General features: G+C 44.8%; 4 protein-coding genes and 1 pseudogene across 9 annotated transcripts; 3 read left to right on the plus strand and 2 right to left on the minus strand.

The window, feature by feature from the left end:
* Positions 1-680: 680 nt before the first annotated feature.
* Positions 681-1,977, minus strand: NHP2 (NHP2 ribonucleoprotein). Its single transcript, XM_050194110.3, has one exon. The coding sequence runs from the start codon at positions 1,730-1,732 to the stop codon at positions 1,166-1,168; it is 567 nt and encodes a 188-aa protein (XP_050050067.1). The 5' UTR covers positions 1,733-1,977; the 3' UTR covers positions 681-1,165.
* A 156-nt stretch (positions 1,978-2,133) lies between these two features.
* Positions 2,134-86,034, plus strand: LOC126546040 (terminal nucleotidyltransferase 4B-like). Of its 5 annotated transcripts, none has more exons than XM_055061654.2 (10): positions 2,134-2,837; positions 5,131-5,181; positions 60,707-60,830; positions 61,652-61,698; positions 64,416-64,536; positions 65,058-65,153; positions 67,335-67,686; positions 69,884-70,007; positions 74,287-74,463; positions 83,913-86,034. In XM_055061654.2, exons 1-10 carry the CDS (start codon positions 2,479-2,481, stop codon positions 84,343-84,345), a joined length of 1,884 nt encoding a protein of 627 aa, XP_054917629.1. In that variant the 5' UTR covers positions 2,134-2,478; the 3' UTR covers positions 84,346-86,034. The 5 variants fall into 5 exon arrangements, with proteins under 5 accessions (XP_054917629.1, XP_054917630.1, XP_050050061.1 ...); XM_055061655.2 differs by having other exon boundaries at positions 2,143-2,837; positions 74,302-74,463; XM_050194104.3 differs by lacking the exon at positions 5,131-5,181 and having other exon boundaries at positions 2,144-2,837.
* On the plus strand, positions 57,733-57,911 carry LOC126546353 (U2 spliceosomal RNA; annotated as a pseudogene).
* An 8,779-nt stretch (positions 86,035-94,813) lies between the features above and the next one.
* LOC126546045 (malonate--CoA ligase ACSF3, mitochondrial-like) lies at positions 94,814-104,063 on the minus strand. 2 transcript variants are annotated; one of them, XM_055061657.2, is made up of 7 exons: positions 103,742-104,063; positions 102,614-103,175; positions 100,468-100,722; positions 99,723-99,889; positions 99,505-99,650; positions 98,164-98,397; positions 94,814-95,244 (listed from the first exon to the last, which is right to left on the minus strand). In XM_055061657.2, the coding sequence occupies exons 2-7, from the start codon at positions 103,157-103,159 to the stop codon at positions 94,868-94,870; spliced, it is 1,725 nt and encodes a 574-aa protein (XP_054917632.2). In that variant the 5' UTR covers positions 103,160-103,175; positions 103,742-104,063; the 3' UTR covers positions 94,814-94,867. The 2 variants fall into 2 exon arrangements, with proteins under 2 accessions (XP_054917632.2, XP_050050070.2); XM_050194113.3 differs by lacking the exon at positions 103,742-104,063 and adding an exon at positions 103,473-103,576.
* Tango10 (transport and golgi organization 10) lies at positions 103,685-136,427 on the plus strand. Its single transcript, XM_055061658.2, has 5 exons — positions 103,685-103,760; positions 116,131-116,363; positions 119,940-120,188; positions 122,135-122,322; positions 133,230-136,427. Exons 2-5 carry the CDS (start codon positions 116,181-116,183, stop codon positions 134,014-134,016), a joined length of 1,407 nt encoding a protein of 468 aa, XP_054917633.1. The 5' UTR covers positions 103,685-103,760; positions 116,131-116,180; the 3' UTR covers positions 134,017-136,427.
* Positions 136,428-144,179: the final 7,752 nt, after the last annotated feature.

Below are 144,179 nucleotides of genomic sequence, written 5' to 3' on the forward strand. Positions count from 1 at the left end.
TGTTCACCCAGTACTAGGGATCATGGAGGCTGTTAACACCTGAATGACTGGAAAATGACAAATTGAAGTATGTATTCACAAATTACCAATCTGAATATTGGGCCACTTGGTTGCACCAATTTCTCCTGTGTATAGCTTAAATTATGTAATATGCCTTGTCTTTATGTTAATTTTGTAATGTGAAGAATAACTATATACTGAGGATAGTTTTGTGGAAGTATGCATGCATAGGAATGTTCCAATTATTTTATGTTGAAGCTTTGAGTAACATGTAGTGGCTATAGAAAGCTTTTGTGTAAAGTTTAGAAAATACTGAAACCGAGTTTAAATGCATATGGTTACCTGACACAAAGTTTCTTATTGTCGCAGTGAACTACCAGTTTGGAGTAATCTATCTAAATTAATATTGGGCTGGACACCTTAGGATGTGAGACATGCAAGTATTTTTGTATCGTCATCCACCTAAATGTTGCACGAAGCAACAAAGGAAACCCATATGGGTTTCCGCAGAATTGATGTGCAAGAACTTATTTGCTGTATTGCAAGATTCTCTGTTAGGGTCAATTTGCAGTCTATTTCTGTCATTACCTTTACCTTTACAGATTGAATAATTGCAGAAACAATGTCTACCCATATTAAAAACATTCATCCTGGCAGTAAGAACACATGTGCACTTAGTGTGCCAAGGTTTCCAAGGATTAGTTTATTCTGGATGCATTATGTACAGGTAACACACAACACCAATTGGTAAACTGCATACTGCTGACCAATGCATTACATAAAAGCACTGTAACTGGTTTAATGTGGAGCATGACTGCGTATGTCTGCGAATTTCAGGAAATTGTAGGCACTAGTTACGGTCGGCACCACTGCCTTAACGATGCTGGCTGGCAGGCAAGCAGGTGCTACATTAATAAGACGTGGCGGCTACACCGCAACATAACCGTAACCAGATGCTTCACGCATGACAACAAAGTGAATACATCGAAATGTAACATGGAAACGCAAGCATCATAGCATCATAACATCATGGTATACAGCAAGGACAATACAAAGCCAGTAGCGGCAGCCAGCGCAATCAGATTCTTGGGATAAACGCACAAAATGTTGAGATGCAGTGAACGAAAAGTTTTTGTGTGTGTCCCTAAGGTCTCGTAACGCAGTTCTACACCATAGTGTACTCCTTCTCAATCACCTGAGCACATTCCGCCATCAGCTCCTTGTAGTCGTCGTGTTCTTTGATGAGACATATGAGCACCATTCTCCTCTTTCCCATCGCAGCAGCCAGGTCACGTCGAGACGGCGTCCAGATGTACGGCAAGCCTTTCTCTTCACAGACGGCGGGAATGTGGCTGCATATGTCGATTGGCTGTACATCTCCCGCCAACACCAACATACCAATATCGCCCCTGCGAATCTTGGCTTGCACTTCTTTTATCCCACTATACAGATAACCTTTGTGCTTCGAAGCCTTTTTAATTAACTTCAACAACTTCTTTGTGAACTTTTTCGAGGCCATGGGCTTTGCGATAGGGTTGACGAAAGCCAACTTTTCTTCGTAAGTCAAAGAATCCATCCCATCATTTTCGTGGGCAAATGTGGAATCGTCCATGCCGTCTTCCACAGCAGCACCATCTTCGACTTTTATCTTCTTGGCTTTCTTCGAAACATGCATAGTGGAGTGATCGTCGTCGTAGGTGCTGTCCGTTCGCTCCCTCTTGATTTTCGGCATTTTCAAGGATGGCGGAGATCGGCTTAACGCACGTGAAACACAGGCCTTGGTCTACTCAACTTGCTCAACCACGTTGCCGGGAGAAAACAAACAGCGGTGGCCGTCGCTTCCACCACTAATCCACCACATGGGCACTCACGTCGTCACCCGACAGCAAAATAAATGAAGATACATAGTATAATATTAGCTCAGATATTTTGTAATCAATGTGCAAAATAACCGGAAAACTTCATTTTCGACATTACCCACGGGTTTGTACAATAACGTGACTTTTATTGAGGCACTACGTTTTTATGGAGACGTGCAAGAAACCGGATAGAGGTAGGATATATTTCTAGAGTTCATTGTTGACATCATTTGAACGAAGAATTCGGCCAACTAAAACTCCAATAAATTAGAATTGACATTTTTTTATTACTTAAGCAGAAATTTAATGTATTTTAATTTGCGAAACATTGTTTTATAACGCGCATACGTTCGGTTGTGAATAGTTGGCGCGTGTACCTTGAATGCACGTTCGCACGCATGCGCCGTTCCAGGGGGCTTGCCTGCTTGCCTTTCTTGCCTTTCTAAACGGCGTGTGTATCGGTCGTGTCGGCTATCTGGTGCACTTCGGTGGACCCCCGCTGCAGAGTTCCCCCCCCTTTTTTTTTAAAACGCTCCCTCCCTCGCTCTTCTCGTAGCAATCAGTGTTCGAGAAGCACGGGGTGGGCATCTCTGTACGCACTGTGTGTTTGGTCCAGTGGATGGATCCTAGTATTGGCTGGTATCAGCCTGAACATCACGGGCCGGCTCTGCGACTGTGGAACTCCATCTGGGAAACGCAGCAAGGCTTAGAAACGATGGATCTCAACAACTCGAATCTCCGTGCACCTGACTATATTCCCATTAACAGTACAGCCGGAAGCGTTACAGAGGTGAAGAAAAGCGTCAACGGACAAAACGAACTGACAGGTGGTGCAGACAAGTTCTACAATCCCACGAAGCGGAAAAGGGAGAACCGTGCAAGCACTTACGCTCTCAATAGGAACCAACACTTGATAAGTCAATATGGCGGCACGCCGTGGAGAACTGAGGTGAAGCACTTTCGTCCAGGAATCCTCGGGTAAGTAGCGACTTTTGAAGTAAATATAGTATGCTTACCTGTCAAGCCTGCAATGGTTGCACGTGAAGATTTGACTGTCCTTAATTGCTCGCAGTGCTGGTGCGCGCTGTGAATCACGTGATAGCTGTATGGTGAGGCTTGTCGAAAAGCGGGTGTACGCACAGTTTAGGATTGCTGAGGGTGGGATATTGCCGTCATTACTTTAGCAGCCGTCTCATTACACATGCTAAGCAGTGAGATCGCACTCTACGCCTTTGTTGGAGCATGCTGTGCGTCAGTACTTGGTGCTACGCGATTGGGGTGAAAACACGTGCGACTCGGCGAGCGCTCTCAAATATTGCCATCAGCTAGCCCTGTCAGCGTCCAAACTCACGTCTGAAAACAAGCATCACCGTTTGCTTTTCACCGTTTGTGCCCGTGTGATGCGTAGAGGTGAGGGTCATTAACAACAGCTCACTTAGTTAAGGTTCTATTTTTTACGAGCCACACCTTGGGTGACCTCCCAGGTTTTTACTTCGCCCAATCGAAGCTTCTGCCTGCTGGCCACGCGGCTGTGTTCCGACGTGTTCATTAAGGCCTAATTCTGAGAGCGCCAGATTAGTTGGAAAGAAATAATGTAGTACTTTCACTTGTGGTGTGCAGACTGTGTCCGATGAATGCTAACTGTCTACACAAGGTACTGAATAACCAGTAGCACTTTTTTTTTCTCCCTCCGTGATCAAATTTGAACGCTTCACTTGCATGTCAGTGTTAATATTCAAGTTGCTGTTAGCCTATTACCAAACTTCAACCATGACATAGCTCGCCGTAACGGGAAAGCGTCACCAATTTAATTGCTGCAGTAATGTACTGATGATGGAAACAAATGTCGGCCAAATGTATTGTTAATGATATTAGCGATCGGCATGGATTGAGTGATATGTTTAATTATGTATTGAAAACGAAACAACACAGACATTGAACACACTCGTGCTTGTGTTCAATGTCTGTAGCAAATTACTGATAAGCTCTGCTTAGCACAGACGTGAGTGAACATGTACTAGTACCTCAATGTGTTGTATGCTTTCGGTATAACAACTTCACCCAGGGTTTAGTGCAGCTTCTGATATTTACTAAAACTTTAGATATCTAAAAACTTTAAAATGCTTGACATTTTGACGTTAGCTTCCATGGTCAATTCTGTTTGGGCTTGTAGGGCAAGGCTTGTCGTTTGCTGCTGGCTTTTTATATATTTCAGGGCTGTACTTTTGGGCTCGTGCATCTTGTGATTGTTGGTTGACTTGGCCTGGTCTGTATGACCTGTGTTTTGAATGACGGTTTGGTTTTATTTTCCTTCGTTTATGAAATATGTGACAATTTTGCAGAAGCTTACATTAACATCCGTTTTGCTGACGGCATATATTATCACACTGTGTATATGTATATGTGTGTACATCTTGCCTTGAAAGAGACAAGTCCGCGTTTGAAACGTTGGCTCCTGCTTTTACCTTGTTCTCGTTTTGCTTATTGTTTTAAATTCCAATCTCCCGCCTTCTCCGTGTTTTCATACTGTGTATAGTGTGAAAAAAAAAAGATATACAGAACATTGTTGGTATACTTCAAAGCTTCCGTTACCTTGGAATAATTTCCTTCATTTGATTGTACAGGTTTGCTGGAGTTGTAGGGGCGCTTGCATGTCATGGTCTTATTCACTTGTGAATCTGTGGCAGATTTCTTAACACTTGTACATATTTTCGTAAGTGAATACTTCCAAATTCTTACTTTTTTGCAGAGTAACAAAAACCTCCTTAACTCGCTGCTTTTGTGTTTTTACGTTTTATTTCAAGAAATAGTGGTCTCATCGTATAGTATGATACATAAAATTATAGCCTGATCACTGGTGTTCTGAATGAAATTATAGCAGTAATAATTTCTCCGACAATTTTTAAGAATTTCTATGTGAAACTTCAAAGAAGCACCTCAAGGAACAAATGAAAGTGAGAATTTGCCATATTTAGCATAAGTAATGAGAGTAAATAAACATAAGAAACTGAGATATACGAAATGTGCATTTGGTTCCTAGTTCCCAACTTTTGCAAGTCAGATCACGCGACAAAGCTCTGAAGAGTTGTTGGCAGCAGTACTAGCCATAGTATTGACACCCAATACTATGGCCAATACAATGCCCATGCTATGCAAGAAAGCAGTGGCTTTGCAAATGTGAAAACAGGTTAAGTGCCTTTTGTAAAGGAAGCATTTGTTTTTACTTATTGCAGCAGGCACCTGTCTTTTCTTTTTTACGGCATTTTTTTAGGACCGTGAAGCAATGGCTGTCAGTTCAGGAAGCATGCAGAAGCCTCTTCATGTGTGTATATTGTCTTTGATCAGCTTTTCTGTGCAAGCGATTTGCTCTAGTATGTGTTCAACTGTCACGGGAGCCTCCACATGCTTAAAGTTCCTGTACAATGCTTCACAGTAATGAATAAGAGCACTCTCACAGGTGGCTCTAATATGTAAGACATTAGACAGCTAGTTAAGGTTCAGCTGAAGGTCAGTCTGAAATCGACTGCCTGGTCTTATCCTCCGAGGTTGCTTAGTGGCTGTGGTGTTGAGCTGCTAAGCATGAAGTCGCGGGATCGAGTCCCAGCTATGGCAGCAGCATTTCGATGGGGGAAAAAATGCGAAAAAACCCATGTACTTAGATTTAGGTGCACGTTAAAGAACCCCAGGTGGCCCGAATTCCCGGAGTCCCCCACTACGGCATGCCTCATAATGAGATCGTGGTGTTGGCACATAAAAGCCCATAATTTAATTTTAACTAAGTGGTCTTGTCTGAATGAAAACACCGCACGACAGGAAGGATTGCTCATAAAACTTTGTACAAATATTGTCGAAGCGCTGATGAATAAAAGCACCCCATGGTGGAAAAAATAAATGCACTTGATGTTAGCTGAACACAATTATCAAAATAATATGCACTATGCACTCATGAGTGCTTACCATTGTTTGAGGTGTCATTAAAACAGCCTATGCGTCTAATCAGAAAATTGACAACACAAGAGGGGCTTCTTTTTCTTCACTGCTACTGTCATTTAAATATTACCTATATTGCCTAGTCAACCAAAGTGCAAATTTTGCGTCTTGTAATTGAAGTGCTAAAAGCACTGGAGGCTAGTTTTCATAATACCGCCATTCAAAGTGTTCTTTTTCCATACTCCCTAATCTGTCAAAAATTGTCACATCTGACAAATAGTTAAAGTTCAGTCGTCATCTCTGACGGAGCATGATGTTGCTAACGCAAGAATTCCAATGGAAATGTTTAGCAACGCTTGGAAAAATTGTCAATCAAATCGATCTATTTCTATTGGCCTGGTAATGGAACAGTTAAGTGGTGTGTCTCATTTCCATATTTTTTTAATACACTTTCTCTAGTTATTTGCAACTATTCACACACACACAGGGTATGTGCACATACCGTAAGGCTGTATGTAATCTCTGAGCATGTATATGCTAAGAAATACTATATTCAAAAGCCACTTATACTGAGAATGTATGACATATTTCAGCATATTCTGCTGCTGCTCCAATTGCCTTTAGTGTAAGTTAACATTGCATGCACACTGCAGAACAGAAAGCACACAAGTACCTATACACAACTTATTTAGAGCACTAATTGAAGCAGTTCACTAACCGGGGACAAAATTGACTCTGTGAGGGTGCATTATTTTAAGCCTACTTGTTCATTATCTCATTTGGATCGTAAGAGGTATATTTTCTCCGTATATTTTCACGTAATGCGAGTATGAAGAGCATACTACTGTGCAGTTATTTATGTTCGTTTGTTGCATTGAGATCATTATTCATTGATTTCACATGCATTGCTTGAATTCTCCTTCTGAATGAGATGCATTTAGATGATGATAGGCAGATCAAGTTGCACCATTTTTCCATTAGTGGCTCGGCATGCAGTCACTGTAAGCTTATAGTGTATTTCGTTTTATTGCGATAGCAATTATATAGACACTCCAGGCACATTTTTGCCATCGCCGTCGCTGTGAGGTTTCGTATAAAGTCCAAGAGCGATAACGCCGTCGCCGCGGGTCGTATGCTGTATGTGCGAGTGAAAGCACACGATGATGATGATGATGAAAAACGTTTATTCTATAAATTGAGTTTGCAGGCCAAAAATGGCCCTTTACATAGGCGGCGGAGTCCTTAGTCTGGGATCCCACTGGACGAAGCTGCTACCCGCGCTCGTTGGACTAAAGCCCTTTGAGACTCCAGCGCCGAGCAATTGAATAGGGCTGCCTCCCATGCCTCTCTAGTGGGAGAAGGGTTGGGGGAAGGGACGGATTCATCTGACATGCCCACACCATGTGAAAGTTATCGGAGACTTCCTTACAGTGAGGGCATCGCCCATCAACTTTCGCGTCAAAATGTTTCGCTATTGCAGGACACAACAGGGTGTTTGTCTGCAGGCGCCGCAGGGTTCGTTCATCGGCCTTACTCAGGCCCTTAGCAGGGACCGGGAAAAGCCGATGACGTGACGTTCGCAATAGTCTGCCAGAATTTCCCTGAACCGCAGAAGCGGTTGTCTAATCTCTGAGCCGGAAGAGTCTGGTTGAGGTGCCCGGTGTAAGCGCTCGGGCGTCCACGTCCGCAGCCTCGTTACGTCTGAGGCCCTGGTGGCCCGGAGTCCAAATAATGCGTTTGGGTGAGGGGTCCGATTCCCTCACGGTTCGCTTTAAAATGTGGTAGGCTAAAGGTGATACCTCGCTTGTCAGGTAGTGCTCACAGGCTCTGCGTGAATCTGTGATGATTACCTTCGAATTCGGGTCCGAGGCGGCAAGTGCTATAGCAACCTCCTCGGCCTGCGCGGAGTTGAAAGCGCGGTAGAAAAGTCCGTTAACTCGTTGGTCCTGGTGAACTACGGCAGCCGTGTAGAATCCAGTGGGCGACGGCCCTGTCACATCAACGTAGTATACACCCTGCTTTAATCCATATTGGTGTTCGAGGGCCCGAGCGCGCGCCTTTCGTCTGCCTTCATGTGTCTGCGTGTCCATGTTGCGCGGGAGTGGAGGAACCCAGAGCTTGTGACGCCAGAGCTCCGGGAGCCTGCATGTCCCCTCTGGAATGCACTCGCGTTGTATGTGCAAGCGGTCTAGCAGGTGGCGCCCGGACACCGTCTGCGAGAGTCGCGTGTATTGGTTCACAATGTGGGCCTCCTTCTACTCCTGGTAGGAGTTAAGCACACCTAGAGCCAACAATTTAGCGTTGCAGGTAGACAGCGGGAGGTCCAAAGCTCGCTTTGTAACCTTCCTTATGATGGCGTCGATGCGTTCATCGTGTTTCGTTGTAGTGCGAAGGTAGGGTACGGAGTATTGGGGGCGAGGAGTTACGGAGTCGTCATCTGTCGGAAGCGCCTCTCTTGCGTAGTATGAGGAATCACGCGGCGCGCCCCTCATGGGTTTCGCTTACTGCGCTCGATAAAAACCATGCTGCAGCCCTCCTGGACATTTATGTAGGTACTCTCAATACGAGGGAAGTTTTTGACTGTCCATATAATAATCTTGGGCAAACTTAAAGTACATAATCGTTTACAGACGCTATCTCTTCGTGCGGTCGCCGCGATGGAGTCTCCCGAACCGGCTTTTGCGTGAAAGGTAGGCAAACGCTGAAAGTAAACTATGTGAAATATGTTTTTATAGTGCGCTGTCTGTATAACCAACTGGGGCATAACAGAATGAAGCCTCAATGCAGCGATCTCACGGGTTCGCAGCGACCGACTGCGCGTCTTCATGCATGTCCGCACACAATGTTTTGCTTCCGCTGTGAGCGCGTTTTCGCACCGTGCCGTGAGCTTTAGGCCGCAGCATATGAGCATTTTACAGTACACTACCATTGTTGCGTGGACGATATCAGAACTGTTCAAAAGTAATTTCGTTATAGAGACTTCGACGCCTACGGCGACTGTGATGTGCCGTCGCGAAGATTCAATCTTTTTTTGTCTTCTAAATTCTTGGACATTTCAATATTATTTCTCAAGTTGCGTCGCACTTTATGTTTATCGGTCATCTCAGCGTGCGATTTCCCTCTGCTTCTTTTTTGTAATCCAGTGCATTAATTCTTAACACAAACATGACCATATGCCATGCCTTTCTTTAATGTGCGTCTTACCGCCCCCTTTTCGTTCCGTGAACTTGCCAGTAGCTAGCACCAACAAGTTCATAGACCAAACCGTCCTAACATTAGCCGGGCAGCGGGCGCGGACGAGCGTCTCAGTCCGCGTTTTCTGGTACTCACCGAACATCGCGCAGTCCCGGCGCCGTAGCAGAAATCTTCCTTGCGTGTGTGCTTGGTTCATACCCAAGTTGTAGCCGATGGCTGTCTGCCGGTTCTAAGTTTTGCCAACCAAGCGTCACGCAGCTCCTTGCCCTGCGGCTACGCGTGAATAAGGCTGACACCGGGCTCCGTTGCGTACGTCCGGCACTGCGGCACCGAGCAGATGCCTACCATGCTGCACACCTCCAAAAGAAGCCACTACCTATTATAGTACTTTCGAATGTTGTCAAGCAGACACTCAAGGCGGTAAAGCCCCACCAATTAATCCGAACCGCGGCGCAGGTGGGACTTTAAACTTTCGTTTTCAGCTCGCTTCGGCGCTTCCGAAGCAGCCGACGCGGTCGCTGTGTCCACGTGATCCCTCATGCCATGTCACGCCGACGGTGGCGCCAGCTTTTCCAGTGGTGGAGCTCGCCGCCAATAGGATCCTGCTGGTTACGAAGGCATGGGCGAGCCGAAGCGCGTCCCTGCTCCGCAACCCGCCGCGTTTGCTGGAAACGCGGTGGATCATACGTCCGACCGGTTCGCCTACGCGTTTGAGTTTGTCGATAGTGGATTCCGGGCTGAGTCTGTGATGGATGAACATACCCAGGATCCGCATCTCCTCGACCTCTCTTATAGGACCTCCCATCAGAAAGAGACGCAAACTCGTGTTGTCTTTGGGATTGGTTCTGATGTGAAGAAGTTCCGTTTTCGCAGGAGCGCATTGGAGACCACAGTGGATAGCATAGCTATCGACGATGGAGGCGGTCCTCCATTTCCCCAACGCTCCCTTCGGTAGTCCAACTTATGTCATCCGCTTAAAGGGCGTGATGGATGCCTTCCACCCGGGCCAATTGTTGGAGAAGCTGCATCATGGCAATGTTGAAAAGGAGTGGCGACAAGACCGCTCCTTGGGGAGTGCCCCGTGTGCCCATGGTGTATGGGCCATATTCCTCATCCTCGATCTTAAGGAGGGTTTGACGCTTCGAGGGGAAATCTCTGACGTAGGCGAATGCCTTGTGTCCGCAATCCGTGGTGCTCAGGTTTGCCAGAATGCTGCCGTGACGAACGTTGTCAAAGGCCCCCCTAAGATCGAGGGCAAGGATGGCCTTGTCGTTGTGTCGCATGGCCGTGGGTCGTATTATGTCGCGATGTAGTTGGAGGAGGACGTCCTGTGCAGACATATGCGGGCGGAACCCAAACATAGTGTCTGCAAAGAGGCCCTTAGCCTCCATGTACGGAGAGAGGCGATCCCGAACCATCTTCTCCATAAGTTTGCCCGCACACGAAGTCAGTGAGATGGGTCTTAGGTTGTCGGTATTTACGGCCTTGCCTGGCTTAGGAATGAAGGTGACCAAGGAGGTCTTCCAATCGGGAGGGAGTGGACGCCCGTCCCAGATCTGATTAATGTACTCTAGCAAGTGAAGGCAGGCCGAGTTCGGAAGATTCGCCAATAGTTTCACTGTTATGCGATCGCAGCCCGGAGCCGTACCTCTGCACATCTTAGCTAAAGCCGCCCTAAGGTCGTTGAATGTAAAAGGGGCATCAAGGTCTGGATTAGGCCTGCCCGCGAACTCGTACTAGGGCCCAATCGGGTCATCTATGCGACAGAGATACCTGTCACACAGCGTGTCCGCGAGTTGAGCTGTTGTACCTTGGTACCCGTGGAACTGCGCCTTTCGCTACCGGGCGCAAGGGGAACTGACGATCGCGGCTCAATCTCGCGCGTCATATATGGAGGAACGCGAGGTGGGGGAGGGCGGCTTCGACTCCGCCAACGGGTGTGTCGTTTGCACGGCCGCGCGCGCCGTATCTTGAAAGGGATCTGCAGACGGTTCATACCCTTTGTACCCTGTGTTCTCGCCGCTCATGCGTTGAAGTTATAGACCGTACGAAGGTCACTTAGCTCGCTGCTTCGGCCGCGCTTGCTAACACCAGCGTCCAGCATTTTGCAGCGAGTGTCCGCGCTCATCTATTGTGATGTGTTCATGTTTGCTTGTGCGCGCTGACGCCATACTTGTTAATTCAGTTATTAAGCGAATATTTTCAAGTTTGTACGGCCGATAAAACTACTACCCTTAATTCGTATAGCTGTGTACTAATTTGCTATCGCAATCGAAGCTTCGGGCGAAAAATGCGACTTTTTTTTCAATAAATCAATCTTTATTATGAAAACAGGGATTAAGATTTTGAGGACCATTATCAAAAAGCCACTAAATGGGCTTGACAAGGTCCACGTTACAGCATGCAAGGCAGGAGCAAAATACAGCAGTTGAGGAAACTGTGTTAAATATGTGCAAAATCAGTGCATAAATAATGAAAATGCAGAGGGACAAGTTAAGAAAAGTACAATGCACAAACGTAAGGCTTGAATGTGATACATTAAGTTGCACATATGTGCATCAAATAATAGATACAGCACGAACGTTGGATGCACAATTGAAAAAAAAAAAAGCAATACAACAGGACAGAGAGGCACAATATTCAGCATTGTTGATTTAAATGCTGAGGTGTAAAGTGTGTAATATGCCATAATTTATTGAGGCAAGTGTATCTAAAATGTATTTTTCTTTTCGAGGCCTAGTTTCCCTTCTCTAAGTTTGTATAGGTGTTTTGTGGGCGTACCACCCGCTAGTTGAATTTTGCCCCGCATGCGGCGCTCTCAACGCCGGCGCAGCAGCGCCGCTCTCGGTGCCGTTCTTGTCTATAGCGTTCGCCGCCAGCATTTCCTGATAAACATTACAGTTACATAAGCTGCAGTTGCCGTGAAGCGTGAGAAGCAGTCGGGGGATCTTTGAATGCTATCGCGTTCCACTCTTAAAGGCAACGCTTAAACGATCCCCGACTTTTATTGCGAAAGCAACTCTACGCCAGTTCTAACCGCTCGTCGCGTATGCCGCATGGGGGTGTAATATTGCATTGCGTTTTTCGACACAGTAATTTCCACACTTCTGACTGCATTGCCGTTTCACATAGACGAATTTCGGTTTAAGTCGGAATTATTGTTGATACAGAATTTCTTAGGCTGCTTCATGTGAAAACAAAGTAAAGTATAGTTGAAACTACTTTCGTGAAATGCTTCTCATGTTTGAACTCCCTATTCAATGAAAAAAAAAAAAAAAAACATAAGTAGGCAAGCCAGGGTGACATGTCTGCCCATCTGCATTGTTATTGGTTCTTTGTCCACGCCACACGCCCATTTTTGGAGGGAAGTTCAGCTCCTCCAAACATAAAAAAAATCAGGTACATGGTGGGGCCAACAGCATATTTGCCACATCTGCGATGTTGCAAATCCAAAATCACAAGGAAAAATGGACAATGTGAAACAGGCTTAAGTTCAGGAAGGAGCAGAGTAGTATGACTGTTAAAAGGGACACTTGAAATAGCATGAACTGTCTTGTTCTTTATTATGTGTAACTTGTGAATTGTGAAGCAGCAATAGAGTACATGAGGTAAAAACGTATCTGTCTTGAGTAACGAAAATTGCGGTTAGCATGGCAGAAACCATAGCTAGAAGCTAAATTTTGTAATGCTTGCTTCATAGGTTCCTCAGATATTACTTCTGCACATTTAAGGAGAGGCACCATCCGAATGTGAAAATTATGCAGTTTTATTGCAACCTAGGAACTACATTTGGCACTATGTGACTGGTTCATTTAAATACACTTTGCTGAATATCACAGAACTTCTGGCGAGTTTGTGTCCGGTTGAGGTTGTGTGTAGTGTGGTGTGAAAGTTCCTTGCTTCAAAGGAATATAGTCTATTCCATAATGCGATTGACAGTGATTCAAGCAGAATGGTTATACAATGGATTACAGGAACACATACAAGTATACTAACATATAAAATTGATACATTAAAAATAGTGGTGGACACATAATACAACTTAAATGCAGAGATGGTAGTGCTGCGCAGTCTTGCGCCAAACCATTGAGCTGCGCCAACCTGCGCCAAAACACTCATTTCGAATGAAGCTGCCAAATGTGGAACGATGTGCGTCGTCAGTGGCGACCACACCGCCATAGATATGTGTTGCGCTTAGCCCTGCGATCCAAGCGTAGGCAATCCGTTTCAGCGTCGGCGTCTTTGGAGTGTGGGTGTGTTTGGTGGCATAATTGTAACTAGGCCGCAAGAAAATTAAAACCGTTTTGGTGCTATACAATGCATTGCGAATGTTTTATAGAAGTGTTAGGCGTTTGCGCATTTGTAGACCAGCTAGAGACGATTATAACTGGCGCTCATTTCATGGGGCAGTCGGGAAGGAAAGCCGCGCTGAATGAATTAAGTCGTACAGCCTGCTCAGAGTGTAGCTTGTTAGTTTCGTTATACAATTTAGTACACGATTTTGCTCCGTATTTGTACATCTGTGTCGATTAATAGGCGAACGCCGTGCGTGTGACGTAATAAATCTATTGAGCACCTGCACTACGCCCGGTTACCGGGATGATAGTGCGGCACACCGACAAACGACCTGCTTGTTTTCATGAAACTTATTAGTCACAAATATCGAATGGCAACTGTAATTGTCACTCAGGCTGCACTACTTTCTGCCTGGCCTCACCACACAAAATCAGGCGCTTGGCGCCGCAGAACGCAAGCCAAGGATGCAAAGTTTCGTATTTAGTCAGTCTTAGCGGCCAAGTTGTGGTCGTAAAAAAACGTTCGGCTTAACCGCAAACTTCCGAAATTGTGTTCGCGGCAACGATGTTCACGACGCGACTTGCGCAGATCGAGTCCAAAATTTTTAATAAACCACCGTTCAGCGCGCGAAATATCGGTTGCAGTTTTACATTGGCCCTATGAATAAGTTTCATATAATCATCTTTATGCGCAAGGATACACACGACAGACACATGCTGCTTGTAGAACAAGCAAAATAATTGTCCTCCAAGGCAACTACAATAACATAGCAAAATGAAAGCCAACGCTAGCTGCGGTCACAATGGACGCGCAATCACCGCGCAGCGTAAAGCCACAGAAAGGAATTTATTCTTAAGACATAAATACACGCCATGTGTAATTATGAACATAATTTGAGTGGTCTGATTGCAAGCAACAGTGCGCGAAACAACACGAACGGCCCCGACGAGCAGAATCACCAGCAGTTACCGACCTTGATGCGGCACAATCCACTTCGATCGCACCACCGCCACAGTATTTCTCGTCGTCGGGCACTGCAAAGCATGCGCTGCTCCGGCCGCTCGTCCCGCTCAACTGTACTATAGTACACTCAGTAATAGGGTCTTTTAGTGGTGCTACGGAAAGTACGGTATACGGTACGGTAAGTGCGTAATACCGTACCGGTCGAGGACTGCGCATGCGCAAACTTTACCGTACGGAATGACTTTCCGTAGGGCATACTAGACGGTAAGGAGTCGCTAAGGCTCGGCTGGCACCGTGTGTCGCGAGCTGAGCTGCGCCAAGCCAAAACAGTGAGAAGCTGATGTCGGCCACAGAGTCCACGCCGTGCATGTTCAAGTCTCGTGTGCGTTTTTCACGATTATATGACCGAGGCACGAGTTAACATTAATTTACCTGCTGCGACACGACGAAGTAGCAGCAAGACATCCCTTCTAACCGGAAGGAAACTTCGGCTGAACTGAACTTGTGGCCGTACCTTTCTGACAAGCGTTTAGTATACTCTGGCTGAACGAGAAGAAAAAGAATATAAAAAAAAACCGAAAATAATCTAAAAGAAAAAAACTGAAAATAAAAAGTGGCATAAAAAAGCACTTCAGGTTGGTGGCGCCAACTAGTGACGCAGAGCTTACTTAGAGGGGACGCCGAATTTTTATAGCAGTAACTAACTATATTCTACTTGTCTACTGGTGTAAAGTGCCGGCAGCGGTGCAACTGACAACAAACACCCCTATTTTTATATGTTGCTTAGGTAAAAACACCTATGTAACAAAAATATGTTTCACGTGTTGCAGGACAAAGTGTGACGAGAGGTCGCTACCGGCCTTGTGGCTGGCGTTTACGCTTGCCATAACCCGGAACTTCCGTAAAGAATAATGTCTGTGTGGACAAGCTAAACCTTTGTGGTAGTTGCCAAAATGAATATTTCGTGCTCAGCACATAGTTATTGTATTCTGCATGGCCTTAAAGTTAGCAACTATCATCATTATCACATTACCGTACGCATCGAGCGGCACACGCAGCTAAAACGTTTTCGCTCATTGCGGCAGGTTGGTACGGAACGGTAATACCGTACCGTATACCGCACTTACCATACCGTAAAGGTACGGACACACTGGCGGCAAGACGCGCGCGGCACGCCGCCGGTGGCAAGAACGCCGCGCGGCAGAGAGGCCACATCGGTTGTGCGCGTGGCGGCCGCCGCGGAGTCACGTGACAGCACTGATCTCGCCTTGTCTCGAACTGCGCGAGCATAGGAGCGATATCGCGGCTGTCGCGCGCTTTTTCCTTGCTCGGTTAGTAGATAGCGCGCTGATCGCGTTGATTCCTGCAATGGCAGATGCAGACGACGATGTTCTGACGACGATGAGCGTTTTGGTCATTGTGTGTTCTCTGCTGTTGCGACGGCGGCGCGCGCAAAAGGCACGCAGACGAAGCACTAGCGCTGTTTGTCGTGACTGGCTCGGAGCGCTCGGTCGTCGATCGTGGTTCCGCCGCCGCCGCTGGAAGTTAACTTCGGCAGTAGCCAAGAGGTGGCGCTTAGGAGAAAGCCCGGACGTCTCTCATTGGTTCGCGGCACGCGGCAAGCCGCCGAAAATGGCTCCTCGACCCATCCTCTGCGCGGCAGACCAAACCGGTTCCGCGGCAGGTTTCGCGGCACGCGGCGCGCCGCCGGCTGCGTGCCGCGCGCGTTTTGACGCCAGTGTGTCCGTACCTTAATACGGCACTGCTAAAACTCTCTATTGTGGGCAAGGACTTACGGGGTCGCCATCTGTCGGAAGCGCCCCCCCCTCCCCCTTGCGTAGTATGAGGGATGATTCAATCAATCAATAAACGCGGCGCGCTCCTCGTAGGTTTGGTTACGGTGCTCAATAAAAACACCACGCGGCATCACTAGTGGAGATTTTATTGCGAAAGCAATACTGCTCGCACTTTCGGCCCATCGGTGGTCGTGGTACCTCCTTACACAGCTGCGCGTCACGTGACCGTGTGACGTCACGCCAGACCGAGAGACGGGGCCCCAGCTCGCGGCATCGATGGTGGAGGCGAAGCATTGCGCGCCGCTGCTGCGGCGCTACCGAGAGAGGGCGCTCGCTGGTGTGACGTCACGTTTGGAGGATAAATGGGGCTACAGCTCGGCTCCTGGCAGTGGTCGGCGCGCTGCCTTGCGCTATGTCGGATGATGTATAGCCATAAGTTTAACAAAGGGCAACCATGTCCACACCATCAGCCGAACGAAGGCGCAGCCAAGGGTATTGCTTTCGCAATCTTCCAGGCTTAACTAAGCTAAGCCTTCAGCCAATTTTTTTGTAAGTACTCTCATAACGAGGGAAATATTTTACTGTGAAAATAATAATCTTGGGCAAACTGAAAGCAGATAATCGTTTAAAGACGTTATCTCTTTACCGAATATTGTTATGATTGGGGGTTCAATCCCATCGCTCGTGATCCGTTGTCAAGATTGGAGTCGGGCATGAATTAGAAGGTAGCTGGCCCATGCCGTCGTCCAACTTATCCACACTGAGGACGTTGATGAAGGGAAGGACTGCTTCTCATCGAGAACGAGGAATAAGGGTTTATTTACAGTATTTATATCAGCCTAACATGACTGTTTGAGAAAGTACATCAGTCTAACATGACTGCTTGAGAGAGAGTGACTTGAGCAGCCGCACAACAGCGGTTTTTAAACACTCGGTCCTCTCCCGATACAAGGTGACGCGAACGTTCGTTCAGTCATTTTAAACAGGCCGCCTCTCTCCTGGACGGGTTACACACGCACACTCACACACGCATACACACAGGTGCGATGGTCCGGAGCCGACGTCAGAGGGGCTTCGTAGAACTCGGAGCCGTCCCAGGTAGCGCGTTGTCTTGCGTCTTGGTCGGTGCGTGGGAAGGAGCCTGCGTCGGCGTTCCCGCGTCAACTCCCCCACCCGTAGCAGATCAGGTCGGCGTTGTGCTGTTGCGCACAAAGCCTGCTTCGTCGAACTGCTTCAGTCACAACGGCGACGAGGCTAGAGCGCAACGGTGACGGTTTCAGCACAAAGCCTGCTTCGTCGAACGCATCCTAGCTGAAGCGACGGAGAGTGGAGGATGCGCGTATTGTTCATGACACAAAGTCGACTTAGTCACGCTGTGGCTAGAGGTTGGCGGCGGAATTCCAAGATGAGGTTACCACCACTGGCGTAAATGGCTGGCAAACTTGCACTGCAGCTGGCCGTTCTTAGCAGTATGTACAGTGAACGCGACTGTGCGCGGTCTCCCGAACCTCTCCCGAACCGGCTTCTTGCGTGAAAGGTAGGCAAAAGCTGAGAGCAACCTATGTGAAATATGTTCATACAGTGGGCTGTCTGTGTAACCGAATGGAGTATAACAGAATGAAACCTCAATGCAGCGATCGCACGGGTTCGCAGCGACCGACTGCGCGCCTGCATGGATGTTCGCGCACTGTGCCGTGAGCTTTAGGCCGCAGAATATGGGCATTTGACAGTACACAAGCAACCATTGTTGCGTGGACGCTATCAGAGCTGTTCAAAAATAATTTCGTTATAGAGAAGTTGCGTAGCACTGTATGTTTATCGGTTTTCTCAGCGTGCGAATTTCCGCTGCTTCTTTTTCGTAATCCAGTACATTAATTAATAACACAAACATGACCATGTGCCATGCCTTTTTTTAATGGCACATGACCATGTGCCATGCCTCCCTTTTCATTCCAGTGAACTTGCCAGAATCTAGCATCAACAAGTTCATAGACCAAATAAAGCGTCATGACATTAGCCGGGCAGTGGGCGCGGGCGAGCGTCTCCGTGCGCGTTTGCGGCTACTCACCCAACGTCGTAGTCCCGACGCCGTAGCAGAAATCTTCCTCGCGTCTGCGTTTGCTGCATACCCGTGTTGTAGCCGTTGGCTGTTTGCCGGTTCTAAGTTTTGCGAGCTAACCTTTACGCAGCTTCTTTGTCCTGCGGCTATGTGTGAACAAGGCTGACACCAGGCTCCGTTGCGTACGTCCGGCTATGTGGCACCAAGCAGTAGCCTACCGTTCTGCACGCCTCCAAAAGCAGCCACTACCTATTATAGTGCTTTCAAATGATGTCACGCAGATACCCAAGGCGGGAAAACTTCACCACTTAACCAGAACCGCAGCGCAGGTGGAACTTTAAACTTTCGTTTTTAGTTCGCTCGGCGCTTCCGAAGCAGCCAACGCGGCCGCTGTGTCCACGTGATCCCTCATTTCACGTCACGCTGACGGTGGTGTCAGCTTTTCCAGTGATGGAGCTCGCCCCCAATAGTGAGAAACTCTCTGGGCCCGTCAGTATCGTTCGGTTCGTCATTCGCACATTTTTCTCTGACGGACGTATAATTTAGAGCCGCTGTACCGTTTTGCTTGCGCGTTTATTCGGCGTTCATCGAACCATCGTGGTACCGCAGAGTTTGCCAGAGTAGGATGTCACATTCTAGTATCAGAGGTAAGCTATTTTTATGTTTATAGGTTGTAACTGGGCTTTGCAAAAGAGCCGCTGCGATCACAGTCGCACGTGCTGCACAGTTCAGAATGGTATTAGCGAATGAGGTCGAATGTGGTACACGGGCCACGGCGAGAACCGCCACTTCGTTGGGTGCCACCATGTTCATTGACGCAAAACTTTTGCGTCGAGTTTGGGTCGCGGCGCTATTTCGGTGAAATAGCGTCGCCGACGCAAACGCAAAACCCTATTTGAGTCTTGCGCATGTGCAGTGGCGCTGACGCTATATATATATATATATATATATATATATATATATATATATATATATATATATAGTGGGGCTCCTGTTCGAGCATGGCATGTTCAATGCAGGCGCGCTTAGTCAGTCGGTCTTGCTCGGTGAGCCTTTACCCACTAGCCGTGATTGTCACACTGCGTTGCGTCCTGGGTTAATAAACCCGCGTTTGTTGACGACCTTTCTGTGGTGCCTTCTCTGCGCCGTATATGTCGACGAACCGGGCTGTAGCGCCGTTAGTGCGTCGCGATGTGGAGGAGCGTCGCGTACTTTCCTGACTGCACTTGCAGGGTAAGCATCACGCAAACCTTATACTCCACAAGGTATTGGCTATGCCAGTTAAAGTTTGCATGGTATATGGTAAGCACACGTGCATTGGGCACCTCGCCAAAAGTACTTGCTGCTGCGCCAAATCGACTTTTTGCCTGCGCCAGGACCTGCGCCCAAATGGTTGTGCCACCACTATTTCAGGGAAACGAGGGAACCTTTCGCCGTGCAAACGCGTGCGGTCAACCATGCCACCCTTCCGACGGCGATACGTCGCTTTTGGGGACGTCTTCTGGGAAACAGTGACGCCTTTCGCCCCCGCGAACATGTGCAGGCGATTTAAGCGAACGTCCAGTCTGCAGCGACTGCTTTCCCGTGGGACAAAAATATCGTCCCTTCTTGTACCCAAGAATGCACTGCCGAGCCGGGGAGCCTGAAAATATTTAAGGTCGTGCCGGCCCCATTGTATAACTTTCACCGTTTTCGCGTGAAAGTTGCACCGAGCGCGACGGGTGCATGCGCGGGCCGCCCCGGCTGACGTGGTTTTGGACTTTGCTCTCCGGGAGCGCTCGCCGTCGCCGACGTCTGCGCGGTGCTTCGACGGTCCCAGTCGACGCTGTCGTCGGCCTCTCAGTAGACCGGCGAGAATTCAACAGGCGCGCCTCAACAACGTAACGACGTCGCACCACAGAACTTTACAAACTAGTACACGTAAATCGGAAGGAAAAAAAGAAACAAACTCGGCGCCCTTCACTTTGTGAAGAAGGATGACCAGCGACGCTATGTGGGCCCCTTAAAGGGACCCTGAAACGGTTCGGACAAATTTTGTAGGCGCGTAGGGTACAGCTTAACTAGAACATTCGCACCACAATTTAAGTGAAGCGTTACGTATTAATGGAGCTACAAGCGATTAGAAGTTACCCTCCTCCCTAGCCATGCTTTTTCTCCTCAACTCGCTCGCCGAGCGAGCGGCGCTAAGCTCCGCCTTCACTGGTACTGCGTCACGATGCGACGTCACATTGTCCACTTCCGGTTGTTTTGGAGCACGCCGCCTCCCGCGCGAGACCTCTCCGCTAGCCGCTTGGCCGTCGACCAAGAGCTATCGAAGCAGCATGCGTTGCGAGCATTCTGTCGTAGCGCCGAACGTGTCCGGTATTCCGGTACCACAGGCAAGCTGGTCATTTCTGCAAATGACTGGAGGCATAAACTCAAGCGGATGAAGGAACTTTAGCGTAGACGTACGTGAGCAGCCTGATCGGTCAGCACGGTCCAGACACTTGTTGGCGCAGCGCTTAACAAGTCAAACAAAGCGCTAATATTGCTCTAACCAAGTGCAAAACATTCTAAACATTTATAAAAACAACGTGTTGATGATTACACTCCTGCGAAAAATACACACCAGCAGCAAAGAAGAATACACTTTGTTGCTGCTACTGTGTATGGTTGAGCTCTGTGCCACCAGGTGGCTGCACCGTGCAGACCATTCACATTTGCCCTTCTGCTCATCTCATGGCTCATCCCGGCACAGTCAGGCGGCCAGACCCTGTCCCCTTGCGCTTGCGTTTGCCCTAATACCGGACTCGCCAAACGCTATTGCGTTAGTAATCTTCCGGTGTAAAGTGACGGCCACAAACGCGCAAATCCTGGCGTCGATCGGATAGCGGCATTCTGATGCGCTGCAGCCAGTCCGCTCGTACGCTGCCTTGTAGAGGGACACGATGTCGCAGCTTGACATATTGCCAGCCGCTAGGTTTGCAGTCCACAAGGCATTGAAGTCGAATCATAATGCTCGCGAAAAGACTGAGACCGACTCTGACCGCGGAGCTCTCGTCAAAATGGAGTACGTTGTAACCACGGAGGAAGGAAACTAAGGAGAGGCCCTACCCCCTCCGCGCGCTAGGAGAAAAGTGTGGCGGAAATGACGTAGTAGGTTCTCATTTTTTTTGCTGCTTTTTATTTTTTTTTGTTGTATGGCCACGCCTTTTGGGCCACAATGGCGGCGTTGTTATGGTTTTGAGCGCTCACACGTGTTGCTCTGGTAGGTTTCGGGCCGTGGCAAAGGCGCTGAGTGGGCGGGTTTGCGTTAGTCACCGTGTCTTGTTGCGCTGTGTTACCTGCACCCTGCTCTGCCAGATGTTGCGCGAGCGCGCGACACCACGCGCAGCGCGGCGTGGTTTCGCGAAAGACGTAAACAAGAGAGGAGGGTGGCCCAAAAGGCGGAGCATCGCCATGAGCAACGCCAAATTCCGGCTTCACTTTTGCTTCACAAAGAGTGACGTCAGGGCCTCTCCTTAGTTTCCTTCCTCCGTGGTTGTAACACAAACAGACGACGCTTGCTGTGTGCCGGAAGTGCTTAAGTGTACTGAAAAATTGTTCTTGTGCCTTCCCTTTATGTTACTTTCTTTTTATAAAAACAAATTAACTAACATTCCAACTATTACGAAGATCATTTGTTTACCGTAAAGTTGGAAAAATTATCGATGACGCGCCCTGGTCAGCCAATCGGATAGCTCGCCCCACTGACGTCATATGGGTGATTTCCGTCATATGGGTAGGGACGGCTTAAAATTCCGCCGAGCAGCGTGCTGCGATTGGCAGCGATGTGCATTTTTAAAACCTTATAATAAATTACACGCTTTACGCGGAGCACTTAGATGTGTCAATTAAAGGGACCCTGAAACGCTTTTGACGATTTTCTACAAACGTACTGAGTCGTTAGAGTAGGTCCTTCTGATCATTAATTGACATATCTAAGTGCTCCGCGTAAAGCGTGTATGTAATTTATTATAAGGTTTTAAAAATGCACATCGCTGCCGATCGCAGCGCACTGCTCGGCGGAATTTTAAGCCGCCCCTACCCATATGACCGAAATCACCCACATGACGTCAGTGGGGCGAGCAATCCGATTAGCTGATCAGGGCGCGTGATCGATAATTTTTCCAACTTTAGGGTAAACAAATGATCTTCGTAATAGTTCGAATTTGTTTTTATAAAAAGAAAGTAACGTAAAGAGAATGCACAAGAACAATTTTTCAGTACACCCAAGCACTTCCGGCAAACAGCAATGGTCGTCTGCTTGTATACAACGTACCCCATTTTGACGAGAGCTCCGCGGTCAGAGTCGGTCTCAGTCCTTTCGCGAGCACTATGATTCGACTTTGTTGCCTTGTGGACTGCAAAAGTAGCGACTGGCAATATGTCAAGCTGTGACATCGTGTCCCTCTGCAAGGCAGCGTACGAGCGAACTGGCTGCTGCGCATTCGGACTGCCGCTATCCGATCGGCGCCAGGGTTTGCGCGTTTGTGGCCGTCACTTTACACCGGAAGATTACTAACGCAATAGCGTTTCGCGAGTCCGGTATTAGGGCAAACGCAAGCGCAAGGGGACAGGGTCTGGCCGCTTGACTGTGCCGTAACGGGACGAGCCATGAGATGAGCAGAAGGGCAAATGTGAATGGTCTGCACGGTGCAGCCACCTGGTGCCAGAGAGCTCAACCATACACCGTAGCAGCAACGAAGTGTATTCTTCTTTGCTGCTGGTGTGTATTTTTCGCAGGAGTGTAATCATCAACACGTTGTTTTTATAAATGTTTAAAATGTGTTGCACTTGGTTAGAGCAATATTAACGCTTTGTTTGGCTGGTTAAGCGCTGCGCCAACAAGTGTCTGGACCGTGCAGACCGATCAGGCCGCTCACGTACGTCTACGCTACAGTTCCTTCATCAGCTTGAGTTTATGCCTGCAGTCATTTGCCGAAATGATCAGCTTGCCTGTGGTTACCGGAATACCAGACACGTTCGGCGCTACGACAGATTGCTTGCAACGCACGCTGCTTCGATAGCTCCGCTTGGGGTCGACGGCCAAGCGGCAAGCGGAGAGGTCTCGCGCGGGCGGGCTCCAAAACAACCGGAAGTGGACGATGTGACGTCGCATCGTGACGCCGAAGCAGTGAAGGCGGAGCTTAGTCCCGCTCGCTCGGCGAACGATTCGAGGAGGAAAAGCATGGCTAGGGAGGAGGGTAACTTCTAATCGCTTGTAGCTCCATTAATACGTAACGCTTCACTTAAATTGTGGTGCGAATCTCCTACTTAAGCTGTACCCTACGCGTCTACAAAATTTGTCCGAACCGTTTCAGGGGCCCTTTAATGATCAGAAGGACCTACTCTAACGACTCAGTATGTTTGTAGAAAATCGTCAAAATCGTTTCAGGGTCCCTTTAATGTTGAACTGCACCTCCTCTGCGGGTCGGCCCGGCATTGCACTATCTTCGGCATAGGCCCACGTATGAGGAGTGTTTAACGCCTGCTTCACTTCCGCCGCGGGTCGGCCCGGTATTGTATATCTTCGGAATCGGCCTACGTATGGGGGCTTAACTCCTGCGTCATGGCTTAATGAAAAGTGAAAAATGGGCGACTTGTTATGGAAGCAACGGAAGCACCTCCGCCGCAGGTCGGCCCGGCATTGCACTATCTTCGGTATTCTTTTTTTCTACACGCGGATACGATAGTGGGGAGAGTAGCCCTTAACAGCTTCGCTGTAAAAGGCGACGACTTCGGCGTTTAGAGTGCAGGCTGACGCTATTTATTTCTCTCAAAATGAAAGACGCACAGGATAGCCTTTTACTAAGTGAAGACACGTCAAAACTCTGTCCCACAAAACATATCGTCTCTTTCTAGGCACCTAGCAAGGCAGCGGGACAAAAATTATCAAGAAATACGTACCACAATTTAAGGTGCTGAGCAGCTGATATGACGAAACTGAAAAGTTCGTGGGGAAAATGCGCCTGGAGGGTCCATATCATTGCTTTCGCAATAAAAAAAAATGAAGCAGCTCGCTGGGCAGGCCGGCCGTTGGCACGCACAGCGCAACGATTTGCGAGGTTACATCGCTGAAATCCTTGATACCGATTAAAATAAGGTAATCGGCAGCAGGGACCCTTTCGGCTTCGGCGAAACACCTCGTTCCGACGCCACCAACGAGAAACGCGTGAGCCCAGCGCCAAGCGAAAGAGCCGCCGTGAACCCGGATGCTGTAGCCATCTTTGTTAATTTGGACAGTGTTGGGAGCGCAAGTAACGGATCCTGGAGTTGCCAGTGTATATTTCTGTGCCTGCCGGCATAGAATGATTACTAGAGGGAACTCGGGCGCTAGTCTCTACGGGAGCTGCAATGGTGGCGGTTGAACCAGCTTGGGAATTATGGGAAGTACATGGATTTGCCTGAACTTCGTCCTTCTGGCTTTGAACAGCCTTGTGGCCTTGCAAACTCGTGATTTGCAACAATGTACTGCGTAATAAATAATTATATAAACATTATATAAAATTGTTCGATGGCAGGATTCGAACACAGAAACCTGACATTGAAACCATTAAGAGAAAGCTTTAGCTCGGGTGCTCCTGTCTAAATACATGTAAAAGGAGAATTCGTTTTTCTCAGCAACCACTGCACCAAATTTGATTAGGTTTGTTGCATTTCAAAGAAAAAAAAAATAAATTCTAATGATTGTTGGTTTCGAATTTTTTATTTAGGTCAATTTTTTATTAAGAATTGGCAAAGATCGCAAATCTTCAGAAAACAATTAAAACTATCAAGTTTACAACTCTGTAACTCAGCAATGAAAAATGTCACCGTTCTGTCAATTGCATTTAATAGTACATCGAAAGCGGACAAAATTGATACGTTATGTATAAATCTCAAAAAATTTAGTTGGAAGTACAGCTTTTGCAGAACCCTTGTACACAACGTAACGAATTCACGTAAGATGTGAATTGACATATCAAATTTGTCCACTTTGATTAATTTAATGGATGCCGTTTATAAAAACCGCGATATCTGCTCTTGATGCAGAGCTATCAGTTTGTGAACTTTGTGCTTGTATTTTTTTCCAAACTTTCGAAATTTAAAAAATATTTCACCAAAATTCAGGTCTTAAATCGATATGTCGCTTCCAACATTCAATATAATTTAACTTTCGCTCCCGGATGCACCAAATTTCATTAGAATCGGTCCAGGGGTTATCTCAGAAATGCGCTTTTGCGTTTTGCATGTATTTGAATAGGCCGCTTCGGAGTTGGGCCCGAGCTAAAGCTTCCTCTTAAAGGGACACTAAAGGCAATTATTAAGTCAAGCTAAAGTGATAGATTTAGTGCTCGAGAATCTCTAAGGCGTCAATATTATCGTGAACAGAGCCTTAATAATCGAGAAATTGAGGTAAATGCAGGACATGATTAGAGGCTCCCCTGGGACATTCAAGTACTTTTGGCTGATGACGAAAGCACTCCTCAGTTAAATTCTGTCACTAGTACTCAGCACTCATTGCACAAATCATCCTTGTATTGTATTATAAGACGAAATAAAATGCTGCTTGTCCAGTTCTATTTCACTTTTAGAGAAAAGAACTCATTGAAATATCCCTGACAACGACGCCGGCGGTCCAAAGGTTTCGTTTTCGCTTGACTCCGCGCTTAGTAGTTATCCCGTAGGGCCGCGCTGGTTTTGTTGGCTCGGGAAACTCGCACAAACTGCAAGTAGCGGAGAATTCAACTTCCATGTGTTGTCGCGGGATGCCTGAATGGTCTACGCCACTTGACGAAAAAGCAGCTGCAGCGGCGAATTCGCCGCTCTGTCTTGACTCGGTACCGCTGTCTGCCGGGCGCCGGTTTACTCACCGATGGCAGCAAAGGGTGGTGATGGCGTATGCAGCGTCACCACGCTCCCGGTTGGGTGGCGGGAGATTTGAATTTCGATAAAGGTATTCGGGCCCTTCAGATGCAATTTTCTCGTAAATTAAGTCTTGGCATGAAACAAGCGGTGCGAGGTTTCTGGAATGGTATTTAAACAGTCCACGTCGATTTGGTATTTGCCTTTAGTGTCCCTTTAAGCCACGGACGCATGCATCGACGAGTGATGTGAGACGCCCTTATGAATTTATCGCGGGCATGCCAGTGCCTTGAGACGCTTGGCGCGTTTCGATTTGGCCACCTCGACAAGCTCAATCGTTGCAGTTAGTAGCGATTGTGCGTGTTCGCAGCGTCTTCTGCACTTCGAAGAGTATAGATTGCTCTGAAATTTACAACGAAGACATATAAAGCGTAATAAACAAAGCCACAAGAGCGTCTCAGTCCACAAGCCCGAAGATCAGACAGATATGTGTGCTTTCCATCATTCCCATGGTGGGTCAACGACTGCAGCGCCAGAGTTCCTTCCAGTATGTTGTAGGAAATTCTATACCTGCTGGATGACGGCAAAACTACGCAAAACTGCCGTCATCTATAGAGCCGCCACAAGCACACTGTAGCCGCCACTTAGGGTTAGAGTACGCATATTGAGGGTAGCGACAACCCTCACCAGGTGCTAGGCGACCATGCTACGGCATGTCTTAGAGTATTTTAGAACACTATAGCGTTGCCGCAGAGTAGCGACAGCAGACGGCAGAAGTTATTTGCACTCTTCACATAATAGTTCTTAGCGGCGGTGGCGGGCAGTTCAAACAGCGCGTCAGACCCCATTGTAAGTGGCGCCCCCAGCAGAAGTTCCGACAGCGGCCGCTTTTTAATGCTTTGCTAATAATTCGGCAAGCAGAATTCTTCTGTGCTTTTTTATTGATGTACATGTTTTTTTTTTTTTGTCAATAGCGAACACCAAAAATGTGTGCTCGAGACAACGCTACGTTAGTTTCGCCATGCTACACTCTTACACTCTTAAAATGGTTGCACCCTTTGGAGTGTTTATTTGTCCCGCAACAACAATCGTCATCTGCCATGCTTGCGTTTCCTTTCTTGAAAACGCCGCGCCCGCTACTTTCCTGTGGGGAATACTATGTCATGCTGATAACGCGCATGCCGTTCGTTGCTGGGAAGTACCGGGGTCGCCGCGTTAGAGAAAGGAAATGCGGACAAGACAGATGATTATCGTTGTGTTGCAAAAGGGTGTAATTTTGCTTAAGAGTGTACACTCTAAAACAAAATTACACCCTTTGGGTTGTATCTTGCCACACAACAATAAACGTCATCTGTCTTGTCCGCATTTCCGTTCTTTTAACGCTGCGAGCCCGGACCGGCACTTCCCACTAACGAACGGCATGCGCGTTATCAGCATGACATAGCATTCCCCACAGGAAATTAGCGGGCGCGGCGTTGCAGCGCGGCAAGAACGCTGCAATCCAGGCGTGGAGTGACGTTTTATTTCTTCCAGATAGGACCTTCTAAATATATGGGAACAGAGAAATCGTTTTTTTTTTCTCGACAAGCACTGCACTAAATTTTGTGAGGTTGGTCGCATTTAAAAGGAAATTATAATCTAGTGACTGTAGAAAACGGATTTTCGATTTAGGGCGGCAATATTTTTTAAATAAAAATTGATGAAAATAGCACTTTTCAGGAAACGAGACTGTCAAGTTTACAACTCCGTAACTCGTCAATGAAATGTATCAATTTACTGAACTGCATATAATAGCACATCTAAAGCGGGCAAAATTGATACATGGCTCTCAAGTACACCACTTAAATGTGAGTAGGACTTTTGCAAAACCCTCGTAAAAATTGTAACAAATTCACGTAAGGTATAAATTGATGTGGCGAATTGGGCGTGTTGGTACATATTTGAAAAGGCGTCAGCGCAAAAAAAAAAAAAAAAAAAAAGGACGGACAGAGACAAGGGGCGCTATAACGTAAAGCTGTTCCAATTTTGCAATCAGCCCTCCACTATTGGTCAATGTTTCGGGCCACACCCACTTCGCCTGTCTCTCACTAAACGTTACGAACACCGCGATAGCTCCCCATCTGATGTGACGTGTGCACACAGATTATGCATGGCTTTAGACCGAACGAAAGACTAAATTATTTCAGATTCGACGCCTTTTGGCCATTAGCCCTCTGCTATTGATAAAAAAAATTTCGGGTTGTGCCCACTTCGCTTCTCTGTCACGCGTCGTCACGAAACCGCGAAAACTCACCGCGTCAAAGTGACGTGTATGCGTTGAAGATGCATTAATATCCCGAGCAAAACTGAATTTTTTTTATGAATAGACGAGTACTGCCCCGTTCTGAAAGCAATAGAAAATGGCTGCCCGCCGATCGCTCAGGCACTGGCTACTCGCACCTGCCGGAGAGCATCGATTTATTTGCGTGTAACACAACTTTTTGCGCGGCAGTATAACGTTATCGAGCCCTTTCGGCAAGTTTACAAGATCGCTCAACCAACTTCTTGAGGATCCGTTTTAGCGGCATTTTTTACCTTCCGTTACACGCCCCCGCGATTTTCGACCAGCCACCGCAAGCTAAGAAGGGAAAGCGGACAATCGCAGACGCCGGCAGTACCAACGTTACTAGATTATTACAAGTATCTAGTAGCGATGGGCAGTACCCTCTTCATCCAGTTATCTATTTTCAGTCATTTTTACTGCGCTGGCTCGGGTCCTTCGAGAAACCCCCACCACTTGAGCGTGATCCTCGCCTATTGTCATAATTAAGTAACGAAAAACGCTCAGTGTAGGCAGTGTTATTCGTTTCGAAAGCAAAGTGACCTATAATCGAGGAGTGCGTTTGATTCGGCTGTTCAGACAACGCTGTGGGTCACTGGCCGATGCTTGCATCAGCGGTTATCTAAATTTGACGTCGGGAGATTGGAATAAAAACAGGCTGCAATAGTTTAACGTAATAGGGCCCAATATCTCGCCCTTGTCGTCTTGTCTCCGTCCGTGTCTCTTTTACGCTGCCGCGTTTTCATATAAATGGATATATCATGTTATCTTTCCGATTTATATGCTCTAACGGATGCAATTTCAGAACTACGATATCGGTTTTTGGTGCAGAGTTAGAGATTTGTAAACATGCTGCATTTTTTTTTTACTTGCCGATTTCTGGCAATTTTTGTAAACGAAATCAATGACCTTAATCAAAATTTTGCTTCCTACGGTCACTAGAATTCATCTTTCTTAAATGCAACACATTTTACTGAAATCGTGCCAGGGGATGTCTCATAGAAGCATTTCTGCGTGTTACAAGTATTTGAATAGGCGGCATCGGAGTTGGCCCCCAGGTAAAGCTTCCTCTTAAACAACGAACATAAGAATTTCACACTGTATGAACGCGTCGAAAACTCGGCAGTACTCGAGCCTCTCACTTGCCATTCTGTGGCCGTGCATTAGTTGCTCTCCAAATTACGGTGGCGAACCTGCATGTGCAGTACAATCTCACCTATAGATACCTTTGGCGTAAGTCGCATTAATTTTCTTCAACTAGTGAGCAAGTGATAATGGCGGATATCTTCAAACACTAATATTTCCGCGAAACTCCGATTCGCGACCTCCAGGACTGTGTAAGTGTTAAATACGGTTGTATTTAACACATGTATTTCGCAACGCAAACATTTCAGTGTAGCTGCCAAGGGCCAGGAAAATGTTTGTTTGTAAAAAACTACCGCTGCACGTCGCGTTTCATAACTGCGTTTTACGCAAGTTTGCGTTTCTCGCTAGAAGCTTTGAAACACGGCGAATAATGGTGGCCATGCTTTTCAAGAATAGTTCATTGCATCTGCAGTAGCTATCTCAGTTATCAACAGACGTGGCGGCCTGAATGACGCGTTTTGTTCGCCGTTGCGATGCTTCGGTTGCCATCGTGCTTGTGGCGTCCAGCGATATTGAGGTCAATGTCCGATCAAAATTATTTCGGAATTTGCACACGTACCGTTTTTTGCGATCGCCGTAGCAACACCTAGGCGCTCTGCGCGAGGTTCTGTTCTCGATTCATCTTGGTGAGGTCATCCTCGGGGCTAGCTGCGCGCACCAGCATGAAGTTTAGCGGTAGTTGCGTGCTCGCGCACGCAAGCCTTTTTGCGAGAGCAGTGTGATGTGGTCGTGCGTAAAGAATGGCCGATACGGGGAACAGAGCACTGTCAGTAAGTTCTGCGGCAGTTTGAGTGTGCAACTAATATATGTTGACACCGTCTGGTAGGGAGGCCACGAAAGTGGTAGGGCATTTTGAACGATAGCGAAAGCGCGCCCCTATCAACGTTTCGGACGCAAAGCCGGATGCGCGGACGCAAAGCCGGATGTGTCCGGCCAAGCTGTAGCGCATGCGCTTTTGCGTTCTAGCACGCCGGTGCCCAGTCTGTGTTCCCAAATGAGCAGTGAATTATCTGGCGCGTAATCACTAAATCAAAGATGTCTTCCTGAGTGAGCTGGAAGTTGAAATGGTGGAGTCACTGTATCGCGTCACTCCTCGCGTGAGGGGAGTAGGAGGAGCGTCGGAATGTTTTTTCCTGCTTTTTTTTTTATTTAACTGCGCTATATAATTTGGGATCGGCCCATGAAAAAGGCTAGAAATTCAGATACTAGATACGGAAAAGCGAGGGTAACTCGCTAAGAAATTGTGTTTATAACGTAAGGTTTTCTCCGCTCGCTTGGGGGTGTAATTCGGCGTTGTTGGCACGCGAAGATACAGCGCTGGTTAGCACATTTTCCATTACTGGTCTGCTGACACTCTAGTGATCCACTACAGAGAAGTACTCAGTGAGCTTACAGTATTGTTTCAGAACAATTTTAATTTGGCATGAGAAACTGAAGGTTAATAGCTCATTTTACGCCGAGATCTGTCTCGTCACGTGTTTCAAAACTTTTTTTTATTTAGGCCGTTGTGGCCCAGTAATATCACTAAGCCAAAGACTGCAAATACCTGTTTTTGGCTCTTTTAGGATACGTAACCCGCCGCGGTAGCTCCGTGGCTGTGGCATCGCTGCTTAGCACGAACGAGGTCGATCCCGGCCGCATTCCAATGCGGCCGGACTGAACTATGGTGGTGCCGTCCTGAAGTTGCTCTCTTGTCACGTGCTCGAACGTCCTTTAGCGTGCGGCGAACGTATATAGAAGTGACTCTGGTGACGCTCAACTAGCTTGGTGCGTTCTCTTCGGAGCGTCAGTGTGGATCCGGCCTGGCGTTGTCGAGCACCGTGCATAAGAGTATCTGTGAAGATGTGGCAGGTGTATATTGCACCCCTTGCTGTGAAATCCGCGATCAGCGAAGCCTCGTCTGGCGGCAGTTTCGAATGGTTCCTTATCGTCAGATCGCCATTGGCGTCGCTGCGCACACCACCTATCCGCGGTCAGCGGGAAAAGACGCTGGCCATGATGTTGCAATCTGGACCGGGCGCGGCAGTGTGCCACCGGCAGCCGCTCCGATAGCGCGCTGGTCGAGAGTTGCTTACAGTGCCGCCAGCGGTGCGAAAAGTGTGATGAGCCTGCTGCAGCTGCCGCCGTGTCGACAGCCGTGGAGCGGGATCTACACGCAGCCAGGCTTTGTTTTCTGGTGCAGGGACCCACGCCAGGGTCTGCAGCGGTAAGCGCGCCCGACTCGGGGCACTTCACCGATTTGCAGAGGGCACCTTTGACGTAACTAATCCGTACTTGGTGACTGCGAGGCCTCATTTGCCCTGTTTAGTGAAGAGGGGACGCTGATAATTCCGCGTAATTCGCCATGGCCGGTGCTTAGCTTCCCCCTTCCCCATTTGCGAAAAAACAAAAAGCATGGCGAAAGCAAATCGCGCACGTTCGGCCAAGATTTGTGTTCTTCGGCGAGTCATTCTTCCCTTTTGCCGATCATGGCTGCGCGCGAATGCTTTCCGCGTTACCTACGTTCTCATACCGGTCTGCGTCGCGAAAGCTCCTCGCAGCCACTTTGCATACGTAAATCCCGGAACTTTGGCCCAAATTAGTCTGGTAGACGTCCTAGCGGAGCTCGTCCACTATCGTGATTTCCGTGTTGTTTCATCGTTGCTTTGAGGCGTTCGAAGCCAAAAGCATTTCCCCTCACCCGTCACAGGGGTGGTTGGCAGCCCGACGATGGTCGCGCGATGCCGGTTTGCTTTAAGCGGCTTGTTGGTTTATTCATGGCGCACGCGCAAGCTGGCGCACGCTTTGCCCACTGTACCCGCTCTGTAGAACTTGACGTTTCGCACTGGATGTTTGTAGTTCATTTTTAGTTTTCGTGTCCCTTCTGTCTTGCTACGGATTTGCTCTTTAGTTACCGAAGCCACACGATAAAATATGAATTCGATGCGTGCGTTGTGAAGATCCTAATAGGTGCCGGTGCTCGCCGTGGTGCTCGCTCCGTTCGACAGTTATGGTGTCATGATGGTACATAAAGCAGCTCGACGCACGTACAGAGGTGGCCTGTGGCTTGTACAGAAGCGGCACTCCTCCTTGGTTTTAACTAGACGGCACAAACACTGAGCGCCGTGCTCCCACGCTGTGGATAGCCGTGACGGCCGCTGTGCAGGGTCGTCCGCATTTATGGAGAGCAACTCGGAATGGTTCTGTCCGATGTAAGTTTAACATTGCTTATACAAAATTGAAAATGTGGCCAACGTGACGCGTTACGTAATATATTCATTAGTCGTAGGCCTTCATGGCCAATTTAAGCTGATAGTCTGAGTACGAATGAGGCGGACGTGGTTGGATACTCGACCGCCAGTTTTCGAAGCGCGGAAGACCTACGGCGGATGATTGGCTGCTACTAAATGGCATTCGTGCTCCTAAAATTTTTGCAGTCGGAGGACGTTTTTAATATATGTGCGCTGCTTATGTCGGCACAGAAACTGGCTCAACGGCGGGGAACTGTGTGATCTTGGTGGGCGTTCCCCATTTCTGCGTGCGTACTTTCTTAGTCTTATCGCCAATCACCTTTAGTAGGTTTCGCTAGTTGCGTTATCTGTAACCCGTCTGAAGGCAACGCCCCTAATTTGAATGGAGCAAGAACAGCCATACTATATTGCAATTTTTCTTTCACACTGATAGCCCTTTTACCGTCACTTAGCTTCTGTCACTGATGCTGCAGGCTAGTAACATTCCGGTTCCGTCTATCATTCTCCAGCCGAGACATGCGACCAAAAGCAACGTTACTAGATTAGGTTGTTTTCAAACTTCTGTGACTGCGTGGACCCGCCACCGATTCTCGCATCTCGTGGCGCTGCTGTCGCTCTTTGCTCGGTCAGCACGGCGCGGCGAAGCACTGTCCGCGGCTGTTTACGTGGTTTGGCGGTGTGTATACATGCGTGTTTTGCTCCCGTCTCGGTGCTTTTTGCGACGCTTGTGCGGGTTGGATGCCGCGCGCATTTTGAGTTCACTTCCCGTGTCATCAAATTTTATTTGGTGACACGAATGCATTTTTATGCGCGGTTTCTGCAGCGAGAACGGGCCTTGAATGTCCAAGTCTGGCTTGCAAGCGAGCAAAGCTCGTGTAGGTTTGAGCATTGCGCTTGTGAATGTGGTGCTCTGATGAAAGAAAATAGTGCTAGCCTCATTTTTTGTTGATCCTGAAATATAGTGCTGAGTGTGTATATTGACCCATTTCGCGGCGATCCCGCGGGCGCTGCCATTGCTTGCCTCAACTGCCTCCGTTGCCTTCGCGTTTACAATGGGTGTATATGACGCCGGTATATGGTGCCTGTTTCAAAAGCGAGACTAAATATGTATTCCAAGCTATTCAAACTTTCCGCTCATATATTGAATCAGGATTTGTGTGTTTTGCTCGTCGTTCTTTGTTTGTCAAATATTTTGAAGCAGCGGCTTGTCACATTTCTGACTAAAATTTCTTTGGTGCTGTCCCTATCTGATTATTTCTGCCTAAATGCTCGCGGATGTGCTCAGTTCCGATAGAGTTGTTCTTGCTGCGCGCAATGCTTCAAACGTAGACGTGTTGTATAGTGTAAAACGTTGTAGCAAAGACGTGTTAGCGCAGTAACTTGCTTACTCTTGTGGACCGTCACGAAACATTCACCTTAAACCGTTCGCGCGCTACCGGTGTAGTCCGTCATTTATTGTGCGCATATGTTCAAGTGTGCGCCTATTTACTTATTGACACGTTGGCGATAGAGTGGGCGTAGGATTCTATGCCAGTTGCGGTAGATGTGTGTAGATACTGTGCACGAAACGTGCTATGACAGGAAGTGGCGCTACTCTCTTCGTCATTGTTTAACGAGCGGTACTCACCCTTGCCGACGTTCCGGGGCTGAAGCACTTTCTTTGAAGGTTAGCGATACAACGCTGGCGGATCAACAAATTTCTGTATCCTCGAAGAAAGCCGTGCATCTCGAAGTGCCGGTAACACGTACGGAGAGCTACAGGAGCGCTCCCCGAACTTCGCTACAGTTTCATTTAATTCTATTCCTTAGTATATATGCAAGTCACTATTTTTGCAACAAACTACTGCACCAGCCTTCAATCCACATCATTCAATCCAGCATGATTGGAGCACAGTGCGTTAGCGAAAACTCAGTTGCATTTCTGACAGCTGAACGCACAGAAACAAGGTGGAAGAGGTGATGGTAACGGTCTCGTATTCGTGCGCTGTCGCTGAGGCGACGTGCGGCGCGCCGCCGAAAGCGCCATCACGTTTCTCTAGAACAAATTGCTCCGCGAGAAGGCTCAGTATATGAAGAGAAAGTGTCTTGGATTTATTTTTACTATTTGCCCACAATTTCCTACTATTCACAACAAGCTAGAGAAATTCTTCAAAGGGATGGCCCAGTCTCTTTAACGCCCACTAAGCAAACGCCAGAGTGGGTCAAATTCTGTAATAACCTCTCTGGAGGTTTCTTCTTAGTACTGTGGATTGGCGCGGCACTCTGCTCCATCGCGTATTCCATCCAGGCAAGCACGTTCGGGGAACCGCCCGAGGATAATGTATTTATATAGGCGTCAGCTATACCCTGTTATAAGGATTTCCGATAAGGCATAGTTTTTTTTTTTCACAGTGGTTGTAAGCCTTTATCGAATTCTTCGGACCGATGCGTGCATTTGGGGCTTAAAGGGAAGCTGAAACACTTAAAAAAATGAGTTCCCTGCGGCATTCTAGTTTTTAGTCCATTGAACACAAATATGTTGGTTAAAAAGGGTGGAAACAAACGCAAGCGGCTGTTTTTTGCAAAATGCGCACCAGCGCCTCAGGGCATCGCGCGAACGCCGCTGTTGCCCGTGATTGGTCGGGACCGCTGTGACGTCATTCACAGGGATCACCGGTCGGCGCCGGCGTTTCAGAGCGTAGCACGCTGTTCTGGTCTGGCTTCACATGAGTTGTAAGCATTATGGAACGTTCTCGCTGTCTTGGACAGCTTGTATTTTCGCCTTACATGTTCGAACCGACAGCCAATACAGAAAACGATGGCGGCAACGACGATGTTGAGTGTGCCAACAGCGAGAACGATGTGTGCAGCTTCTCGCGCATTAGAAATATTAGCTGGTACTTATGTTTTTTTTTTTTTTCATGTAGCTGCACGTTGCAATGACAGCAGAAAAAACGCGCTGAAGTGTCGCTGCGAACTCTCTGCTGGAAGAATGTCGAAGCTCTAACTTCTCATTAGATTGTAAGCACGGGTGCAATTCCGCGATGTCAAGCACCTTGCCGCTGCTTGTCTAAAGTTCGGTGGTTTTTTGCGTGTTGGTACACGATCACGAACATAAGTACCGCGTTTCAAAGCGCACACATACGGTTCTGCTAGGTACAGTCATGGAAGTTGCTTATCATACACATCCAGATCGAGATGGCCAGGGGGATTATATGTGCAATATTCACACTATGGTTCGACTATCTTGCGATTGTGGCTCGATCAAGAATCTGTATGCGTGCTGCATGCTAGTGTTGACATACAGAAATTAGGCAGTTTTAGCACCGCCGTGTGGTAAACACGGTAACTTTACGGTAACTGCAACCGTACGCCGAATGTCGCTAGGCAAGCCTAGCAACGCTAGCATCAACGCGTTTCCGCATTGGTCGTAAGGCTATCCGGCTGCGCTTAAAACTGTGTTACCAGACGTTCATGGCTGCAAATGTTCGCACTTCTCGAGTGCATCAATGTGGGCACCGGAATTGGAATACTGATTGCCCGCATCGTTCTCAAGCTCCGATAATCACTGTCGCGGAAATGGTCCGAGCACAGCACAGTTGATTTCGTCGGCACGAAATTCTCTCTCCTCACCGCACGGACCCACTGCGCTGCAAGCTTGTCCTTCGGGAACATGTGAAACACCACATCGTCTCGCCCGCCTGTGCGCGCACAGCTGAATGCTGCACAGAACGCGAGGGCATGTTGGGCGCCCTTGGCTGTAGGCACTCACGCAGCACAGAAAGGGAGCACAGTTCACGAAAATCGCAAAAGAAAGCAAACATCAGTGGCGGCAGATCTCTCGCAGCGTAGTTTAGTAAAGGGCAGGACGGAAAGAAACCCGCCAGCACATGCGAGCACACCGGTCCGCCGGCACGCTCCCCGGGAATGACTTCACTCTCGCCGGTTCTCTCCGGCTGCCTCCTTACCCGGCACTCCGGGAAGCGACGGGGTCGTGTCCACGGGGGGGGATTTAGAAAGCAATTTTCGCCCCGTATATTAACAAAACGAAGAAAAAAATTTCAGAACCGTAAATTAATAGGTCTGTTCTCAACCCCAGCAATTCATGGAATTTGAAAACCGTTTCAGCTTCCCTTTAATGACAGCACAGTAGCAGAAACAAAATGGCAATTATTGCTTTTATGCACGAATGCCAGCTAGCCGAATCGCAACTAATGGAACATTCTGATAGAGTCCGACGAATTTAGTACGGCCGAGTTGAGAGCTGCCTTGAGCGCATGCAAGAGCTGTGCACCGGGATCTGACAGAATCATGTATGAAATGATCAAAAGCTTACACAATGTCACCCAAGTTACACTACTCACAATTTTCAACACCATTTGGGCTGTAGGATACCTTCCAACTGCATGGAAAGAAGCCATTGTGGTCCCTGTTTTGAAACAAGGCAAATACCCTTCCTCAGTGGCAAGTTACCGCCCGATAGCCCTCACAAGTTACCTTTGTAAGGTATTTAAAAAAAATGATTAATCGGCGACTCGTTCATTTCCTTGAACTGAGCAAAATGCTTGATCCCTATCAGTGTGGCTTCAGAGAAGTGCGCTCCAAAACTGATCAACTTGTACGTATTGAAGGAAATATCCGTGACGCATGTGTACACAGTTTTTCTTATCCATATTCCTCGATCTGGAGAAGGCGTACGACACAACGTGGCGTTACGGAATCCAGAGACTTGTCAAAAATGGGCATCCATGGTAATATGCTAAACCTAATGGGAAGCTATTTGTCCAATCGTACCTTCCGGGTAAAAGTCGGCAATTTACTGTCACGTCCTTTTACGCAAGAAACTGGTGTACCCCAGGGAGGCGTGCTCAGCTGTACGCTCTTTATCGTGAAGATGAACACGCTTCGTGCTTCATTACCACCGGCCATCTTTTATTCTGTCTACGTGGACGACATTCAAAGAGCTTTCAAATCCTGTAACCTCGCAGTGTGCGAGAGACAGGTACAGCATGACTTGAACAAAGTGTCAAAGTGGGCAGAGAAAAATGGATTTAGAATCAATCCTAACAAAAGTTCTTGTGTTCTTGGTCCGGATCCTTGGTCCCGGATCCTTGCTTAGAACTGTGCGGACAACAAATACCTATCAACAAAGAGCACAAATTCCTAGGCATTATATTTGACTATAGACTCACTTTCATTCGACACTTCAAATATCTGAAAGAAGAATGTCTAAAAACAGTGAACATAATGAAACTTCTATCCCAGACTACATGGGGTAGCGACAGGAAGTGTCTAATGAATCTCTACAAGAGCCTAATTCGGTCAAGATTGGATTATGGTGCAGTAGTGTATAACTCTGCCGCCCCGAGCGCGCTAAAGATGCTGGATCCTGTCCACCATCTAGGTATCCGCTTAGCCACTGGCGCTTTCAGAACAAGCCCGATTGAAAGCTTATATGCCGAATCGCATGAGTGGTCGCTCCACCTGCAGAGATCATACATCAGCTTTACATATTTCCTTAAAGTGCACTCTAATCTTGAACGTCCATGTTTTAATAGCGTTACCGATATGACGTGGGCTACACTTTTCCGCAATCGTCCCTCTATAAGACAGCCTTTCTCGCTGCGTGTGAAAGAGCTTCGCGATTAAATGCATGTCCCACTCCTCGAGCATCGCTTAAAGTGCCTAACCAAGCTATTACCTCCTTGGGACTGGCAGGTGATAGAATGTGACGTATCCTTTCTAGAAGTTTCAATGCATGCCCCAGAGGTCGAAATCCGAATGCATTTCCTAGAACTTCAGTACAAGCACTCGTGGACAGAGTTCTACACAGAAGCTTCCAAGTCACATGCCGGAATGTCCTATGCAGCTGTCGGTCCATCCTTCTTGGAATCCGATGTACTACATCCAGAAAAAAGTATCTTTACGGCAGAGGCCTACGCATTATTGTCGGCTGTCAAGCATATAAGGAAATAAAAACTCCAAAAAGCCGTTATATATACAGACTCCCTAAGTGTGGTGAAGGCCTTAATGTCACTCTGCACACACAAAAAATCCCGTACTTACTGAGGTCTTTTCCGACCTGTGCAAAGCTTATCTATCCAACCAGCATATCATTATATGCTGGGTACCTAGCCATAGGGGAATCGTGGGTAACGTTCTAGCGGATCAGATGGCCACACCAATTTCATCGCATGCTGTTAATCCTACCGCTGCAGTCCGTCACAGACCTGAAGCCCTTCTTACGAATGAAACTACGAAACCACTGGCAATGCATGTGGGACGCAGAAGTAACTGCATGTGATAAAGCCACAGTTAGGTTCTTGGCCCTCCGCAACAAAATCACGGCGAACAGATGTGCTATTCTGTCGTCTCAGAATAGGACACACATTTGGCACGCATAACTTTTTACTCAGTGGAAATGATCCTCCAACCTGTGGTAGATGCGGGGAGAGGCTGACCGTCCTCTACGTCCTCCTGGGGTGTCGGGAAGCCGAATCTGAAACATTTTCCCCTAGCATACCGGCAGCACATCCTCCTTCATGCTGTAATCAGGGTGTCTACCAACCGGGAAAACCGGGAATTCTCAGGGATGTTTAGCAGTCTGGAAAAACTCAGGGAGAACTCAGGGAATTTGTGCCTCTATCAGCGAAAGTTAGCTCTAATTTTATTGAAAGGGTCGAAAGTCGCGGTAATGCTGGCTCGAGTAACAGGCAGGAATCGTAACGAATCGTCTTTCACGCCCTGTTGTCGGCTGGAGGAGTTGCCAGTGTAGTCAACGAACGACTTTCCAGATTCCAGAAAATTTGGACGGCTTCGCGGCACCACCACGTACCCCATAGAGTCAATAGAGAGTTTTAGTGTTGGGGACGCAAGGCGTTGGGGCCCCAAGCGCTTGGGTGCGTTTGCGTACGCAAGCAGAAACACGTTATAGGTTAGCGGCCCCAAACGCAAGCCGCAGTGAGGTCGCATGCGCTCGCAGCGCCATCAACGTCTGATGTTTGCTGCGTTATCATGTTTTAAAACATGAAATCAAGCATATGAAGTAAAGCACATAAAACTATTCTTATTAAAAGCAGTTAATAGAGAGGTTTACAGTGTCCGGTAATCTGGTAAACGCAGGCTGAGACATTGGGGCGGAGCCATGAACTAGAGCGGCCTGCATGGTGCTGCCACCTGGTGGCGCAAAGCTCAAACAGACAAAAACAGCTAATATTGCAGTAACCAAGTGAATTTTACTTTGCTGTGGGTATAAATTTTTGGCAGCAACACAATTATGCCAGTGCCGAAAATTTACACCAGCAGCGAAGTAGAATAGACTTGGTTGCAGCAATATTAGCTGCTTTTGTCAATTTGAGCTTTGCGCCGCCAGATGGATGCACCATGCAGGACGCTCCCGTTTATGGCTCCGCCCCAACACCCCAACTGCGTTTATCCGAATACCAGACATGCTAAACCTCTCTAATACATATAAAAACGACGTCTGTCGACACTTGGCGAAAGATTTATTACATTAGCTACCCGCTAGCTACTCGTAAGTTCTCCTACACCGCAAGAGTCACGTGGGTAACGTGACCACTTAGGGGCAGCGATGTTTTCGGCCGGCCAAACAACCCAAGGACGCAAGTAGACGTAGCGGTCTGCGCATGCGCAGTGCCGTCGCCCCTAGTTCTTGCGTACGCAAGCCGCTTGCGTCCCCTATACTAAAACTCTCTAATGTGTCAGAACGTCTAAAGTTTCGGACGCAAGAACTTTTTGCCGTCCGATTTTCAGGACGTTCTGCATGACCGCAGGTCCGAAACGGCATTAAAGCCACCACCGCTGCCATTTTGATTACCTCGCCGCCTCGAACCGGCGTTATCGCACGCAGATCCGCTGGCAGCCACTGCGCTGGCACCACTGCGGCAACGCTACGCCTCGCTGCTTCGACGTTCGCTATTAAGCTTCTTGCCGTTCGTTGCCGTGTTTCTTCATTTCTCCGCTGTCAGCAGTAATTTTGGCTTCGAAGCTCGGAAAGCACGCCGCATTCCATAATGCTGGTTCCTGAAAGTTAGTTTCGCCTCAGTACAGTGGTGTGACGCGGTGAAGCAATAGCAAAATTATTGCGGTGAAGCTTAACAAGCGTAGGAAGGTGCAATTGTTACGGGACACAGTATGTATTCCTTAATTTTATAGGCATGCACCCGCCCGCTCCTTTCACAGTAGGAGCACCGCTATGGCTAATAAGTGTAGTGACAGGCATTCAGAGCTTTTTCAGACGTACCTGTGTCGATTTGAGCCCTTGAGAGCAGTAAAAGACGTGCATTTATTTTTTCGGACTGCCTGATTTTGCGGAAGTTTTCGCGGCCCCTAGGGGGTCCGAAAAATTGGACGTTCAGACTGACCAAGAGTATGCTTCAAATGGTCCGTAGTGCGAACGCGCGACAAAAGGAGCACGAGAACAGAAAGGACCGACACATTGAGGAATGAAAGGGCGGCTGAGAGTATGGCTGGACAGTTGAGGTTGACTTACGAGCTGTCGAGAGACTCTCAATTGTGACAAAATTCGGGCTTCATACCACTGAGCTTGCTATCAGTTGGTATAAATAGCTCATATTCGAAAATATTTGCTTCTGTATGCATCTTCTTTTTATTTCTATTTGAGAATGTCTGACTCGATTTGCAATTTCTTTCAAAGATATTTTATTTGCTGTGCATTTTACTAATCCCTCCATACTATTTTTTTTAATAACATAAACACTACTCCTTAGTATTCAAATTGGATTAAGTCGGTTTTTTTAAACAATTTTTTTTTTCATATGCTTACTAAAGAGTGACAGCATCGGGCGATATGGCTCCAGCCAGTCTTGACATAAAACGTAGTTCTGCATCACTCGGTAGACTTGCAACTTGGTAGACACTCTGGTAATAGTTTTAGAATAGGGGCTCCAAAGAGCTTTGCGGGTCTTAGCGTTGGGGAACGCAGGAGTGAAGAGTTTTAGAATAGGGTTTTGCGTTTGCGGATAGCGTCTTGCGCTGACAGCGCCACTACGGCGTCAAAGAAAACTGTTAGAAATAATTAAATAAAATATACCGTTTTATGATAGGAATAGTAATTTTGACTTGCGTGCATTCGCGTTTAATTACAATTTAAAGGTTATTCTTCAAGCAGCAAACAATTAGTAGCGCTTAGTTTTGCGCAACAAAACCAACTTTACGTGCCTTCACCAGCCAAGCTTAGCCGTGTTAGGCCTGCGAGCCATAAAATCCACAATCGAATTCGGAATCAGCGGCGTCTAATGACTCAATCTTCATAACACACGCTAGTTGAGAGAAAGCGATAACCGCAGTCACTTCTCCTAGCTTGCAAACTTCACGCGTTACCGCGAATCAAACCCAGTTTGGTGCTAGGTTAGAGCCGTCGCTTCGATGGGTGCCGCCATGTTTGTTGACACAAAGCTCTTGGGGCCGCTATTTGGGATCCCGCTAAATCTGTGAAATAGCGTTCCCAACGCAAAACCCAAACGTAGTTCGCGTCTCGCGCATGCGCAGTGGCTTCGACGCAATTTCTTTGGGGCCCCAAAACGTCTGGGGCCCCTATTCTAAAACTCTCTAATGTTACTCGGCCCAGAACCACTCTGACACCAACGCAGTCCTAGGTTTCCTGAAAGATGTTGTGTTACATGTTATTAGCCCCACACATTCGTAGCGTCTCCTCTCTTGAGAGGATGCCGCTGTGATAGCTGTTACATATAGCACATGCTTCTAGGCCCTTGTTTCAAGGGCTCTGGCGAGGCAGTAGTGCTCCAGGTAATTTTACCATCTCACATATTTTCTATATTGCATCATTCTCTCACGATGGATTTTAAAGCTCATAGAACATGTCATTTGTCATCGACATAATCTTATTACAGATAGATTTTACTTTAGAGCGACTATTTTTAGGCCCCTTTACAGCCACGTCACGTCAACTTCATAGAACTCATACCTACACTGCGAACCCATCACCACTGACCTGGCGCTCTTTGGCCATACCTGGCCGTTGCGCCAATAAACATCATTCATTCATTCATTCATTCATTCATTCATTCATTCCGACGAATCCAGGAATAGCGAACACACGAGTGAACGATAAGGCGCCCGTGGGACGATCGTGTGAAGCGCGCAGTCGAGCGCGTGCCGAGTTCCCGCAGCCAAAAGAGGAGGCCGCTTCCTTGTGTGCCCGAGTATGCCCTCCGTCAGGTGGTGTTGCAGCAGGTCACGCGCGAACAGTGACAATGAAAATAACGAACAGACAGTGACAGCACAGGGCCAGGAAATACCTCGCGTAAGAGAATATAAATACCTAGGTATATGGATAAACGGAGGCAATAGATATATGGAAACACAGGAAAAAACGATAACAGTAAAGGGGAAAAGAAATGTGGACATAATGAAGCACAGAGCGCTATGGGGATACAATAGGTACGAGGTGCTCCGAGGTATGCGGAAAGGTGTAATGGTTCCAGGACTTACTTTTGGAGATGCGGTTGTTTGCTTGAAATCAGGGGTACAATCAGGACTCGGTGGGAACCAACGGTCAGTGGGACGCCTCGCATTCGGCGCTCATGGGAAGACTACAAATGAAGCTGTGCAGGGTGATGTGGGCTGGACAAGTTTTGAAGGAAGGAAAGCTCACAGTAAAATTATGAAGAACGAATGCGGAATATGGAAGAAATTAAATGGGCTGGGAGAGTTTTGCGGTATTTGTACAGGAATAACATTGGTTCACAGTGGAGGAAAAGAACTACGAAGCTTACCAGCAAGTATGCGGCCTGTATGGTGGGCAACACAGCAACGAAGAACGTCAAGCGGAAAGTCAGAGGCTGAGATAATAGAGGTTTAGCTTGTCCGCTATTCGGGTAAACGCAGGAGGCGTAAGCGTGAGCGGCCGGCATGGTGCAGCTACCTGGTGGCGCAGAGCTGACAAATAGCTAATATTGTCTTAACCAAGTGTAGTCTACTTCGCTGCTGGTGTAAATTTTCGGCACTGGCGTAATCGTCTTGCCAAACATTTACACCTGCAGCAAAGTAAAATTTTACTATTTAGTCCACCTGCGTTTACCCGAATACCGGACAAGCTCATGGCTGGCCGCGATGGAAAAGAAACCTGCCATGATTAACTACTTAAGAGGAAAAACGAAATCGGGAAAGAAACAATTTATGATAACTCAAAGGGAAGCTCATTACTTTTCTAAGCGAGACTAGGATGCCTTAGAACACGCACTTATAAAGCGAGATATAAGAAGGAAGAAGCATGTGCCTACCCGCCGTGGTTGCTCAGTGGCTATGGTTTTAGCTGCTGAGCACGAGGTCGCGGGATCGAATCCCGGCCACGGCGGCCGCATTTCGATGGGGGCGAAATGCGAAAACACTCGTTGACTTATATTTAGGGGCACGTTAAAGAACCCCAGGTGGTCGAAATTTCCGGAGTCCTCCACTACGGCGTGCCTCATAATCAGAAAGTGGTTTTGGCACGTAAAACCCCATAATTTAATTTTAAGCATGTGCCCGTTGCAGCAAAGCTAGGGAAACGATGGAGCATGTTTTATTAGAATGTGGAGATATCTGCGCAGCGCTCGATTTAGGCATCTCTGGCCTCGTTGGAGCCCTTGGGTTCATCGAAAGCAGGGGGAAAGTAAACATGTCCGCGATAGGGTGGGGGGGGGGGGGGGGGGAGATCAGCAAGAGGCGACTGGAAGATTGGTGGAAGAAAGGTTGGGAAACGACTAACAACGGAGGCGTAAAAAAGCAGTTCACAATAGCAGTTCAGAAACTTTGGTTATGGGAATTGATCGTGGGATCTTTTTTTTTTACTTTTTATTTTTAACATAGGTAGGACATCAGGCAATAAGAGCTTGGTGGCGCAACCCACCGTCCCCTTCCAAAGGGGACGCTCATAACATCCATCCACCTGCACCCGCTGGATGGATGGATGGATATTATGAGCGTCCCCTTTGGAATGGGGCGGTGGGTTGCGCCACCAAGCTCTTGCTACTATACTGCCTAATATCCTACCTAGGTTTAACAATGAAAAAAGAAAAAAAAAACCCTATGAACTACCACGCCCAAATTTTCTGATCCCCTATTGCGAACTGTGCTTTTGTGCGTCTCCGTCTTTTGTCGTTTCCCTACTTTTCTTCCACCAATCCTCCAGTCGGCGATCCCGCCATCTGGCGGCAAGTGAAGGCACGGAGACGCCCGCGATATACGGCGCCTACGTCGAGTTCAGCGACTGTACACCAACGTTGACCGAAAGAGTATAGTTCTCCATCGCTTGGGAACGGCGGCCGCGGTGTTTTTCTTCTGTCTATCGTTCGTAACATGTCTTTGGATTGCGGTAGAAATTAGGTTATGTGCCACATTGACACACGAGCATGCCTGCATCCCACAAAGATAGCGCACTAAACTTATAGGTGCAAGTCGATGGCTTTCATAGCCATTATCAGCTAGAAGTGTTGATAATTTTCGCCACGTCAGACACTGCCGAAAAAAGAAATCTGTTGACCTATTCACTTTCGCCGTCAGACGACCCGCCCCCCTTCAATTCAGCTGGAATTATCTTTATATTGGTTCTGAAAATAGGCGCAAAAGTGACGTGGGGTATCGCTCGACGGTGAAACAGCTCAACTAATCTGTTCACCGTCACGTAACCCAAAAGCCGTGCAGGAAGTTTTGCTTGTATACATTATAGTATCGGCTAAAAGTTAAGCGCTTCTGCGAACTTTTCTTCGCGTGAGTAATTCCTTTTTTACGGCCATCGCGTGTTGAAAAGTGGCGCTTCCATCCTGCAGGCGAACGCAGTGGTATATCGCTAGGTCCTCAAGTATGGCCCCCCTTTACATGATCTCACGCAGCAGTGTTAGAGGGCAGGTAGCGTTGTGGGAGTGCTGAGTATCGTTCTTTTTCTCAGGATGCCGAAAATGCATTGCGCTTTTAAAACGTGCCGCCGTCGTCACAACACCAGTGTAGTCATTTCCTATCACAATGTGCTTGTTTGTCGGTCGGACAAAAAAAGGCTTGGAATGACTACTCAGACTGCGCCCAAGGTAAACTCACAGGGTCGCGAAGCTGGGGCTGAAATGCGGTTCAAAGCCAATGAGCAGCGACATCAGTGCGCTTTTTGCATTGCGCTGTGGCGGCAACTTCGCGGACTCTGCTACAAACAAAATGTTACGGCGTTGAGGCATAGAGAAAGACATTCAACAAGAGTGGACACTCCCATAGAGCCCAGCGGCCGACTTGACTGTAGCACACCAAGCGGATGGGATTAACATCTTTCGGTTTTGGGCGCGCGCGTTTTGAACGCTAGCTAGCACGCGTTGCGCCGGCTTCGCTAATCGGCACGTTATTTTCGTTTGCTTGCTTCTGTTGCTCATCCGCGCGTGTTCTTGGTACGAAGTCGTTTTATTTAGCACAAATGGTTGCGAACGATCTTTACAAGCCTCCGTCGAATCTATGCCACGTGCAATTTCATAAAGCAGACTCAAGACGCATTGTAAATTAGGAAATGTTTATTTTACTCTATATAAATGCTTGTTCCGGCCTTTTTGGGCGTCCATCCAATGTTGTGGCACCAGGTAAGCAGCAGTAGTTCTCGCACGAAGCTCCACCGGATGACATCAGCTGAAAAAAATTGTCATTTTAGATGTTTAGACCCTTTAGGAATACTGCGTATAGAGGCGAAGCGTGCGGAAGTCGTTAATGGGCGGCATTACAAACCAAAGCGATTCGCATCTACGTACACGTGGCGTACAAAATACGCGACTCTTTCCAAACAATACCATAAAATAAGAAAACATCTGATTTGCAATCATTCCTCATTCCTGGTCATTATTTCCTGCACTTTTAAGAGCACAACTACGCGGGTGAGTGCGCGTTTCCAAAACAATTTGGCCTCAGCCAACGTGATGCTGAACTACATACACAGAAGTGGCCACAACACAGGCTCTCAGCCAGACCATGCGAGACGCTGGCAGAATTCCTTCTACTCGCACTCATGACAAATGCGTGCGTGCAAAGCCTGTTTTCAGTCGTTCAGAAGACAGAATTTTCGAGCTCGTTGGCGTTTTCTTCTGCGCGTTCTGCCGGCGCAAGCAACACACTCCAGTGTTACCACTCTTGGCAATCGCTCGTCGCGTCTTCGGCAAGCATGAGTACCGAGAGAACGTATATGTTGCCGGGCCATAGAAAGCTTCACAAACGTGTCTCGCTAAGATTCAGTACACGCCAAACTGTCACCAGCTTTTTTGCTAACTATATCGCTAAATTAATTTTGACCACCAGGGATCCCTTGGTGGTCGGACGTGGCCCCTGAGCACGGGACACCGGCGTTTTCGCATTTCGCCTTTATTGAAATGCGGCCGCCGCGGCCGGGATTCGATCCCGTGACCTCGTGCTTAGCAGCGCAACACCATAACCGTTAAGCCACCACGGCGGGCATAAAAGCGCCTGAAAGAGGCGCCACGCAGCGTGGCGCCGTCTCTCGAGGCTAAAAGATGACAATGAAGTGTATGGTGCCCTGCATCTGCATTTTGAACGGCGCTATTGGAAACTACAAAAACTTCAGTTCACCAGAAGTTACAGCTTGATTGATATTGTGAAAATGGGAAGAACTCGGAAACAATATTTTTACAACTTGTTCGGGAGTAACTAGCGTATGTAGTGCGGTCTTGTACAAAGGGTTGGGGGCTAGAGTACAGTGGCTAGAATAGAGTGTAGCTAGAGACCGCATTTTTGAAAGTTTTGACTGGTTGCCCGGATGATCTCGTTTTGCTCTCGCAACTCTCGCGGATGTTCTCGTTTGAGTGGCCGGATAACGGCTCTGGCTTTTGGCTAAAAATCACTTGAAGGTGACCGACAACGGGAGCTAAAAGCATTTCATGTTTGAAAGGATAGGTCGCCGAACACGCGAACTTGACATGCGCAGCCGGCCTCGCTCGCTATGGCGCATGACGCATGCATCTGGCGGGTCTAACGTGCCGTCAGCTTGTTGCTAGGTAAAGCAAGAAAAATGGGTCGCAAAGTATCAGTTCATTTATACGCAAATCTTTTTAGCTTGAGCGGGAAAGAATAGAAAAAAATAAAACAATGTCTTTTAACTTCAATAATTTTTTCCGATGCTCGCGGCAGCTAACGGACGGCTTTAATACTAGCGTGACGTATTTCCTGTTGCCACTTTTCGCCGAGTTTTCCCTTTTGTTGAATTTCTCTATGGCGAAAGTGTCGAGTGGCCCATTCACAGCGAAAAAGCCGTCGTTTGTAGCAGCAAAGCGGCAGATAAATTTCCATTGGCTGCGACGCCACGTCACGAGCGTGCCTCAACGGAGCGTAGCGGGCGAAAGGGAACACCTGCCGCCGCGATAGCGCGTGGTGTTGCCGGAGAGGAGAGGGCATCTGCTTGTCACCCTCGCTCTCGCAAGCCTATGTTATCCGCCTGCTTTCCAAAACACGCCAAGCGCCTCAACGCGCTCCCTTGCTTGCCCGCGCGGCATTCATAACTCAAGGACCGCTCAGCGGCGTTCAGTTGGAAATTAATGCTTTTGCATTCACGACTCGTAAGTGCTTAGGTGTCGGATTCTGCTACCAGGAGCTTGCACGATGCACGCAACAGGAACGCACTGCCAGCACTTCTTAAGTAGCGAGCGAAACAAAACCGTGAACTGGTTCTTAGGGTCACCTTTACTAGCCGACTATATCAATTTTCCTTCTTTTTTAGCCCTTCATCATCGGCTCGGACATGACTCGCTCGCCGCCGCGCTGCCGCTATTCCTACGATCTGCCCCACGTCGCGTCGCGTCGCGTGATAGAAGCAATGGAACTTGAAATCGAACATTACGATATACGGGCCCTGCATTGCCTGCGCGAAGTAAAATCAGAGTGTGATGCTGACGGTGCGCGCTGTGCCGTGAAATTGAGGAACAAAGTGCGGCACTCCTGAACTAGAGAGAAAAAAGGGCAGCCAAATAAGAGATCTCCACAATATCGTCCCGTCCTGACTGTATGGTTTTATCAGCCTAACGAAGGAAGCGCTGACTAGCCTAGGTTGAACCCTTTTCTGACTGCTGAACGGCGATCTGCAAGCTATTCACACTGGCGATAGCACTGGGAATTCGATCTCACCATGCAAATATCTCCTTGGCATTATCTTTGAAGGGGAGGTCACGAGAAAGCTGACCCAGCCTTTCTACCGGCCAACGCAGTAATTGCGAGAGCAACTTCGTGGACAGTGTCGGCAGCAGAGATCTAGACCATTCCGATGAATGCTACGCTTCCGACCGACCTCTGGTAGCTGCAGGCCGGTGGCGATGAACCGCAGCGTGCAATGCCTTCCTCTGCGTGGAATGACCACTGGTACGCTTGCACCTGAGTCTCCTCCAATTGATAGCGTAGCCTGCAAAAGGTCTACTTAAAAAGCCCGGCAAGGGCGGTGCAACTCATTATCTGTCGAACGCGTGTCGCACTTCCAGTCGTAGTTGACACCGAAAGAGCAACGCCAAGCAGACGACAAAAGCAAGTAATAGCCTCCGAAGCAACCAACGCACGCACGCGCGACGCCCGCGTGTCTCCGGGGTCGCGCGACCGGCGCTCGCGGCCAGGGTCGCAAGCCAACAGCCAAGTCACAGCAACGGAACCCGAATCGGACTACCCCTTCGCCGATTCTGCTATTTAGCCAAAGACGGGTTCGCTTTGGAAATGATTGACAGATGCGTTACGTGATCGTAATTTGCGGCGCCGCCCCGCTGTCTCTGACGGCCTCTGACGCAAGCAAAATTTTGGCCAATCAAATGAGGCCAAGTGAACCGGTTCCCTTCTGAACCGGCCCCAGGACACCTTGAAGACGCGCCTGGCAAGCACATTCCGTCTGTCACGATGATTTATTTTCTAATAAAACAGCGCGTAAAAAGCTGTTGTAGCTTTATTATGACAGAAAAACATGTTTTGTTTAACTATGAGAGCTTGCTCTTGCATGTGCAATTATATGAAACGTAAGAAATATCAGCGGGCCGCTAAAGTTAGAGGACAAGCGACAAGATTCGCGCTCGCTTTGGAACAGTTTGTCGTCTGTTCTTGCTTTCCTTCGCTTGGTTATGCATCGTAGGTGAGTAAACTTCACTGGGAGATGTAATATGCGTGAATGAAAACCTTTTATGAAGATTTTACTTTCGGAACGCGTTATTTGTGAAGCCATGTCCACGTTTTAGATGAAGCCTCTTAAAACACCAGCCAACACAGGCCTCGCAGACGCATATGCCGTCATTCCCATGACGGCACAGCCATAGGAAACTCCCATAGACGGTGGCGCCAGATTTCCCTCTAGGTGTTATAGTAGGACACCCTATGGTGCCACTCAACCGTTTTCTAGTACTCTAATGTTCACATAGACGCCACTACTACCGGTTTTGGCTACTACGACGTGCCAAACGTAGCCAAATGCAGTTGTCCTCAGCGAGCCGCAGTGCGCTCAGCCAGCAGACTCATCGCGGCACCCCGCGACGGCCGTAGTTATCTACCCTACGTAGCAGACCGCAGCTACATGCACGTATGTATGCTCAGCGTTTGCTTCGTGCACGCAGGGCTTGAGTACCCGCTCGTGCTCTTATGCTCGTCTGGCCGTGCTACGTGGTGCGCACTGGCTTTCTGTTGCCCCAGCTTGACTGACGGATAGTAGCCCCATCAAACTTGTGAATTTTGAAGCGCTGTCAATAGTCAATGCGAAGCGAAGTCTTCCAATGCCTCTGAGGACAAGCTGGAGTGAGCGCACGCGCTGGCAAGCGTGCGTGTGGTCTGACCTTCAGTTTGCGTGGTTATGCGCTGGTGAAGTGTTCGAAACTAGTCGAAATTAGTGGACCTGGCGGCTATGATACCGATAAGCAGGGTGGTCAAAGTTAACTTCCAACGCGGGTGGCCGCGGCGGAGAGTGAGCAGACGAGCCTGTTTATTAAACTGCGTCAAAAATATACACAGTAACAATAGGAAGAAGCGCAGTGATCCAAAAACCCTTCTTGATTGATGTCAGGTATTGTCTAATACCAGCCGCATATGGGAATTTGCTATATTACGAAATAAAGCACCCAGAAAAGAGTGGGGAGCTGGCTTCTGTTAAAAAAAAAGAACGTACGAGAGAAAGGTGACTTTGCGCTCCGGTTGCGAGCTCCATGCACTGCGTACGACTGCAAAACTTGGCTGAGATGTTCACAGCAGCGTATGCTATCCATGGACTGTTATTTCACCAAGCCAGGGGGGTGGTTCAGTACCCCTTTAACACTCGTATTTCTAGTTCGTGCTAGTACATTAGGTTAGTGGGACACTAAAGTTTTTTTTTTCTTTACAGCGAAGCTGTTTATGCGGACCCTGTGCCGTCGTTGTTGGATTTAGCTAAAAAGGGGCCACGTGACCTAGCGGAAGAGGAAAAGAGCTCAACAGGTGGAAAGGGCTTAGTGACTCCTTTCCCCCTGTGAGATTGCTATCCCATACGGTTGTCACACGGTGCATTTTCGGCGATCGAGCCAGACCGGCATCGAATTGATCGATTTCAGGGTGTCTATCAACCGGGAAAACCGGGAATTCTCCGGGATCTTGAATAGACTGGAAATAATCAGGGAAAACACGGGGAACTTGTGCTTCTGTCAGGGAAAATTAGCTATGATTTTATTGAAAGCAGACGAAAGTTGTCCTAATACTGGCTCGAGTAAACGAGAGAAATCGTAACGAGTTGTCTTTGACGCCGTGTCGTCGGTTGGGAGTTGCCACTGTACTGTCAACGACCGATTTGCCGAACGCCCGACTTATGGGACGTGCCCGATAATGCGGACGGCTTCGCGGCACCACCACGTACCCCCGTAGAGCCAATGTATTAGAACGTCTGAAATTTTGGACGCAAGAACGCTTCGCCGTCCGATTTTCCGGACTTTTTGCCGCTACCGCAGGTCCGAAACGGCATTAATTAAAGCCAAGACCGCCGTGTTGATTATTTAGCCACCTCGAACCGGCGCTCTAGCACGCAGATCCGCTGGCAGCCATAGCCACCACCGCGGCAACGCAAGGCCTAACTGGTTCGACGTTCGCTATTAAGGTTCTTGCCGTTCGGTGCCGTGTTTTTAATTGAAAGAATTCATCGCTATCAGCAATGGCACAGACTCCGCCTTCGTAATCCTTGCGATTGGCTTCGAAGCTTAGAAAACACGGCGCGTTGCATAATGCCAGTTCCCGAAAGTCGGCTTCGCCACGGCACAGCAATGTTACGCGCTGAAGCATACGTGAAGTATTGCGGTGAAGCTTAAGTGTGGGAAGGGGCAATTGTTGTGGGACACAGTACGCATTCCCTAATTATACACGCGTGCATCCGCAATCTCCTGTCGCAGTACGAGCACCGATATGGCTAATAAGTGTACGGGCAGGCCTTCAGAGCTTTTTCGGGTGTGCCTATGGCGTTTTGAGCCCATAAGGGCAGTAAAGACATGCATTCATTTTTTCGGACTGCCCGATTTTTCGGAAGTTTTGGCGGCCCCTATGCAGTCCGAAAAATCGGACGTTGACTGTACAACTGATGGAGAAGATGCTTCAAATGGTCTGGGGGCGAACGCGTGGCAGAACGAGGATGAGAACAGAATTTACCGTCATATTGAGGAATGATCGGGAAATGAACTGTGCCGCCTCTTCTTTGAAGGAGCTTGAGCTCAAAAAGTGTTGGCTGACGCCGCGGTGCAGGTGACCCTCATCCAAACCAAAATAAACTCTTTAAAGCAATGAAACGCAACACTGAGGCATTGTGTGTGGGCTGAGGGTATGTGAAGACAGTTGAGGTTGACTTTCCAGCTGCTGAGAGTCTCACTTGTGACAAAGTTCGGCCCTAATATCAATGAGCTTTCTGTCAGTTGATTGAAATAGCTCATTTTCGAAAATATTTGCTTCTGTATGCTTCCCTTCCTATATGTATTTGAATATGGTCAACTCAGTTTGCAATGGGCTTCACCATCTTTTTTCGAAGATATTTTATTCACTGTGCATTTTACTACCCCTCCTTTTCTATATTGAATAAAATAAACAGTACTCCTTACTGCAAGAAAAGTAGGAAGGTACCTTTAAAGAAAGGGGTCAGACAAGGAGACACAATATCTCCGATGCTATTCACCGCATGCTTGGAAGTATTCAAGCTACTAAACTGGGAAGGCTTGGGAGTAAGGATCAACGGCGAATATCTCGGCAACCTTCGGTTTGCCGATGACATTGTCCTGTTCAGCAACACTGGGGACGAGTACAACAAATGGTTGAGGACCTGACCAGAGAGAGTATAAGAGTGGGGTTGAAGATTAATATGCAGAAGACAAAGATGATCAATAGCCGGGCAAGGGAACAAGAGTTCTGGATCGCCAGTCAGCCTCTAGTCTGTGAAGGAGTACGTTTACCTAGGTCAATTACTCACAGGGGACCCTGATCATGAGAAGGAAATTTACAGAATAAAAATGGGTTGGAGCGCATTCGGTAAACATTGTCAAATCCTGACTGGAAGCTTACCATTATCGTTAAAAATAAAGGTGTGCTATCAATGCATTCTACCGGTGCTGACATATGGGGCAGAAACTTGGAGACTGACAAAGGATCTCGAAAACAAGTTAAGGACGGCGCGAGGAGCGATGGATCGAACGAAGAATGTTAGGCATAACGTTAAGAGACAGGAAGAGAGCGGTGTGGATCAGAGAAAAGAGATAACCGATATTCTAATTGACATTAGGAGAAAGAAATGGAGCTGGGCAGGTCATGTAATGCGTAAGTTAGATAACCGGTGGGCCATTAGTGTTACAGAATGGGTGCCAAGAGAAAGGAAGCGCAGTCGAGGACGGCAGAAGACTAGGTGGGGTGATCAAATTAAGAAATTCGCAGGCGCTAGTTGGAGTCGGTTGGCGCAGGACAGCGGTAATTGGAGATCGCAGGGAGAGGCCTTCGTCCTGCACTGGACATAAAATAGGCTGATGATGATGATGATGATGATGATGAAAACTGAATTAATTATTTTTTAACATGCTTACTTAGAGAGTGACAGCATCGGGCGACATGGTGTTAGCCCGTCTTGACATGAAACACTCCTGGAATTTTGCAAAGGCACTCGGGGAAAACCTGGAAATGTCAACTTGGTAGACACCCTGGATTGATTCCACCCTGCAGCGAAAGAAACAAATGTATGCTGGCGGTTTGCGGCCAACGAACAGTGCCCAGCGATTGAAATGAGATACTAAGAGCGCGTGGCTGCCGGCGCTTCTTGCGCTAGCAAGAAGTGCCGGCAGCCACGTCAGACGTCCAACCAATCGTCAAAACGATTGCAGCGGCCATATCTCCTGTGGTGGGCATTGCACCCGATATACGGAGCTTTGGATTAGTGGTTCCGCGCATTCCATCCCATCTACAACTATGGGAAGACCACGAGTAGTGCGTACTCCTGGGGAAGAAGCTGCCTACTGCGAGCGTCAGCGAGAGTGAGTTGGCTCGTGAACGACCTTGTCGTCGTAAGGCTGACCCCGAACTGCGCGCCAGAGATGCCAAGTTTAAACGGCAGCGCCGGGAGGCCGATCCCGAAGTGCACGCCCAAGACGCGGAAACACAGCGGCAGCACCGGGAGGTCAAAGAATGGTGAAACAAAGATATACAATATAGACTGCTTGTGAAGTTTGACTTTCATGGTGTAACACTCAGAGTAACTAACACAGCATCGCTGTTTGACGATCTTCACGGACTGGGAAGGGGTGGGGATTTTTCTTTCATTTTTTCTTTTAACGCGAAAGCTTTACTGGCCGCGAACTTGATTTCACTGTGGCGGTGCTCCGAGGAGGCACATCACGTCACAACGCACGCCTCGCCGCGGATATTTCTCTCTCTCTCTCTCTCGCTCCCTAGTCACTACTGCGCATGCGCCACTAGTAGCACCGAGCCACACGTGTTCCGCAGCTGCGCAGCGCCGCGCCTTTCCGACGCCGCCGTTCGGTATGGCGTCATACCGCGTTCCTCGTCATTGCGCTCGCCTCCGCTCGCTTCGCCAGCTCGCGTGTGCCACAACCACAGTTGAGGCGGCAGTATTTACGGCGACAACTCTGATAAGCAGGAGCAGGCCTGGAATGGACATCGGAACGAGATGAAGAGGAAACGAATCGCCTAGGAAACAAACAGCGCGCCGAACGACTGGCTAAACGCCGCGACATAGCTAGACAACCAGACTAACCTGGACTTGCAATGAAGAGCTAAGCCACTCCCCATTTTTTTTTCATGCGAACTTCAACTATTTTTAATAAGCAGTTTGAACATAAACAGTTATCAGTTGAAAAATAAGTAGATTCAATCTTGACAGTAAGATCTCTGCTTTGGTTCAAGTACGTTACATTTTTGGTTACTCTGGAAAGCCTAGTGCTACTTGTGACTTTCTACGTTCATTTCTTTTGGACCACTTTCAAGATGTGAGTGCACGGCTCGATAGCATTGCTAAAGAGTTACAAAAGCAATTTTGTTTGGTAGACTTTCTGTAACGGAGAATGATTAACATGTTCCCTTTCGTCATGCCAGCAGAAGTCTCGTTTTCTCTCTAGGAGTTATTGAAGTTGGGGTATAGACATATGTGTAGGAATAACTATTTGTCCCCGTTTTCCTCCAAGGAAAATAGCTGTATTTTACTCTTATCTTATATTAAGAATAGTTAACATATAGTATGGAATAATCATATAAGAGGGTAATATAGTTTAATTACTTAACGATAAAGTAATATGGCAGATTTTCCTTTTTCTGAAACTTCATGCTTCCAGTATAGGGCGGGGTGCAAATCTGAATAGTTTTCTAATAGTTTTTCTAGCACAACACATTGCCAGCCTTGTGTATTCAAGGATGAGACTAAAGCAAAAAATGCAGTTCCATTCATCTCTGTCAGAGTGGATGACCAACGAAGCTGTGTATGTGGGCCCCTTAATGGTGAGCTTTCCATTGCCGTGCCTCAAACTCCGTATGCACATACATGGAAGATGAGGCGTGACTAGTCGCTCCTCCACGATGTTGAGCCTCGGAAGGTGGTCAGGCACGGGAGGGTTTACATACCCATGTATTGCTGCAAAACGCAGCGCACCTTTTACTACCGAATCCCGGCACGTAGAACAGACAAGCACCTCACCGCACTACGAGGGCACACACTATTTCACCGTAGCCAAGGCGATCGTGCGTTGGTCAACATCCCGCAGTGCATTAATGGTTGAGGTCACTTGAAAACCGCAAGCGGTCACACACAAGCCCCACAAAATTGTTTCCCCACAAAGTCCCTCTGAAACCTGGCCGTTGCTCTGCAGAAACGTTCCAAGCTTGCGGGATCGGGGCCACATGAATGGTTCCATGCAGGGTGTCTACCAACCGGGAATTCTCAGGGAATTTGAATAGTCTGGAAATACTCAGCGAATTTGTACTTCTATCAGGGAAAATTAGCTGTAACTTTATCGAAAGGGAACGAAAGTCGTGTTACTGGTGGCTCCAGTAACGGAGGAATCGCAACGAATCGTCATTGACGCTGTGTCATCGGCACGAGGTATTGCCAGAGTAGTTAACGACCGATTTTTCAGACGCCCGATTTTTCGGACATACCCGATAATTTGCACGGCTTTGCGGCACCGCCACGTACTCCATATACCCAATGTATATTGCCCTGACTGCAGTACTGAAATGGCATTAATCAAAACCACCACCGCCGCCATTTTGATTATCTCGCCGCCTCGAACCGGCACTCTCGCACGCAGATCCGCTGGCCGCAGTAGACACCACTGCGGCAACGTTAGGCCTAGCTGCTTCTACGTTCGCTATTAAGCTTCTTGCCATGCGATGTCGTGTTTTTCATTGAAAGAATTCGCCGCTGTCAGCAATGGCACCGACTCCGCCTTTGTAATCCTCGCGACTGGCTTCGAAGCTCGCAGAATCAAGTCTCCGAAAGTTAGCTTCGCCTCAATACAGCAGTGTTACGCGGTAAAGCATAAAAAGCGTAGGAAGGGGCAATTGTCGAGGTACACAGTATGTATTCCTTAATTGAACACTCGTGCACCCCCATCTCCTGTCACAGTACGAGCACCGTGTACTGGGAGGCCTTAAGATCTTTTTCGGACGTGCCTGTGGCAATTTTAGGCCTAAGTGCAGTTGAAGACATGAATTCATTTTTTTTTTCGGACTGCCCTATTTTTCGCATGTTCTTGCGGCCCATGGAGACCGCGAAATCGGACGTTGACTGTACAACTGACCAAGATGATGCTTCAAATGATCCATGGGGTGAACGCGTGGCAGAAGAAGGATAAAAACAGAGGACGGACGCACTGAGGAAATAACTGGAAAGGAAGCATGCCGCCGCCTCTTTGAACGAGCTTGAGCTCAAAAAAGTGTTGACTGGCGCCGAGGTGCAGGTGTCTCTCATCCAAACCAAAATAAACTCTTTAAAGCAGTGAAACCCAACACTGAGATGTTGTGTATGGGCTGAGAGTGTCTGGACAGTCGAGGTGGACTTCCCAGCTGCTGAGAGAGAACCTTAATTGTGGCAAAGTTCAGGCCTCATAACGATGAGCTTGCTATCAGTTGATAGAAATAGCTCATATTCAAAAATATTTATTTGTGTATGCATCTCCTTTTCATTCGTATTTGAAAATGTTCGACTCAATTTGGGATGGGTTTTACCATTTTGTTCGCTGTGCATTTTACTAACACCTTCCTTCTGTTTTTTTTTAAAATAAAATAGATGCTACTCCTTACTATTCAAACTGGATTAAGTCATTCTTTTGTTTCAACATGCTTACTAGAGGGTGACAGCATCGGGCAATATGGTATCAGCCTATCTTGACATAAAACAAAGTTCTGGCTCCTTCAGGAAATGTTGCAAAGGTGCTCAGGGAAAACCTGGAAAACTGGGAATTCGCAATTGTCAACTTGGTAGACACCCTGGGTTCGCATTTGTTTCCGCGTCGTGGTCCTGGCGGGCTGCATGCTTACAGGACCGCCACCATGGGAGAGCAGAAGGAAACGAGTAACGCATGCGCTTGGATGCCTACAAAAAGAAGGCGGTGCGAACGTAGACATGGCCCACACTGTCAAAGGGTAGTATCTGTTCTTATCAGCTTAATATCTGATACGGGTTGTATCTGGACCTAAGATGTTAAACTTATTTTTGGAAGTTGGCGGAGTGCTTAGAGCCTGCTTCAACTCCACCGTGGGTCGGGCCGGTATTGCACTATCTTCGGGACCAGCCGACGTATAGGGAGAAATTCTCCGATCTACATGGCTCAACAGACGCATGCAATTTTTTCCAGAACCTAGCCGTATACAGCTTCGCCTTAAAATAAATCAAATTTTACAACTTCCACAGAGCGATTTTTATTTATTTATTTATTACAAATACCTACAGCGCCCGAGTTGGGCATTATCGTAGGGGGGTTAATTACAAACATAAAAGTCAACTTCGCGAACAACGGCATCATATCATCTGTGGTGCGTATTAGAAATACAATAATCGTAATTATTAAAAAAAGACAACACATCCAATACTAACAACATCCGATTATAAAATTTGTTACACAATGCATAAAATGGCACACTGGAAATATTGTCTAAAACAGATTCACATAAAGTTCTCTATGGCAGATGAAAAATTGGGTGCAGACACTATCTCATCCGGGAGCAAATTCCACTCTGCAATTGTTCGTGGAAAGAATGAAAACTTAAATACATTAATACGACTTTGGTAGGCCCTTATTTTCTAGGAATTGTCGCGTCTTTTAGACTGATAATGAGGTGGTTTTAAATATATGTTCTTATCGATTCCTGTGTTACCGCTGTTAATATTGTGTAAAAGCTTTAACCTCATATTTCTGCACGTGGACAGCAACTTCCATCCTAGATTTTCCCTGATTTGCGAACCTCTAATTTTGTAGTCGTAGATGCCCATGACGAATCTTGCAGCCCTTTTCTGAACACGCTCTAACTTATCTTCAAGAACTTTTGTGAAGGGGTCCCATGCTGCGCAAGCGTATTCTAACACCGGCCTAATATTTGTAAGATACAAAGCTTCCTTCAGTGGTTTTGGCGCATACTTGAGGTTTCTGTGAAAAAGGTGCAAAAGGCGGCACGCTTTAGCGCTTGTTGCGTCAATGTGGGATGTCCAGTCTAATGCCGTAGTTATGGCTCATTCACACCGGCGACTTGAGGAGGTCGTGCGACCATTTGCGAGTTGCGATCAAAAAGCGACCGAAGGCGACTGATGTTCACACCGGCAAGCCCGGCTCAGCGCGACCCGCAAGTCGCAATCCTGGAGATTATCGTTCTCAGCGAGAACTCTCGGAATCTACGCGGAATCTGCCGCGACGCGGGAGGAGGCCGGATGTAGACACATGAAAGATCACTTTCGGTACGCCGCTGATTGGATTATCAGTTTTGCGACCACGGTCGCGCGACTGAAAAATCGCGCAGAGAGCGACTGGCCCAAAATGGTCGCTTTTCGTGAAAAGCGACCGTTTGCGACTGGTCGCTTTGCGACCAACTTGGTCGCGCGACCACTGTCAGTCGCCGGTGTGAATGAACCCTTAACGTGACGCCCAGGTATTTTTCTTCAACGCATTGTACTAAAACATTATTTATTAAGTATGAACTGGGCACCTTTTTCTTTTTGTTCGTAAATTTAACATAACACTTTGCTACGTTCAAATCCATTTTCCATTTAGCACACCAGGAACAAATTTTTTCGAGATCAGACTGCCACACACTCGTATGTTCGGCACAAGACACAGGATGGTACACAACGCAATCATCCGCATACAGTCTGATATTTGAAACACAGCCTTCACTTAAGTCATTGATAAATATGAGGAACAGCAACGGCCCAAGGACCGACCCTTGAGGCACACCTGATAAAACATTAACCGTTCTCAACGTCGCACCGTTCAGAACCACTTTTTGCTGCCGTTTATACAAATAATCTTTAATCCAACCATAAAGTGAATCGGGGAGGCCAAGAAATGATAGTTTGTGCAAAAGTAAGTTATGCGGGACTACATCAAACGCCTTTCAAAAATCAATAAATATAGCATCAATCTCTGTACTATTGTTAAAGCCGAGTGCAACGTCATGTATGAATTCAGTAAGTTGAGTGGTACAGGATAATCCCAGCGATGCGTTGCATTACATGGAAAGCGGCACTTTTTTGTTTAAACCATTTGCATTCAAATTTCGCTGGCATTTGGCAATGAGTATTGTTTGGTAATATTTATAGACGCTGCAATTGCACATTTTCTTCTCGTTTTAAGGATGTAATTTAAATACTCAATTGCAGCATTATTTGACATTATAGTGACACCGTCTGTAGTGACCATTCCAACTTGAGAAAGAGTGCTTTCTTTACTTAGCCATTGCAGCAGCTAGTGCACATTTTCGTTTGATTCTCGTAGGTATACTCGGATGCTAACAGTCTGACAAAAATCCTTTTAAACCTCCATTATGCTAATTCATAACAAGTGCTCATAAAAATCTGGCCTATTTATTTATGATGCTCCATTCAAGTTTTTGATAATGTTTACTTCACAATAAACAGCTTAATGGCAAACTTGTGAATGTAGCAAATGCTGAGTGCCAATATTATGTTATACTAATGGTGAAAAAGGCTGTTAAATATTTAAACAAATATTTGACATTTTTTTGGATACATATTTGATTTGTTCTCAGGTATTATTGACACACCTCGAAATATAAACTTTACATTCTTCTTGGGTTTATCACTTACGAGAAACAGTTCTCATGCTTGTGCGTTGCTTTATCAGAAAGCTGTTAGTTTCCTCCCAATTATTTGTTTGCAAATAGCATACTGTAACAGTGGTTGTCTGAAGGAATTGCAAATACTAATAACTTTGTGACCAAATGAGGTGTGATTACAACCATTCCTTGTTTTGTCGATCAAGTGTGTGATGTGGGCAACTTTGTTGCTATGCGAGCCAAAGGTTGTATCTGCAATAGTTTTTAACCCAAGTTCATTCCAGATTGTCTGCTGGTTCTTTCCTTTACAGACTTCATGACGAGATTGAAGAGTTTTACAGATATATGCAGCCAACTCCAGCAGAGCATCAGATGCGGTTGGGGGTAATCCAAAGGATAAAAGATGTCATCCTTGGCCTTTGGCCACAAGCAGAGGTACTTTTTAGATTTCTCATTCCTTTTACCATTTTTTTCAGCAGTATGTTTCTCGTGCATGCGTACATATTGTGGAAGCTGTTGCTGTTAGGCAATATAAATAATAAAATCAAAACAACCTTTTTTTGCTGTCAACGAGCAACAGAAGCGTAAATTCACAGCTTACTTAAACATTGAGCCTTCTTAACTCTCTTTAGGGAGGTGGATTTAAATGCTTGGATAAATCTCCTAAATGTCTGATTTGTAAAAATGCTAAATTTTTTACTTCAATATTACTGTGCACAGTGATATTGCATACTAATAATTTTCTGAATGTTGCCTGCCATGCAGATGCAATAAGCAATATTACTGGTATAAATTGTGTGTTCATAGGCGCAACTCTTATTGCAAGGCATCACTTGTTTTTGTGGATCTATGCGTCAGTTTCTTTTTTACTTTCGCGTGTCATCAATGTTACGCTGACAGTACAGAATATTGCACTTGTTCATGTAATAGGGTAGTTTGTGTGCAAGCTTAGGTGCTTCAAAGCTACTCATCTAGAAACTTTTGCCATTTAGTTAATAATTGCCTTAAAGTTTGCATTTTTTTGTGTGTGTGTAACAGGACAGGTATGTTAATGCAAGTCTCTATCAGTGTCCAAAAGTTTCTTTATTTACTTTATTGTTGGCATTTGCTAGTCTCTCCAGTTATTCGCTAGTTGAATAGGTGGAATTCACACAGCAGAAAAAGATGCCATGTTTTCCTGAGTTTGCATATTGATCGTGCTTATTGAAGTTTCAAGGAACAATGATTCACTTTACATGATGGGTTGCTGCTTTCAGGTGGAGATTTTTGGGAGCTTTCGGACAGGCCTGTACCTTCCAACCAGGTAATCAAAGCATTTCTATCATGAGGACCATGGTCCGTTCTTTTAATATGTATAAGGAATATTATATATATAGTCGACTCGCGCTGCAACAGACCTTGATAATCCGACAAAAATGTCCGTTTTATCTGAAGTCCGTAATATCCTAAACGCCTCGCTTCTGAAACTTTCGTCGCGATGTCTAACAACTTTATTGCAAAGAGTGAGTGATGAACGTCCAAAGTAAAAAAACAAACATAAAAGTCGCAGTTTCGCCTGAAAGGCGAAGCATCAATTACGATAGCAAATTAAGCAAGCGTGGCAGCAGCAGCGAGCTTATTGACCTTCGTGCTGTCTCTCGCTTCAACGCGAACTAAAGTTTGAAGGCACAGAACATGCGAAGCTACCGGCACTGGGCGCACTTTGTCGACATTGCAGATCGTTTTCAGCACTTACAGGACAACTTCTCAAATATTATAATTAGAGGAAAAGTGTCAATGAGAAAATTGTAGAGTGACATGAAAAACTCCCGATACAGCTTTCTGTTGCTCAGTGTGTGCTACATAAGTGTTTTTCTGAGCGTGAAAGGAGCCCGCAAGTGCATGCAAAATTGCCGCTTGACTGGTTGCTTGAGGCACTTTGCGTATATTCGCGGCTTCTGTCACGCTGTTACCAGGACTGCAATGTGTATTGTGGAACTCTTTGGTGATACCTGGCCCTTCTGTCATAAAAATCCACATATTTTCGGCATTGTATGTTGTGTTTTGTCTTAGCTTGACTTATCTGTGTAGGTGTCCGCAATAAAGAAAGTGGGAAGAGCTTTTGCTAGAGGACCACACATGGTGTCTTGGGGTCATGGTTTTAAATACTGCTGGTAACATTTTACCTGACCATTTGTCACGGATGCCTTGCCTTTGAAGTTTTATTGTCAAAAGGCTCATATTGAGCATGGTTATTAAAAAGCTATTTTGAACCTCACTTCACTTCAGTTAGCACCCATAAGCAATGTATGAGGCTGGTTCAGCTATCCATTGTGCTTTCACAACCATCAAGGACTAAACCAGTAGAGCTGCAGCAGTGGTTCAGTTATGGCATTCTGCTGCTGAGCATGAGGTTGCGAGTTTGATTCCAGGCCACGTTGTAATCTTACGTGCTGTGCTTTGCGTGCATGTTCAAGAATTCCAGATACATAAAATTAATCCCGAGAGATCCACTACAGTGCCCCTCGTAGCCCACTGTGTAGCCTCGTTGCATTAGACCCCATAATTTGACTTAACCAGTAGTATTTCTTCCTGGTGTTGTGCAAGTTGGTGAATACGAACTTCTTGATTTTGTAAAGAAGCAGATAAGTGCATGGTTTCATTTTCTTCAATGCGAAGCGTTCTTTGCCTCCTCCTTCAATTGTTCCACTACTGCTGCTGCTGTCGCTGTCGTGCATGCCGCATTTGTAGGGGGTTCAGAGCGTGCCTGTACTTGGCAGGAGCGTGGCAGAGAGGAAAGGCAATGCGAGAAACTTGTTTGAAATTTTCCATCGCTTTCTTTACAATACCCTCTGGAGCTCCCTGGGCATTGCCACAATGCCCTCTTGACAGCTTTAATTATCTGTGATTCCCTGCAAAAACATTGTGGAAACTACAGCGCTTACTTTTGTATTGAGGTGCAACAGTCCAGAGGGGAAGTAGCTAGAATGGTAGAGGCGGCAGAGAATGAGTGGGTAGAACCAACGCAGTCATGAAACGAGTGAATAATAGCTTGGCCACTCTTCTGTCACAGCACCCATACATGAGGGGGAGGGGGGGAGAGGGAAAAGGCCACGTAAGAAGGCAAAGAAACACTACTACTAGGCATGACAGCGGTTGGAACAAACTGGGTAAATCTAAGTTCAGGGTATGGTACAGTACGTTTCTGCTATTTCTGAAAAATAAACTCCATGCAAAATTTTCAGGCATACAACTGACGCACGACACATTAAAGCACCGTAGCATCTAGGTGACAATACGGAAGTGGTCACATATCAAGCCAACATTTCTTTGGCTGCCGCAGTAGCTTTGCGGCTATGGCATTGCTCAAGGTTGTGGGTTTGATCTTGAACGTAGCAGCCGCATTTCGACTGGGGCAAAATACATATGATCGTGTACTTAGATTTAGTTGAAGAAATAAAACGAAGGACACCGACCAACATAGAAGTGCTAAAAAATGAAAAAAATCTAAAAGACGTTTCGGCTTCGCTACGGAAGCCTTGTTCACTTTCATACTTAGATTTAGGTGAACGTTGCAGAACTCCAGGGAGTCAAAATCAATCTGGAGTCTGCCAATATGGCGTGCCTCATAATCCTCTTGTGATTTTAGCATGTGCAACCCCATAATTAAATTAGATTAAAACTTCTGCCGTGATGCAATGTGCCGTGTGAGGTAATGACAATGCTAAACTTCTTGGAGGTTATGAACAACTGTGCACAACAACGCCTCAAGTAAACACTTCTCACTGTGTGTTCTGTGTGCTATCCAGACAAACAGCAATGGTGTATGCAAGGTAACATTTAACTTCAACTCACCACTCTCATATTTGACTAAACACTGAAGAAATTAAACATTTGCCATCATCACTTCTGTCATCATTTAAAGCAAACAGCACAGAAAGCTTTGCTTACATCGATCCCATGGTGCGTGGGATCTGCATAACTTTTTAAACTTGTGTTCTGTTTTTAACTTTCTTTCCTTTTTTTTTCTTCTCCTTCTAGCGACATTGACGTGGTTGTCCTTGGCAAGTGGGAAACATTGCCTATGTGGACACTGGAGAAGGCGTTGCTAAGTCATGGGATAGCTGAACCACAGTCTATTAAGGTCCTTGACAAGGCCTCTGTAAGTTCCTTCTTAATGTAAAACAGTGTGAATGTTACTGTTATGTGTTTGGAGAGAGATGTGCAGATAGTTATTTTTGCAAGGTCGCTACAGATTTTTCTTTCATTTCATATAATCCGAAATACCCAATTGAGTAGTAGATGTCTTTGTGCATGGATGGGCAAAGATCTCTTGCCTGTCTGTGAATCATGTCAGAATTATGCACATGGGTAGGAAAGACTTCAGTTAAGGTGCCTAGCTACTTTCTGGAAAACATAATGCAGGATTGTTTAATATTTCACTTTGGTAGTGGGCTCTGTGCAAGGAAAATTGATACCAGACTGGTCCTCATTTTATGCATTCTTTTTTTCGCAATTTTGGAGTACCTTGGCATTGCCAAGCACTAATCATGTTCAGATATCTCCGTAAGCTTTGGATACTTTTAAGAATATTGCAATGGTATAAGTAGACAATGCTTTTTCTTTTGGACGGTTCCTCACATTTTTGGTCTTGAGCACACATCTGCAGTTCAAATGTTCTAGGTTCCCATTGTGAAGCTGACTGATGCAAAAACAACAGTCAAGGTTGACATCAGCTTCAACATGAACAATGGAGTAAAAAGTGCCTGCCTCATTCAGGTAATCCTTGATCACCTTTAAGCTGCGAGTAATGTAACTTTTCGTGGCATATATTATGTGCATGGCTACATTTGTGGTGTTCTTGTCCACACTTTGCTGCTGTCGTGATTGCAAGCTGCTGGGTATGACATAACATCTTCTGCTGTAGGCCACTTTGTAGGCCAGTTATATGAAATGCAGTCATGAAGTGTCACTGATTACTGCTAAAAAGTGTGCAGTAGCATCTTATCTGGCATTGGCACAAGGCAACATAGCTACCTTGTGTATTTTCTCTGCATTTTGATGTGACACATGTTTGGTCGCACAACTCGCTTTCACTGATACAGCTGCTAGAAATGCAACAAGCTTCTCTTCATTGCCTAGGCAGCACATTGACTGGTCATCATTCACACACATAGCAATATCGTACAGAGGATTGGTTTGCCATGACATTGACACGTGTACTTGTTTATCTTTATCGGGTGACCACATTTCATCGCCTAACAAATGTTATTGCACAGCGCAGGACGCGCCTGCATGTATCGGAAGTTTCTGGAATGTTATCGATGGTTCCATCTGCTGTCTGTGACCGAACCTCGTGTAATCTGGTTGCATGTGTGTGCGACGCGAATAATGTAGAACTTTGTGGAAGACACGCAGGTCCCAGCGATTACTCTGGAACATTCGACGACTGATGTATAAAAGCCGACGCGCTTGACCTGCTGATCAGATTTCGACGACCGCCGATCGTGTTCGTCGCTATTGCTCTTGCTTTGGTGGGCACAAGTTCGTCCAATAAAATGCTACTTTCGCCATTCACCGTTTTGCTTTCTTCACAGTCGCTACCACATGACAATATCGTGGCATTCATTAAAGGTGCATGAAAAGTAAAGTGCACCTTGTGCACCTTGTGCATGAGGCAAATGCAAATTCACACTTCTGTTGGAATGTTTCCAAAGTGTGGCAGCGACTGTGCACATGTTTTCCGTAATCAACTCCATTTAGTGCACCAACTGTAAAATTGAAACATGAAGTGTACTACCATCATTATGAAATTTCTATACACACTGATTCCATAACTTGTAGCAAACATTCGATCGAAGTCAAATAATATGTAATCGTTAAACTGCATTAAAAAACAGTGTGCCTGGAAATTTTTATACAGTTCCTGCATTGAAATTCAGTGGAAACAATTGGTATCCCACGTCAGCATGAATTTCAAAGGGTACCTTCTTTCAGTAATAAGTCACTCAAATGGAAGCATAATCCTGAAAGTGTAATTTACATATTTAGTGCTTCACTTTAGCATCTTGATAGCAGCTGTGCAGTTTTTTCATGTGGCATCATGTGGGTATTTGGGACAGTTATCACTGTACTTTGAAAGATGCTGCCAGCTTTTGTTTGCTGGTTACTTGCTCTATTGACACATTGTCAATTGATTGCTCTTACGTTGAGCAAGCCCATAGATGGGGTTGCAGGTGGCCATTAGCGTGTATACTAGTCAGCCACTTGTGATAAGTTGAATTGAACATGCGTATAAAAATCTCAACTGCACTGGCAACCATAAGTGTATGGTGATGAATGGTAGATATCATTGGTCATTTGTTATATTTCATGATCTCTGTTCAACTTAACAGGAAATGTACAGGTGCGGCCACTGCTAGCGGGAACACAGGAGCGCTTCGTGGAGCGCCACCGCCGGCGCCTTGTGAAGCATTAGCAAATGACTCACCATAGCAGACGACTCGCTGGACTTTTCGCCAATCACCTTGATTGCGCCTACGCCGCAAGAGTTCAGGAGGTGCCGGTAGTGGGGCACTCCACGGAGCTACGCCACAGGCTGCTCCGTGGTTCCTGCTAGCAGTGGCAGAGTCTGTACATCTCTTGGAACAAGTATACAGAATCCATACTGTCTGACAATTCTAGATTTTTTTTCCCCAACACCCACAAGTCCAACTTCTCTCCACCCTTTGCCTTGCTTGTCCTCCTCTACCATTCTGCGTTTACAGTCGGTGTTCTCATCACATCCAAGTTCTACCTGTAACAAAGCCCTGCAGCTTTTTCTGCTCTGCATGTGCTTTCAGCATACTCTTGCTTGCACAGTTTCATGAACATTGCAGTGTTCCTTATTGAATCGTAGGATAAACATATTTGGTTTTCTGCAAGATTCAGTATTTACTAATCATTTTCTCACCTATGCAGTCATTCAAGGAGAAGTTTCCTGCACTTCCCAAGCTGGTGCTGGTGCTGAAGCAGTTTCTGCTGCAACGGGACTTGAATGAAGTGTTCACTGGTGGTATCAGCTCCTACTCTCTGATCCTTATGACTGTGAGCTTTCTACAATTGCACCCACGAGGTGGGGATGCTCCATCTCCAAATCTTGGCACATTGCTGCTGGAGTTTTTTGACTTGTATGGAAAACACTTCAACTATTTTGTGACTGGAATTCGCATCAAGGATGGTGGTGCATATATACGGAAAGAAGAGATGCAGCGTGATGCAGGAGACTCTTACCGTCCATCAATTCTTTGCATAGAGGACCCTCTCACTCCAGGTGATTTTACTTTCTATTACTCATATTATTACTCATATTATTACTCATATTAAGGCTGTGCAAATTGTTCAGAGTTATGAAGGCAGTAACGAACCAGCCACTTTGGTGCATTGCTAGAGCCTACAGAAATCTGAACTGAAAATAATCTTATTTTTCATTGTGGCAGTCTTGGTTGCTCATTAAACATTTATTAACAAAGAAATTTGTTCTCAGTATCTTAATGCGCACTCGCATATGAGGATTCTGTATGCTGTTTGCTGGCATCTTTTATCTTCTTTGATAAGGTGTTTATGTAATACTATTTTCTCATGTAATAACGGCTGTATATGCATATTGTTTTATTGTACATGTAAAGCTCTGAGCAATACTAGGGGAAACGCCAAATTCTTTGTATTACTCATGTTACATAAATCCACACAACTTGCTTTCACATTTAATTTTGTTGAACACATTGTTGAACACATTGTTGAACACATTGTTGAACACTTTGTTGAACACAGGAAGGGAACACTAAGCAATTTTAGTGTTCCCTTCCATATTGCTCCAGGGGGTACATTCTGAGGAAGTTTAGCAGAGTGTGGGTTTAGGCCAGTTGGTGGTTCATGATGTTGGGAAGTTACCGGAAGGCATAACACAAAATGGTTGTCCGAAAGGGACAACCGCTTTGTGTTGTCCCTTTCTATAAGTGTCGTGTGTTCCTTGCGGTAACTTTGGAACATCTGAGGAAGCTATTGCTACAATTTCTTGTCCCATTGGCAGCGTTATCAGTTCATCTATAAAAGTAGGCCAATGAGCATCAACATGCTCCGTAAAAGTAATATGAACATATTGAAGTGGTTATTCTGAGATGCCGTGTTTAGGAATTCATTGTCTTGAAATCTGTTAAACTTGGCTGTTTGTTTTTATTGAGCATTTCCTGCTGCTTTCCATTCTGAGACAGGGAACGTAGAAATGGTTTTGTTCGGCATATGCTGAACATATCAAGATGAGGTTTATTAGCTTAAAGGTAAAAGTTAAAATTTATCGGCTGTTAAAAACTGTTTTTTTTGTTGGGGGGGCCATCAACTTTTAACAGATATTGCTGAATTTTGGGGGAACTTGAGCATCAGTAGATGAACACTATTCTGAGACTGACGCCTGACGTACGTTAGACACAATGGCTTTGCAGAATGCTACAGTGCACATCCCTTGAAGACTTGGTTTTAATGTACGGGAAAGCAAACATACAGAAAGTTAAGGCAGGGCGCCATCATTGCCTTGTGCCAAACATATCCTAGCCAAGATATTCCATTAGCAACAATCCTATAGTTTCTGTGCTGATGCGTCTTGTCAGGCCTATGTACATAAAAATTGCCGAATGATCTTGGAAACTCTGTGAACTCAAAACTAGAATGGCACCCTCAACCTATAATGCAGTAAACATGGCATTTCTTCATTTTTGACGATCTAACATACGGTCTGCAGAATTATAATAGTATCTGCTGAGTGCAGAGTTCTGGCCTTGTGAAATTTGAGCTTCAGGTTTGGCAAATAAAAAAACATTGAGGCCCTTTGTCAAAATTTTGTCAAAATAGTTTGTAACGTTCAGCTTTCCAAATGCATCAAATTTCAGGTTAATTTAGCAGCTGTTTGAGAGGTATTTCTGTGTTTGAGCATTTCAGAATAGGGAAAATGGGAGTTTGTCGTGAAGTAAAGCTTCTTCCTAATGTCCGACGTTTTCTATAATAGGTACCAAACTTTGTCGCTGGCAGGTATGCTTATCAGGCCCATTTTGAAATATGGCCCAGCTCTATTCAACTGTTCTTTCATTGTTCATACAAATGCAGTAATTGTGTGTACGTGTGTGTGTTAGTGTGAGATTCAATATGTGAATTATCAAAGTGCATACCCGCTGTGGTGGCGTAGTGGCTATGGTGTTGCTCTGCTAAGCACGAAGTTGTGGGATCAAATGCCGGCTGCAGTGGCCGCATTTCGATGGGGATGAAGTGCAAAAATGCCCATGTCCTGTGCATTGGGGGCATGTTAAAGATTCCTAGGTGGTAAAGATTAATCCAGAGTCCTCCACTACGGTGTGCCTCATAATCAAATGGTGGTTTTGGCACGTAAAACCCCAGAATTACAAACATTAAAATGCATCCAGTGTAGAACTTGATTCTGAGACTTGATTCTGAACTGTTTGTGCTGGTTGACTTTTCAGGTAATGACATTGGCCGTAGCTCATATGGGGCATTGACAGTGAAGAAAGCATTTGAGTATGCTTACATGGTCCTCAACCAGGCCGTACACTCTTTCCATCCTGCTACGAGTGACCCAAAACAAAGGTTAGTGTGTAAATTGAGCTTTGCATCCTAGGGACTAAACAAGTTTTGTTCATTTCACTGAAATTAAGACAAGTGGATGATCAGGGATATTGTGTGGACAGCAGTTTGCATCCTGGCTTTATCTTATGCTAAAGGGCACAAGTGCTGCAATACCTTTGTCATGTATACATTAAGGTTGAGGTCAAGTTGGGAAAAAAAAAATTTTTTAAGAGCAAGAATGAGACTAGTTCATCTTGTACAATTCAAAGTGTTGTATAATTTGTAAAAAAATTCAACAATTTTTTATTTAATAAGGAATTCACAAATGCGGGTCTCACGCCAGCACATAACTTAAGTTTAGTGATGTAACTAAACACTTTTTGGCAGTTACTTAAGAGAGACAGTGTGCACTTTCATTTAACAATCTTTAAACTTCTTCGTTGGCTTGAAAGAACTCCAAAAAAATAACTTCTGAGAAAATCAACAAAAAAGATTTGAAACAACTGGTAATGCTCACTAAAAACATTCAGGAAAGCTAAATTCGCCTCCTGATTCTTCTTTTATTTATGCTTTTATTTATGATTCTTCTTTTATGCGAGAAAACAACATATCAAGGGACACGTGAGAGTTGCGCGTCCCTGAAACTCCAAACTTCACCATACTGTAGCTACTACTATAAGTGAAAAAACTACAGCGTGTAAGCATAACAAAGAAAGACAATTAGCTGTTCCTTTGACATGCAAGAAACCTGGAGAATATACATGTTTAAAACGTAGTGCATCCCCCATGTGCCTGCTTATGTTATCACAGATGGAAACTGCTGCATTTGTTTTTAAGCCTACTTAATGCTTGTTTGAAAGTAATATTTACCCTTTGTTGCATACTCTCCGCTACAGTGGAAAAATTTCTGTGATTTTTGGAGTAAGTTTAGTGTTCCGAGAGGCTCTTGTGCATAGTGTAAATTTCGGTGGACACATCAGTTTTCTGTAGCTGCCCTAGGAGGCGCCACTAATTGCCATTTTTACCGAACTATGCTTCAAAGATTGCATCCTCTTTGTTCCAGCGGGTAAGTCACGCGAGTCACCATACTTCGACTTAAAGCACTCGTGACATTGCATTTTCGACATTGCATTTTCGTACATAATTTCCTACACGGGATAGAAGAGGCCTTCAGAGGCAAGACTTGTAAATATTCTGGCAGAGTGAAGCCAAGTTCTTTCTGCGGAAGACATTTTCTGAAATGTCCATTGCAGTGGACAGTATGCATGACAGGAACAAAACGTGCGTGGGAGCATTTTCTGTGCAGTGTAGTCCTGGCTTCTTTCAGTTGAATTGTTTGTGTTATGTGCCTCATATCTTCAGGCAGTAACACTTTGTGCATTATATTATCGAGCGAGTTATTATGAAGAAACAATCCGGCTTTTTCATTTTCTTGTGCTGCCCTCAGCTGCACGCCACTGAAAACGGAAGGGTGCCGGTGCTTTAGCCGCTTGATTTCTGTACCTGTGCCCACGTTGTGTGTGCCTCAGTTGTGCGTTTCCTGGATCACAAATCTTTATTAATGGCTTCTTCGGGGCAGCATGTCGTTCCTGGAGGCCATGTAGCACTCGCAGACTACTGGGTGAGCAGGCCTGAGTGTGCTGTTGTGCAAACAGTGCAGCCGATAAAGGCATGCTGAGCTCCGTTTGCCGATACGGACGCCTTGTAATTTGTTGTCGCTGATTTCTGCACTTGGAGCTTGCTTTTTGTGTTCTTTTTGCACATTATTTAGACAGTTCACATATTCAAGAAGTCTTTGAAGTTTAGCAAAGTGTGCACTTGTTTGCGCTCGCACCTACAGCCACAGATCATTGTTAGCGTGAAATGTTGGAGAAAAGGTGCATTGTTGATGTGAAATGTCAAAACGTAGCAAAACTTACATATTTACGCACATGCGCCGTGTTCCACCCTGAGACGAGTCAATATGAGCGGCCGAACCACTTAAACAACGAGAACTGTGATCCAGATAAAGATATTACGGGCTGTTAATTTATTACTGGTTCTCGCTTTTCTTTAACCCCTTCATACTTACAATTTGCACATGCCATAAAGCATTATTAGAGAAAACAGTGCTTGCATAAGTGCTCATTTATAGGCAATGTCGTTCCCTCGTGAAAATGTGGATGCCATAGCTGACACCGTTAGTAACTGAGCAAGGCGGTTGTTTATGCTGCTGTTTACAGAAGGCGCTGTCTCATGTTTCTCGTTCGATGCAGATGTAAACAGTGCATCTCTGAAATTGGGAAATGTGTCAGCATAACACGTACAGACCCACCAATCTACGTAGCGAATGCGACCGGCAGCCTAAGGGTATAGTGACGTACAGATGTTGGTACAGCGCTGTGTCGCCGCTTGCCGCTTATTGTGTACGCGCCATGCGAAGTGCAGTGTAGTTGATTTCAAATGGGTAAGGACAGAACTGAACTATAAAAGCAGTTGCTATCTTCCTAACTGCTTACATTTCAGTTCAGGCCTGCCGGTGTATTTATAGTGGGTGCATGAACTCGACGGTGCCAGGCCTTTGCTGAACAGGATCAACATTGGCTCGAAACTTCATGTGGACGGCTTGAGAGGGTTAAAGCTTGTGCATTACAACTTGGTCGGCCTGTTTGACTCATTTTGAGTGCAATTAATCATACATGCAAGCGAAGACTCTTTAGCCATCGCATTGTCAGTTCGGTGGCCGTTTGTGCGGGATTCGGTCGAATGATGGTCGGCACGCTGATTTTATCCATGCCATCAACAAGAAAGCCCATCGCAGTATGACAAGTCACGCTCGTCGGTTGCATTGTTGTCGGCCCAATCTAATAAAATGGTTTCAGTGGCGCATAATAGTCGGGTCAGTCGTTGGCGTCAGCGTCTTGTCAGTCCCGTATTGACCCATTGTTACTCCGCCTCTTAAACAAGTACGTGTAGTCGGCTACGCGCTGCCACCACTTGCAAGAGAGGGCCAATGCTGCAAGATTTCATCAGCAACGTGATGTTAAGTGTCGCTCAAGTGTAACGCACAGGTTTTTCATTAAACTTGATAGCTGTCAGTGCAAGTGGGCAACTACGTGGTTCACGGTGCAGTTCGGATGAGGCTCTGACTGCTTCGTTTCAAACTAGAGTTGCAGTCTTATGCTATGCACGTTTCCGGCACCGCACCAACGTCAAGCTACCAGTGGAGTTTCAACGCGGCAGACGGCATGAGTGTTCACAGCAGCGCACATCCGAGCACTTTCTTTTCGGGGAACTTTCCAGCACATGGTCCCGCGCGCGACCTTTCCAAAACGTTTAGCGACTAATCCGCTAGGGCAGGGTGCATGCACCGTTAGGCATGAGAAAGGCAGATCGAATGAGTTACGCGCAGCTCCTGCCACAGCAAAATGAAAGCCACCTGCCTAAGAAAGTTTATTTGCCATCGCGTGTGTCATTGAAATGCTACTCGTCTCTCCTGTTGAAAATAATTTACTGCACAAATATGTGAAATGTCGGTTGGCTGGTGCAAAGCGACATACAATTGTTCACAATGCAAGATATCGCAGGCATAGCCAGGGGGGCAGAGGGAAAGGGGTTCACACTGTGCACGTGTACCCCTCTCCTCCCAACTCCGGAATTTCTGTGAATCGGGATATGTGGCATAAAGCAACATGCCACAACACTTGCCTGTCCAGTCACCCCTTCGCCCCCAAAAATAAGTTGTTGGCAACGTCACAGCAAGGTATGCTTGCACATTACTGGCAAAAGTGACTGCTTTTTTTCGTATACCATAAAGCAGGGTAATGTGCGCAGTGTCTAGACTTTTGTTTTGAAGTAAATTTGTTAATGTGGTGGCAAAAAGTTTGCTTGTTGGACCAAAAGAAAGCTGCCGGTGTGTACACTCGCCTGAGCTGATGCGCATGTTGTCCACTGTAGTGGACATTTCGTCTCTTGTGAAATAAGCACTTGAAAGCACAGAAAAACATTTTCTTGGCTTTTTCTCGATGCTAAGATAGAACAGTAAAAGAAACCGCAGTTTGCATGTGTTTGTTTTTTGTGCAACAAAGGGTCAACATAAAAAAAAAATACACTGGGTGAAGTTCCAAGTCCCACAATCTTAACAAAGAGAAAATGCAGGAACATAATACTCGCTTCAAGATATTCTCCAATGAATCCCTCATCTAAATGGGCAAAAAACTGCTTTCTTGAAAAAAAAAATTGAGGTTTGAACTTGAGATCACCTTAAGCATACAAGCACTTTCAATGTTGTGGTTTGCACGTAGCTACAACCAATCAATAGTTTCTATTGCTGCAGCATACTGGGTAGGATCATTCGAGTGACTGACGAGGTCATCCAGTACCGTCAGTGGATTCAAGAGAAGTTCCCTGTTGACAACAATGAAGAGCTTTCTGCACTTCAGCCTCCCGATCCTGAATGCACAAGGCAGGAAGCCAACAATAGGTCCCATGGAAAGAGGTGAGCTAGTAGTGCTAGTTCATGCTGTTTGGACAAGTTTTCATGTGTTGGTCTAGTAGAATGTTGTGATGTTCACCTATAGACTTTGGCTGCCTTGTAGAAACATGTAGTTGAAGCACAGTTAAGGTATTGAAGCTCGAAGAGTTCACAGAAGGGGCTGGATAATGCCTTGAACTAGTGCAGATTTGTACCTGCTACAGTGCCATATATATTTCTGTGAAAGTAGCAGATTGACTTAGTTTCTTACTGTGCTCTTCTGAGGAAGTACTGTAAATACTTTAATCAAAGATAATTATTATTGGATTGCTTCCAACCTTACCAGGCACTTGTGGGTGACGGTGGGATAGCTACGCACCCATGCAGTATCGAAGTCTTTCTTTCCTTCCTTTATGCTGTGGTATGCGCTGCTGTCATGTCATATCATGATGCCTTTGCGGCTAACTGCAGTCGAACCTTGATATAACAAAGTTGTATTTGCAGCGAAAAACTTTGTTAAAATGCAAATTTCATTAATTCGAGGTTTGACAGTTCCAGCATTAAAATCAACTTCACAAATTCCCAGAGCATTCCTTGTAGATAGTAACTTGTTAGTAAGCGCTTATAAACAAATTTCAAGAAGGGCGGGCCATAATAGCATGAATATGAGTGCCAGCGTGTGCGGTGCAGATCGCATCAGGAGCAATGCTTCGAGGGGGCTCACGGCATCAGAGACTTCTGTTTGTTGTGTCGTGCGGTGCCGTAAATCTTGGACACCATGGCTGACCGCGCTTAGTGCCCGCAGCTGGTGCCGACAAATTAAAACCAAAGGTGTAAAAAGATAAGGGTATTCGTCCTCGGAAAAAAAAGAAAGAAAAAGTATCTCGGCAGAAAGGCAGAACATTGGTGACAATAGCAAAGAAACTGCACTAGGTAAGGTTTGTAGTTTTGTTGGCGTCACGTGCGCTTGGTCTAGGAAACTTCACATTATGCGACTGCCAACACTAGACACGTGGGAACAACAAAATGCGTGTGAAGGCACCAACCATTTCAACTCGTACCTTTGCACTTGCCGCGAAGAGTGTATGCGTGACATGAGACGCACGCATTTCACCCCCCCCCCCCCCCCCCCCTCCCGCATCATATGCTTAATCATGTTACCGTGCGGTCACTCCCTCCCCATCCCTTGTGCGCAGAAGGCATCATCAGGTCTTGTGTTTCTCCGGACCACTGGACCACTGCGAGCTGCCGCGTGCCCACTGCCTCTGCAAGTTGTTTACCAATTCGACAAATAGCGCAGTGGTATTTCCTGCCTACTGACGTGCGCTTTGACGCCGGTTTTGCTGCTCAAACTTTTAACGCAGGAAGACTTTTGAAATAAGTTTTGCCTCGCCCGACATCTTTAGTTTTTTTGTTAGATAAGCTAGCTATACAGATTCCAAGTTCATGCTTGAGATGGCCAAAAACTTCGTTAAACCAAAACCATGTCACAAAATTACTTCATTAAATCGCGAAAGAAAATACTGTTTTCAATCCAACTAAGATCAGGAAATGAAAATAGTTCATTACATCGGGAATTTTATTATATCAAGGTTCGTTATATCAAGATTCGACTATATGACAGAAAACAAAACTTTACTTGCTACCGCCACTGTAGGTTGAAATCGTACCAAAGCAACAATGTCCATTTAGGTGCTACACTCCATTACATACATAGCATGCAACACTAAGGCTAGAAATACCTTGCTGCTAGCATTTGCGACCAAAAGAAGTGTAACATGTCATGGGGCACAGTTCGTGAAGCGTAAATTTAAAGAGGTTTAGTTATAGGGTTAAGAAGCTGCAGCACTGGTGCATAAACAAGATGGCTGCCTGAATCTGTTCTGCACTCTTCCTGCCAAATCTTATTCTTTGTTCAGTCAGCTGATTCTTCAGTGCCACACTCCACTTGCTCTGTCACAATGCAAAAGAAAAATGCAGTAGACTTCTGTTAATGTCACCTTGATGAGATTAACAAAACTGATTGAATCATCCAGCGGATCAAATTAGAGACGATAAAAACACCCAAAATACACCACTGCCCCATTTGGCAGTACAGTAAAGCCTTGGTAATTTGAACTCGGTTAGTTGAGAATCTTATCATTTATAGAATTTTCAGTCCCCACATTTTCCATGCAAATGTGACGGGATAAGTTAAGCAGCCAGCCTGCTGCTTCACTTTAGGACCGGTTCACACTTGCAAACATCATTGGTCGGCAATTCATTGTCGTCATCCCGGATGGGCATGACAAGAAATTTTGTTGTCGCGAAGGTTGTCAATCATCTAGCAGCAATTTTCTCGTCTGCTATGAGTAGAACCGCGGAGAAGTGGGCTTGAGGGTCGTGCGCGGTCGCGACCATGATCTCGAGGGTTGGTAGGACAACTGTGGCCTTCTGCTAGTCTCGTGCTGGCCGGTGTGACAAGAGAGGCACTGATAGCAGCTTCTTTGGTTGTGTTGCTGGTGAACGTTGGCCAAAGACAACGACATGATGAGAGGCAACAGCCCGACGTGTTCCACATGGGTGAAGGAGAGTTCCAAAGGCATTTTAAGCTGTCCAAAAACGTACAAAGTTGCGTATTACTAAAACGGCAACTGTATTTCATGGCTGTACGTATTCGCACATTTGTAGCTTTTCCTTCGTAAAAACCAAATGCCACACTCACCGCCCCGCCCCATCTTCGACCTGCAGTTGTTCTCGCGCTCCAGAGAATGCAGGCAAGACTGACGGAACAGCGCTACAGGAAAGCATTGCTTTGAAAGGCACTCCACATGACTTCAGTAAGTCTGCGGTGAACTCGTAATCTTCTGGACGAAAGTGCAGCGAGCACACTATGCAATTTTTCGGCTCTTTGCCAACGCGCTGTGGCAGAGGTACGGCACTTAACCACTTCAAACAGAGAGGTTCACTCGTTGGCAAACAGTGATAACTAACGTTGGATTTGCCGCTGCAACTGCCCTTGGCCAAGTTCCGCAGACCGTTCATGCATCCCACAACATCACATGGACATGGCATTCTCGCTGCTTGTTCCAAATGCAAGTTTCGCGAGCCAGCAGAACCAGCGCAGCGTGACGTGATAACGAAACAACTGAAACTCCAAAGCGCGTGCATCGCAGAGTCGAGCGCGCAGAGTCGAGCGCGCAGAGTCGAGCGCGCAGAGTCGAGCGCGCAGAGTCGAGCGCGCAGAGTCGAGCGAAAATGAAACCTTTCGACTACCCATACTACTGAAGGGTAACGTCAAAATGTTATTTTTTCTTAGAATCGAACAGAGATAGACAAGTAGCATTTTCTTCCGTCTTATAACCTGATGAAATGATCTTTTTAATACGAGTAGTTGAGTACTAGTGACATAAATTATGATAGGAGTGCCTTCGTCATCTAGCTAGTACCGGAATGTCGCTGGAGGGTCCCAAATTGTGTCATGCATTTACCTCAATTTATCGGTTACTAAAGCTCTGCTCGCGATTATATTGACGCCTTAGACATTCTAGAGCATTGCCTTATCACTTTAACTTGACTTCATAGTAACTTTTAGTGTCTCTTTAAACCATCAGCTGTCTGTGTTGGAAGCTCAGTTATTACTGGAAATTAAGTGTGAAAGTGTTGTATACAAACCAATATTTTTTACCAAACTAGCAACATCCTTCAGTTACTATAGCATCCTCCCTACCAAAGTAGAAACAAAAATTATGACGTGACCTTGTGGCAGAACGCCGCTCATTCATTGGTCTCCCTTGCGGCATGATGTTCCATTCTTTCTCCGAGTGACGTAACCGAGACGTAACAGCCAGAGCGAACTGTTACAGAATACGGCTCCTGGTTAATTTGCAAACTTGGCTGCAGCAACAGGGCTCCCTATCTCGAAAGCTTTGACTAGGCGGTGTCCAAATCCATGAGCCAGCAATGGCAGATCTCAAAGGGCATGCTCTTCGTGGCTGCATCACTGGAAGTGATTTTAGGAGCCAGAAAAATCATGGCTGCCATGTTTTGGACAACACCTAAGCATTAGGTGGCGTTACTTGCCACAGGATGTAACTACGAATTTGACAAATGGCAGTGCGTTCTCAATTTGCACAGCTGTACGCACAGTGCAGAATCGCAAATGGCATACTATGCCCGTATCTGAGCTGCACAATAGTAAGTACAGGGTGGTTTTGGCTGCCAAAACCACCAAAACTATCAGTGCTGCAGATCAACAGTTCAGAGTGACTGAATGGAGCAGCCAGTACTGCTCACGTGACCTTTGCTATGCAAGCGTTGTCAACTTGAACTGTGCTGTGCAAAGTCAGTTTAGAGATAAATTCCCAGACGCGCGCTTATGCTGTTTCGTCTAACACACACATGTTCATGGTTGTTTCCCCAATCGGCCATGCACCTCGCGCCTAATCTTCAATGTAGTCGGCAGGTATAAGCATATTAAGGGCGAGAATTTAGCTACAGCTTTCCTACCGCCACTTCCACCTACTAGGCCTAACCACTGCCACTTTGCCGGAAGTCTGCGACCGAAGTTGTGGTTTGGTGCCAAGTCTATGAAACTCTCCGCAGTGGCCGTACTAGCCACACAAACTTTATTCATGGCTGCCATGTTGCTACATAGTGCGCTAGTCTGAAAAATTGAGTGACACTGTTCAGCATCTGAAATTTCAGTCGCCACTTTGCATAGATTCTATGGAGATAATAATCGAGCAGGTCACTATTGACCCCATTTGGGCCGGCAGTGTTCGTGGCGACCAGTAGAGTTCCAGTTATGTGGTAAGGGGAAATTTTAGGTTTAAAGTAATGAGTTTTGGACCATAGAAATACACAGCTGCTGTCAGTGATCTTGGGTCATGATTGAATTAACGAGTACTATATAGTATGCATTATGTGATTCATGCTAACAATATCTCATACTTTGACGTAATAGTTCTGCGGAAACCCCAGAACTATTACCTCAACTTCGCCGTGTCATCTCGAATTCGACTTCGCCCTGCCATCTGCTAGCTGCCTGGTTAGCTCAGATGGCAGAGCGGTTGCCCTGGAAAGGTAGTTCCGGGTCCTCGTCTTGGACGAGGACAAATTTTTCTTCAACTGCGAGGCTTTTCTTTCGAAGAACCCGTATGGGTTTCCTTTGTAGCAATTGCTACGAACCGGTGGATGTCTGATTTTCCCTTTATTAATAGCTCGTACTACGTACTTATAGAATGGAAGGCGTTGCAAGTCTGAAGCTACAGTAGAACCTTATCTGTGTTTTTCAAGGGACCGCAAAAAGAAAGCCCACTTAACAGCTGGAAAAATGTAAAGGCAGAGGAAGGCCCAATATCACCATAGCAACATTAGGAACAGCTCTGTGTGTCGAGTATAAATACAGGACATGTCCTATGTTCTATGACCTTAGGCACGTTCCATTCTTAATGTGCTTTGCCGCATAAGACAGCTGTATTGCAGCAAAGCGGACTGTAGGGAACTGCCATAAACAACTGCACTGTAGCCTCCTTATCGGGACTGGCGATCGCATACTTTCGGAATTTGGCGCTTCCAAATTTCCCTCTGCACTACTGAATTTACGTGACTGCCACTTCAAATGGAATGTTAGAGGTGCGAGTGTTACATAATGGCGATGTATCAAATGGAGATATAATACATAGGAATCAATGGGCTTTAGGTCGGAACTGCGAAAACAGGAAAGCTCAGTAACGAAGAATGGATTAGCGGTGCTCTGGTGTATTTACCACCAAACGAGTGGAGGGACATTCGTGCAACCAGCGGCCACAGTTCACAACTTCCATTTGTGACTAGAACACGGTACGTCTGATACTGAAAGCACAAAGGTGCACAAATAATACGTAATTTGATGTAACCTTATGTCCATACGTCGTATAGTATGTGAAGTTGTTACTCCACAAAAACAGGGTGTCTACCAACTGAGAAAACCGGGAATTTGTGCATCTATCGGGGAAAATTCGCTGTAATCTTATTGAAAGAGAACGAAAGTCACGGTAATACTGACTCGAGTAACAGAGGGATCGTAACAAATGGTCTTTGACACAGTGTCGTCGGCTGGAGGAGTTGCCAGTGTACAATCAACGACCACCGACTCTCCGGACGCCCAATGATTCGGACAGCTTCGCAGCACCACCATGTAACCCCTAGGATCAATGTATAAGAACGTCTGAAATTTCGGACATAAGAACCCTTCGCCATCAGATTTTGCAGACTGTTTGCCATAACCATAGGTACGAAACGGCATAAATCAAAGCCACCACTGCGGCCATTTTGAATTACCTCACTGCCTCAAATCGGCGCTCTCACACGCAGATGCGCTGGCAGCCGTAGCCACCACTGCAGCAACACTAGGCCTAGCTGCTTTGACGTTCATTATTAAGCTTCTTGCCGTTTGATATCGTGTTTTTCTTCGAAATAATTCACCGCTGTCAGCAGTGGCACCGGCTCTGCCTTTGTGATCCTTGCGAGTGGCTTCGAAGCTCGGAAAGCACGACTCGTTGCATGATGCCGGTTGCCGAAAGTCAGCATCTCCTCTGTACAGCAATGTTACGCTGTGAACCACACGCAAAAGTATTTGTAGTGAAGCATAACAAGCATGGGAAGAGGCAATTGTCACGGGATACAGTATGTATTCCTTAGTTGTACATGTGTGCACCTTTATCTCCTGTCATAGTGTGAGCACCGATATGCCCAATAACTGTACTGGCCGGCCTTCAGATCTTTTTAAGATGTGCCTGTGGTGATTTGAGCCCTCAAAGGGCCCCTGACCAGGCCACCCAGCAAACTTCGATTATACGCTGGAAATTGTTATGGTGTCCTCTAGGGAGCGTTCTGCCGCAAAAAAAATTTCCAATCGGCTCATTAATAGCCGAGATAGAAATATTTCAGTGCCGCGAACCCATGATTTCAGGAGGTGAGCTTCACTGCAAATATAGATGCTTTCTCCACTTGCTCTGTCTAGCCTCCGCAAGTGAAATTCCTTCCCTGCCTTCACCCATACCCGAGCTCGAGGATTGCGTGATACATACGTCAGGGGCCCCGCCGTCATTTTTTTTCCCTCCTCGCTTTTTTGCGGTGTGGCGCACTTCTGCTGACGGAGTCGTGTGCGAGCTGTTATGATTGTCTCGTTTTACGCAGCGCACGATTTTGTGCGCTGTGCACGAGGACACCTGACTAGCGGTATAAGGCAGTGCTACACGAATTATAGCACGACTATACATGACTACACACGATTGTGCTCCGTCATGCTACACGACAGAGCACAATCACGCACTGGAACACTGCAGAAAATGAGTTTCGGTGTCTGCGCGCATGACTGCATGACACGCGTGGGAACAAGCAGATGAAGCGGAAGTACCTCTCTTGCTGTGGTACGAAGTAAAACAAAAAAACATGCAGGCATTCGGTTTGTGTTTTATTATTTCTCTAAGCTTTAACTCTTCTATTCAAGCAACATATTACATAAATAACATGTTGCCTTGAACCCGTGGCCTTGAAAAAAAGTCCACTTGTCGAAATGTTGACTCCTGCTTTCACCTTGTTCTGATTTTGCTCATCGTCTTGAATTTCCATCTCCTGCCTTCCCCGTTTTCCCCAGATGTTTCCTTGAATAATTCTCAGTCACATGTCACCATGAGTGACGTTACACACACACACACGTGTAGGTAGGCGCACTACCACATGTACACCATCCTCCAGCTTGGAGCGCATCGGCCGCGTTTAGAAGGGCAAACAGCATTCGGTTTGAAATTTCAGGTCTTTCCGCGGCACGTAGCGATATGTCTGCAAAGCATTACAATTGTTATTGTACATTGTATGCTCTGCGCTTGTCAGCTCAAAATGACCAGACCTGGTGAGGGGCCTTTTAAGGGCAGCAAAAGATGTGCCTTCATTTTTTTAACTGCCCGATTTTCGGACGTTTCACAGTCCCTAGGGAGTCCGAAAAATCGGACTTTGACTAAAACTCTTCAAGAGGATGCTTCAAATGGTCCGTGTAGCGAACGTACAGTGGACGGCAGACAAGAACACACAGGACCTACGCATGGAGTAATGAGCGGGAAAGGAAGTCTGCCACCACTTCTTTGAAGGAGCTTGAGCTTAAAAAACAGCGTTGGCATACGCCATTGTGTCCCTCATCTAAACCAAAATGAACTCCTTAAAGCAGTGAAACGCAACACTGAGTTGTTGTGCACGGGCTGAGAGTGTGTCAGGACAGTTGAGGTTGATCTACCAGCTGTTACAAGAGGATCTCACTTGTGACAAAGTTCGGGCCTCATACCAATGAGCTTGATATCAGTTGAGAGAACTAGCTCATTGAAAGATATGTTTCTGCATGCATCTCCTTTTCATTCACATTTGAGAATGTTCGACTCCATTTGCAGTGGGTGTTACAATTTTATTTTCTGTGCGTATTGCCAAACCCTTCCTTCAGTTTTCTTTTTGAATAAAATAAACACTACTCCTTGCTATTCAAACTGGATTCAGTTTTTTTTTTCTTTTATTTATAGAGTGACAGCATCAGGTGACATGGGGTCAGCCCGTCTTGACATAAAACAGTTCTGTCACTCAGGGAGCTTTACAAAGATACTCGGGGAAAATCTGGAAAACTCTGGGAATTTGGAAATGTCAACTTGGTAGACACTCTGAGAAAGCTTTGCAGATTAAAAACTGCTCTTCAAAACACATGGAGTAAGACTTCTATGACTGCACTACTTGTATAGCTTCTGCAGCATTGCCTGCCAAGCATGAAGTACAGACATGCCAACCACTGAGCTTATGATGCAATGTTTGGGCTTGGAATTTAATGTGGGGTTTGTAGTGTCCACGATGCTGACTCAGAATGGTGGTGTCTGCATGCATTTTGGAGGCGGCAGCACTCAATACAATATGCTTGTGCAGCATAACTGGTGTGCGATGCAACACTTCTTTACAGTATAGTTTTCAGTACAACAGCATTTCCCATTGTTCATTCACATCCAACACATTCTTCACAAGATGAAGTGACGTTGACATTGTTGCCATTGCACCACTGTCATTGTCATGCTGCTGTTTAATAGTTAAAAAGTTTACACAAGGTTTGGAGTGTTTGGTGTTGGAAGAGTAACTGCTGTCACGAGTAAATGAATACAAAGCCACAGAAAGTAAAATCTGCCTTTCACTTTTCAAATAAGAGCACGGGCTGGACAACCCAACCTTATGAACTTGTGTTGCAGTGGCAGTGCTAATATTCCTATGTGACTTGCATCAGTGCCTTGAACTCTGGTATGGGTCTGCAAGGGCAGTCTGCAGTGCAAAGTTTAATGTTCAGTCCCTTCTGAAAAATAATTTTTAGTCCTTTCTAGTGCCTTATTTCATTTGGCCCTTAAAGGCATGTGTGAAATAGTGCCTTTGCAATGATTCAAGGTTTTATGTTTTGCAGTAAACAGTGGTGGGCAAACATTTTTGTGCAGGACGGGTGGCACCAATGAGGCCGACAGCAGCTCAACATCTTCCAGTGCACACTTTGGTGGTAGTCCTCAGCACAGCTCAGGGTCAAGCGTAGGCAGTGACAGCGTGAGTGGTGAAGCACTTGCCAGGAGTCAAGGGACGTGCACCAATGGCGTGGCTGCTGTGTGGACCCAGGACTCTGAAGCACCTTGTGAAGTTGGCGGGCAGCTGGTTGATGGTTGCCAACTGGCTACCAGCCGCACCTTCTTCCCTAAGCAGCGCAAGTTCTCGACTGGCACTCCTGAGGCAGCCGAGCAGCACAGCAGCTGTCGGGGCTTTTCAAACAGCAGTGCCCGGCGACGACAGCGCAACTTGAGTCGGCCTGCCCGTGAGACGGTGCTGGTGGCACAGGGCCTTGTGCACCGGGACGTGTACACAGTGGCCTCCTTCAGGTAGTGCCATGTACTGCGTAGACTGCTGTGGCTGGTGGCAGTCAGCCACTGACTCTGGGACCTTGCTCGGTTGTGCCATCTGTGCACCATTGGTTTCACTTGTCTGTGGGCTTTTTCTTTCTCTTTGCTACAGACTTGTTTTTATGTTGAATGAAGTTATTTATTAACTTTTTTTTTGAGGAATGTATGAGTTTGTCTTGTATGTATGCTAAAAGAAAAAAAAAGAAAAAAAAGTAAAAATTCGATAAAGTTGAAATGTAATATTGCACAAAAAAAATTGCATTTATGCAAGTGCAGCCTAATGCTGGGCTGCTACTCTTAGTTTGGCTAAGTAAGCATCTATGCTGGATTAGTTCCCTCTTTCCTCCTTTATTTCCTCCCCTTCCCCCCCCTCCCTGTGCATGTGTGTGATTATGAATGAGTGGTCAAGTTATAGTACAGAGATTTTTCAACGAATTGTATTTATTCTTATTTGTGGATGTCATTATTGTGGTTTTGTCTGTATATAGCGATGACAGTATACACATCTACAAATATATTGCCATGTATATTTTTTAGTTTCATGAAAACAGTGCTCGTGACTCTGTACATAATCATGTTAATGTTCTGATGTAGATCGTGTACATGTTTTTAACCAATCCTCTACTGTTTCTTTACTAATAATGTACAATGTTCAAAACGAAAGCAGGTCACTCAGTGGTTTGAGGGATTATGTTTGGATTTTTTTTTTCTGTACCTTGCACTAGAACTGCAGCTTTTTGTTCAGTGCTGACAAGAACTTTTCGTTCCTGATCTACTGCTATACAGTTTCTAGGATTTTTTAAATTCAATCCACAAAGTGCTGTGACATTGAGGAGTACTGTGTCCTTGAAAGATATATATATATGAAGATTTTTTTTTAAATTTCAGTGTAGTTTTTTTGTGCTTACTGGCTGTTTATACAAGTTTGTTGTGAAGTGCTCAAAACTTGGTGCTTCATGAAGGCCTTGGACAATGTTTCTCAAGAAATGGACACTGTACTGCTCTTTCCTTTTAAGTCTCCACGTTTCATTTCAAGTTCTTGAGTGGGCTCTCATTGGATGTCCTATGTTTTGTGAAAAGTGTGCCATCTCTTGGCAGTGTCGCATTGTGCTCTCTCAGCTGTGGAGATGGCTCTCCATTGCAAGTGGATGGTGGCAGTTGTTAAAAGGAGCTAGTCCATGTTCCGTGGTGTGCCAATAGGATACTGCCTACCAAGCTGCTCACATGCAGTGTTTGTTTGCCTCACAATTGTTTGTGGTGGCAAGTTTCCTTTTACCAGGCAATTCACTTTGCACTGTGGCTTTGGTGTCCAGAGGGGCATTCACTGCTCACGGTTATGACGTGAAAGTGGTGACTCCTATTTATGGGCACCTACCTGGTCATGTTGTTTAAATACAAGGTGAATGCGAAATGGCATAGCAGCCAGGTTTAGGCTGCTTTGTGTGAACTTCTGATGTATATATTAAGTACATCTTGTGGTTTCCATTTATGTCAAGTCATCCTAGTCACACGAATGTGAGTTTACAGTACATGTTGCCACTGTGTGTAAAAATCAGTTGTGTTACTTAAAACTCCCAGCAAAGGCATTCATAACTATGCACTGTAACTACATTTTGCTGGGAACGCTCATCAAAAAATGTTTCAAAAGAATAAACAAGACACATCATCATGACCTGGACGTATCGAGTGCATTCCACCTCAAGCTTCTTTAGTGCATGAACTCTAAGCCTGTGTGCCTGTGCTACTGCTCCAGCCTAGTATTTATTTAAAGGTGCTGGGTTTCTTAGCGTTCTGATAGGCACTATGCTTTGTTAGCTCAGCTTGCACACAAGATATTCAGAACATGGAAACTAGAGAAAAGGCCGCATTTTATTGCAGCCTGGCAAAGCGAGCAACATGCACAAGCAATGCCACTAGTGCAGCAACATTCCTTTGTAAACGTGTAAACATGGGCTTTGAAAAAATACCGTATGTAAGTGCAGTGCAGTTTAGAAATTGAAGGTGCTGGGCAGGTGGTATTGCAAACCAGGGTATTGAACTAGTATCTTCTTTCCCCCACTCCACAAGAAAATCGAAAAGCTCTTTTCGAATCAGGCTGGCCACCTTCTCTGGAGCTTTTCATCCATGCATTGTGTGCACTTGTGGCTCAACCATGTTACCTATGTAATACACCTGTATCACTTACAACAGTGATGAGCATCAATAACAGGATTTGTGCTGTGTTCTCTTTGCTCGGCCCTGTTGCAAGTGGTGCTGTTGCAGTACAGATCATTCAAGCTTGCCCAATTTGCTATTCTAATAGCATGCGACCTCTTTTGTATATGCAACATGCACTTTATTTTCCCCCCCACTATTTTCCATGCTGCTTAGCACTATTGAGTTGTACAAAAGAAATCTATGCTGTTTACCTGCAACTGTTTCGTTTCACAAACTATCATGAACAGGTTTAAATTGTGCAGCTTTCACTCCGGCGTTAAACCGGAACTGAACTTTTTTGCTTTTTTGCTGGATTGGAACAAAAAAGTTCAGGTTGGACCCTGTCTCAAACTAGTAGGCCGGTGCTGCAGTTTAAGTCTGAACAATGTCTGTCAGAGTTGGCTGTTTGCCACCCCATTGACCCTTCCATCCTTCATTCAGCTCTTCTTTGCATTTGATGCAGCTTAGGCTTGGTCCTCTGTTGTTTCCATGTGAACACAGGGGCATTCCTCTCTTACCACCTCTTGTGCCCTTGTATGCTCAATGGACTAATTTCAGTGGCATGGTCATGGCGTAGGTGCAATTATCAGTGGTGCAGGTAGCACATCAGCACAATTCCAATTAGTCTGAGACTATAAGCTGTGTTGCAAGGAATATTAGGGAAATCTGGTGCTGGTGTAACTGTTCAGCCCTCTTATCTCTACTTTAGGGGGCTGGATAGTGCATCGAGCGCCAGTGACTGAAGCCACCGGAAGCAAGCTGCATTGTCCAGGATGTCGAGGCTTCGGCACGTTGCAGTGACACTTTTGGCGTACATCAAGAATTTGCCATCATCGCACTAACAGCGTCACTAACATGAGTGGCATGTGCTGGAAACACTAGTGATTGAGAAAGCGCTTTATGTAGGGAAAAATATCTCCGTATGGGTTCAGATTATCGTAAAAGCCCTTACCAGGCATGAAGAGAAGAAAACGAAAAGCTGTTACAGCCACAATATCTGACCAAGTGCACTACGAAGTACAGCATGTCTTGCTTCTGGGACAAGCTGCCGCAAGACCGCATTTCTGCTGGCTTCACCTGTGCACCAGCTTGGCAAGCAGCGAAGCGGCATCCAGCAAAACATAGTACATATCAGTGGTCCAGCCAGCATAGGAATGATGGGCAGTACAGGGATTTCGTAGTGTATACCTGGCTTCAAATACTGCCTGTCACATCGCTATGTTGCCCTTCTTGGTACTCAACAATTCCTACCATTCGGTAGTTTTCGGAGCATTGCAAACAGAACTGTGAAGAATATGAAAAATAGTGATGCATGACGATTGTTACTTACCAAATATTTAGATTTAGTGACATACGTTGCAATTATTGCACTGGACATTGCTATTATATTGACACTTGTCTATATTGTTTTCAGGGCACAAAGCAACACAACTGAACCACCAAAAAAATTGATGTCCTTTATGAAACTATGCCAATTCGTATAAAAATTTTTACTATGCCCCATAATGTGGCACAGTGATTGAAGAGCTAGATTTCCTTCTGTAATAATCTGGCCATGGTGCACTTGGCATGCATTTTGCACTAGACACATTAAAAGGTGGTGCAATTATTTGTTGCATTATAGAGGAATTGAGGGTTTGTTCACGGTGTAATTACTGGGTTGGACCATGTCCACTAAAGAAATGGGCTGTAATCCTTCAATTGTTGACTGTTTAAGTGCAGACCTGTAAGGACTTGCTTCTCAAGGAAATGCAAGTGTAATGAAAGGCAAGTCTGGAACTAGTACTTCAGCTTGCTCAGCAGTAATCATTTGCAGATTCTATGTAGAGGAAGTGAATAAGTGGTGAAGAATTGTCAAGAAAATGTGGCCCAAAGTATCAGTATTCCTTCCCCTGTGTGCTTTTGTAGCATTCACACTTGGCTGCACTTTGCAATACACAAGGAAGCAAAGTTCTAGAATCTCTGTGTTTGCCAGAGATTGTTGATATAGGTGTCAAATTTTGTAATGGTGTTTTAGTTGAGCGAACTGGCTGGTCTGCTCAGATTGGCATATGCTAGCTACTTCCACACAACTGCTTAGTGGGAACACTCGTGTGCTAGTGCATGACACTTGCGCCATCAGTGGAACGAAGATCACTTCCCTTGCTCTGCTTGCAAGCCAAATGGGCACAGCGTCTGAGCGAGTCTGCTTGGCTTCTGTGGTTTTGCAACCAAGCTAATCGTGTCGCTCGTGCCTTGGCAAGACAGACTTGCGAAATAAATCTATGTAGTTCCCTGCAGCATCTCGGTGCGTTAAATGCGAGTGGAGCATAAGTGGCACTAAGCTAAACCTGGCTGATAACGATATAGCACCACCTCTTTTATTTTATGTGGAGAGCTTTTTTTCTCAGTGCATCAACAGTAATGGGGCTGATACTTTTAATCTTCCTTAGCAGTTCAATATGAACCAAGTCGTCGAAAAAGTGTCACCTTAATGAGCTTGTTCATTTGTTTCTTTAAATAGGGATGCAGGCACAGCCCTCATTGCATACAGCAGGTTTTGGACAGATTCTGCATTTGTGGTAAAGTTCACCCTCAGTTATGAATTTGAGAAGCATTTGCAAGATATTGGCAGTGGGCTTTCTTCATAATCTCCACTAAGTATTTTGCAGCTTCCCCCCCCCTTTTAACTTGGGTTGCAGCTTTGTATGGGAAGTATTGTGTAAGACCAAGAAGTATACTTTGGGTTGGGCATCTATTTGCTGCTTCATCTTGCACATTTTATAAATTTGCAGCTGTGATTAAAAGAAGGGACGAAAGAGGACACAAGCACATGCACTGCACTAATTTCCAACAATGTTTTAAAATCAAAAACCAGGTTGTACTTGCACACTCAGCCATCATGAGTCACAGCCAAGTGAACATGTTGCACAATCAAAGCGAAAATTTTATACGTTGATATCATTGCATGTGCAAAAATTTCAATTGTTTATCGGAAAAAGCCAATGACTGCTTACAAATCGGGATGCACCACTACATAAGTCTTACAGCGATGGAGTCTGCATCGCTACGCATACTCCAGACAAATGTAAACTGACACAGGCTACATGTATTCTACCCCACAGCTTGCAGAGGTATATGCCCATGGTGTGGAACCACACCAACTCTGTTCCACATCACGTGGGAGTGTACATTACACAATTAAGAATATCGCATGAACAATACAAAGGAACAATGGGAGACACTGCTCTCCAGCCCGGCCCTTGAAGACCAGCTTAGGCTGGTCCAAAGGGCAGAGAGGATGGCAAGGCTCAGCGGGGCCCTGGACTAGGTCCCTCGAGCACTGGCGACGCACTGCCTTCAGGGGCAACATTTATATGTGTGTAAATAAAGTTTATTCTCTCTCTAAACATAATACATACTGTACTTTTTTCTGTTTTTTCTGGAAGGGGGGGGGGAATTCTAGACATGCATTGTTTTGTTTGGTTGTCTCTTGATGGACAGTACTTGCAGATGTTGCCAAAAACTTGACACTTCAAACATTCGGATCCGCTGCATGCTTAATGCTACTATTGCATACAGCAATCTTGCAAACTACTTCGGCTGGTCTCTTAAATCAAAGACCAGTTTTAAAGATTTGGCCCCTAAAATTTTCGCAGTATGCATTCGTGTTCCACACTGTTTTGCCCCACAGGGCAGTGTAAGGCATTGCAGTTGTGTGTGCATTTTTTTTATTCATTTGTTTTCTTTCACCCTAATCACCTGGGGTAGCATACAGGGCATGTCGGCTAAGCTCTTCAGCTCTTATTAGTGACTCTCCCCCAGAAAGTATGTGAAATGACAATGCATTCCACGAACATTTGCATAATGACATATTGAACTGTTGCAAGTCTTGGTATACCCACCATGTGGACATGCCTTGAGCATTGACTGTCTTCATTCTATAATGGCAAAATGCATGTTGCAAATTAAAAAGCTAATTCCTCAATTTCTGACCACTGTTGCTGTGAATAACATGCTGCCAATTAAATTGGACTTATCACTAGTTCTTACTGTTTTTTTTTTCCCTTGCTAAGCATGCTGCTTGTTTTTGTTGTTTCCCCATGCAGGTCAACTTTAATGTGCTGCACCATAGCCAGTGATATCGCAATGTGTGTAGGCGTACTGTACATCTGTGCAAAGTGTACAACTGCCACACGTGCATCGCTAATAGCAGTACTGCACAGTTCGATGGTGGGCCTTGCGGGAGTGCAAAGCAGCAGAGAGCAGCTCTTTTTTAAAACAACTTTTGCTGGCATGTGTATGACTGCTGACATGCTACTCTGCTTAGGGAGGGGGCAGGGGATCAGGATTTAAGAAGGCGAGAAAAAAGTTGATAAATACATGGAGGTAAAGCTGATGATACAGGCAAGAAGACAATGGCAAAAAACTCTCGCCTTTCTATAACATGAAGGGAACTTCGGCTAGAGCTGTTCAAGAAGAGAATAAACCCAAGGCTTCCCACTATTTTTATGGACGCCATGTAATGTCACTGGAATGCAATGAATTGTGTCCATTCGATGCTGCGAACTACATCTTTGCAACACATAAGGCACTCAAGCAGTGGTGACACGATCTTTCAACCAGTTATCGCAGTAGGGATCAGTGGTTCATTCTCTGTGGACAGATAACTACTTGTGAATGCTATGTTGAGTCGAAGCACATCATAGTTTGCACACTAAAAATAAACTACCATTTTTAGACAATTTTAAATCAAGATCATACACCTTAAATGTTAGTGTTTCAGTTATCCTATTACACAGCATGGTAAGGAAGGAGCATACACAGGCTTATTGAAACATCTATTTGTTGTGAGTGTTCACGTAAATAAAGTGTCGAAAATTATATTTTTTAGCCACCATGCACTTGTTCGCCAAGTTCAAAAATTGTCTATACATTCTGAATAAAAAATGTACAAACACTACACAATTCTTTATGCAACATGTTTTTCAATGTCTTGTGGTGCTTAAAATGCTGTAAATTGATTTTATTCGGAGGGGGGGAGGGGTGCATACATTTGCAAATGTGATGACTTACCTTAATACACCAGAAACTTCACTGTTAAATTATAAAATGTTGTCATAATTGTCAGTAGCTGATTCAAATAAAAAGTATATTTTGGTAAATTTTCTGACAGCCATAATAGCAGCAGGTGTTAGCAGCAAAGGAAATTTCAGGAATAAATATGGCTAGTTACCTAAAATATGCTGATTATGTTATATTTCTTCACTTTAGAATGCATGCAATAATTGCAAGATTGAAGCAGTACAGTACTGAAGTCAAATCTGCTAAAAAATGCATTGGCGGTTCAGTTAAGATTGTTACGAACTGCTAGAGGATGGTTTTTCAGAAACAAATGGAATGCTGATGTATTTCGTAGCATATTCCAAGGATGGTTACCTTGAAAGAGATGCTAGTCTTAGGATTTCTGCTAAGCGGACATGACCACTGCTGCTTGGCTTCAATTTCATAACTGCAACATGTGGCCTAAAAGGACTAATTAAAATGCGAATTAGTAAATTTTAAGCAATAAGTTGAATTAGTTTTTTTTTTTTGCTGGTACTGTCCGCATAACCATGTAGCCTAGCTGTGGAAACAGCTGGGGTCTATATTTAACAGCTTTATTTAAGTGTTCCACATCAGAAAGAAAGCACAGCTGCGTTCTCTTGTTGTGGAGGCAGCCATTGCAGATATCTGCTGGTCTACTTCTTGCTGGGCTAAGTTAGTAAAACATTGCTAAAATGGATGACAGACTTGAATTGTCTGTCCTTTCTGTACGTTTGTCTGTTTGCATCTATTGTCCATTTAACAATACTTTCTTTCTCGTAGTGATTTGTTGCCAGTTAAAGGGAGAGTGTGCTTCATTACCCAGAATAAAAGTTCAGGGGAAGGAGGAAGTGCTACTTCATTGCAATCCCACCACTACTATCGGAACACCTCAGGCTGCATTGCTGCAATTGTGGCTACATACCTGAACTTCAAACTGCAAAGTGCTCCTCGGATATGGTGATAGAAAAATAGTTTACTTTGGAACCAAGGTGTATTCTCGAGTTGAAGGACAGAATCATTAGCAAGCTGTCCATTGATTTTTTAAAGTGACACTAAAGAGAAACGCTAAATCATTTCAGAGTGATAAAGTATTATTTCAAACCTATATATTCATTATTTTTGGTAATAGGTTGATTATTAGAAGAGAAAATAAAGGTCAAAGTTTATTTTTCGAATTTCGCTCCAGAACCTTAGTGCCAGTACAACATTGTGACATCATCAATTTCAAACTATTTTTTCCTATTTTGGACTGTTATGGCTCAGTAAAAGTACTTGAAACTTGCTAAGTTCAGTGCTTGTGTCTTTTAGAATACGATGTAGTCCACCATAAGCGATGAAAAATTAACCAGGCCCAAGCACTTGCCATCAAAAATGAAGTTCCAGCAAGCTGGTGCAGGAACTTCAATGAGGCATCACTACCAGTCTTTCGTTTTTGCATCTTTTCGCACTTGCCAAGCTTCACACTTGCCAAGCTTCCTCTCATAAGAGTGGCTTTTTTGTATTGTAAAAATATAATTGATTAATACAGCTCAAATTATTTTTCTCTTTAGTATCCCTTTAAGCAAACGAGAATTGTTTATAGCAAGCAAGAGATACTTTTGTGAGAGCTAGCAGATAAGTAGAGGGCATGACGGCATAGGCCTATGTAGATCACTTTATCTCTTCTTTTGTTGGCTGTGTTGCAAGCGTATTGTTCCCTCAGTAGAATAAACACAAACATTTTAAGTCAGCACCACTGTCCATTACCTTTTTTTCATACTCCTAGTTTTGGGCGTTTCCACATTATCCACAACAAACTACCCAGTCAGTCCTTACAGCATGCAGGGACAAACAAAACTCAATGTGAATTTGTAGGTATGCATCAGCCATTTGTCTTTGTTGACTTTCCCCTCTTCTCCATCCTTTCAATACACCTTTCTCACTTTTGGCCTAGTCAGGTCCTGGAGTGCTGGCAATAACATAGATCTCCTCAAGGGAGAGGAGGAATTAGCTTGTCTTCACTGGTGCCTCTTCTCAGCAGCAGTGTATGACCTTGCTCTTCTACAGGGAGAGGGGGAGAGGGCAGCGTGGAAGATTTTTGGAAGTGACAACTGGATAACCCCTTGTCTGACCATTGCAATGTCCACCGTGTTTGCTACTGCACATGCATTTGTATAGACAGGCGTCTTTTTCGCTACCACACCTGTCAGTCCTGGCTGTTTGTGCAGTGTGCAACTAAAGCATACTGCAGATTTATAGTTCACAGCTGAATCTCTCTTGCACTTCTTTGAGCCTGTGTGAGCAATAAGGGAACTGTTTTCTGGAGTGCATAGGGATGAAGAGCAGATGTGGGACATTTTTGTACCTGAATTTTTAGCTTGTTACCAATTATGCATCTACTGTAGCTCCTGATTATTGCACCTTTTGCTTAAAACCAAGTCTATTTACTTTTTTTGACACAGCACAAGAAAACTGCATCAACACTTCATTTCTTTTACTATGTTTGCTACAATGTTTGCTACAATGCTACTCTATTGCTGTGAAGGTGTAAGGAGATTGCTGCTTCACCTTGTTGAATTATTAATAAAAGTGTGTTCCATATTAACTCTTAGTTTCTCAGATTTGCTTTAACTGCAAAAGATAAGCTTAATGATTCATTTACATGTTTAGACTTGTGTGAAGGGGGAGGCAAACAGCCAGATATGAAGCTTTTGGCCAAATGTTGGCAGTTGTTTGTGACAGAAAAGACTAGTGCTAAATACAAGCACATGTTTTATCTGCTTAAATAAACAAGACATTGGAACCTTTATCTTATTTGCAGACTTGCTAGAGCACTGTTGTAGGCTCTGTCATTACACATGCATGTTGGCCAGTGGAAACGGGGGCGCCTGTCTTGTTGATTATTTGAGGCTGGCACTGAATGGAGCTTCAAAAAAATTAAATTATGGTCTTTTACGTGCCAAAACCACGATCTGATTATGAGTGAGGGACTCTGGAAAAATATGGACCACCTGGGGTTTTTAACATGCACCTAAATCCAAGCACCACGGGTGTTTTTGCATTTCACCCCCATCGAAATGCAGCCGCCGCGGCCGGGATTTGATCCCGCGACCTCGTGCTTAGCAGCCCAACACTGTTGCCACTAAGCGACCACGGTGGGTTGAATGGAGCTTCCAGCCTAAGCCCAAACAAGAACACACAACTTTAGATTGCAAATTTTAAAATTTTATTTTGCAGTTTCCTAACTTGCATGAATGTTTATGCTATTGCTGTGGGGCAGGCCACAATTTCTTTACAAGTTCCTTCTTATTGACTTTGCCCAGAAAATTGCGTTCTAGAGCAGGCACACACAGCAGAATACTGGGTACATTGTATGTGGGCATGCGCTCTTTGCACCAGTTTCGAAGGGCTTCAAGTTCCAGTGTGGCTGATGGCTCATGCAAGACAACCACTGCAGCAACACGTTCACCCCAAGTGGCATCAGGGGCTCCCACTACTGTGCATTCTTTAATGGATGGATGGGCCAGCAAGTGGCGTTCTACATCTAGTGCGCTGACCTTGTAACCACCAGTCTTGATGATATCAGCTGATGTACGACCTAGGATCTTGTAGACGCCATCAATGCATGCTGCACTGTCACCTGGAAATATTCACATATAAGGGGATCTGCATGCAGAGGCCATATAGTCCCTTAGTGTACAGCCCTCAATAAATTGGCATATTCCATACCGTCCTTCATGAGGTGCATACTGTAGACATCACTAATTAGGCAACCATGTGAACCAATATTCATAATATATGTCCAAGGGATGCACAGTACATGTCCACACATTCTCTGCACACCACCACAAAGGTCACAGAACAAAGAATCCAGCTAATACAGTATGGTTAAAGTGTGCTCATACTCTCCAGGCAGAAATTAAACCAAAAAGAGGCTTTGACTAAGAGCAGAAATGCAGTACAAAGCGATAGTCAACAAGGGGCATAAGTCTTCTTCCTGGTAATGTGCTTAGCCCCGTGAAAACAGCTGAAATCTCCTTTTCATTGTTTGCCATGCAAGGAATGTTTTTTTTTTTTAAATCTCTCCAGAACTTCTAGTCACAGTACATGAGAACCACATTATAACAAAGTTGAAGAGGAAGCCGAAATTACTACGTTATATCCGTTACTTCGTTATATCAGATATTGTCATTTACTGCCATATATACCCAAGGCAGTGCACAATTGCAAAAAGCCGTGCACAACACGGCTTTGCAGCCTGCAGAACCACTACACGGCCAGGCATGCGACAAAATTTTAATACTGTACAACAACAAAATAATTTTAGGCGTGTGACGCGACAGCTTTTAAATAGCTGCCTTCTGTTTCACTGTGATGCTCCTTTTCATCTGCTTTTCACTTGGCTCGTTGTGGTCGAGCAGCACATGGCACACAACACAGCGCTGTGCTGTGTGATCGAGGAGGCAAGTGAACTTCGCCGCGCCGGCTCGGTTGGCTTGTGGCCTCCGAGATCGCACCAATGCCAATGCAATCTCGGTCACGCCCAGCTGCCAGCCTGCGCGGCCCGCCGCATGGCGAACGAGAAGTGAAAGCATAGCCTGGGCGTGGCCTGGGCACCATGGATATGGAAAGCATAGCCTGGGCACCATGGATATCTCTGAGGCCAGGCCCAGCTGTGGCTACCAGCGCAACGTGCCGTAGCAGAATGCATTCTTTCACACTGTCGCTTGCGCGTGACCCCCCACTCGAGATTGTGCCAGGGAGATATAGGAGGCCGCGTCCAGCTGCACCCAACATTACTAGACTAGTTGGCTGCGCCTGCATGCATGGCGCGCAGTAGAAGTGATATGCACTAATCTTTCACATTGCCGCACGTCTCATGCAGCCAGGCACACACAAGAGAGAGAGGTCAGCGAAGAAGTGCGATACCTGCTTGTACATAGATGCACAGCTACACGCGGAGGTGAGAAAGACCAGTGTTGCTCGAAGACGCATTCGAAGCGGGGAGGCGGGAGTTTTTTTAACTGCCGTGGCGAACGAGCACCGAACTCCGTAGAAAGCAACGTACTCAGTGAGCAACGGTCGAGTATTTTTTGGTTTTCAAGACGTATATAGTTGGTTATATCCATTGGCTGAATAATTTCACTTCGTTAAAATGAAATTTTGAATACATGTACCTCTATGAAGATTTCACGGGGAATTTTATTTACTTCATTATATCCATTATTTCATTACATAGCATTTCGTTATGACGATGTTCAAGTGTACTAATCTGGATATTGAGCAGTGCAGCAGGCATACTGAGCAAATTAAAAAGATAGGCTTTGTACTCAAACATTGACAAATGTGATACGCAATAGAAATTATCAGCCGTGGTCAAACAAGGAAAGTCTCAGGCCGGAGTCAACTTCTTGACAAGCGGACCTGTCTTCATCAGGGCAAAAAAGTTTAAATAAAGGAACTCGTCTTTGTCAAGGCAACAACAACAGTTGTCCCCCTCCCCCTAACCTGTTCCCTGGTCAGAACAGTGGCTCCAGCCCGAGACGTATACAGTAGAATCTCGATAAACGGAAATCGCTTAAACAGAACTGCCTCTTAAATGAAACCCCATCCTCATGGTTGGTTGGTTTTGTATTTATGCAATTGTATTCACCTTTGTCTCTCATTAAATGGAACTCCTGATAAACGGAACCAATTTCCTTGGTCCCTTGAGGTTCCATTTAAAGAGAGTCCACTGTAGTAAGTCACTCGACCACTGTTGATCACTTCGTCTTTATCTTCCCGTGGACCTATCTTGTTCGGACGCAATATAAATAAATTATGGTATTGAGAAACTGGCTAGTTTTCTACAAAGTCGACTCTCAAACGGCGAGTACTTGTAAACAGGGTCCTAATACAGGTTCTTTTACAACATGGCCCTTTTGGCTCTTTTATCTCTTTAAAGTGCTGCGGTATATGAAAGCTACTTTAAATGAGTATCTACAAACGATAAGACTTTGGACTGCCCAGGCTGCAGATGCCTATGAAGCCCTTAAAATTTATGCAAGCTAGGCACTCACAGAGTCTCCATGTGGACTAACCTAAGCATACAAAGAATTAAGCATTCAAAAGAAAGAAAGAAAGAAGAACGTGACACACTTTAAAGTCAGTAACTGGAACTGAGGTCTGAAAGGAAGTTATCTTTCCATCACCTATGTTCTAGTTTTCAATCTCGGTCATTACAGACAGACATAGCCCACCATGCTAATAGTGTACACAACTGACAACACGTTGATCCCAAGGTGCCAACGGGCTGGGTCACTCTAAAAGCATGGCTTTCTTTAAAGGGCCCTCGCAAAGCTCTGTGAGAAATTTTAGTTTGACACTAGGAGAATTGTAAATGATCATCCATCAAGTGGTCTAGCATGAATTCTTAAAAAGGGTTTAGTAGTAGCTGACATAGAAGTGAAGAAATCTTGAGGCCCACCTTCCCTGCAAGGGACACGCCCTCTCCCACTGTCTCGACCAGCACCCGCAAGTGTGATTGCTGAAGTTGAAATGGACGCAAAGAAATGCCTACCTGTTTTAAACCAGCCATCCTGGGTAAATGAGTCTTTTGTTACCTCAGGCCTATTCCAGTAGTACTTGAACACATTAGGGCCTCTAATAAGCAGTTCACCACTGTTGTTTTCCAATCCTTCAAGGTACTTTGTCTCTGCACTTGTGCTCAATACCAGAGGCTTGTATCCTAATTTGGATTTGTCCGCTTCAGCAATGCACACTTCAACACCTGCTGTAGGGTATCCCACACATCCTACAAAGGAAATTCAGGATGCAGCAATGTCAATATACATGATGTATGCAAATGCCAGCAGGGCTAAAACAGTCAGAAAGTACAGGAGCTCCTTTTCTTTATGCCATATGTGGAAAAATATGACTCTGTGAGTCACAGCCATCCTTAGGACGCTCTTACTACTTAGTACTAGTATATAACCACTTTAAACATTGCACAAAGAAACTAGCACAAACATGTCTGCTATTCGTGCGAATTGACCAACATAGAAATGGTAAATTTGATGTTCATAGGAGTACAATGTCAGTCAGCTTAGGCAGGCATGAAAATAAATAAAATTGCATCCATAATTTTTCTAATTTTAGTAAGAAACCTGGTTGCCAGCAGCAATAAGCCAGAACCAACTGAGCACAGTGATAGCACTGTGTCAGCACATACTCAAGCTCCAGTGTGCACAACATTGTGTGACATGAAGTCCGGTGTTAAAAGAATGCCTTCATAAATGGCTGTATTAAGCTATAACACAGTAGCAGCTTTTTATATGTCGCAGACAGGCTTTAAAGTATTTATGACAGTGTGATCTTACGTCTCCTATGAGTGATCTTCTCCTATGAGTGACAGAAATTGTTATATTTGAAACCAAAGCCTGTAGCAGTAGGAAAGCCACAAAAAAATTTTTTTTGTGTGTGTGTACTGCACATTAGCTTGCATTAGATGCTTCTGCACCTATCACATACAAGGTACATCAGGAAAAGTAAATAAAGCAGAAGCCCTGCACATTCATTGCATTGCATCTGCACCGTGCAAGCATGAAAAAAAAAAAAATGTTTCAGATGTTGATGAATTGAAAGTAAAGCCACAAGTGCTAGAATCACTGTAGGAGCTTGTCACTGAGACAGTTGAGTGCAAGCATATATGCACTCGCCTTCTCATTTGGCCCAGACAAGACATGCAAAATAGGTTAAAAATGTCTGATGCCAGAATTAAATGAAGTGTTTAACATGCATGGGCAACTCTTCACACTTTCGAACTTGAGTGAATTAAATGGCAGGTTGAATTACCCATGCTGAATTGATGGAAGTTCACTGTGTAAACAGCAAAAGCTATGAAGAAAAAAAATCACAGTACCAGGATGCCTTTTGCCGTGCAGGAGATTTGACAGTGGTACACCAACTTCAGTCATTCCATATCTTTCCAATATAGTCATACCGGTAATGTCGTGAAATTTTTCAAATATAGGTTGTGGGAGAGAAGCCGAACCACTAATAACAAACCTGCATCAAATTAAAGAGAACAAGTTAATTCAGTATCATGACTGGTGTATGTCGGTGATTTCAATTGCATACCTGATATTTTTTGCAAATGTGTCACGGACCACATTCGGTGCCGTCTCTTTGCAGTGTTTCAAGTGCTGCTCGTAGTGCTCAATCAGCTTTACATACATTGTAGGTACAGCCATGAAGACCGAAACTGCTGGCTTGCTCTTATCTAAATGTAGCAGATGTTCCCACACCTTTCACATGCAAAGTACACCAGGAAATGTGAATAAAAAAGAAGCCTTGCAGTAGCATATGGTTGTTTGAAATGTAAATAATGTGCATTAAAACTGCACTGTGCAAGCATTAAAAATGGTTCCAATTTTGTTGAATTTAAAGTAAAGCCACAAGTGAGTGATAAATTTATCAACAGAAAGGCAAAGAGGTCAGCCTGAGCTAGTACCACCAAACCTTAATTTGAAGTTGGCTATAGACCCACGCAGCAAAGGCCAGAAGAAAATTAACAGCATGAAAAGTTGGACTGAGCGCCACCTAGCACAGAATCTTGGAGATATTAATGACTGTGGTTTGCACATTTTTCATCTGGATGACTACTTGGCTTCTAGAAACAAGCTGAATAAGTTGTGGCTCATTAATCTGCTATGCATAGAAACATCTTCAAAACACACAATAAAGTCAATCCGCACGACATAAAAAAATAAATGTATATATCATCCCTCATGTCTGCTATCTACATATGCCTAAGAATAAGCATCCAAGCAAAATTAGGTGCACCACTGCGTGATTTCAAGTAGCCAAAGGCCATGTGACGCACCTCTTCAGGGTTAAACTTGGGTAGCATCACACAAGCCGCACGAGAGTACAATGGTGTGAGCAGGCCACTTATAATTCCATGTGTGTGATGAAGTGGCAGTGCATGCAGCATCACATCTGCAGGTGCCCACTCCCAGGCCTTCCTAATCTGTGCCACTTGAAAGTGCACATTGCTGAATGAAAGGACAACTCCTTTTGGAGGCCCTGTCGTCCCACTGGTGTACATCATCAGAGCATCCTGTTCCTTCAAGCTTTCCTGAAGTAGCAGATCAGTGTGTTTTAATCATGCAGACATGAAGTATAAACAGTTTGCACATGTGAATATTGTAAACAGATTCATAGCACCACAGCGGTACAAATGACCCCTCTCCATCTGCCATTGCCTTTCTCCCTCGTTTTCTTTATTCCACAACACGTTTTGCCAAATCACCTTCCTCACAATTTACATTAGTAAAACCCCATTATTAGACATTCACATCTGTCTTAGCATTGGAGTACTGAAATTACGATGTAAACAATACAGGCAAAAATTCTTTTGGGTGCATGCATCACTGTTCTAATGCACATGTCACCTTAAACTCTGATTTACACAGAAGGTCCCAATTGCATTAAACAAGGATGTTACCCTTTCGTACATCAAAAATTGTTGAACTGTCTTCCTCGATAGTCTCTCACATTAGCTTCTTATTTCACATAAAACAGCTTAGCTATATAAAATGAACATTTTTAGATAAATGGATCTTGATTAATGTTAACGATTACTCGTACAGAATAGAAAGGTCTTGGCTGAACAATTTCCTTATACAAAAACAAAATTGGTGACAATAAAGCTAGCTTATACTGGTATCACGCAACCACTTTCAATCACTATTGAGCTCAATCTGGATCAAAATTATCAATTGCAATTGGCTCCCTCCCACAGCTTGCATAAAAGAGGCAATCATGACCGAGAAATGCGATTCGTATTGGACTCCACTATGATCGAAAGTGCGTCGTGTGACACACATTAGACTTTCAAATGATTGCTCATGCACACACATGCACACACACACAAATTATGGGGTTTTACATGCCAAAACCACTATTTGATTATGAGGCATGCCGCAGTGGGGGACTCCGGCAATGTGGACCACCTGGGGTTCTTTAATGTGTGCCTAAACCTAAGTACACAAGTGTCTTTGCATTTCGCCCCCATCGAAATGCGCACAATCACGTTTCCTTTGGTAGGTAAGCTAATAAGCTTTATAGGAAAAAACTTAGCCAAAGATATGGATATATGCCACAAGGGAAGAAAATGCTGCTTGAACAACTTGCCAACTTTGAAGCCATGTAGCAAGTGTGCACAAGTATCAAGTTTTTCATAAGCTACTTGTAAACTATGGGCACCTGAAGCTTACAATATACAGGATTTCTGAAAGAGCTGAACTGCTACTGCATCCGGGCAACACAGCCTAGAATTAGTGAATCGAGTTGGTTGTGCACACATGTAGACTGCAGCTCTAAATTTTCAACCTAACCACTTCAGGTCTCTTTTAGATGCATGTTCCACAGATATATGCACTGCACTAGTCACAACTTGGCATGGTGAATTACTGCAAAATGTCACAAGGGCAGACCTACAATTAGAAGAACGCTTTTCTATGCCTTACTAATCTCAGTTTTAACATACATGTTGGCATGTGTCACAAGCTGCATATTTTGTCATTTTTGTACATCTATTGCCTATTTTCACTGTAATGGTTTAGCTAGCACAGATGACATTAAAAGAAGAGTTTGAAATGTTCTTGCACAGCAGCATGGTGAATTTTTCAGTGTTAGCAGTCTTACACAATACTTTTACAATATTGCAAACACAAGCTTAAATCAGATAAAAAATGCACCCATAATTATCTTTACAGTATGTATTAGTGAACCTGCATGCACAGGCCTCTATCAGCAATATTTGTGGCAGTATTCCAAATTGACACTCACAGCAAAAATGTATGCAGCTGGCAAACAACCACAAATAACACACTTCACACACACTTTCACAGCACTGACATTCGGACAATCCAGCTTGGCAGAATATATGAAGTTGAGCAAAAGTGCTTAGAAGCTGGCTATTCCACTTCCACATCAATTTAGTATGACTGTGATATAGGACTTACCCAATCTTTGGTTTCAATTTCTTCTGCTTTTTCTTTACTTGGTCTGTCAATTACAATATAAGGGAGAGAAAGTTTCTCTGAAAGCGTCAGAATGCGTTCCTTGTATTCTTGGGTTGTGAGCAAAATAGATGTCTGCGAATCTTTAATGTAGTATTCCAGCATGGCATCTGGATGCTGATGGTAGAGGGGCACAGCTACATTACCACCCAGCCAGCATGCCCACTGTGTGGCAACATATCGAACATCACTAGGGCACAAATATGAAATTCGCATTTGATCACATGAGCTCGCAAATTTGGATATCTGTTTTCGGATTTGCTGGCTAAAGCTAAGTAGTTCATCATAAGTGTGTGAGCCAAGTGCATCAACCACAGCTAACTTGTCCAAGTGCTCTTGAATGCCTCCAAACACTGGAGAGAATGTGGGTGGGAAAGTGGCTGATGAGGAACATCTTATGGAGGCAACAGGTCCTAGTTTCAGCTTCCGCAGATTTCTGAACTTGTTTGCAAGGGTTCCTGGCAACCTTGCAAAATATATGAACGTCATTTTTCTTTACAAGCCCCTGTAAAAAGGAATTGTATGCTTCAATTAAAAACACCTCAAGGAAAGCACTTGTCATTAATAATTTAAAATAAGGCAGCGTGAAACAAACATTTAAGCACAATTTAAAGCAAAAGCTTTGCAATATTTAGTACCCCATGTACTGAGCTGTAGAGATCGCCCGTCACATTCAGCTGCAACATCCCCACCTACATGCACGCGCTATGTCAGCTCCGCTTCAGCAAACTATTTCATCGCCGTTATATTTTTCTCCAATATTTCCACTAATGCATCATACAAATCTTACTGTATGACTCACCTTATGTGCACAAGGGAATAACAAGAAAGCAGATTACTGCTGGTACTATTGTAGCCTAGCGAGAATTTGGGATAGCCAAGTGCACGGCTTCGTCCCAACAACGCTCCCAACACCTGTTGCGGCTGTTGCCGCTTATCGTACACTAACATGTGACCACACCTACCAATGCCTACCATATGTTGCCGCGTACGCGGCCAGCCCGGTGGCTGGCCTGCACATACACAGGGGGTGAAAAATGACAAGGTAGAGGTGTGGTCCAATTTGCTCACATTTGGGATGTTCCTCTAGGTGTGTAGAATTTTCGTGTCTGGATACTTTTTTGTTTATTCGTTTTGTTGTCGCGTTGCCGCCGAGATTAACAACACAACTTCCGAAACATCCGCTCGTTACGATTCGCCAAACCCGCGAACTTGTCACTGGAACGAAACTTGGCAGAATGAAAGGAACTGCATCACGGCACGACAAGGAAGCCACTGGACGCTTTCGTAAAATCTCAACAACTCTTGCTGCTTGGCGCTGCGACAAGGACAGTGCTTTTGGTTCAAGCACTAAGGTGTTTTGGGACCGTTATAAATGCGTTGCATAAACACGGCAGTCACCTACCACTCGAGTTGTTTTGGCCATAGCTAAGAGCCACAAAATATAGAACCGTGCGCTCATAGAATCGTAGAGTTAAACATGGTTAACCCGGTTAAACCATAGAGAAATGACCTATGCTCTATGACTAGACCTATGGTTAAACGGGTTAAACAACCAAAACAACCACACCAGCATTCACACAGAAAACACCGATTTGCGTCATTATCTTTCAAAATAGCTTATTTTATTACAAACGCATAGGTACATTGTTAGTAATTTTTAGAATAACCGGCGCATTTATTCATTTCAGCTGTTAGCTCAGCTTAACAGCTGAAGTTTAATCGCTGTTTACGTTTGACTCCGAAACCTCGGCGGTACTTTTGCGTGGCTGAACAAATGCGTCCTCCTGTCCATCAGGTGAGCTGCTGCTTAGCAAGCACTTCATTTCGTAACTCATTGAAGTCGTAGCACGAAAAGGAAATAACGAATACTTACTCATCACCGTAGTGAAGCAATTTCCTGGTAGCAGACTGTTGGAGGCTCGCCTATATGGCGCAGTCGGGCTTTCGGATTGAGGGACAAGCTGCATGCTTTGGTGGTTCCGTTCCACTAGCTCTGTGAAACCAACAGGGCTGTGCACCTGTCTCATTTGCAAATTATGTTGCACTTGCACACTTAGATTTCATCAGCATTAGACACGTCTGCAGACTGTTTTCATGATGCCGATCACTCTTATGATCTATTGTGAATTTATGCAAGGCGGACATTTTATTTCCTCCTTTGCAGCTCGGACATTTGACCACAAGTGCGCTGAACGCATTAAGCCACAACAATCTAAATTGCCGCGAGGCTGTGCGTTTGCTTCCACGTTGCGGTTTGCTACCACAAACATTACTGGAACAAAACAGCTGATGCTCCGTTAAACACTACTACCCAGGTGCGTCGTCGTACGAGGTGCACCACTGCGTTAGAGTACGTTTGACAGCCCTCAAACCGCAGTAATTCCCTCATGTGTGTTAATAGTTGACAAGCTAATTTTGCTTAGCGGTAGCCTGAAAGTGCGAAGGCCGCAGTTTCAACCTGAATACTCCAGCTTGTGCTAGAAAAAAAAAAAAATAGTGAAATACGTTTACCAAATGCATGGTTTAATGGTTTCGGTTCATTACTACTAGTGAAGAAGTGAAAGATAGACAGTTTGGCCAAACCAAATGGTTTGAGCTAAGCTACTAATAGTTGCAATAATCTGCTCGGGTTGTTTTCGATTTTGTTTTGATACCTAACGTTCCACCGCAATACTGTGACTTGTGAAAGGGGTTGTGGTTCCCATTATTTGCCAAGTCTTTCTTAACTTGTGGTGTAGTGACGGGACCTTTGGAATACGCAAGTTACAGCGCTGCACCGATTTCCTGGTGCCCAAAATACATGCACTCGCCAAGAGTAAAAGAAAAATAAAGAACATGAAGTTTCGGGCTAATTGATTGTTTTCTGCGGTTCAGGCCAGAGCTAGAGTGTAGTGTTCAACCAGCCTTGTTAAAAGTAGCAGGTTGCATGTGTGTGTGCATGATAATGTTTAGCAGCAGGATTGTGGTATAGTCCTTATGATTTGGCTATTTTTGTAGCAACATAGAAGCGGCTTGTCATTTGTATGGAGGTGAGCTTACGTTGAAGAACATCTTTGTGTTCATTTCATTGTGGAAACCGTCTTTGCACAAAACATGCCCAAACATCTGAAGCTTTTTCTTTCAACTGCTGTTGTTTTTTGCTGTGTTCATTTTCCCTGTATGCAGGTTTACTAGCTATGCTATTAGCAATTAATTCTCTGGAAAGCGCAGTTGAGTAGACACAGAAGTCAACATATGTTGCACAATGTTCGGTTACTCGTGAAGGTAATGAGTAACTATGTCCGGATTGGTGGAGACGTTAGGGACATAGATGTAAATGAAGAACACAGTAAGGACTCGTTTGTGGGAGCTAGTGATGTAATGAAAGCATGGGTACATTATTTTGCTCTCCTTCCAGGTATAGTACAGTTTCTCTGCACATACGTTGCAGGCTTGCTTTCCATAAGACTGCAGTGTAATGCTCTCAGATATTCCAACAAAGCTGATTATTGAACTTGGGTACTGATACTGTGGTAACTGTCACGTGGAGAGCTAGCTACTCCTGAGGTAGCTTTATGGACCGCACGCTTGTGCACTCATCAACTGACACCGCAACACCTTCTCCTGTTGTGTCTGCCCTAACTTGGCAGTGTCCGAATATTATTACTTCAACATATGATGTATCCACACATGATTATGATGACATGATACAGAGTTGAAACCGAAACCAGAACTAGGTATACAACACAACGTACTCCTCCCCTTAAAAATATTGGGGACACAGCTAACACAGTTCACAGTATATATGGTCACAAAATTGTTCAGCCAGGCCAGAGGTCTTTGAGCTTGTGTTGTCCACGATCTTGGCCGTGAATTCTCATCCTGTAGCCTGGAAGAGGGTCGTATTGAATTTTGATCACCTGCTTCTTCTACTCTTTGTTCTGCCAGCTGTTCTCCATTGTCTTGCCAGGTGAAATATGGCAGTGGAGTGTTGTAAGGTTCAGGCACAATTGATACACCAGCCTGTGAACCCATTGACAGAGTAGAAGTTGATGCCAGTGCTGAGCCATCATAAGGGTAGCTTTGAGATGTACGAGGCTTGTGAGACAGTCTTGTAGCATTCCACGTGCTGTGATCTTCAAGGACAAAGGCACTGGGTCTCTTCTGACCCACTGTCTTCATATTTCTGCTGAACAACAAATCACCTTTCCTGGGAGTGAGAGGCTTTTTCACCCTCACAAAATCGTCTTGATAAAACTTCGGAGTCTTGGCGCATCTACTTTTATCTGTGTATTCCTTGTAGGTCCTCTGTCTTTCTCTCACTCTCTCCCGCAGTTTGACGATCTCAGGTGTAGGCTTCTCTGAGAAGGATGTGCTGGGACACCCAGCTATGTTCAGTATAGTGCGCAAAGCACGACTGTGCATAAGTACGGCTGGTGGCACACCCGTTGTCGCATGTGGAGTGCTGTGGTAAACAGCAAGGTACTGTAACACTTCTATTTCGAGAGGTCACTGTTTCAATACTGCCAGTTGCACGTAATCTTTGAGAACCCTGTTAAAAGCATTCAATTTGACCCCGTTGCTTTGAGAATGATAGATTGACAACACAAGAGATACTTCAAAAACATTGTAGCGCACAAGAAAAGGACACACAGAGAAATACAGAAGACACCTCATGCACAAGGTGCACTGTTATCCCCTGTGTCTTTTCTTGTTTCTTTTTTTTCTTTGTCCTTGCCTTGCCTCTGTCTAGCTCTTTGGATACTAAAAGCAGAAATGTGTAGTTAGTGACTTTGCAGCATTCTTACATGTGTGAAAAATGTGGTTTTTGGAAAAGTGAGAAATGATCAAAAAATATTGAAGTGCAAACTTCCAGTTACTTTCATTTCATATTATGCTGTCTAATAAGCTGGACCTGACATTCTCTTATAACTCTGCTGAATTGAATAAAGATATTGTCAGAGGTACACATAAAATATTAAATTTTAATTGTGATTCACCTAAAATAACACTTGCTGCATAAAAAAAAAATGAAATTCTGGGGTTTTACATGCAAAAATCACAATCTGATCATGAGGCATGCTGTAGTGGGCAACTTCGAATTAATTCTGATCGCCTGTGGTTCTTTAACGTGCACAAGTGCACGGGTGTTTTTGCATTTTGCCCCCACCAAAATGCTGCCGCTGCTGCCGGAATCGAACGCGTGACCTCAAGCTTGGCAGCGTAATAGCCACTAAGCTATTGTCGCAGGTTTCTTGCTGCATAAAATGGAGCAGGAAGCTGCAGTGATCTAAATGGTACAGTGAGATAAGAGGACTGCAGAAGTTGCTGCCGAGTATCACACACACATGCGCACATGCAAACTGGTCTTTAATTTCCTGTGCCGTTGTGGCAAGCTGGTTCCATCAAAAAGAGTTATACAATAGTGAGGTTTTCCATGATTGTCTGAGTAGGTCTTCACTTTTTGTTCACATTATGAGAAATGTGTTTCACTTAGCTGCATCTTATTGCATGATTCATGTAACATTTCACTGTTTACTCATGGCCTGAAGAAAGTCTAGTTCTTAAATGTAATGAAATATTCTTCAACAACATGTAGGGGACAGATTTTATGTAGCTGAACTTTAAGAACTTGCAGTGGCAGACTTAAAGATGGAAAATCAAAGAAGCCACCTTATAGCTTATGCTTGCTGCAGTAGGATTTGAATAGTTGACATACTTCAGTGATAACTTTAGTGTATTGAATGCATGATATTCTCATTGACATCAGAGGTTCTTTGTTTTGTGAGAGGTAACAGGTTACTAGCGCTACTATATATGTGCTGAGGCAGTCTTTACTATTATCGGTACTGTTGATGGCTAAGGAAGGATTATACGAAGGGGGACTCAAAAGTAACGAGAATAATATTTTCTAATTCACATAGATTGTTTTTAACATTAGCATATCATAATAGTATTAACATATCTATCACCTGCCTGGTACCTCCTCTCTCTCTCTGAGATGCAATTTAGTTATCCCACCTCTTCATCCATTGTTGAAAACTGTTCAGCAACGCTTACAAACTGATGCCTACCAGTATTTCGGTCATTTGCTTTTTTACCTTATTCACTTTGTGAAAAAACACTGTCCTTTAAGTATGGTTTCAGTTTCCGGTCTGATTTCAGCAAGGTGCAGGATACAGGGAGCAGGAAGGGTGAGGTAGCCTTGTCATCTCACTGTGGTCAGGAAGTGCTGCAGGTTCAGTGCTGTGTGTAAGGGAGCGCTGTGGTAGTGAGCAAGCTTGAGTTTCGCAGATTGTATAATTTTTTTACTGCACCGCACAATTCCTTGAGCACATCAGTACAAAAATGCTGGGGACATATTCTCGGGTGATCACTTTCAGTGATACTATTGCTTTCACGTGATGTAGTGCTCAACCAGCCAATCAGCTCATCCAGTTTTGCTCAACCAGCCAATAAGCGTGCACTGAAAGTGATATCGCCAAAAGTGAACGCTTGAGAATATGCCCCCTGGTTGATGTTCTGACCTTGTGATACAAATTTAAAATGAACAAGTTCTTTGATGTAAATAGTTTTCTCAAGAGGGAACAAAACTTGGCGTACACACGTTTCTTGGCATCTGCCATTGCAAAATTGATACAGATGGGGACAAAGGTTCAAAACAAAGCAATGCAGTAAGCATACAAATCTTGACACTACTTGGCCTACTGATGGAGAAGAACACATAATATGCATGCCACTAGGCAGGCGTCGATGTTAACTCTTCCGCCTCAGTAAAAAAAAAAAAAAATCGTTATTTTTGAGTCCCCCCCCCCCCCTCTTGTATAACAATAATCGGTGCCTCCAATACAAAGTCAGTAAACACTTGCCGCTAAGTGTAAATTGAGGCTGGTTAGATGTTTCTGTGTCATGGTACTTAAGCAGATGGCCACTAGGACTAAGTGGGACATACTAGCTTGTAATAACATATAAAAAAGGAAATCTTTAACTTAATTACATACCTCATTTTATTGTAAAAGTTACAACAGTCATGGTTAAAAGGGATGTGCATGCCTTCTAATAATTAAAATATAATAATTTTCAAACAGATAAATTAATGAATTTAGTTCCCAGACTCATATGTGAGCATTTAAAATGACAGTGGCTTTGCCTTGCTTTAATGAATCACATTGTGTGAGGCATGAAAAAGCGGTGATAAGGTTGATAAAACTGAACTCTTACAATGCCACTCCTGATATAGCTCAGAGACTCACTCCTGTACACTCCCTGCTACTCCTGAATATATATGCATTTCATGCCTCTCCTGAAGCAACTCATATAAATAATGATCATCATCATCAGCCTGGTTACGCCCACTGCAGGGCAAAGGCCTCTCCCATACTTCTCCAACTACCCCGGTCATGTACTAATTGTGGCCATGTTGTCCCTGCAAACTTCTTAATCTCATCCGCCCACCTAACTTTCTGCCGCCCTCTGCTACGCTTCCCTTCCCTTGGAATCCATTCCGTAACCCTTAATGACCATCGGTTATCTTCCCTCCTCATTACATGTCCTGCCCATGCCCATTTCTCTTTCTTGATTTCAACTAAGATGTCATTAACTCGCATTTGTTCCCTCACCCAATCTGCTCTTTTCTTATCCCTTAATGTTACACCTATCATTCTTCTTTCCATAGCTCGTTGCGTCGTCCTCAATTTAAGTAGAACCCTTTTCGTAAGCCTCCAGGTTTCTGCCCCGTAGGTGAGTACTGGTAAGACACAGCTATTATACACTTTTCTCTTGAGGGATAATGGCAACCTGCTGTTCCTGATCTGAGAATGCCTGCCAAACGCACCCCAGCCCATTCTTATTCATCTGATTATTTCAGTCTCATGATCCGGATCCGCAGCCACTACCTGTCCTAATAGATCGATATATTCCCTTACCACTTCCAGTGTCTCACCACCTATCGTAAACTGCTGTTCTCTTCCGAGACTGCTAAACATTAATTTAGTTTTCTGCAGATTAATCTTTAGACCCACCCTTCGGCTTTGCCTCTCCAGGTCAGTGAGCATGCATTGCAGTTGGTCCCCTGAGTTACTAAGCAAGGCAATATCATCAGCGAATCGCAAGTTACTAAGGTATTCTCCATTAACTCTTATCCCCAATTCACCCCAATCCAGGTCTCTGAATACCTCCTGTAGACACGCTGTGAATAGTATTGGAGAGATCGTATCTCCCTGCCTGACGCCTTTCTTTATTGGGATTTTGTTGCTTTCTTTATGGAGGACTACGGTGGCTGTGGTGCCTTTATAGATATCTTTCAGTATTTTTACATATGGCTCGTCTACACCCTGATTCCGTAATGCCTCCATGACTGCTGAGGTTTCGACTGAATCAAACGCTTTCTCGCAATCAATGAAAACTATACATAAGGGTTGGTTATATTCCGCACATTTCTTTATCACCTGATTGATAGTGTGAATATGGCCTATTGTTGAGTAGCCTTTACAGAATCCTGCCTGGTCCTTTGGTTGACGGAAGTCTAAGGTGTTCCTGATTCTATTTGCAATTACCTTAGTAAATACTTTATAGGCAACGGACAGTAAGCTGATCGGTCTATAATTTTTCAAGTCTTTGGCGTCCCCTTTCTTATGGATTAGGATTATGTTAGCATTTTCCCAAGATTCCGATACGCTCGAAGTCATGAGACATTGCGTATACAGGGTGGCCAGTTTTTCTAGAACAATCTGCCCACCATCCTTCAACAAATCTGCTGTTACCTGATCCTTCCCAGCTGCCTTCCCCCTTTGCATAGCTCCCAAGGCTTTCTTTACTCCTTCCGGTGTTACTTGTGGGATTTCAAATTCCTCTAGACTATTCTCTCTTCCATTATCGTCGTGGGTGCCACTGGTACTGCATAAATCTCTATAGAACTCCTCAGCCACTTGAACGATCTCATCCATATTAGTAATGATATTGCCGGCTTTGTTTCTTAACGCATACATCTGATTCTTGCCAATTCCTAGTTTCTTCTTCACTGCTTTAGGCTTCCTCCATTCCTGAGAGCATGTTCAATTCCATCCATATTGTATTATATTTCCTTATGTCAGCTGTCTTACACTTGTTGATTAACTTGGAAAGTTCTGCCAGTTCTATTCTAGCTGTAGGGTTAGAGGCTTTCATACATTGGCGTTTCTTGATCAGATCTTTCGTCTCCTGCGATAGCTTACTGGTATCCTGTCTAACGGAGTTACCACAGACTTCTATTGCACACTCCTTAATGATGCCCATAAGATTGTCGTTCATTGTTTCTACACTAAGGTCCTCTTCCTGAGGTAAAGCCGAATACCAGTTCTGTAGCTTGATCCTGAATTCCTCTATTTTCCCTCTTACCTCTAACTCATTGATCGGCTTATTATGTACCAGTTTCTTCCGTTCCCTCCTCAGGTCTAGGCTAATTCGAGTTCTTACCATCCTATGGTCACTGCAACGCACCTTGCTGAGCACGTCCACATCTTGTATGATGCCAGGGTTAGCGCAGAGTATGAAGTCTATTTCATTTCTAGTCTCGCCGTTCGAGCTCCTCCATGTCCACTTTTGGCTATCCCGCTTGCGGAAGAAGGTATTCATTATCCGCATTTTATTCTGTTCCGCAAACTCTACTAATAACTCTCCCCTGCTATTCCTAGTGCCCATGCCATATTCCCCCACTGCCTTGTCTCCAGCCTGCTTCTTGCCTACCTTGGCATTGAAGTCGCCCATCAGTATAGTGTATTTTGTTTTCACTCAACCCATCGCCGATTCCACGTCTTCATAGAAGCTTTAGACTTCCTTGTCATCATGACTGGATGTAGGGGTGTAGACCTGTACAACCTTCATTTCATACCTCTTATTAAGTTTCACAACAAGACCTGCCACTCTCTCGTTAATGCTATAGAATTCCTGTATGTTACCAGCTATATTCTTATTAATTAGGAATCCGACTCCTAGTTCTCGTCTCTCTGCTAAGCCCCGGTAGCACAGGACGTGCCTGCTTTTTAGCGCTGTATATGCTTCTTTTGGCCTCCTAACTTCACTGAGCCCTATTATATCCCATTTACTGCCTTCTAATTCCTCCAATAACACTGCTAGACTCGCCTCACTAAATAACATTCTAGCGTTAGTTGCCAGGTTCATATTCCAATGGCGGCCTGTCATAAAGAGCATTGCAGACCCATTGTGCCATCCATGAAGTCAGCTAAATGCATAGAACTTGTAGATTACCATATTTATTGTTATTTATGCCGGTAGCTCATTTTTTGAAACATGAGCTACGAAAATCCTAGGTTGGCTTAGATTTGAGGGTTTCATTTGGAGCTGTCGCAACTGGAAAAATTGCATGTTGACTAATGCCAGCTCTAAAGTATAGTGCACCAGCCATTACTGTCTACCAGCCCAGCCTCACTGTACTACAGCTCACTGTGATGGTGCATCATTTTGACTGCATTGAACGCGTAAAGTGTAGGCACAGTCACTGTTTCTTTTTTTTTCTTTTTTTTTAATGTTCGGTTTCGCCGAGACGTTGGCACAATAGCACTGAGCATGCAGTGGCAGTACATCGCGAGCTGGGGCAAGTACGTGGTTGGCGCTGGACATTGGTAATAAATGTCATTTGCTCTTTGTGGCTTTGTCATTTACTATTGTCTTGGCTGGCTTGCATTCAAGGATATCCTGACCTTCCAAATTTGAGGGGTTGGCTTAGAATCGAGGCCAACCTGGGTTAGAGTAAGTATGGTAAATTTCTGACACTAGCTGGTGCACATGTCTCGGCAGGGCAGCCATGGTAAGTTAGCATGGCAGGTCGATCCAAGCTTTGATAGATGAGAAAATTTATGAAGTGTTGATGAATTCTGATTTAGACAAAAGTGATTATGAGGAACCAGCTTCTGTGCAGCATAGAATGACCACTGAACCAATGCGTGAAAAAAACATAATAATATGGCACAGGGCAAGGAGCAACCCAGAAGAAAATCTGGCTGTTAAAGGGTTAAAATGTTCAAGAAAGAATAACTTAAGTGTGTTTCATGTTATTATATGAGAAAGAAAAAAGAATGGGAACATAGGTGAAGGGGGCTTGACAAGCTGAAGCTTGAATGAAGTCTAAAATATATATGAACAGTCAAATTTTCCATCTTATCCTGATTTTTCCTGAAAGGTAAACACATGTTGTCCCACCTGGTGAACTCAGTTTTACTTCAAAAGTTTCTGCGCTTCCTGTCTAAAATAACTTTTTATTGAGCATCAGTGGTCAAAATAAACAGTCAGATTTGGCATCTTGTCCTGCTCTTTTCTCGGAAGCCAAATGCTTGTTGCAGCTAAATGCTGCAGTACCCATATGTTCACACTCTCAGGAATACACTGAGCAAGTTCTTTAAGGGCAAGCAGTGAGCAGGTTCTTTATATGCAAGGCAGGATCAGAATCCCTCTTTTAATCACTTTCCAAGGTGCACAGTATTACTGCACATATGTTACTTCATTTCCACATTTGCTAATCTTGACAAGCTATTCATGTGGTGCATGATGACAATTGTTTCTGAAGCACTGGGGCACCTCTTCTTTGTGCTTATGCTATCTGTAAAACCATTTCATGAAGTGCAAAGAGCATGCATGACATGGTTTTGGGGGAGAGCCTCTCCTACATTCTTGACCTGTCACTGTCTATAATTCCTCACTTACACAGATACTATATTGCCACATTCCTATCAGCTTCATTTCAGCATGAGTGATTTGTTAACATTCTATTTTAAATGCGTAAGCATTTCTATGTCGACTCCCAGAGGAAAACCATCACTGACGTGTGACGCTCGGAAGCCGAGTGTCTTACCCAGCGGGCTAAAGCCTACACTTGCAGAAGGCAAATATATCTGAACCATATGAATGTGTTGTACCGTGTTGCAACAACACAGACATGTAAGCAGTCAATGAGTTGACAAGGATGATAAGGAATCATAAAGGAGTTATATTGGTCTGATTGGGGTTGATAATGGTTCGACACAGATGGATAAGGTGCTGAAGGGCTTATAATGATTGGAGCAATAAGGGTCGGATCATGGTTGATAAGGGCAGGTAAGAGTCGAACTGAGTCCAATAAGGTTGATAACAACCAATACATGTTGATAAGGGTCGGATTGAGTCCAACGAGGTTGATAATGACCAACAGAGGTTGATAAGGGTTGGTAAGGGTTGCACCAATCCCAATCATGTTGATAACGACTAATAAGGGTTGATAAGGGTCGATAAGGGTTGGATCAATCCCGATCAGGTTGATAACTACCGATAAGGGTCAGGAAGGGTTTATGCTGGTCGAACCAAAGCAGATTACAAGGCCAATAAAGCATACATTTAATGAACTGTCTACTGCTTCGTCAATTGTGGTAAACAACATACGTCGTGTCGTATGTATAGAGATGAGCAAGTAGCACAATGCTTGTGCATACTTAGACAACTCCTGTAGAGTTGGTGCGTAATTGTTTTATTATGAATGTTGTGAATTGTTTGATATAGTTACTTGAAAGTTAAAACAAATGTCTGTTCAACCTGTGCATGTATTGCACAAAAATTCTGCAAAAAGATTGTACTTTAATATGTGTTGATTTGGTCCCATCAACAACAACAGTGAATTTACTTTTTTACTTATTGTATTCTAATTCAACTCATTCACATGATTTTCATGCATGTTACTAGAGATGAGCTTAGCTTGTACTTGCTTTGGAAAGCTTTATTTCTCCTTCCAAGCACAAGCAGAGTGCATTTATAAGTCACAGGTGATTTTTGTTAATACACGACATAGCAGGAAGAGAAAAAAAAAGTGTGGCCAAATTTAATTTTGGTGCTGACAACAGCAAAAAGTGGTGCTCGCTTTATTAACTGCTGTTTCCCATAGCAGAAACTTGGCACAAGAGAAGGAGAAAGACCAAAAAAGTCTGGGACTTGCAGGATAAAGAATAAATCAACTTTGGGTCAGAAAGTCACCCTGAGGGGATAGGACTGCTTTATATAGTCTGATGAACGAGTGCTATCGTACATGCTGTAGGGATGAGTCCAGTGTAGAGTCCATCTCATTGCAACCTTTTTGACCTAGATAGCTAGCTGTTTAGCGAAAAAATATTTATTCTTTTGACTTCAAGGAAATGCACAATACTGATTGCATGTGACACAGTGAAGCATTTCTCTTGAAAATTTTATTCGCTACCTTGTTCACATAAATGAATGTTATTGAAATCACACTTCCGTTTGATAATGTGTCAAAATTGTCACGTAGTAAGAAGAAAGAGAAACTTTGGAGCACTATTTTTAAAATAGTATGATAGGTAGAAGGTTAGTTTTTCTATGGCGAGGTACAGGGAAGAACGTTGGAACATTTAGAAAATCACTATGAGCTGTTTGTTCTGTCTCATCAGTGGGAAGTTTAGGCAAGGTGCCTTGTCTAATTCCTCTGGCTTATGTTTTTCATTCAGCATATAGCCGTGGACGTTGGAGAGCTGCGTGACTGGCACGCAGGGTGACAATGGCGCACCGAGATAAGTGCACCACTGATCACGAGCAACAGTTTGACAACTCTTCAACGGTCTTGGAGAAGATTGCTGGCCTGTATGCAGAGCGTCTCCTCAGTGATATTACCTTGGAAGTTGGTGGAAAGCAGTATGCTGCACACCGGCTGATCCTGTGTGCTTCCAGCGACGTTTTTCAGGTGAGTTCCAGTCTTTATTGCCATTCATGGACAAAGATTTGATTTCAATGTTGTTGTGTTGATATGCTGAGCTGCATATACCATATTCACATAAGTAAATAAGTGTATGTATGTATGTATGTATGTATGCGTGCGTGCGTGCGTGTGTGTGTGTGCGTGTGTGAAAGAAAGAGAGTTAGAGAGAGAGCAGGGATGCAAGTGCTGGTGAGGGAACTTGGGGCACAAAAACTGCAGTGGAAGCGACTGGCTTTCTTGACACTCCAATGCATACCATGTTCTCCTGTTCCACCTTTTTCTTCATTTTGTACACACTAAATTGGCATTGGCAGTGCACCATTAGACACCATTTGTGCTCCACCTAAACTGTTGTGCCATGCCTTTTGAGCCACTTTGCTGATGATCTGTCCATTGTGTTTTGCAAAGTGCTTCTCCTTTAACACTCAACACGTTAGACAGCCATCAGCTTTGTCACTCATATATTGTATCTCATGTATTACACACTCCAATAATAAATCCAGGGAAACTTTGTTACAGTGAAATTACTGTCGTTACATCATTAAAATCTGGAAAGGGACGTTGACAGCTAAGGAAGGAAGGAAGGAAGGAAGGAAGGAAGGAAGGAAGGAAAAAGTGGAGAAGGAAGGCAGGGAGGTTAACCAGTTTAGCTTAACCGGTTTGCTACCCTACACATGGCAGCGGGATGGGGGGATGAAAGATGGGGAGAAAAGATAGAGAGCACATAACACGGCACACACATCGTTAGTTACAGTCTGTCACTCTTGCGCGGTACGTGACATCACTGTCACAGCCGCTTGTCCAAGCCCGTCTCCTTCATAAACCGAAGTAGTCCCTTCGTCGCCTTCAGCTGCGATGTCTTCTGTCGGCGATATGTGAAAATAGTTGCAACTCACAATGGTCTATTGTCAAGGTGCGCTAGAACGGACGCCAGGGACTGTCTCTGAACATTATATTCAGGACTCGCACAGAATATGTTCCAGCGTCTCCTCGCAAAGACAGGCATTGCAGAGAGCGTTGTCAGCCATTCCAATGCGAAACGAGTAAGATTTCGTGAAGGCCACCCCTAGCCATAAGCGATAAAGCAGGGTGGCCTCACTTCGGCGGAGTCCAGTTGGCATACAGAGATGCATCAAAGAAGGCAGGTCGTGTTGACGATTGCTCCGGTTGGTCTGGCTGCTTGGTGTGCGCCATAGAGAGAGCGTGATCTCCCGTGCAAACACTCGAAGTCTGCTGGCTTCGTCGGACCGTGAAAGTGGTATGGCCTCTTCCTGTGTGTCTTCAAGAGCTGTCCGAGCGGCTTTGTCGGCGTCTTCATTTCCTATGACGCCGCAGTGACTTGGCAGCAACTGAAACGTCACGTGATGTCCTTTCTCATGTGATGTATGGAGTAGGCATCTAATATCGAGCATGAGCTGTTCGAATGGCCCGCGACACAGAGCTGATAGCACAGATTGTAGGGCAGCCTTTGAGTCACTGAAAATTGACCATTTTCGAGGTGGTTCTCGATTGACGAAACAAAGTGCAGCGCGAAGAGCAGCTAGTTCCGCAGATGTCGATGTTGTTGGGTAGTCAGTCTTAAAGCTGATGGTAATACCTCTTGCTGGGGACGACCACAGCACCGGACGAACACTGGATGTTTGTGGAACCATCAGTATAAATATGTGCACTGTTGACAGCTAAGAAAATAAAACAAACGTAATAGTATGATTGTAGCATGAGTGAAAAAATGTATTATGCAACTGCAGCTACCTGCCTAAAATGAAGTGTTTTAGCATAGTGTGATGAATGATCCATTACAGTGATGCATGGCTGCACTATACATTGATGCCACAGTGCTCGGTGCTCCAAGAATGTCTGCTGATTTAGCATGCATAGTTTTGTAAATGCTTTACTTAACCCTCAGCATAATTTCGCATGAAAACAGTATGGAGAGAGAGACAGAAGAAAGGGTTTGAAAGGCAGGGATAATTACTATGCCATTGTCCACAGAGTACGGGCACAAAGCAGGGAAGCAGATTGTTTCACAGTGTGCCAATGGCTGGGAAGCTGGTTCATAATTGAATTTGACATGAGAGTGGTCATTGCTTGTCACAAAAGACCATTTAACAATGTTACTGTAGTACCCATTATTTTGTGTGACAACCTACCTTCAGCTGATTTTTCTGCAAACACCAGTTATGGGCTAGGAAATAGGCTGATTGTGCTCAGTAATGCAACCACCGTTGGTTGGCAGCCAGTATCCAGAAAACAATGCAATGGAAGGCATTATGCCACTATTGTGTTTGTTGCAACTTCCTCTATCAATGTGCCTCTCTGGAAGTGCTGTAAAGAGGCTCTAGTTGACCATAAAGTTCCTAGGTAAGCCTTTTCAATTGAGCATATCAAAAGATTTGGTAGTACCAACTGCACTGTTGCCCCCTTTCTCTTATTTGTCTCTCTAGCTTTCTTGCTGAACCACTTCACCTTCCTCTCATTGGCATTTCTATTCGACCTAAGACATGAAGAGGCTGGCCTTTCTGCGATACTTAGTTGTGTGGTGGTTGAACTTTCTGAACTTTGAAGCACACAATCAGGGAAAAAAAAATTAACACTATGCTTGGAGGATGGTTTAACTATAACATGAGGTCTCCTGTTAGCAGTTAATTTCACGAAAGAATGTACTGTTATGTATGCATAAATATGGATATTATTATAAATACTGTTTGCTCTGTCAGTAGGTAACATATGTATCCCGTAGAATGCTTATATAGCACAAATGGCAAAACAAAATTAATTACGCTTTGGCTGCTACAACTATAAAAATTCTGAACATAGCCCAATGAAAATTTGCATGCTAAAGGGAAATTCCATCAGCCATGTATGCTCCAAAAATCATTTGTCTTTATTGTGTTTTTGCCTAGGTGTTCAAAAATAAATTGAAATGCTTAGCTATTGGTAATACTAGTGGGACAAAGTGCTCTGCTTGGGATATAGACTTTTGTGTCTTAAACTACTGTACAATCTACAGTGTTCTACTTGCACTAAATTTTTCATTTTTCTAATTTTGATCAGTGCGACGATGCGCTCTCCAGAAACCCTGTTTGTTTTAGAACATATGTACTGAAACTGAATATGGCTATGTATTCATTAAATATAACATTAAATATAATATAACATTAAATATAAATTTTGCAAACTACCAAGGTAAGGTGTTCACTGATATTCATATCTAGTCTGTGTGTTGTGTAGAAGAGGTATAGTGGCTTTACAGGTATTGCGAAATACTGAGTGCACATGCTATTAGAGTGAGACTGTCATGAAAACTATGGTGACATAAGGGTGCTGGAGTGAAACTCTCGTATAAACTGCAGGGGCATAGGAGTGGGCTGATCATCATTTACTGTACCAGTCAATGTCTTTTCTGATATTCAGCTGGCTCTTGAGCAATAGTAGCTTTTTTCCCATATGCTAGCTTACAGGTGCATTTTAGTCTAGTCAAGGGCCGCAGGTAACTCCCACATCAGCTTCAGTTGCTTGACCGAGGACCTCTGTATATACAACATGCTGTCCTTGTACTAGGTGATGCTGATGGACCCCAAGTGGAGCTCCAGCAGGACATCACACATTGAGCTAAAGGAGGAACCCCTTTGCGAAACTGTTTTTGGCGACTTCCTTGGCTATCTGTACACGGGCCGCATGCGTGTTGACCACTTGCGTGTGCTGCCATTGGTGGCCCTAGCCGACAAGTATAATGTCAAGGACCTCATGCGTCTCTGCATCAGCTATATGGCTCACCACATTGTGTCTGCTGCCTACCACAACCAACTGGTGAGAGTTGCATGCAGCAGTTAAAAGAATTACTGCATCACTTTTTTGTCTTGTATAAAAAAAATTATGGGGTTTTATGTGCCAAAACCAATTTCTGATTATGAGGCATGCCGTAGTGAAGGCTCCGGAAATTTCAACCACCTGGGGTTCTTTAACGTGCACCTAAATCTAAGTACACGGGTGTTTTCGCATTTCGCCCCCATCGAAATGTGGCCGCCGTGGCCAGGATTCGATCCCGCGACCTCGTGCTCAGCAGCCCAACACCATAACCACTGAGCAACCACGGCGGGTTTTTGTCTTGTATTGTGCACTTCAATGGCACTAGGCACACTGCAAGTGCAACAGTGCAGCATTTCACTTATTAATTCATGACATTTTATTGAACAAAGTTCCACAATGGGTGTTACTAGTCCTGCCTTATTTTTGAATAAATGTTTTCTATCTGGCCGACAACAGGCAGTATATATTCTACCTACGTTATTGCATTTCATGTCTGTACACTAAGGTGTGCCTCAAGTATCAATTCTTGGACCTGTTTTGTATTTAATTTATATTACTGATCTTCATACCTAATTATCTTATTAACACAGAACCGTATATATAATTTATATGCAGATGATACCACTATGCTAGCTACTGATTGTTCACTGTCTGTTATAACAGTCAAATTTGAAAGGGGACATAAGTCTTGGACACAAAAATATCTAAAAAATAGTTTTTTCATTTGTTATTCTTATAACGACATATCGCGGTGCACATGCTGGCAAAAAAACTAGCTCAAAACAACATGTTCACTGTAACGCTTGGTGCTGTTACTTGCATAATTTGTCAAGAAAGAACTGCGAATTTGTCTTCGTCTGCACCTCTCAGATGCACCCCCAAGCAATAATAGAAGCAAATCTCAAAGGCCATGCTCTACCATATTGCAGACGATGGAAGTGACATAGCCACCATGTTTTAGACATTATTTAGACATATAGAGCTTCCTACAGTTACTTCCCTGATGTGTCAAGAACAAAACTGCGAATTTACATTTGTCTGCACTCATCGCAGTTTGTAATATCTGAAACGTGCCTGTACTGTCATTTCTGCTGTCTGCGAAGGGGCAGCAAATGGCCTTTGAGATTTGCTTCTAATTATTGCTGCGGGATGCATCCAAAAGATGCAGAACAACACAAATTCGCAATTCTTTCTTGACAAACTAGGCAAGCAACGAGACGAAGTCTTACATTGAACCAACCCGGTCGAAAAATATGATCCTTCTGCAAAAGTGGAGCAAGAATGAAGCTGTGGTAAGCATCAAATCTTTTTTTTTGCAATATAAGCGAAAAATGCACGTCCCTTGCTGACGGTACTCCCAGTAACAACATAATGATGTGTTGACTTACATCATTTTTCTAGCTTTTACGTACGATGAGCGAATATTTGTACATATGAGAAAAATTCAGACTGCTTGCACAGCACTTGCTCAGCTAAAACAGCAAGAAAACACCTGACGTTGCTAGTGCCCATCATTACGTCTATGCAAGCACATAGCGGTAGCAGATGATTGTGGAGCTGGCGTGCTTTCATCCGCGCTCTTCAGCAGGCTGCTGTTAATGGCGCACATGACCTTCTGAAGAGGTTCATTATAGCATGGCAGTAAGCTGACTTGAACTTGTGTTTGTAAAGTGGGATACAAAATTACTCATTTGTGCATGACATAGTGACTTGTATGCGCTGAGCAGTACTGTGTGTGAGCATGCTGCTGACTTTTTTTTTAAAGCTAGGTAATTTCTTTGTTGTCAGTACCTGGCATATCATCTTTAACTTTAGAGTTTGGTGGCTCACAGGGTGATTCCACTAAACTGCTTTCATTCTTACTCTTACTGTAACCATATTTACAACATTGGGTCATGAGGACTTATGCTGGCAGTTGATAATTATCTTTCTTCTTTGTTTCTTAGGTCTCCTGGTACCGGTACACGCTAAACTGTGGCTCTACTGCAGTGCACAAAGCATTTAGCAACTTTATTGCCTGGAATTTTGAGCTTGTAGCCAACACAGAAGACTTTGGAAACATTGAGCTGGATGTCCTGACCTCATTTCTGCGCAGATCAGATTTAGTCATCGCCAGTGAGTTTCAGCTGTTCAAGTAAGTGCTTGTTTTGAAGCTTTGTAACATACATATAATGTTGATGGGTGATACATTTGAATCTTCCCAGGTGACCTAGTTAAGTAATGCACAAATCTGGTGCATGCTACACGGATGTGGCCAACAGGAAGTTGTCAGCATCTTGTACATGGTTGGAAAATGTTGGCTCGTTCATTTACCATAATCCGGATGGATGTACTTGATGTTAGGTACATGTGGGTTAGACAGTTTCAATATTGAAAAGAAAAGCCTTGTGGCCCTTGTCGTACTTTCTAAAGTAATTAAAACACAAAAAACAATTTAGACAGTGTAGAAAACACTTTAAAGTTGGGAACCTGAACTGCTCTGACCTTGGTAATTATAGTACCACTACTGCCAATGATAAGTTTTGTGTGTTCAAGTCATGGCTAGTGTCCTTTGCTTGGTAGAAAGCTACGTTGTTCCTCAGGCCATTTCAAGTCATTTAGTTCATTTAATGCAATCATCAGTGGACTTTCTTTTTTCCATTTTAAACATTAGGCAGGGTAAGTTGTAAATCGCAATAGTTGGAATAGGCAGTTTTGCATCTCATGATTTCATAGTTGAAATATCCTTACACACTAAAGCAAAAGCTACTGAAAAAGTGTATTCGCTTTAGTGTCAACATTCATGTGTTCAGTGAGCCAGAGTGAAAATTGAACAAGGAATGTGGAACCAGTTTTGATGACGGCTAATGGGACCTACATGTGATAGTTTTATTGTCTACTTCCACAGATGAATTTATGGCTTGAGTATACTGTACAAGTGTGGCCTCCAAAGCATATCTTGATAGTTGATAATTTTATTTAATGAATTTAATTCATGTCAGCACATTGTTCTAAATCACCTCCAGTGATGAAACTCATTTGCAAATTTAAGACTAGTCTCTTTCCAGGAATACCTTGATTTTGTATTCCTGTGGGCACAAAAATGACCGATCACACTTACACTATATTTGCAAAATCAAATATGTGTACAAAAATTTGCAGGAATAAGGAGGTTAGGGAACTTTTAATTATCTCAAAACTTTGGTTCCCATATGTTACAGTCTATATTAAGCGAGAAGAGAGGGGGTTAACCGAGGGTCCCAATTTTTATTAGTCATATCATGAGAAGCCAACAAACACAGACACCAAGGACAACATAGGGGAAATTACTTGTGTTTAATAAATGAAATAAAGAAACCATAAATTAATGGAAATTAAAGTGGATGAAAAAACAACTTGCCGCAGGTGGGAACCGAACCCACAACCTTCGCATTTCGCGTGCGATGCTCTACCAATTGAGCTACCGCGGCGCTGTTTCCCCATCCACTTTCCTGGGTATTTATGTGTCCTAGTAGAACCCTGGGAGTGTTAGCCAGCGTCATCACTCACATACCTTGGCGGCTGACGTGGAACGTCTTTCTTGCCGCAGGCGTCACGAGAACGTGATCTTTTTGGGTGAAGGCAACTGGTCAATAAACCCACACATGCTACCTGAAGGCATCAATGTTGCCGGATTCGAGACCCTCGTTATGTAATAAACGAGAAGAGAGGGGGTTAACCGAGGGTCCCGATTTTTATTAGTCATATCATGAGAAGCCAACAAACACAGACACCAAGGACAACATAGGGGAAATTACTTGTGTTTAATAAATGAAATAAAGAAACCATAAATTAATGGAAATTAAAGTGGATGAAAAAACAACTTGCTGCAGGTGGGAACCGAACCCACAACCTTCGCATTTCGCGTGCGATGCTCTACCAATTGAGCTACCGCGGCGCTATTTCCCCATCCACTTTCCTGGGTATTTATGTGTCCTAGTAGAACCCTGGGAGTGTTAGCCAGCGTCATCACTCACATACCTTGGCGGCTGACGTGGAACGTCTTTCTTGCCGCAGGCGTCACGAGAACGTGATCTTTTTGGGTGAAGGCAACTGGTCAATAAACCCACACATGCTACCTGAAGGCATCAATGTTGCCGGATTCGAGACCCTCGTTATGTAATAAACGAGAAGAGAGGGGGTTAACCGAGGGTCCCGATTTTTATTAGTCATATCATGAGAAGCCAACAAACACAGACACCAAGGACAACATAGGGGAAATTACTTGTGTTTAATAAATGAAATAAAGAAACCATAAATTAATGGAAATTAAAGTGGATGAAAAAACAACTTGCCGCAGGTGGGAACCGAACCCACAACCTTCGCATTTCGCGTGCGATGCTCTACCAATTGAGCTACCGCGGCGCTGTTTCCCCATCCACTTTCCTGGGTATTTATGTGTCCTAGTAGAACCCTGGGAGTGTTAGCCAGCGTCATCACTCACATACCTTGGCGGCTGACGTGGAACGTCTTTCTTGCCGCAGGCGTCACGAGAACGTTGCCTTCACCCAAAAAGATCACGTTCTCGATGACTGACTAATGATATGACTAATAAAAATCGGGACCCTCGGTTAACCCCCTCTCTTCTCGTTTATTACATAACGAGGGTCTCGAATCCGGCAACATTGATGCCTTCAGGTAGCATGTGTGGGTTTATTGACCAGTTGCCTTCACCCAAAAAGATCACGTTCTCGTGACGCCTGCGGCAAGAAAGACGTTCCACGTCAGCCGCCAAGGTATGTGAGTGATGACGCTGGCTAACACTCCCAGGGTTCTACTAGGACACATAAATACCCAGGAAAGTGGATGGGGAAACAGCGCCGCGGTAGCTCAATTGGTAGAGCATCGCACGCGAAATGCGAAGGTTGTGGGTTCGGTTCCCACCTGCGGCAAGTTGTTTTTTCATCCACTTTAATTTCCATTAATTTATGGTTTCTTTATTTCATTTATTAAACACAAGTAATTTCCCCTATGTTGTCCTTGGTGTCTGTGTTTGTTGGCTTCTCAGTCTATATTAAGAGCATTTATTTATCTATACCAAGGTTCTAAATTCCTAGGAAGCGCTACTCTATTGCACTTAATCTTGTTTCTTTTATTTTCTTGTAGCAGTAGATACCATTTACCACCTCAGTACTCTTTAATCCGTCTTGACAGTGATGTGCGAGCAATCTGCCTATAATATTGTTTTCTGTGCCATTAAAAAAGTCTCTGTTGTTTTCACTGTCTCCTGCAACAAAAGCTTCTTTCTGCACATGCGGGAGGCTGATCATTTCCAAACATGCATAAGCAGCCAGAACAGTCAAAGCTATATATATACATGAAGATCTGCCCACTTATTTACGCTAAGCTTACATTAGCTTATCGGTCGCCAAGTTAGTAATTCTTATGAAGAAAAAGGTTAGAAGCAATTAAAAGTTCGTTGAAAGTGCCTTGGCGTTTTGCCCGTCAACGAAACTACAGTTGCTTTATGTGCTCTGTACAGAATTTGTAGTGAAACACCTTTTTAATTTCTACACTTCCTACAACATAGTCACTAAATTGTGTTTACACAACCAAGGAAGCGTTCTTGGTTTATCATGGCTGAATGTGGCTGTCCACTGCGATTAAGCATCCATACAATCCTTGACAAGTTAATTCTTCCTTTTAATAAAATGTGCCTTACCAGAGGCAAAATCTGTAATAAGCATGGCAGGGCAGCAACATTTAAAGAGATAGAAAAGACACTCAGGCATTCCTAGTTAACTTGGGCTTGTAACTGCTCGTGACACATTTATATCAGAGTTAAACATCTTTTTTTCAAAGCTTACCAGCTAAACTTTAAACTTACCAATTCATCTATGATGGACAACTACAGTAGAATGCCATTAATTCGACTCTGGTTAATTTGATTTTTTTTGTCAAATCGATCCTGGCTGAAGGACCCGGCCAGCGCCCATGCATTTCTATGGGCCCAAGCTTTCACTATTTCAATCCTGAAAATGGCCTTCCCTGGGTAATTCGAACTTGACCAGTCAGCACGCACGTGCCTGACCGTTATGGTGACCGCAATAGCAACCCCTTTAGTGGCAGCGTCTGTCTCAGCGGAGCTTAGGGGACAGTGAATGCGTTGAACACATGTCATCTCCCATAGAAAACACCTATTTTCGCCCTGCCGTAGGAAGTACGATGTTTACCCAATTCTAACGCATCTTTATTTCAAAAAATTTTATCTGAAAATTGCCTTCGTGGTGCAATCGGACACAATTGCCCCTTTGCAGCGGTCGAATGTTCTACCGCATAACAAGGGTCCACTGCAGTGAAGCTGACCTTAAAAATCGTGTGGCGAAGCTGACTATAGAAAACCGGTGGCTTGTTGAACAACACATATTAGACCCTTGCCCATTTTTCTTGCTAAAAAAATCCGGTGCATGTTAGATTTATACTTTTTTAGGAGCTTTAATGTCATTTCTGCGTTACTTTTCTACTTTGAACACATATAAAACGGGTGCACGTTTGATTACTGGGCATGTTAGAATCGGGAAAATACTGCTGAATAGCGTTTTTTCTGCATCTCGCGTAATTCGATCCACCAGATTATAATATCGATTTTGTTAGATCCGTCAGGGCCGAATTAACGGAAGTCGACTGTATTTACATGCTAAAAGGCACTTTCCACACTGCAGGCGAACTCGTGTTCCCCTGCTTGGTGCTCCAGAGTAGGCGGAAATAGCATAGTGTTGGAGGATACATTTTTGGTGCACAACGCCACACTTTTCTTCATTGTATAATATATATTATCCTATACAGTAAATGGTGCAACAAGCCCATTTTCTTCTTTTTTCAGCTTCAAGACTCACCAGAGTCGCTCTTGAGTATCGATTTTTTTGCTTTCGCTAATGGCAGTGGCCAGGTTTGCTCTGTGAATAATCTAATTGTAGTGCAAGTGCATGCATCTGTTGCAGACTTCTTTGCAGCGGTAATTTTGATGTGTTATGTTGTAGCGGACACAGATAAGGAATAACAAAAACTTTGTTGTGCCAGAAATTTTGTTGAATCAGTATTCATTATGCAGGATTCGACTGTACTTCATTCTAGTGGATACACACGCAGGCTCCTGTGTATGTCTCTCAATGCTGAGGCTTGTCACATGGTTTCAAATTAATTTCACCTTGTGTAGTTGAGGCACCATCTGGTGGCTGGATTGTACATCACAAGAGACCATACTAAAAGGAGTGCATACTTGGTTTCAGATCAAGCCATTGATAAGCTTGCTACTTGAAAGACTGTTTTCTTTGGCTTATTTATTTTTTCTGTTCTTTTTATGAAGCATCACAGATGCAAGTATACCATAAGTATGCTTGGTGTATAAATGGAATGAGACAATCTCATTGAGTTTTGGTGTGCTTGACAAATATGTGAAGGTATTAACCAAGTACTGGTGGACTGGTGGATTGCAGCAATTCATGTGAATGCTGATAAAAAGTGTCGGCTATTTCTTCATTTTTTGCATTTTGTGAATAAATTAGCGTCCTGTGTGTGGACCCTGGTGGAATGGTGCATTAATGATTTGTACAATATGGTATACAGCATGTCTACAAAGTTGATATTAAGACATGGAACATATACAGCCAGACTCATTTCATCTAGGTACTGCAGCTTTTTTGAAGGAACAAGAAATGTGGCATTGTTTGGTGGTAGACTTCTCATGCTGCAGGCAGTTAGTTGTGGCCGTGGCATTCTGCTGCTGGCCACAATGTATGGTTGATCCCTACGGTGACAGCTCCATATTGTTTGAGCAGAATGTGAGAATACTTTTGCACGGAGCTTTGTTTGTGACTTAAAGAACCCCAGGTGGTCAAAATTAATCCCAAGCCCACTACTATGGCATGTCTCTTAGCCTATTGGTTGCTTTGAGGCATTTGAACCTTGCCACTTCATTGTGCAATCATATTATGCGGATTATGGCTCTAACGAACTTATGAAATGCTGCCTCTCACATTGCTTGAAGGTCACTTTAATTCACCTTTGCTTTTCTTGTCATCTGGTAATGTTGGCGTCTTAGGTAATTTATTCACTTAACAAGATCCCTGTTTTCATGATTCTTCTTGTTTACTGTGGACAATGTGTCACGTACACGATCTGCTCTAGTGCAGCATGCATTACAATGTCAAAAGGCAAACAACAAAACTAAGCAGGATCATGACAAACTTTTTAGCAGTGGAAGTTTGAGTAACATTTCACTCTTATTATGGTGGTTCTAATGCACACAATTTTCTGGCACTTGTACTGTACGTTGGAATAACAATCAGTGCAGACAAATAACCATGAAGTTAGTGGAACTGTAACCTGATGGTGAGCAGTTTGCCAGCATGCTTTCCATGTCTTTAGTGCAAAATGAGGTGATATTTTTGAACCTTTGTTTCTACCTCAGTTCTGTTTGTTCTGTTTTGCTATAATAACAAGTGCATGTACGCACTCACAGTCTCAATAAATTGCACTTCAGAGCCAGCAATTTATTTGTATGTGCAAATCCTCCTTTATTTTCTACCCCTCTTTCTCCCTCTGTCATGTACTACGCTGCTGCACTTTGTATCACTGTCTTACCCTAACTCACACCCCTGTGAAGCAGTTGCTCAGTGTCTGCATCATACTTCCCCTCTTCCCCTTCCCTTACGTAGAGTAGCAGGCCAGATGCTCCATTATCCGGCCGACCTCTCTACTTTTTCCAATCATTAAAATACTTCTTCCTTCCTTTGTCTTTGATATATTGTAAGTAAGAACCTCTTAACAATATTCCTTTCTACCAAACAATAAAATTTGTTTAGTAAGTATTGCATCTGCAGTAAGTTTGACGGTGATACATCAGCAGCTTAAATCATGATTTCATTGGTCAATACGAACTATTAAGTAGATGCAGATCACTTCTTATGATCACTCAAAGCAAAGTTTCTTGCGAGTAGATTTATCCAGATAATTATTGCTGTATTATACATATAGTTACCATTTGTTATGAAGTTAATGATAATCTCTTTGACTAAGTGTTTGGTTATTTAATTGACAGATAGCAAATTTGATTATTTAATTGACAGATAGTAAAGAATACTTGTAAACAGAGCTGTAGTGTTGTGACAGAGCATCAGAGCAAGTTATGAAAACCCTCAGAGAACACCACTTGTTCAGGAAATCTGAACAGTGGGACCATGAAACAGTATTTTATGAGAAATCCTAACATTTCATCTTCTGTGCTCCAATTAGCACATCGTCTCATTTCTGTAGCTGACTATAATCTTTGGGACATGCATTCAATCTGAAGTGATTAGCGGGATGGTCATGCTGTCTAGAGCAAAATTCTGGAGACCACAGGAGTGGCGGCCAAACTGCATTCCTGCGCTCTCTGACATTGGTGCTCCTGCATTCAAGACTAGTGTACTGGGCAAATACACCCTTTTTTTATCTGGAAGACAGCTCATGTAGGGGTTTCAACCGCATGTGCACAAGAACGGGAAGAAAAAGTTGGCACTGTGCACATATTGCTCGATGGCGTTGAAGAATGTCAGATGTCTTGCATCGCATGCCGGCGTCTTTATGCATTTTTGCTAGACTCTTCCCTGCATGAACAACAATACTTTTACTTTACCTCAAGTGACCTCACTGCTAAGCCCAGCCAGCAATGTGCTCACTGTGCGCTAATATGGGGATTTATGGAAAACCAATAGCTTAATTGCAATGCTCATTCCAAATACAGTCGACTCTCGACGAGATTCAGACCCTGATAATCCGACAAAAAACATCCGTTTTATCCGAAGTCCCTAATATTCGAGACTCCTTACTTCCGAAACTTTCGTCGCAATGTTTAACAACTTTATTGCAAAAAGTGAGTGACGAACGTCCGAAGTAAAAAAAAAAAAAAAATATATATATATAGAAAAAAAAGGCACAATTTCGCCAGAATCGATTGCGATAGAAAATTAAGCAAGCGCTGCAGCAGCCAACGTTACTAGACTAGCTTCAGTTTTCAAACTCGGCGCCGTTGCGCGGAATCGCTACCCGCCCGTGCCTTTGTGGCGCTGCAGTCGCACCCAGCTTCACTTCCTCACTAGTCGGCTACGTGGGCAGGCTGGACTAAGCACGCGGTGCTGCGTTAGTGTATTCTGTGGTTCGTTGTTGACGGTGAATTTCAGCAAGTATGTCATCTGCGAAACTGTAGCCTTCGCCGAGTTTGTTAAGAATATCAGCAGACGATGCCGACGTGCTGCGTACCTGGCTGCATAGGCAGCTATCGGAACGACGTTGACAGTTCAGCGCACCACTTTTTCTGTGCTCCCAGCAATGCGATGCTTCGCTCGGCGTGTAACAGAGCAATTTCTCGTGCCGACCGGCAACTCTATGTGAAATCCACGGCACGTACTCGTGCCACTGCTCCCGCGTTCGTCATCGTCGTCTTCCACAGCTGGCTGCGTTGCCATTCATCATTCCAGCGTACAATTTCACTTCTCTTCTGTTGTCGTAATGAGGAGGCTGCGTTTATGGGGGTATGAGCCACTCATTGTCTTACGTAACGGTCAGATTTAAGTTTGAAGAAATTTAATTTCAAAGAATCACAATCGGCAAATGGCAGGCGAAGGCTGCTAACCATGCCGCCGAGCAAACTCGAGACATTGAACACAAGCGACTACGGCGGACTGCGGGCATACCGTCAGTGACGTCGTTCTCTCTATCGCAGCCGATTGTGTGTGTTACCTCATAATTGAGAAATACTTTAATGAACCCTCGGCATTAACCCAGTGATAAACACAGAGGCCGCACGTTTCAGCTTAGCTGGTTAACCATCTTCATGGAGTGGAAGAGCCGACCTTTTTTTTTTTTTTGTATGGCTTGTGTGTTCGAAGACTGACCTCTTCTTTCTTTTTGTAGCGCCTCTTTGGCGTGGTGAGAAGCTTCGGTGGAGATGAAGATCATCCTACAATCACACACTTTGGCCAGATCTTCAGGCTCCTGAGCCTAAACTGCGCTAAATGTTACGAAACTGCGCGAAACATTAAGACGACAGGAAGAAACGCAGCTTCTGCGCTTCGCTGTATGCGTTTCTTCCTTTCGTGCAGTTTACCCTTGTTTCAGCATGAATCAACTGGCCCAATAAATCTTGTTGCTGTAGGTGGTAAATCTTGTTGCTGTAGGTGGATACCGCTTTCTCATGGTATCACTAATTCGGACAAGGGAGAACGCCAGCGAGCGTGAAACACGGGCAAGCTGCCCGTCTGTACGAGCTCAAGGCTGCGGCGAGGCGTCTGCAGTGGAGCTCGATGGAACGGCGCTGCCATCTGGCGGCTGTCACAGAAGTGGCGACAGCGGCTGTAAGCGTGCGGGCGGAGAGTTTTACAACTGAAGCTAGTCTAGTAATGTTGGCAGCAGCAGTAAGCAAATTGACCTTCGTGCTGTCTCTTGCTTCATTATGAACTAAACGTCGAAAGCACAGCACATACAAAGCTACCAGCACTGGGTGCACTATGTCCACATCGCAGATCGCTTTGAAAGTGAGGCCTGCATGGGCGCGCAATTTGTCCACATCGCAGATCGCTTTCAAGATACAGCACCCGCGCGGCCGTGCCGTTAACAGCAGCCACCAGAGTAGAATCCCCCCGCTCTTTCCCTCGCCTCACTCCCCCCCCCTGTGCCTCACACACGAAAGGCGGTGTGCTTCTGCCCTGCTTTCCCCCCTCCCTCCTGCGCAAGATGTTGAGCTGCGATCGTTGGCTAACCCTCACAAGTCAGTTGCCAGCTGGTGTCGACACGGCCGGCAAAAGTCAGTTTTATACGCCTGATTTTGACAAAAACTGCCGCTGATTTCGTTCGCTGTTGCCAATAGTCCATTGTAGCGCGGTGAACTTCGTTACACTGATAAAATAGGTAGAATAAATTAAGGCTGAAATATGGTCCCTTATATCCGAAAGTCTATCGTGCGCGGGTCCGTTGTAACGAGCGTAGACTGTAGTACCATCTGCTCAGAAACATGCATTAAAAGACAGAAGACCTAGGGAGAATGACAAAAAATAAGGCAAAGATACTGCAGATATGTCCTTCTCAAAAGTAAAGTAATAAGCATGATAGAAATTCAAGACTTTGCTGTTCTTCGATAGCAACAAGCAACGTGTGCACAGTGACTGCCAGAGCAGCACCTTGTGCTCTCTCTGGCATTCTTGTGTGTGTGCCGTTTAACGAGCCCAATGAATACATTGGCAGATTAAAGAAGTGCATGCACATCACACTAATCTCCAATGTAGGCATTCTAATGTCTGAGGACATTGCAATGCAGTTTTGTCGCCACACAAATGGTCTCCAGAATTTTGCTCTTGTCTGTTCTGAAGAAGCCACTGGGGTGGTTAAGTGACTATAGCTTTCTGCTGCTGAGCACAGGGTCACAGGATTGAGTTCTTGCTGCTGCAGACACGTCTTTATGAGGGTGGAATGCAGAAATTCTCTCTGTGCATGTTGAAGAGCTCCAGGTGGTCAAAATTAACCTTGAGCTCTCCACTATGTTGTTTTTAATAGCCCCTGCGTCAAAGAGAATGAAAAGCTGAGATAGCTGGTACTAGCAGGAAAAGATACAAATGAGCAAAGAGAGGGACAGGACATTCCGTAGACATTTGCTTATCTATCTTTCTCGGCTATTACAGTGTGTACGTTTCTTTAGGACATTAAGATCAATCAATCAATCAATCTGCTGTGAAGAAACTGTTGTTGTTGGATGACACCCTCTGTGGTGAAGTTTATGTTTCTATCACAAATATAAATGTTGACTAATTCAATATAGGCAGATAGTGTTGACTGGTTATCTTAACAAGCTCCACTAGAAAAAAAGCAAGCTGAATGCAGACTTCAGCATATCAGTATAGGGTGGGTGATGTTTGTGCTGCATCATTGACTTTTCAGAGTTCTCATGTACCCTATGTGTAGATGGCTATGTTTATGCTAACAAAGCAGAAGCCTTGTGTCGCAAGCCTCAAATGGACACTTTATTAAATAATCTTTGTGTGGTCCTGGCAGCTATGCCGCCCGGTGGCTGTCCCTGCAGGAGCCATGGCCCCAGTGTGCCCGGCCTGGCAACGAGGAAGCATTTGGGCAGCTGGTGAGCCAGGTAATGGCACATGTGCGGTTCCCCATGCTGACACTTGACGAGCTGGATGGGCTGCTCTCCCACCCTCTAGTGGTGCGCTTCCAGAGTATCTTCTTTGACCGCCTGGTGATAGCACTGGACTTCCAAACACGAGCACGTACTAATGGGTTTTGGCGGCAGTGGCCCGAACTGATGGTGCCTCGCATTTACACATCGGACACATGGTCAGCCTCTTTGTGCATTGACAACTACCCCTGCCGGACTAGATTTGGTGTGCACACACTCATCTTTATGACACCTGGCAGCCTGTCGGGGGCCTTGGCGGACAAGCTACTTGAATGGACTGTTGATGTGTACCCTAAGGGGGTGCTTTTCCACCGGTTCCTACTGATTGCACTGCGTGAGACACTAGAAGGGCCAGAATCACAGACCAAGACTGTGCGGCTGTCGCTTACTTCAAGTCGTTTCAACGAGGACACTACAGTGGTGGTGAGCATTCTGGTGAGTGGAATGCAGGATGGTGTGGAGCATGTGCGCACAGTAGTGCAGCGCGAGCACACATTCACCCAGGAGTCGCGCATGCTCAATTTGGATGACCTGGTACCGTATGCAGAGCTCAACGACGTGCCCCGTGGTGCCTCACCTTTCCTTGTGGGGCCCCACTGTGACCTCTTCCGTTTGCGCATCTCCATCACGCCCCTGTGCCGTAAGAGCTAGGCATGCAGGGCTGTACTTCAGGTTGTTGGTCTTTGTGCCTTCTCAGATGTCTGGCCTCTCTCTGGACTTGCAGTTGTGGCCATTGTATCTGCGGCATTTAGCAGGGTGGTGTACCTGCTGCTCTAAGTGCGCTCAATTAAGTGAAGACCAATGGTGAATATGTCATCTTGCACACTTTCAAGGTCCATGACATTTGGCCCAAGCTTGTTAAGCACACTGATGGTATTCGTGTGTGGGCCTGAATAGAATAGTTCATGTGGGCAGTTCTAATTGCTATGTCAGGCATAATCATGGTCAAGTGACATGGCTAACCTACCAGAAGTATATTCAGTTTGCTTGCTGCAGCAAAGATTAGGCAGTTATGTTTGTGACTGTTGGCATCATCAAGGTAACGCATAGCTTTGTGTTTGCACTGTTCTAATTTTGAGTGTTATGTGCTTCCCTGCAGTGGACATGGCCGACTCATGGTGGTTTATGCTTGTTATATTGTTTACTATTGTTGTATTTAGAATGTTTATATTTCCTATTGAATTGCCTTTAGTTGCACCATTTTTACCTTGAAGATGTCTTGACCATGCCAAGAATGTAATCGCAAGTAGATATAACTTGTTTCACACTGCATTCGAGCCCGTTTATGTCGAACCTGGATACTTGAATTCTTGCCTACATCGAACAGTGAAAATATGCTCTTGAAAATACCATGTAGATGTATAAGTGCACTGTGGGGCTACATTGAAACTCCTTCTACCAATTCATTCAACATATTGAACTGCATGCAGCACTGTGCCCTGTGAAGTGGACGTCTGTCTGAGCAGTTCCACCAGGCTGGCATTGACTTGAGTGACCTCAATTTCTTCTCATTGCAATAGATGTGTTTCAGAGACACTCGACGCTCCATGGAAGGTCCATGTGGCATTCCGGTCTGATGATTGCTTTTACTAGTGGAATGCACTTGACTGGCCATGATCTATTTACTTAAAAATAAGTCACTGTAATGCCTGCATCTCTTTGTTTTCCTCAAGATGCCCTCTTTGATAAGCAAAAACCAACAGCAGCTGTGAAAGTACCACACATTTTAGGTGGACCATTCATTGCTATGCATTATGCCTCGTCATGTGGGCATATGTGCCAAGCACAGAGTACATGACAAGCATAACGTGGTCATTCCAGTAATTTTTGCCCAGTGATCATGCGTTGTCATGCTGCACCACAACACCAGTTATCAGTGTGCAATTTGCATAGTGCAATTGGTGTGCAAAAGCTGAGCGCATTTCTGCAACTGAGTACTTCATTTTGTTTGCAGTTATTTATTGCAATAATCTTGACACTGCAGTTTGTCATGATAGCAGGAAATTATCAGAGATGAATTGAAGGTTTCACTTAGATGCCAAATTGGCACATTTTTATACACTGAGTTATCATGTTAGATGGTGTGTGCCACCTATAGGGGCACCACTGAAAGCTACCTGGCTGTGGACTTCAGAATCGCGTATGGGAGAAGGAGTGCGGCTGTCCCGCCTCTGCACTAAGGATGACAGATGTATGGGGCTGTGTTGTTCGGTTTGTGCACTTGAAAGAAACTTTTTTCTGTAGCGACAGCATCCACAAAAAGAAACACACTTTATGAAAATGGACGTGTTTTCAATGTTATTGTGATTTAAGATGGCCCATTTTACAAACTAGCGAGCTGCTTTCCTCAGACAAGTGTGACAATGCCCAGCTGTGAATACAATGTGTTGTTTTCATATCTCTTGCAATTGCCCAGTGCTGACTTGTTTGCATCTCTTAGTTAACGTAATGACCTTGCTGTACTCATGTGACAAATCTACATACCCAAAACAGCAACAGCAGCCATGCATTTGTTTCCAACCTAGAGTGTACTGAATTGCCATCCATGCAGAAAAGCAACACTTTTCAAGCTATTGGTAATGGAAGCTTGCTATTTCTTACAAAGGTATGAAGACCATGGGGCACATTTTGTAATGATAGACTTCACATACCATTTATTACAACACTTATAACTGGCTCTGATGACAACACCCTGCAGTTATCGCCTGGATGGGACACACAGCAGGACGGATAAGGAAGGAAGATTGCTAAATGAAATGGATTGTTAAAAAGTACAGCTACAGGCTCAAAAGATTGCACGAGCAAGCACCCAATGTAATGTTCGGGTCCACAATAACCCTAAACTATCGAAGCCCATGAGGTAAGAGAAGATGCAAAAAGATGCTATCCATACAGCTGTATGCCCGGTCCTTTCCTTGCTAGCACTTTAGAAGTTGTCTATGCTTAGCGGTACGCGGTATTGCAAGCTTGATTCACAGCCTTATATTTCTCTATGAGAGCCATTTCCTGCGTTAGATAGCTGCCTCGGATGCATATATTAAAGGATGCAGTTTTTATTTTTGTGTAATGCCTTCAGCGCTTACTGAAGATTAAGATGTCAAATAACAGCTGCTGCTTGTTTTATGAAGAGGCAAAAGGGCCAGTTTAAAATTGTAAGCGATCCTGTGCTTTGAAAGAGCATCATGATACAGTTGACTCTTGTTACAATGGACCCTGATAATCTGACAAAAAATGCCAGTTTTATCCAAAGTCCGTAACATTCGAAACTCCTCACTTCCAAAACTTTGGTCGCGATGTGTAACAATGTTATCGTAAAGAATGAGTGACAAATGTCCAAAGTAAAAAACAAACAAAAAAGTCTCAGTTTTGCCCGATAGGCAAAGCATTGATTGAGATAGCAAATTAGTAGACAGCTATGCAAAGTAAGGATAATAGTTTTATCGGCTGTATAAAGTTGTAAACATTACCTTACTAACTAAATTAACAAGCACCGTGTCACGCCCGCACAAGTAAACTTGAACACATCTCGCTCGTTGGCCATGGAAATTTGCTGCCAAAACATTGGAGTGAGGAGGAGCGACAGCAACAACGAGCGAATTGACCTTCATACTATCTCTAGCTCAATGTGAATTAAACGTCGAATGCACGGCACATACGAAGCTACCGGCACTTGACGTACTTTGTCCACATTGCAGATCGCTTTCTGGATACTGCGCCCGCGTGGGTGCGCATTTTGTCCGCATCACAGATCGCTTTCAAGATACGGCACCCATGCAGCCGCGCTATTAACCCTTTCGCTGTCGGACGTTTCTGGCCGTGACGCACCCCCAGTGTCGGCTTGGTTTCAGGGAACGAGCATAACAGGGAATGAACATAGCAATTTATTTTTGATTATGATTGGTATACAAATAACATAGTCAATGCAATATGCACATTTCAGTGTTCTGCAGCTGTTGTTAGTAAACATCATCATCATCATCAGCCTGACTATAAAATCTGTTCAACATCCGAATCTGACGATGCGGAACCCTCTTGGTCTCAAGCGACTTTGTCCGAGTCCGAATCCGAGCTCGGCTCGTATTCTGAATCGGAATTCAGCCACCGCTCCCATGAGCAGACGAAGGTCCCGCGCGCCGAGCCATCCGAAAGTAACCGCGCGCAGGGAGGATGCGCTTTCAGTCGCCCGCGCAACGGAGAGAAATGGGACGTTGCGTGATCAAGAAGACAGAGGGAGATGAAAAAAGGCTAAACAAAGTTCGAAGGGCTTTACGTTTATGCTGCAAGTCGGAAGCGAGGGTGCGGCGAGAGAGCGAAAGCAGCAATCGAGTCACCCTTTTTGGAGAGGCAACGGCACGTGCGCCTGAACTTGACGCGCCGTAGCAGGCACACCAACAGAAGAAAAATAAAAACCTTCAAACCATCGGAGATTACAGAACAACCCTTGAACCCATAACCACACGCGCACGACGCATGATCCAGCGAACGCGGAGCCACCGCGCCACTCAGCAAAGAGAAAGTGGGGAGTGGCAGTCGCACCGTACTCTTCAATACATGGGTTAACACAGGTCGGAGCGAATATACGAACTTGTAAAAAGAGTCAACTGATGGCGTGGCCAATCCAGGAGCACCTGTTTTTGCGCTCAGGCGCGAAATTTTGAACGCACGATAGAGAACGTACCGGTACGTCAGTGACACCGTGAGGGGGAAGCGCGATGACGTACCGGTACGTCAGTGACAGCGAAAGGGTTAACGGCAGCCACACTATTAACAGCAGCCACCGGTGTAGAACCCCCCCGTACCTCACGTGTGAAAGACTGCGCACTTCTGCCCCGCTTTCCTCCCTCCCTTGCGCGCACGATATTGAGCTGCGATCATCGGATGACCCTCGCAAGTCAGTTGCCAGCCTGTGTCGACACGGCAAAAGTCCGTTTTATACCCCCGATTTTGACAAAAATTGCTGCTAATTTCGTCCGCTGTAGCCGATAGTCCATTATAACGCGGTCCGTTAAGAGCGAACGTCATTGCATTAAAAAAATAGGTAGAGCAAACTAAGGTTGAACTATGGTCCGTTACATCCGAAATTCTGTTGTACGTGGGTCCATTGTAACGAGCATAGACTGTATCAATGATCTCTCAGTTGATGAACTTTGTGGCCATGACTACATGAACTGATTATTCATCAATGTATTGAATCCTGCGCACAAATGAATCAAGAAACATCAACATTTACATTAGAAGGCAACAAGCACCGACTGCATCAGGCCCAAGATCGTTAAGCATACTGATGGTATTCATGCGTGTGCCCGAATAGAATACAGTCGAACCCACTTATAACAATATTCAAGTGCCATGAAAATTTCATTGTTATAACCGATAGTTGTTATAACCGGGTTGCATGAAAAAATCAAAATAAGGGGATGGCAGAGCTACCCGCCGTAGTTGCTCAGTGGCTATGGTGTTGGGCTGCTGAGCACGAGGTCGTGGGATCGAATCCCGGCCACGGCGGTTGCATTTCGATGGGGGCGAAATGCGAAAACACCCGTGTACTTAGATTTAGGTGCACGTTAAAGAACCCCAGGTGGTCGAAATTTCCGGAGTCCTCCACTACGGCGTGCCTCATAATCAGAAAGTGGTTTTGGCACGTAAAACCCCATAATTTTTTTTTTTTTTTTTTTTAATGGCAGAGCTGTTGTGAGAAAACTATGATGGCGGGAAGGTCAGTGCCCCTCCCCACCACCTTCCTTCATCTGGCTGCTAATTGTGTTCACTCGTTTAACAGCTTCCTGGCCACTCCAATCGCATATAACAAGCTGTGGCTGTCGGCGTTAAAGAATGGCACTGCTGTAACAACTCCAAAGAGTTATCACGGGTGACAAGCGATATGCGAGCTTTGCCGAGGCATCACTTTGGTGGACCCAAAAGGGGCCTTTTAAAAAATGCGAGAAGGTTGCCGCAGCACCCTGTCAGTTTGAGAAATCCAAGAGAAACGCTGAGGCGAGATCACCACAAGCATCTCGCCACGTGCTTCTGACTGGCTTGCATGAGAAAACCCTATGTCCATCAGTCTTACATACATTATACGAAGCTTGCCAACGTCCTTCTCCAAGGCATCCAGGTGCTCCACGTAGTGCAGCAGAATGTTCCTCATGAAAACGAAGCACTGGACGGACTGAATCATCTGACGAGGCTCTTGTGATGGACAATGTTGAGGCAGCCTGCCCTACCGCGTCATTGCTGCCGTCGCCGTCGTCGCTATCCAATGCAAGCACGTTCACAATGATCGCCTCATCCGTTAGAAGCACTTAGTTTCCAAATCTGTAGTCGTGTGCTTTCTTTTCACCGGCAATGTCGTGCATTGCCGATGATGAGTTGGCGGATCAGCCATCTTTCGTTTTGGCGGCGAGTCAAACGAGGCTGAGAAACCACGTGACCAGGAACGATTTCGAAGCAACCAACAAAAACGTATGCGAGCGATTAAGCTTTTTGCAGAACTACGCTAAATGAGGAGCCAGCAAGCAATCTGGGAGCAGTGCAGTTGGCATGGTCCATTCGTGTTTCAGAGGGTGAAATGGCATAGAGCTATGGGCACAGCCTATTTGAGTTCGTAGGGCTGGAAGGGCGATGGGAGAGAGGCGCGCAGAGAAGGCTGGAAAATGAGCTCATGGCGGCTGTTGGGGCAGCAGGCCTCGAATTTCACGTTTTCTTTTTTCTTTTCAAGAATTTCACATTTCACTACCTTTTGGTACGGACACCCAGCAGCCAGACTTCATCATTATAACCAATAATTTGGCATCAGGGCATTGTAGTAAGCAGGTTATTTCATCATGGAAATGCAAAAGTTGACAGTGCAGCAGCTTCTCATTGTTATAACCAATATATTGTTAAAACCGGTATCGTTATAAGTGGGTTCGACTGTAGTTCATGTGGGCAGTTGTAATTGCTACGTGAGGCATAACCATGGTCAAGTAATATGGGCTTGGTGTAGAGTCGTGTCCCGACAGGACAGTTTTCACATACAGCCATATATTTGTGTGCGCTACAAGCACTTGCACTCGTCACTTTGTTGCGAAACACTCTAAGGATGTTGCCGATAGTTGCAACTTTAACACGCACACTTCGATATACAGTGAGCAACAAAAACACGAAGAAAATATGGCATCAGCCTATATCAGCATGCACAGAGCATTGACTGCATCTCCCGTCTCTAATTAGCTGCACTGTGTTCAGGTGGAGCAACTGTTGCATGTCTCACCGCCTATACCAACCATAGTGGTGTAGTGGTTATGTAATTCTGATGCTGAGCAAGAGATCCGGAGTTCAACTCCCAGTTGCCGCATTTCATTCCAGTAGGGGCAAAATACAGAAATGCTTGTGTGCTGAGCTTTGGTGCATGCTAAAGAACCCCAGGTACCAGGTAATCAAAATCAATCTGGAGTCTTCCATTAGTGTTCTTATTGCCCAAGGGTTGCTTTGGAACATAACCACCATCGCTTGATCCATCAGTCTATTATTGATGTATCAAGTTATTGTGTAGTTTCCTTTGAATTCAATATGTCTGGGCTCGACTGTATACTATGTTGAATGTCAAATCAAATCATTCTTAGTTATGATTCGTTGTTTGGGTTATTGAAAACTATGTTCTTTTGAAATTTGTTATTCTGAATAGTGTGCTTATTGTGTGCATTCAATAAGAAGCACACAATTCTTTGTAGACTGCAGAACTTAGTTGTGTGCTTGGAAAATCAGTTCTTACTGATTACAACCCAAGTGAGCTTTCTGAAATGTTACTGACCAGGGTTGAACTGTCTACATTTTATATGTTTTTGCTGATGTGCTTATCTAGATGCTTGTGACAGGCTTTGCTTTTCATGCCAACCTATACACGGTTTCACTCGCGCGATAACAGCAGCGAGAGCAGCCCCAAGGAACTTCCGGTCACGGGCCTCATCAATATGCTGCGCCGGAACACAAAGCGTGTTTTTAAGTTCTTCCACTATGCGGAAAATCTATTTTTAAGTTTTGCGATAAAAGACGTGCGCATTACACCTTAATATTAATACATAGAATTTCTCGTATAACTTGTGGTAATGTTGACTTGTAAAATTGTCGCTATGTACAGAGGAAAAGTGTTGAAAATCTGCGGGCTTAGCTTTAAGTGCAGTGCTCCTACTCGTTATAGCGGCCACTGCTTTTCTTGCTCGCTAGATTTAGCTGGCTACGTAGGTGAGCAAAACTGGAAGTCATCCTGGGCCTATGTTTGAAAACAGTGAAAGGGTCTATAGTTGCTTCAGATATAAATTCGGTGTCATCTGAAGCAAGATTAAGGCCAGGCCAACATCTCGGGAAAGGCACTGTAATATTTATTTTCTAGGAGAATACTTTCACAGATACTATCATTTAATGTATTCAGTTTTCAAAGAAGGAAACTGAGGAAAGCAAACTGAAACAGCCATAACAATTTTTCTTGAATGCTGTAATAATAATAAAAAAAAGTCTAATCATGTAATCATAACCTGGAGAATTGAAAAAATCATATGCTGAGGTTGGTTTTTGTTGCCTTTATTATACACGCTAGGGGCACTGTAAATTTTCAGTTTTTGTGTAACTCTTTGTGAACAATGCCATGTAGCATTTAACTGTCAGGTCGCCAACATCCGTGCATAATATTTTACTGGGGTATTTCTATATAGCTTGTGGATTTCTTGGCCCTTGTTGCCAGCCACTTCAAAGCGTGCATTGCAATGATGTTTGGATTTGAAGATGCATTTGCACGTTGGGGTGGGGCAATGAAAATAGTTTTGGTTGCGACTGCCAATTTTGCTGTTATTTTTATTTACCTTTCATATTCCTGCTAGCCTAGGTAGACCTTCCATTGTAGGCTTTGTGCGATTCAGATGTCGAATGCGGGTATAGATAGTTTTCATAGATAGTTTTCTCTGTGCTGTGGCTGCAGTGTGTCTATGACCCCAGAAAAATTCCAGTCGCATGTTTTCAGCACCCAAGTTTTCTAAGAAAACCAAAGTATTTTGCCCTGTATTAAACTATTGGTATGTGTTCTTAATATATTCATTTATAAGAACCACACCTTGTGTGTTGAGATTATGTATGTGGCTTGCTTGTGTGTTTCGGAGTAAATATAATCAATTTGCATTTTAACTGCGCAGCAAAATTGGTGCCTGCTAGGGAGTCCTACATATCTGCCAGCTATCGCAACTTGCTATTCTCTTCATTGCCCACTAAATTGAGCAGGCTATTCCAGCGAGAGAAACCGGTACTCTTGTGGGACCTCTTTGTGTAACTATTAAAAGGATCTATATCACTTAATATACTCTATATTCAAACAACTGAATAGTAGGCATTAAATTCGTGTATAAAACTATTTGAGCTTTTACTATTTTTGAGTTTATGCCCTACTTTTACTGCTACCCAAAGCTGCATGATGTAGAAAATTATATTATCTCTGCAGGTATTAACAATTTATTAATAAAATAAAAGTTGTAGTCCATATTAACTTCCTACGTTTGCTGTGGCAAGAAGTCTCAGTATAGCAATGAAAGAAACTTGATAAACCTGTAGTAGAGAACACCAGCAACCTTGGCAGTGCTATTACATTTCTTAAAGAGCACAACTTCTTGTAGTGACCACTGATTTATTTCCAAAGCTGTTGGTGTTAGCACCAAAACACATGATGCACCAAAACACATGATGCACCAAAACACATGGTGGCATACCATGGAAGCTTTCTGCCACTAATGGCTTAAGGCTTCTGCTTTGGGTGCTTCCATGATTTTTTAATGTACAGGTCATATACGTGGTGTCCCAGCTAATGTTAGCCAAGCTATAAAAGAAAACTGCTACATTATATGATTAAAAAACCTATGGTGTTGGTCACAGTCCTCTTCCACTATCACGATACTTTTTGTCCACTAATTACCTGGCCAATCAGAAAAAATAATCAACTTTTCATTCTTGAGTTATGGGCATAGCTTTCGATGAGAAAGCTATTACGCCATCCTAAAACATCCCCTTTTGCCATTTTCAGTGCATTATGACCTGCACAATTATTTCCATGCTTTATTTGTACCATGTAAAATAGAAAAGTGCTGCAAAGTTACGCGCCCACATGTTGCGACATTAGTAGCCTCGGCAGTTATTTGAAGGGACTAACTTTGTTCAATACCTGACTCGGCAATATTCCTGGAAGTGGCATGCTGTCGATGTTGTTGTTGGCTTCCGCTGATTGCGAGCTGTGTGTTAAGCATGAAGATTGCAGCGTACACGATGAACAGGCTGCTGCCAAGTCAGGAATGCTCGGCTGCAGCAGTTAGTTTCTAACACACAGAAAATGACAGAATGGGATGTTTTAAGAGGGGAGAACAGCTTTCCCATTGGAAGCCATGCCCTTAATTAAAAATTGAGAAGTTGATTAGTTAGTCTTCTCTAATGAGCCAGGTAATTAATGTGCAAAAATCATCCTTGTGACTGAAGAGGACTAATGACCGAACACTGTAGGTATCTTGCACCAGTTTTTTTTTTTTTTTTAACAGCTTGGTTAACGTTAACCCTGTGTTATCCAGCTTAACATGCTGCGGTTTATCTATTTCTGTTCATATAGCCCTCACTGAGTCAAGCAGCGATAATATGAGCTCTTGGCCTGCTGTACCTTCTGTAGCATTGTGACGCATTCAGTTGGAGTTAAACTTAGTGGTAATGCACAGGTGCATGGGTTACAAACCCTCTTGTGCCAGATGCAGGCACCGATGGCAAAACTGAGTCCACTCCACAGGCACAAACAGCATTGAGACAGCTGCTTC

Source organism: Dermacentor andersoni, chromosome 1, assembly GCF_023375885.2.
Source record: "Dermacentor andersoni chromosome 1, qqDerAnde1_hic_scaffold, whole genome shotgun sequence".
Lineage (NCBI taxonomy): Eukaryota > Metazoa > Arthropoda > Arachnida > Ixodida > Ixodidae > Dermacentor > Dermacentor andersoni.

Coding starts and splice junctions, on each gene's coding strand:
- NHP2 (XM_050194110.3), bottom strand. CDS start 1,732: ATGCCGAAAATCAAGAGGGAGCGAACGGACAGCACCTACGACGACGAT.
- LOC126546045 (XM_055061657.2), bottom strand. CDS start 103,159: ATGACGTTCATATATTTTGCAAGGTTGCCAGGAACCCTTGCAAACAAG. Junction 99,890..100,467: donor CCAAGTTTAACCCTGAAGAG/GTGCGTCACATG, acceptor TGCATGTGAAAG/GTGTGGGAACATCTGCTACA. Junction 95,245..98,163: donor GGATGGCTGGTTTAAAACAG/GTAGGCATTTCT, acceptor GAATATTTCCAG/GTGACAGTGCAGCATGCATT.
- LOC126546040 (XM_055061654.2), top strand. CDS start 2,479: ATGGATCCTAGTATTGGCTGGTATCAGCCTGAACATCACGGGCCGGCT. Junction 64,537..65,057: donor AGGTCCTTGACAAGGCCTCT/GTAAGTTCCTTC, acceptor CAAATGTTCTAG/GTTCCCATTGTGAAGCTGAC. Junction 67,687..69,883: donor AGAGGACCCTCTCACTCCAG/GTGATTTTACTT, acceptor TTGACTTTTCAG/GTAATGACATTGGCCGTAGC.
- Tango10 (XM_055061658.2), top strand. CDS start 116,181: ATGGCGCACCGAGATAAGTGCACCACTGATCACGAGCAACAGTTTGAC. Junction 116,364..119,939: donor CTTCCAGCGACGTTTTTCAG/GTGAGTTCCAGT, acceptor TCCTTGTACTAG/GTGATGCTGATGGACCCCAA. Junction 122,323..133,229: donor AGTGAGTTTCAGCTGTTCAA/GTAAGTGCTTGT, acceptor TGGTCCTGGCAG/CTATGCCGCCCGGTGGCTGT.